This window comes from Canis lupus, chromosome 38 (genome assembly GCF_011100685.1).
Source record: "Canis lupus familiaris isolate Mischka breed German Shepherd chromosome 38, alternate assembly UU_Cfam_GSD_1.0, whole genome shotgun sequence".
In the NCBI taxonomy this organism is placed as follows: domain Eukaryota; kingdom Metazoa; phylum Chordata; class Mammalia; order Carnivora; family Canidae; genus Canis; species Canis lupus.
The window spans coordinates 24,367,014-24,503,366 of NC_049259.1; the positions used below are offsets into that span (position 1 = coordinate 24,367,014).

At 66.2% G+C, this 136,353-nt stretch overlaps 4 protein-coding genes across 13 annotated transcripts; 2 read left to right on the forward strand and 2 right to left on the reverse strand.

The window, feature by feature from the left end:
- Positions 1-27,766: 27,766 nt before the first annotated feature.
- KIRREL1 (kirre like nephrin family adhesion molecule 1) lies at positions 27,767-94,091 on the reverse strand. Of its 2 annotated transcripts, none has more exons than XM_038586409.1 (15): positions 93,976-94,091; positions 41,795-41,944; positions 41,103-41,252; positions 38,302-38,459; positions 37,652-37,802; positions 37,160-37,265; positions 36,896-37,044; positions 36,625-36,752; positions 35,921-36,047; positions 35,725-35,825; positions 34,569-34,767; positions 34,191-34,298; positions 33,945-34,084; positions 33,275-33,352; positions 27,767-32,019 (listed from the first exon to the last, which is right to left on the reverse strand). In XM_038586409.1, the coding sequence occupies exons 1-15, from the start codon at positions 94,025-94,027 to the stop codon at positions 31,546-31,548; spliced, it is 2,271 nt and encodes a 756-aa protein (XP_038442337.1). In that variant the 5' UTR covers positions 94,028-94,091; the 3' UTR covers positions 27,767-31,545. The 2 variants fall into 2 exon arrangements, with proteins under 2 accessions (XP_038442337.1, XP_038442336.1); XM_038586408.1 differs by having other exon boundaries at positions 35,921-36,095.
- On the forward strand, positions 64,442-66,734 carry LOC119877935 (cuticle collagen 3A3-like). Its single transcript, XM_038586416.1, has 2 exons — positions 64,442-65,197; positions 65,638-66,734. The coding sequence occupies exons 1-2, from the start codon at positions 64,665-64,667 to the stop codon at positions 65,729-65,731; spliced, it is 627 nt and encodes a 208-aa protein (XP_038442344.1). The 5' UTR covers positions 64,442-64,664; the 3' UTR covers positions 65,732-66,734.
- LOC111094485 (nuclear pore complex protein NUP98A-like) lies at positions 73,738-77,304 on the forward strand. Of its 9 annotated transcripts, XR_005385855.1 has the most exons (4): positions 73,781-73,904; positions 74,012-74,191; positions 74,462-74,591; positions 76,184-77,304. XR_005385855.1 is itself a non-coding variant. In XM_038586413.1 (3 exons), the coding sequence occupies exon 3, from the start codon at positions 74,920-74,922 to the stop codon at positions 75,865-75,867; it is 948 nt and encodes a 315-aa protein (XP_038442341.1). In that variant the 5' UTR covers positions 73,738-73,792; positions 74,009-74,191; positions 74,462-74,919; the 3' UTR covers positions 75,868-77,304. The 9 variants fall into 9 exon arrangements, 6 of the variants coding, with proteins under 6 accessions (XP_038442341.1, XP_038442339.1, XP_038442342.1 ...); XM_038586413.1 differs by having other exon boundaries at positions 73,738-73,792; positions 74,009-74,191; positions 74,462-77,304; XM_038586411.1 differs by having other exon boundaries at positions 73,777-73,904; positions 74,009-74,191; positions 74,462-77,304.
- Positions 94,092-132,682: 38,591 nt separating the features above from the next.
- On the reverse strand, positions 132,683-134,346 carry CCDC185 (coiled-coil domain containing 185). Its single transcript, XM_038585941.1, has one exon. The coding sequence runs from the start codon at positions 134,344-134,346 to the stop codon at positions 132,796-132,798; it is 1,551 nt and encodes a 516-aa protein (XP_038441869.1). The 3' UTR covers positions 132,683-132,795.
- Positions 134,347-136,353: the final 2,007 nt, after the last annotated feature.

Below are 136,353 nucleotides of genomic sequence, written 5' to 3' on the forward strand. Positions count from 1 at the left end.
GTCCTACAACTTTCCCTTCAAGGAGAGGACGGGACACCTCGCCCTTTGAACCTGGTCCAGAACTCCAGGACTCACAACTCACAGATGAGGAGCCTCTGAAACATTTTGCAAGAAACACACAGCTACACTTGCCAGGGGTGTTGTCTACACAGATCTCGCGGATCCGGGGGATTTTTCATCCCCCCCCCAGGGCCTCTCGTCCATTCCCTTCCCCTCCTTCCAGCCTGCCCTGCATCGCCTCTCCGGCTCCTGCTCTCCTACATCCGCCCCCTGCTCCAGCCCTCGTCCCAGGTGGCATCTCAGGGGCTGCGTCTGCCCCGGGGGCACAGAAATGGAAGTTACTGACACAAAATGGGGTTCACACTGTGACCGCCGTGGCCCAGCTCGGGCCCCGACTTTTCGACCCTTCGGTGACTTTCCGTTTCACCCACAGCCCACGTGCTCCATGAGGGACGGCATGTCAACCAAAGTTCACACCAGTGAGGGAAGGAGCTGAGGGAAGTGGGCCCTTCTGGCCGCCCAGGACGCAGGGAAGCTCGGCCACCTGCCCGGGGCTGCGCAGTCACTGCGTGAAGTACATGCCAGGTTTTTCCACTAGGAAATCACATAAGACACCGCGTTCATAATCTGAAAAATAGCAATCGCGCGCTAAAATGTCCATATTTGGGGTGCATCGGGCTGCGTGTATTACAGGGAGTCGCACCTGGCTCTTTTTACCTTTTTTTAACATGACTGCCGGGCGCTTTAAGTATGTACGTGGCTTCCGCTCTACCTTTAAGTAGACGGTGCTGTCCTAGCCTCATCCTAACTCTCATGGACAGCAACCCCGCTGTGCGAGGCCACGCAGGTCCTGCCGGCAGGTGCCCCAGCTCCCCACGGAGGCCAGCGAGGCCCCGCGCAGCCTGGCAGCCCTGCTCTGGTCTCACTTGCACCTGCCGTTCTCTGAGCATCAGGCGAGGGAGGAAACACAGAAGATGCTACCTGTTTGCTATTACAGACCCTTTGTTTCTCTGCCATAGCTTGGATTTTTTTCACTTATAATTAAAAATATATTTTTTTTAATTTTTATTTATTTATGATAGTCACACAGAGAGAGAGAGAGAGAGAGAGAGGCAGAGACACAGGCAGAGGGAGAAGCAGGCTCCATGCACCGGGAGCCCGATGTGGGATTTGATCCCGGGTCTCCAGGATCGCGCCCTGGGCCAAAGGCAGGCGCCAAACCGCTGCGCCACCCAGGGATCCCCCAATTAAAAATATATTTTAAAAAAATATTAGGGATCCCTGGTGGCTCAGCGGTTTAGTGCCACCTTCGGCCCAGGGTGTGATCCTGGAGTCCCAGGATCGAGTCCCGCATCAGGCTCCCTATATGGAGCCTGCTTCTCCCTCTGCCTGTGTCTCTGCCTCTCTCTCTGTGTCTATTATAAATAAATAAATAAAATATTTAAAAAATATATTTTAAAAATAGTGATGTAGGGGCATCTGGGTAACTCATTCCATTAGGCGTCTGGCTTGCCCTCAGGTCACGATCTCGGGGTCCAGGGAGGGAGCCCCACGACAGGCGCCCTGCTCAGCGGCGAGCCTGCTTCCCCCTCCGCCTCTGCCCCTCCCCTGCTCGTGCTCATGCTCCCTCTAACAAATAAATAAAATCTTTCAATAAATAAATAAAAATAGTTGTGATGTATTAAGTTTCCATACGTGTGTATATAAGGCTATTGTATTGGAAGGGACATCTCTAAGATGTTCACGGCCTTTTTTCCGAATCAAGATTTCAACAGGCGACCTTTGTTTGGTTCCACAGCATAAGGGGTTTTCTGAAATGTGTACAAGACAGGTAACGAAAGGGAGGGTGGAAAACGTTAATTTATGACCCATCAGCCAGGCCTGATAAGGCACAGGAAGTAAAGTCTGTTTCCTGTGCTTATGAAGGGGAGGGAAAGCGGGTTTTCTGGGAGTTCTGCGAACCCCACCGACACGTCAAACAAGCCGCTGGCCAAGGCGGCAACAGGTAATCAGTACACGAGGAGGATGTCTGGGCGGGGGGGGGGGGGGGGGGGGGGGGGGGGGGTGTCGTCTGTGCAGCAAGGCCCGGATGAGGCCACGGAGCCCAGAACATGGGTCCCTTCGTCTTGAAGCACCAGCCACCTGCCAGCCGCACACGTGAGCCGACCAAAGTCATGGGGCGCTTGGGAAACAGCAGCGGGGTCCCCGAAGAACCCGAAGATGCACGCGGTTTCCTGTCCAGCCCCAGATGTGCCTTCCTCGGCCGGGGAGGCGGGAGGCGGCAGGACCAGCCCTGCTCTCTGAGCAGCAGCCTCCCCCGCGTCCGCGCCCACGGCCCACCAGCCCTCCCCGCCACCCTACTCCCACCCCCAGCTGTCAGCCAAGAGGCTGGAAGGGAGAGCGTGAGTGATGGTTCCCTCGTCTGCTCCGTCACCTAAGGGACCTGGGACACGCGGCTCTCAACTGCGCCCCAAGCGGGAGGGCCAAGGCCCACTCTGAAGAAGCCACCTTGCAGCAGCCGGGGAGCAAGTGCAGCGGGCTCCTGGGGCCTGCTGACATCCCCCGTCAACAGACTCCCTCCCAACAACCCTTTTGGTCGGGAAAAGGAGGAAGTCACTCTCTTGACCTTCCAGGGCTTTCCACAAACACGCACCCAACCCGTGGTGCCCATCCCTGTCACGCCCCTGCACCTCCCATGGATAAATCAATCCATTTGCAGCGGGAAGAATCAGGTTAGACCCTGTAAGGCCTCTTTCAAGTAGAGCTCAGGCAGCACCACTTCCCCTTCCAAGCACACTGCTGTTCCCTCTTCTGCTTCTCCTTCCTCTGTACACTTTGTTTTCCCAACAGTGTGGTTCTCCAGCCCCCCGGGGTTATGAATCACCCGGGGAGGCACGATGTGCAGCCCCAGGAAACTCCCAGCAGGCGGGCAGCAGCAAGGCCTGCCCTCACTCACAGAGACAGGGAGGGTGACCTCGGCGCCCAGCTCATCCGACCCTGTCGTTTTTCCAGGGACAGTGAGGTGCATCGAGGGGAGCTGCTTCGTGGGAGAGACTCAAAGGCCCAGAGCAGTCTTCCAGACACGAGGGTGAGCAGGGAAAAGAACGGCTGACGACAGAGGTCGTGCAGGGAACAAGGTTTTGCAAGGGATCAGGTCTCGGGGGCGCTGGCCCCAGGGCCCTGCACCTGTCGGGGGGGACGCAGCAGCAGGTGAAGTGGCTTCCCAGGGCCTCCCCGTCGGGGACCGCGCCCGGAGTGCGGATGCGGGAGGCCATCCGACTCCCCAGCGCCAAACACGGTCACATGAAAACGCCGCTCCCACCCGGAGACGGTCACTGCTCCCACCCGGAGAAGGTCCCGCTTCCCTCCTCGCAAGGCCACGCGGGACCCGAGTGTTCTCGCCACGCTGCACTGCTCGCGTTTCAGCGGCAGCAACAAGCCGGGAATGATCCCACTGCGGACACCCTAGCCCCGGTCACGGGGACTCCAGGGCTGCAGTCCTAACGTGCACGTTAACAGGACGGACCTAGGGCTGGGGGCAAACAGAACGAGACCCATACAGCATTTGTTGCATGGAAGGACGATGGTGAGAAGGAATCCAAGGGGCTTAGTGGGACCCGGCACAGGTGGGCTCGCTCCTTCAATGCGTATTCACTGAGCACCGACGACGTGCCGAGGGCACCCGGTGCCCCCCAGGACACGGTGCAGGCTGGGGCCTCAAGCCCGGAGACGGGCCTGTGGGATGGAGGGGACCAGCGTCCAGGTGGATGCGGGGCGACCGGGTATGGACGCGAGTCTCGTTTCCTTCATCTGCTGCAGATAGGAGCCGGTGGTCAGGACGGGCGAGGCCTTGATGGCCCTGCATGAGCAGAAGGCGGGCCGGAGAACAAAGGGCGCCCGGGTCAGGTCGGGGCGCGGTCGGTTACCACCCAGCTCCGGGCTGCAGCTCACGTCAGCATCCCTTGGCGGCCGTGGGACCGGGCCCCGCGTGGGGCTCAAGGGGAGCCTGCTGGAGATCCCACCCCCCCGCCCGTGCCTCTCCCTCCGCCTCTCCCCTGCCCGTGTGCGAGCTCGCTCGCTGCTCGCTGTCTCTAAAATAAGTACGTTAAAAAAAGAAAATACAACCGAGCGTTTTGTGAAAGTGGGGCTGACATGAGACGAGTGTGAGACATGCTCACCCGGCCCCTGGAGGAGCTCCGAGGGCTGAGGGCTGGCAAGCGAGGGAGCCCTCCCGGCCTGCTGGCACCTCCCGCTCTCGCGGCCCGGCTGGAATGCACCGGAGCAGATACTCGCCGGCTGACTCGTCTCCCGCCGCGTCCTCTCACCCTAACTGCGTCTTCACTCCCGCTGCCACCCCCTGACCCCCCGGGGACCCTAGCAGACACCCGCCGAGCAGCCGTAGGGGAGCGAGGGAGCCCCCGGCGCGCCCCTGCCTTTACCGTCTTCCCTGCGCCCCGTGGCCGCCGCGGTGAGGCCCAGGCCGCGGTCTCGGACCCGGATGCACAGGATGCGGGCAGGGAGGGAACGTGTGCAGGGAGAAGCAGACTGCAGGCCCTGAACACGGTGCCAGGCGCTGAGAATATGACGATGGGACAACCGGGGCCTGTACAGTGAGCAGACGACACCGACAATCAGTCGGTGGCCCACGGCCAACCCGCAGCGGAGCTGGGCCTCAGCCCTCCACCCGCCGGACGCGGGGCCAAGGACCTGCAGCCCCGCAGGTGAGAGAGGCTGGAAAGCACAGTAGCCTGCTGCGTCCTGACGGAAGGAGCGGCCCGGGAGGAAGCCTTGGAGGACGTGCTCCTCCCGCCGGATCTGCAGGAAGGCGAACACATTAGCACCGCATCCTCCTGATGCTCGCTTCCTAGTCTGGAAGACAGGCCTCCAGCAAGTGAACAAGTCCGTTCACGGCGAGATGATGCTAGAGGGAGATTAGGGAAGGCGCGGGACAGAGCGGCCAGGGAGGGCACCGGTCCAGGTACGGTTGCTGGAGAAGGCCTGAGGACAGTGTCTCAGGAAAGCCCTGAGCAAGGTCACCTGGGGGCAGAGGGGCGGTTAGGGTTAGGGTTAGGGTTAGGGTTAGGGTTAGGGGGGAGGGAGAGTATTCCAGGGAGGGCGTGCTTGGCGGGTTCTCACGACGACGACGGCGGTGAAGTCCGGGCAGCCGGAGCAGAGAGGCCTCAGGAGGAGCGGAGGAAGTCCCTGGGTGCGCAATCATATGGGGCTTGCAGAGGAATCACCGTGAGCATATTTAAGCGAATCAAAGGCGCAGTTTCACTTCTTTATGGTGGGAGCAAGGAATGCACATGCGGCTAGTATTAGTCAGACACCCCTGAGGGTAAATCCACCGCCCACAGGAATCGCAACGCATTCTCAAGCTAAATAATCACAATCATAAAATTATTTAGTCTTTGGGGATCCACGCTTGCCCCACCCCCGCCCGCTGCCTTCTTGTCTCCAGTAAGACAACTTAGGGCAGACCAGGGAAAAAAGGTTTCTCAACGGTTCAGGAAAATCTTTTGCGCGGGCAATGCTTCTGTGCCAGGCCAATCAGTGCACTAAGGCATGCTTTAAAAAAGAAAAAAAAAAAAAAAAAGATTTTATTTATTTACTCATGAGAGACACAGAGAGAGGCAGAGACCCAGGCAGAGGGAGAAGCAGGCTCCACGCAGGGAGCCCGATGCGGGACTCGATCCCGGGACCCCGGGGTCACGCCCTGGGATGAAGGCAGATGCTCAACAGCTGAGCCCTGCAGGCGTCCCCTAAGGCGTGCTTAAAAAAAAAAATGCTGAGGCCTAGCTTCCCCATTTGTGCAGGGTTCAACTCAACAACGGGCTTCCCCTAAGGCTAACACCTCAAACCTCAGGTCCCTCCCATCGCCAGGTAAGAGTCGCTGGGGGCTGCGCGGCACCGCACCTGCCCCACCGGCGAGGGACCCAGCTCCGCGAGCTGAAGGGCTGCAGGTGGGCTGCAGGTGGGCTGCAGGTGGGCGCAGCCCTGGCTGAGGGTTCACGGCCCCGTCTCCCCTAGGACGAGGCCAGGCGTGGGGCGCCTTGGGTTACTAAGCCCTCTGGGGCCACCGAAGCGACGCAACAGCAAGATACGGAGGACCGCGCAGCAGGGCGAGGCACCGGCGCCCCCCTGCACCCCGTGACCTCGTGCCCCCGCGCCCCCGCTGGGAGGGCCGCGTCCTCCCCTGCACGCACGCGCCCCCGCCCGCCAGGCCTGCTCCAGCGGTCCCCTCTCCACCCCCGCGGTCCTGCCATCGGGCCGTCACGCCACGGCCACGCGGCTCCTGCACGCCGGGCTCTCCGGTGGTGCAAAGCGCGCCTCTGCCCGCGGCGGCCGCACGGACTCCAAAGATTCGGCTTCGGAACTACAACACCCGTCACGCCCCGCGCGCGGGACGAGCGGCCCAGCCCCTTCCGCCCCCGTTAGCCAATGAGCTTCACCGACGTCCTCTGCCCCGGAAAAGCCACCGGAAGAGAGGGCTCATTCTGTGCTGTGACCCGTTCAGATTGACCCTCGGGGATTCCAAAAGTGCGGCGCTGCACGCGAAACCAAGGTGCAGGTCCTCGGCCCAAGGACGGGGCCTTCGGCGGCGTCCGTGCCGCTAATGAAGCGTGGGCCGCTGGGGCGGACGGCCGGGGCCACGCAACTCCTTGTAGGCTCCCTTCCCACCTCTTCCGGGGCGGGTCCGGGACCTGAGGCACATGCGCAGTTCGCCTTCCCCGGCGGGGTCCGGGACCTGGGGCGCATGCGCACTGCTTCCCACCGGCCCTCGAGTCGAGAGCCCTGATGCACTGATGGTCTTCAGTGCTCTTCCAAGGACATAGTATTTTGGGTAATGCTTTTTTTTTTTTTTTTTTTAATTATTTTTTTCTTCGTGTGTAACGTCAGGATGCAACAATGGAATGCTATTTTTAAAAAGCCTAAGGCTGTTGAGCAGCCCTGGGGTCACTGGGCGCCCGAAGTCAGGTGGAGCCGGGAGGCCCTGGCACAGCCTGCCGTGTGGCGCGGGGCGGCTGGGGACCCAGGCCTGCGGTGCAGAGCCCCGGGCCCCGTGCACTCTGCGGGAGCGCTGCAGAAACCAGCAGGTGCACCGGGCAGGTGCGGAAGCCAGCAGGTGCACCGCGCAGGTGAGAAGCCAGCAGATGCACCTGGCAGGTGCTGGAAGCCAGCAGGTGCACCTGGCAGGTGGGAAGCCAGCAGGTGCACCGCGCAGGTGAGAAGCCAGCAGGTGCACTTGGCAGGTGCTGGAAGCTAGCAGGTGCACCGAGCAGGTGGGAAGCCAGCAGGTGCACCGGGCAGGTGCGGAAGCCAGCAGGTGCACCGTGCAGGTGAGAAGCCAGCAGATGCACCTGGCAGGTGCTGGAAGCCAGCAGGTGCACCAGCAGGTGGGAAGCCAGCAGGTGCACCGCGCAGGTGAGAAGCCAGCAGGTGCACTTGGCAGGTGCTGGAAGCCAGCAGGTGCACCGGGCAGGTGGGGAAGCCAGCAGGTGCACCGGGCAGGTGGAAGCCAGCGGGTGCACCAAGCAGGTGCGGAAGCCAAGCCAGCAGGTGCACCTGGCAGGTACAGAAGCCAGTAGGTGCACCGGCAGGTGGGAAGCCAGCAGGTGCACCGGGCAGGTGGGGAAGCCAGCAGGTGCTCCGGGCAGGTGGGAAGCCAGCAGGTACACCAAGCAGATGTGGAAGCCAGCAGGTGCACCCGCAGGTGGGAAGCCAGCAGGTGCACCGGGCAGGTGCGGCGTCGGGTCGGGAGCAGGTGCGGCAAGCAGGGCAGCGCCTTGGGGCCGCCTGGAGGAGGCAGCCCGGAAACACCGGGGCGGCGTCGCCAGGCCTTTCCTCCACCGCAGATCCGCGCGGTTCTCCGCCCACGTTCCTTCCCGTCGGACCACCTTCCCATCCGCCCCATTCACAGATGACCATCACGCCTTGCTGGGGTGGTTTCCCCGCGTCTGGTGCCCCCCTCGCCCCGCAAGCCCTGTGGAATCCTTCTAAGATGCACGTGTGATCATTAAAGCAGGCCGTGGGTTCCCCTGACACGGCCCCTCCAGCCCCCCTGGCCTGGCCTTGGGCTGCAGCACAGCTCTCCCTCGTGCTCCAGTCCCCGCACACCAGGCTCCTCCCCGGGACCCCTCCCTACAGAAGCACCCTAATGAGCATCCTGGCGGGCGGCACCCTGCCCCCCCGGCGTCCACCAGAGCCTCCAGCCACACTCCGTGCTCCCTGGGGGGCCCCGCCGCACCCTGCAGCTCTCTGCTTCCTTGGCTACCAGCAGTCCAGTCAAGTGAATCTGCTCCAAAACTTCAGCCTCACACCAGGGTTGCACCGTCGAGCCCCTCCGCACCTGCCAGGCTTCCGCTGTGGGACTTGGTTGGGGGAACGGGTGCGACGTGTCCTCCGGAGGACTCCCGCTAATGTAAAGTACTCGCTGCGCTGGGAGCTGGAGGGGGCACTGGGGGAGCTGGGGCGGGAGGGCAAGGCGCTCCCTCGCCTGACTGGGCCTGTAACCGCAGTCATCCAGGTTCTCCGCCTCCCGGGGTACGGCTGACTGGCCCCTGACATCTGGAAGGCACCCAAACGCTAGCTCTAATGGGCACGCGGTTAGTTTCCTGGAAGCCCTGGGGTCGCACGATCCCCGATGGGGACTCTGCTCCAGCTGTGCTGCTTCCTGCAGGCCCCAGGTCCTGCCCCTGGTGCTGCAACCAGGCCCCCCTGTTTTCTTGGGAGGAGAACCAGCCACATGGCTCAAGGCCTGCCGACCTCCGCGCTGCTCGCGTGACTCTCAGAAGCCTCAGAGACGCTTGTGCACCGGCAGGACCCCCTTCCCGCTAGCAGGCTGCCAGGGAAGGGAGCTCGCAGCTTCTGCTGTCGCTGCACTGCAGCCTCTGGGTGGGACGTTCCTCCCATTGGAGCCACCGTTGGGGGACCTGGAAGGGGTGAGGGAGCTTTCGTGTGTCTGGCTGGGGCCCTCCACGCCAGTGAGGACAGGATGACGGGTGAACAGCCCCCCGGAGTGCGATGCCTGTGCTCAGACCCCAGGTAGAGTCCTCGGGCGCTGTCCCCTCCCTCCACACCCCCCACGGTGGAGCAGGTGTTCCACAGGCCCACGGAAAACTGCCGCTTGGCCTCCAGGGCCCCAGGATGAGACTGGGTGTGGTTCACACAACGCGGTTCCCGACACAAGACCCTCCCATATCTCCCACCCTGAATCGTCCGCTCTCCCCTTTAGCACGGGGGCAGCATCAGGGGCAGCATTTTTGTCCGAAGAGCCAAGTTTCCGGGTGAACTAAAACACGAGCCTACCTGGGACATCACATTCTGCTGTTCATTCCGCAAATACATGGGAGCAACATGCATATGGTGGTTTTCAGGGAAACAACAGCACAGACGGTTCCCGCTCTCAAGTCACCATCGGCCCCGGGGTGGGGGTGGGGCACACGTTGAGCCCCAAGGGCCCTGCTGGACTTCCGCATGCATGGCTTGGAGGTGCAGGTCAGGGTCCCAGGCTCAGCCTTAGGACAGGAGCGGAGCACACGGGGAGGCAGGAGTGGGGAGACGCAGGGCGGCGGGGGGTCAAGGAGGAGGAACTCCTGGGCTCCTTGCTGCACAGTGGGGGCGGTGGACAGGCAGATGGCATGGGCTGGAGGGTGGGCTGGCGGTGCTGGCGGTGCCTGCGAGGGGGGTGATGTCTGGGTGCAGGCACGGGGCCACGGGGTGCGGGCGGCCCCCCGAACTAGTGGAGGGGATGAGACGACCAGAGGGGACCCCAGAAGACAAGGGCGGGGGTGGACTGGGAGGGAGCGGCCGGCAAACAGCAGGGCCCTGGGGGAGGGTGGGGAGGGCGCAGGGGTGGGGGCTGGGGGGGTTGCCTAGGGGGAAGAAGAGGGCAGGAGATGGGGGGACTGGGAGGGATAGGACAGGGGATGTAGGGGGGCCGGGCGTCGTGGGCTCTGCAGGCCGAGGGTGCAGGGCTGCGGAAGCCGACCCGGCTCAGGTTGGTAAGCCCGGCTGTCAGGCCAACGGGAGACAAGGCCGCCTGCGGGTCGTGCGCCCCAAGGACGCAGGTCTGTTCTCCCGCAGGCCTGGAGGTCAGAGGCCGCCAGCCGGGCCCCTCGAGGAGGCTGCAGGCGGGAATCTGTCTTGTGGCCCTGAGTGGCCTCCAGAGGCGGCCTGGACTCCTGGGCCCGGCCTCCCCTCGTCTTCAGAGGCAGCCACATGTCCCTGTCACCACGGAGAGCATGAGGCTACGTGGCGCCTCTTGGGGGGGGCGTCGCTCAGCCTGCGAGGGGGGTCAGTCCGCTGGCGCCTACTGGGTACCCGGTGGATCATCACTAATAAAGTCGATGTTTCTGTGCTGAGGAGATGAGGAGCCTTGGGAGAGACGTTGCAAACCCGAGAGAGACTCGGGAGCAAGGCCGCGGCCGCGGGGCAGCAGGCGGGGCGGTGCCCACAGCCCTGCAGAACCTCCCACGGCCCTGCAGTCCACTGTTTCCACCCTGCTCCTTCGGGTGCCCACGTGCGGAGGGACCGCGGGCCACTCGACTTCAGCTGGCGGCCTGGCCGCCTGTTCCCGAAATCTCACCTCCGACCTATCGTGTGTCCCCATAACTCCCCCCTCCTTGGCTCAGCCTCCTTTGCAGATCCATCTTGGATACAGCTTTGGGATGAAGCAGCAAATGAACTAGTGGAGGAGCAACTCTGGGGGATCCCTGGGTGGCTCAGCGGTTTAGTGTCTGCCTTCGGCCCAGGGTGTGACCCCGGGGTCCCGGGATCGAGTCCCACATCGGGCTCCCTGCATGGAGCCTGCTTCTCCCTCTGCCTGTGTCTCTGCCTCTCCCTCTGTGTCTTTCATGAATAAATAAATAAAATCTTAAAAAAAAAAAAAAAGAGCAACTCTGCAGGCAGGGGAGGGGGGCTTGTGGGTTTAGGGGGATGAGGACGGAGCCGCCCCCAGCCAGAGGCTTCTTGCCCAGCAGCCTGTGTCCGCGGGGTCAAGGGCACGGACTTCGAGGAACAGAAGCAGGTCCTGCAGGTCAGAGGGGTTCTTGGAGTGGGGGGGCAGGGGCGCCACCAGCCCCGGGGAGGAGTGCGCACTGCCTGACCCGGGAGGTGCAGGCGGAGAAGAGCAGAGCCACGGTGCAAGGAGCCTTGGAATAAGAACAGCCCCATGGTGGATTTTTTTTTTTTTTGTAAAGTCAAATGCCTGGTTGTAGGATTTCTGCACGACTTGGAGCAAACCAGTGCACCTCTGGAGCGGCGCTGCCTGCGGGGGTTAAGCCGGCCGGTCAGCCTTTGCCCGCAGCTGCGGTCCTGGGTGGCGGTCACTGGCTCTGGTCACCGGCTCGCAGACCGTCGATTCCTGAGCAGGGGCCCCGCGAGCTTGACCTCCTCTCTGTTCCACGTCGGAAAGTTCGGGGACTCTACAGAGACGGGAGGCCGGAGGGGGTGGCGGGCGGAGGACGTGCAGATGCGTGTGTGCATGTGTGCGTGTGCGTGTGTGTATGCACGGATGGCGGGAACTGGCTCTGCGGTGATGGAGCCCAAGCCTCCTGCTCTGCCACCTGCACCTGTGATTCAGCCCAGGCCCCAGGCCCGAGGCCGGCGGCACTGTCACGGGCGCAACAGGATGGCGGTCACAGCTCACGGGGGCCGCAGAGACGAGAGGCGCCGGCACAGCTCAGCTCTGCAGCGGGGAGACCGTGTGGGAAGATGGGCTTGGGGCGCAGCCACCGCGGGCCTCTACGGAACACGGCCTCAGGCTGACCCCAGCGCGTCATCAGGGGCACGGGAAGCCCAGGCCTCCGACTGCTGGCGGGAGCTTCCGTGGGGTCACGGCCAGGGGCACGCGCGGGGCTGTTTCTGCTCCGGGCACCGGGATGGAGGGAAAGCTGAGCACAGGGAGGCCACGAGTGTTGGCTGCACGGTCGCTGCTCCGAGACAGAGAGGAGCTCAGAAGTGCAGGACAAGTGTCCCCCTGTTCCAGGTCCTGCTGCCTCCCTGGGCGTCCAGCCACCCCCGCCCGGGGTCTGCTCCCTCCCTGGGCCTCCAAGCACCCCCGTGTTCCAGGTCCTGCTCCCTCCCTGGGCATCTGGGTACCGCCACCTGGTCCCCCAGAGATGCAGGCCCACTGGTGGTGAAGTCGACGTGTGCTGGGTGCGTCGGTTTTGTTTCCCCAGAGATGCCAGAGGGGCTTCACCATGACCCAGAGGGGAACGAGGAGCCACGTGGTCCTTTCAGACATCCTGAGTGCTTGGCCGTGTCCTGCAGGTTGGAAACCCGAGCAGGGAGCATGAAGGAGACCAGCAGGCCTGGGGGGCCATCGAAGGCCTTCGGTGCCCCTTGAGACGTGAGTTGGGGCAGCCGGTCAAACCACAGCCCTGGGGAGGCCGCGGACTAGGACCTGAGGAGCATGACAGGTAAGGGACGGGGAGGCCCAGCCTGCCGCGGAGCCGAGAGGAGCCCCAGAGGTCTGCAGCCGGGAAGCAGAGGACACACGGACGAGGATGCTGACGGGCCTGGGGCTCGGCTTGCGGGGGCGGAAGATCGGACCGCACACTTTACACGGTGACTACACGGTGCATGACTCCTTCCTCAGTGAAGACGCTAAAAAATAAAAGAGGACAGCGATGACGTGTCCTAGTGGACGCGGGGAGGAGGGGCCGGAGCGCCGAGCGTGTGTCCACGGTCACTTTCTCCGTCAGCTCCTCAGACAGGTGAGGGACGTGGGCAGGTGGTCGGCAAGGTCCCGTGCCCGTTTCCCGGGGCTGGAATCAAGTGCTGTGCCCCCTGCAGAGGCTCTGGGGCAGCGTCTCTCTGCCCGTCCGGCATCTCCTCCTCCTCCTCCTCCTCCTCCTCCTCCTCCTCCTCCTCCTCCTCCTCAGCGGCGTGTCTGTCTCTCCTGCAACTCGCATCCTCCTGTGTCACGAGGGCGCCTGTGACTGTTTGGGACCCAGTAGGATAAGCAGGAGGGGCACCTCCCCTCCAGGTCCCTAAGTCCACCCGCCTTCTGCGTGACCGTAACACCCCCACGTCCCAGGGAACTGGCACAGACGTCCAGGGAGGTCGTCCCGGGGTGGGGGAGCCACTCACAGACCCGGAGGAGAAGCAGCTCAAGGAAAGCTGCCCGGCCCTGTATCCTCTCTCCTCCCCGACTCTTATTTAAAATGACCTACATTTGTGTCCTGTTTTATGGTTGAAAGGTCCTTATGCCTTATAAGCTCCTTCCAGTCCCATAAAAACCAGTACGCGTTGCATTACTGCTTTAATTCCGTCCGTGAGGCATAGGTGGGGGCTCGGGGAGACGACGTGACCCTACGGAGGCCACAGGCGCCGCACACATGGAGGGCTGTGCTCCGACAGGAGTCCTCCCGCTGGCACCACCTGCCCACCTCTCGAGGTGGCTTCGGGAGTCCCAAGGCCCAGCGGGGGAGCTGCACCTGGAGCTCACGAACACCGCGCGTTTCATGTAAAACGAGCGTAAGATGACTCCAAGGTGGGGGGCGGACGGGCTGGGCACCTGGGAGCCAAGGATGCACATGGCGGTGGGTTCCCTGGGCCTTCATTTTGTCTCGTGCATCGTGGGTGGGGTGCTGGAGAAGCACTACGAGGGGCGTAGACCAAACAGTCTCAAGAAAAGCCTGCGGGGCTTTCTGTAGCCAAACCCTGGGGAAAGGGCAATCCCGGGAGACATCAAGGTCTTAGACCATGGTTGGCCTACTCGAGCCAAACGTGGTTCCACCCCCACCTGTGAGCAAAGACCAACTGGGCATCCCAGGGCCCCACTGTTGCCCAGCTGGAGTGAGGCGCCCCTCCCCATGCCCCACCCCGGGTGGGGGTCCCGGGCTTCTGCATTTGCCCAAAGGTAATGGGGTCCCCACTCAGAGGTAGCAAAGTGCCCTTCCCGGTCACCTGGGGGCCCTGAGGACCCTATCCACCCAGCCGTCAGGCGTCACCGGTCTCCCCAACCCTGCGCTGATGAGGTTAGGCAGAGAACTTGGACCTTCACCCCTGCCTGGCGTTGATGTCACAGGAGCCCCGCCAGAACAGGAGAGCTAAATAGGATCCGGAGTCTCGGAACACCCAGATGTCCCGCAAGCAGAGCCGTACGGCACAGCAAGAACCACAGGAAAAAGTCTGATTTAAAAAAAAAAAAAAAAAGGATGCTAACAGCAAGACGGTGCAGAGACTGGACGTACCCAACAAGGACTCTAAAGAATCATAAAAATGCTCCAACAAGCAGCTATGAATAGTCTTGAAACAAAGAAGAAGCAGAAAATCTCAGAGAAGACGTTGATGACACAGAAGGAGAACCACCTGGAAACTTTGGAACCACCCAGTAGGATCACCAAAGTCAAAGATGGCCAGGATGGGTGCGGAGGGGCCAGGGAGAGCGTCTGCAGCCGTGAGGATGCCGCGTCCGGCTGAGCAAGGCCAAGGAGCGGTCGCTGGGCGGGCAGCGCAGGCCTCCTGCCGCCCGCGCGCCCTCTGGGTCGTGCCCGACCCTCCAAGCCCAGAGCCCGGCGCTTCTGGACGCGAATTCCCACCTATTTAGAGGAAATACTTAACGAGGTCGCCCGGACAATGGAGGCGGAGCGGGGTGCAGCCCGCGGGAGGCCTGTTTTCCGCCCCGTCTCTCACTGGGAGGGTGTGGACACCCTGAGTCTTCACGGCCTAGGGCGATTCTGCGGCGCTTACGGGAACCTCCGCGGGTGACAAGCTGCCGTAGAAGTACACGCTCATGCTTGTTCTGACGCCCGCTGGCTGGTTTTGACTTGGTCCTGTGTTGCACACAGTCGGCCCTTGGGGTGCACGGGGTCTCTGCTATCTCTGCAGCTCCCTGATGCCCGGGGTCTCTGCTATCTCTGCAGCTCCCTGGTGCGCGGGGTCTCTGCTATCTCTGCAGCTCCCGGGTGCGCGGGGTCTCTGCTATCTCTGCAGCTCCCTGGTGCGCGGGGTCTCTGCTATCTCTGCAGCTCCCTGGTGCGCGGGGTCTCTGCTATCTCTGCAGCTCCCGGGTGCGCGGGGTCTCTGCTATCTCTGCAGCTCCCTGGTGCGCGGGGTCTCTGCTATCTCTGCAGCTCCCTGGTGCGCGGGGTCTCTGCTATCTCTGCAGCTCCCTGGTGCGCGGGGTCTCTGCTATCTCTGCAGCTCCCTGGTGCGCGGGGTCTCTGCTATCTCTGCAGCTCCCGGGTGCGCGGGGTCTCTGCTATCTCTGCAGCTCCCGGGTGCGCGGGGTCTCTGCTATCTCTGCAGCTCCCTGGTGCGCGGGGTCTCTGCTATCTCTGCAGCTCCCTGGTGTGCGGGGTCTCTGCTATCTCTGCAGCTCCCGGGTGCGCGGGGTCTCTGCTATCTCTGCAGCTCCCGGGTGCGCGGGGTCTCTGCTATCTCTGCAGCTCCCGGGTGCGCGGGGTCTCTGCTATCTCTGCAGCTCCCGGGTGCGCGGGGTCTCTGCTATCTCTGCAGCTCCCTGGTGCGCGGGGTCTCTGCTATCTCTGCAGCTCCCGGGTGCGCGGGGTCTCTGCTATCTCTGCAGCTCCCGGGTGCGCGGGGTCTCTGCTATCTCTGCAGCTCCCGGGTGCGCGGGGTCTCTGCTATCTCTGCAGCTCCCGGGTGCGCGGGGTCTCTGCTATCTCTGCAGCTCCCGGGTGCGCGGGGTCTCTGCTATCTCTGCAGCTCCCGGGTGCGCGGGGTCTCTGCTATCTCTGCAGCTCCCTGGTGCGCGGGGTCTCTGCTATCTCTGCAGCTCCCGGGTGCGCGGGGTCTCTGCTATCTCTGCAGCTCCCGGGTGCGCGGGGTCTCTGCTATCTCTGCAGCTCCCTGGTGCGCGGGGTCTCTGCTATCTCTGCAGCTCCCTGGTGCGCGGGGTCTCTGCTATCTCTGCAGCTCCCTGGTGCGCGGGGTCTCTGCTATCTCTGCAGCTCCCTGGTGCGCGGGGTCTCTGCTATCTCTGCAGCTCCCGGGTGCGCGGGGTCTCTGCTATCTCTGCAGCTTTCTGCATGTCTACCGTTATGGCCAAATGAGAAGAAGAACAATAAAGGGGGTTCGGGGGCGCCCTCATGCGCAATCGGGGAGCCCTTCCCGACCTGGAGGCGGGGCGTGAGGGCTTGTGGACTAGAACCTTTGATTCAGACCCTTGCCTCCCGCTCAGATGACGTCACAGAGCCTCAGGCGCCCCACCCACCACCTGGGGTGCATCCATCAAGCCACCCCGTGACAACATCCATCCCAGGGCAGCGGGCACACGTGAGCACCAGGGCTGAGGACGCGGGGAGGGGCCGCCGGCCGTCTGGGGTGTAGCCATCGGGGCAGTCTGCGTCCACACCCCTCGGCTCCCCATGTCTTCCTACAACTCCCAGCCTTCCTGTGGGACAAGGGCACCCTCGCCACCGCCATAGCCGACCCCGCCTACCTGGTGAAGGTCCTCTCCTTCTCTACGCTCTTGATGACACTCGTCGTTCTCCTCATCCTGGTCTGGAAAGTCACCAAAGACAAAGGCCCCGCGGTCAGAGCGCGGAACCTGCGGAAGGAGGGGACCTTGCTGGCATGAAGACGCAGGGGCCCTGCCGTGGGCGCCCCTGAGGGCCCGCCCGGAGGCTCAAGGGGTGGGGGGAGCCTGCGCCCCCGAGCCCCTGCCTCCCTCGCCCTCCGCCGCCGCGGCCTCCGGTGAGGCGGCGCGTCCCTTGGTCCCCTGTCCGGGCCGTTCCCGGGTCCTCTCTCTGTGGATCTCCCAGACGGAAGCCGTAAATGGCTCTGGGTTTCTGCGTGAACAGAGAAAAGGGGAGCACAGAGGGCCACACACGGATGTCGAGGCCCGGGTCCTGTGTCAGTGGGGCGGGCTTGCCTTGGGACGGGCGGGAGCCCCGGGGCGCCCACGGCTCACGGCCCGGCTCCAGGAGCTCGCCGCCCCGAGTCCTGGGCCGCAGGGTTGTCGGACTCCGGGAATGTCCCGTTCTAACCTAGTGACTCCGTCCTAAGCGTCGGTTCCCGAGCATCCAGCGAACTGACCCTCTTTGCAAGTGGCGTCCGAGTTCAAGGGCCCGTGCCCTGGAAATGCGCAGTCTCCCTCGGGCTTGGGTGGCCCCCAGGGGCATTTGACCATTTGCCCGGAAGGAATTAGCAGGGTTTTGGGGAAATGCCTCGGTGTCCAACCCCAGCGTTAAGCCTCCCCCTCCCCAAGAGCCCTTGCTGTTGCTTAGAACCCTGGGGCCGTGTCCCGGGTCTCTGACCGTCCGCTTCCCCTGGAATTGGGCTGCGAATCTGCATCTGGACCGTGGCTCGGCCATGCGGTCCCACCTTCACCCATAGACGTTAAGGAGCCTGGTCACCTGGTGCTGATGACAGGCCCGGCTCAGCGCCAGACCCAAGGGGGGCCCACCCGGGCCAGCAGGGCTCCCAGCTGTCTGCTCCGCTGTCTCAGGAGACGTGGCTTGTTCCATGGTCCGTGAGCTTCGGCGGGGACGGAGCACGGTGGGCCGGCAAGGTGCCCGGAGACCTCAGGGCGGAGCAGGACGCGCCTGTCTCTCCTCTGCACGTGGGTCCCTTTCTCCGAGGCTGTTGGCATCGTCTCCCGCCGCTACTGCACCCCGACTCCATCCAGCACGCCAGCTTGGGAGGCAGAGGGAGGGGTGGGGCCTTGCCCTGAGTGTGCACGGCTTCCACGCGCGGCTCAGGAGGAGGGCTCCGTGGGGGCCCGAGCGCGCCGCGGGGTCGGCCGCAAGGTCCTCGGCACCCCGACCTTCGCCGACCCGTCTCCCGCCCTGCAGAGCCTGCGGTCAGCCGTCAGATGCTTGCAGAGCGCGTGCCATGGGCCAGGCTGAGTCCCGGGCGGCGGGGCTGCAAGGGGAAGGGGCCCCATCTCCCCAGCGCACTGAGACCCAGACGTCGGGGAGGCGGTCACACGCGGGCATGCCTGGTTACAAACCCAGACACGCGCTCCGGCCTTGGGGGGGGGGGGCGTGTGGGGTGTGAGTGTGGAGCTGGCCATGGGCCGGGCGCCCAGGTGTGCACGGGAGGCTGCGCGGAGGCCGACCCTCCGGAGCAAGACCAGCACCGCGGGGCCGTCAGGGGTGGAGTTGGTTGTGTCCATGGAGAAGGACGGACAGGGCTTCTAGAGCAGAGAAGGACGCAGGAGGACGGAAACCCGAGGGCGGTGGAGGGGTGGGGGGTGCATCTCGCAAACCCTGGAGGGCAGGTGGCCCCAGCCGCTAAGGCCCTGCGGTCAGCAGCCAAGTGCGAGTGTGACAGGCCGCTCCCTGGGGCCCTCGGTCACCCCTGCGCCCCCCAAACGTCCCGGTTCACGCGCCGACCGGCCGGGCTGCACTGCAGGCCTAAGGCCACCCGATGGCAGCAAAGGGCCAGCAAACTGGGCCTGGGGGCCACAGGAGGCCGGGAGCCTCCCCCTCAGGCAGGACAGCTGGCCCCAGCCCCCCGCGGGGACGGCCACCTCTCCCCAGGAACGAGAGCCTCTCGGGATCTCCCGGCCCCGAGTTCATCCTTTTTAAAACACAGACAAGGAGCACGAATCACAGGCCAGCTCCGGGCAGCCGGTCGGTCCTGCCGCGGTCGGGAAGGCCGCTGACCCCGCGGCCGGGCAGCTGAGGCCGGAGCTCAGAGGGGCGCACAGCCCCGCGGGACCACCCCCCTCCGCGTCCCCGGCTTCCTCGGCCTCTGCACCTGCCAAGTGGTCTGAGGGCTGCCCGGGCCCCGTGTGCGCAGGGACCGTCCAGCTGTCAGAGGGTGACGGGGACCAGAGGGAGGAGGCGGGGAAGGGGCTCCACGGGTGGCTGAGGGCCGGCCTCGGGCCAGCGTGATGTTGGAGACAGGCCAAGGTCGAGTGCTGGTGGGGTGCTCCAGGGGCGGATCCATCAAGGAGGCCTTCCTGAGGCAGGGACATGTTGGGGTACCAGGCAGGATGTGGGGTGCAGGGAAGCATGTGACACGCACGATGGGCCAAGGAGCAGGGAGCCAGCCGGGCCGAGAAGAGAGGACCGGCGGTGGCACGGGCCTGGACGGCCGACGAGGGCTCCCACATCCAAGCAGGAGGAACAGGGAAGGCTCTCGACGACGGAGGGTGACAGCACCATCGAGGCGCAGGCGACAGGACTGGGAGAGGCTGGCTCACGCGCCCACTTCCCGGTCCTTCCGTGCATCTGTGACCTCGGGATTCCCGTTCCCTCCGCCTCCAGTGCCCTTTCCTAGACCTGTCCCTGCTCGCCACTGGCTGTGAGGACGGAGGGAGGCGGAATTCTGAGCTCCGTCTGAAAGCCTCACGGGGACCGACCTTGGACCACAGCCTGTCCCCGCACGACCCCCCCATCCTCATCTCTCCGTTGGAGATGTGGCCGCTGCTGCCCCCAGGGCCGCGTAGACAGCGCGCTCCCCCTGTGGCCCGGCCTGGGACCCGGAGCTGCTGAGCTGGGGTGGGAGGAGTCAGGGCCCAAGGGTGCCCAGAGGGGTCACGTGGGGCGGGATGGGGGTGGGTGGGTGGGTGGGTGCTAGGTTCACCACGTCACCCGGCTGCGCAGCCACCGGCACAGTGAAGCCGTGACCCTCAGAGCTGGGTCCTGGGGTTCTGGGGGCCCCCACAACCCTTCCCAGGGTGGAAGCTGCTTTGCTACAAATATCTCCGTGTTCTTTGCCTTTTCATTTTTAAAAATTTTTAGAGTCAAGCTCTGCACGCAGCGTGGGGCTGGCGCTCAGGACCCCGAGCCGGGCCTGGGGCTGGGGTGGGTGGGCAGCTGCAGTCGGTGCGCTAAGTGGCCAGGGTCAGGAGGCTGGGCCCGGCCGCCGCTCAGGTCCTGTGGAGGGCGCCCGAGGTCCCTACTTGCAGGTGAGCAGGTGGGTCCCTAACAGGGTGGATGTGGGGACACCACCCAGCGCACCATGCTCCTCGGGGTCCTCCGGAGCTTCCGAGGGGGAGACCCCAAAGCCCCCGAGGCCGACTGAGGCTCCACGTCTGTCTCCTGACCTGCAAGCACACATCGGCCACCCCGCCCCACGGCAGGTGCAAGCGGGGGGGCGGGTGTCTGTGTGCTCCCAGCTCCGCTTCCTGGGCCCCCGCCGGCGGCCCCCCATCCCCCATGCCCTACCCCATCCCCCATCCCCACACCTCCCCACCCCTACCCCCCGTGGGCTGTCCTATAAGGGCTGGGTCCGGGTCTGCAGTAGGAGCGCCGCAGGCGGTGCGGCCGAGCTGCTGGGTGAGCAGCTACACACAGTCCCCATCCCGCCGGTCCGGCCGCCTCCATGCGGGGGGTGACAGCCCTCCTGGATTGGCCGCGGCGGTGAGGGCCCCACTGCCACCACCCCACGGCGGCATCCCGCCCAGGAGCCCGCGGCCACTCCCAGCGCAAAGAGCACTGGGCATCCCTGGAGCCAGGAGCTCGTCGGGTCCCCCGGGCCTGTCCCAGGAGCTGGCGCGGCCGACTGGGCGGCGGGTGGTGACCGAGGGACGCACCTCTGCGGGGCTCCCGGCAACTGCTGTCCTCCAGGTAGGGGGCTCTCCGTGTTGCCTCGCTGCCCCAGGACCTTTGCATCGCTGCTGCATCCACCCTCGGGGCACCTGTCTTCATTCTAAAGGAAGCGGATCCTAGAAAAAGTCACAAGGGGGCTCCTGGCCCCAGGGGGTCACTCACTTTCTGCACAGATGAGCCTCAGTTTCCCTGGACAGCAAGCCCTTGTCTTTTCAGCCTGAGGATTGGCCCCCGCTCCTTTGGGCCGGTGCCCCCAACCCTGCCGCCGCCACAGGGCCCTGGCCTAGCGAGCGGTGCAGGCGTGGAAGCTGGTAGAGCAGTGCAGGGCCTGGGCAACCGCGCGGGGAGCCGCGGGGGGGCCACAGGGGGAGCCGCAGGGGGAACCTCATGGGGAACAGCCTGGGGACAGCCCGGGGACGGCCGGAGCCAGGCCCACGTGCCCCGCTGCGGGTGGGGCGAGCTGGACGGTGCCCGATCCTCTCCAGGGAGGAGGCCAGAGCAAGGGGGCCATGGAGCAGCAGAACACCTGGACCAGCGTGGGCCTCCCAGGACGGGAGCCCTGCGTCTGCCGCCCCCTCGAGCCCCAGCCTCTTGGCTGCCCCGCCCCTAGAGACCCCGTGTGTCCCTGAAGCCCTCGTGGGTGGGCCCAGCAGGACGAAGGCCCGGGTTCCTTTAAGCCCTGTCTCCCGTCCCCGCGCCATCCACCAGGAATTCCTGTCCGTACAGACTTAAATGTCATCTCCTGCTGTTGATCTGTCTCCTGTCGTTTGGGGTCTTGGTCCCACTAGAAGGACCACGACGGGGACGGGGGTTCTTGCTTCCCGACCGTGAGGAGTCTGGGCGCTTCAGCAGCTGCCCAAAGGGTATGGACAGGTCTGGGATCCTGACCCAAATGGTCCCCGGGGTCCTCTGGGGCATCTGCGTCCAGCCAGGCTCCCGGCTCCGAGCCCCTGTGTGCACAGGGACGCGGGGCGACACTCAAGGGTGAGGGGCCCCTTTCCTCGAGCGCCTACGTGTGCCAAGCCTCGCCCTCCGCGCTGCATCCCCCCGGGGGCTCGGGGAAGAGGAGCACACCGCGCACACGTTAAAACACGGAGACACAAAGGCTCACAGAAGAAGCAACCGCGCCCTGCTCCTCGGAGGCCTCACGCTCCCCCCAGGAGCCCCGTCCCGCCTCGGGCAGAGCTGGCCTCTGGCGGGACGTGACCAGCTGTGTCCTCAGCTGCACGCTGAGCGGGACGCTTGTCCCACGGGGCTCGCTCGGGACCAGGGGAGCACACGTGGGGAGAGCCAACGCCGCCCTGGGCCTGCTGGCCAGACCCTAAAATGTGGCGGCCCGCGCCGCGAAGGCCAGGGAGCCAGCGCCCGCGTGTGGGGCTGGGGCGGGAGGGACGCGGCCTCCGAAGGCCTCCATCCCACCCGCAGCTGCGGACGTCAGAGCCCCGCAGGAACGCTGTTTGCTTGCTCTCTGGGCATCGCGACCTCTGAGGGCCCAGTGGAGCTCCCAGCCCCGCCCCAGGTGGCCGGCCAGGACGCAGGCAGGTGGCGGCGGGGCCCTGGGGGGGCAGCCCCGGGGGCCCGGGCTCGGAGCGCGCACCCGTGTCTGTGGGTGAGTGTGATGCACCTTCCTGCGCGGCCAGGGCGGCTGCGGCTCTGCCAGGACACGGTGGCCGTCTCAGCCTTCTCCCACTGCCTGTGCTGGGCGGGGTGGTGGGATGGGGGGGCGGGGGGGGGGCCGGCTGGGGGCCCCGACCCACCCACGTGGGGCCCCGGCGGCGGCTCTCCTCCGGGTGGCGGATGGCGACAGTGGCTCCCATGCAGGCCCAGGCCTGGGTGCTCCGAGGGAGGCCGGGAGCCAGACCCCGAGCCTGGCGCCAGACTTGGGGTCTCTGCAGCACCTCAGGGCCCGGGGGCCCCAAAGGCGCCGGGATCGCGGCCGTCCTGGGCTCCCAGGCTCCTCCCCACGCTCCCTGCTCCCACTTCTTCGCCTCTTCCCTTCTCTTTCCCATTAAAACCTTTCCTAGTGCGTGACAGGATTTTTTTTTTAACATTTCCAGGAGAGATACGGCAGACGGTATATATAGCCTCCCAACCTCCTCCACTGTTTTTTTTTTTTTTAATTAAAATGGTAGTGATTTCCACTGTAATCTTGAATTTATAATTATTTTATGTTGACCGGCATGGAAGCTAATGAAAATAAATCAAACCTATAAACATATTAAGCTTGTTTTTTGCTGTTTTTTTTGTTCTGTTTTGCTTTGTTTTGTTTTTTAAGAGAAAACCATTCTGTGCTCCAGCCAAGGGAGGCTACGGGTCCATTTCCAACCCTCCGGGAGCTGAAGGGGAGCCACGCCTCCCTCACGGGCACGAGGAGCCAAGGCGGCCTCCCCGCAGCGCCTGGCTGCCGAGGACACGGGCCGCCCGGGTGTTTGTCCGCGGAGCGTGGGGGGCCCCGGCCGCAACCTGCTGTGCCCTGGATCCGCGGAGGAGAGCTGGATGGGGGGCAGGAGGGATCCCCGGGTTCCCGTGGGGGGCCTGGGACCCCCGGAACGGAAAGCAGCCTCATGGGTGGGCCCCGGGGAGGCATCGAGCCCCCCGGACGCTGGAAGGGGCGTCAGGCCACGCGGCCCGCAGGTGCTGATGGGCTGGATTCGGGGCCGCCCTTGACGGGGACCACAGAGTGACCCCAGGATGAGGTACCGCATCAGGTTAGCATCGCAGCAGGAGATTGGGGGGCGGCTCCGGGGTGAAGGGTAAGGCCCCGAGGGAGCCTGGCCCGTGCCCGGTGTTGGCCCCACAGAGGCTCGGGCCTCGGCCTCCAGGTGCCAGCGTGCCGCGTGTGTCCTGGGTTTGCGGCAGATGAAGGGGGGGAAGATGCCGGCCCCCACCATCCCCCCCGGTGCCCGCACCCGGCGCTGGTCCCTGGCTTCGCGGGACGCCGGCGGGCACGGTTCTCGGGCGGCCGAGTCCTCCCGGGGGTGGGGGGGACCATCCGGGGCGCCCGCCGCCTGACCGCGCATGGGGCCGGGGGCCAGAGGCACAGGCATAAAACCAGGGTTAGTAACCTCGAGCCTGTCAACGGCCTTCAGGTGGTTGGGTGAGCGCGGCCCTGGGGGCTCCTGCGCTGACCGGCCCGGCGGGCGCGTGGGCGCGTCCTCTGCACTTCAGGGGGACGTCGGGCGGCTGCTGCTCGTCAGGACCAGCAAGGGAACGAGGAGCTTCCTTCTCCCGGGGGCAATGGCTCCACACCCATGCGGCCTGGAGCGCAGGCCCCAGGACACAGCCAGGGGAGCGGGGAGGCCGCCCGGCCCTGCGGGGTTTGGGGTGCTGGACGTGGGACCCACGCCCGCCTCATTCCCCCGCTTCTATGGATGAGGAAACAGAGACGCAGGAGGTGCCAGTGACCCTTGTCACGCCAGCCGCCCAGTTGGAGCTCCGGGCAGGCCCCTGCACAGAACGTTCCAGGCCTCGGGGCAGCCGGGGAGCCGACTGTGTGGGGTGGGCTTGGCCGAGCCTGAGCCGCGGGAGCCGGGCCCTCCTGCTGCGGGGACAGGATGGCTCCCGGGCCTTTGGGAGGTGAAGGGCCGCTGTCCCCTCCGTCCCCTCCATCCCCTATGGGGAGACCCGAAGGCCTCGTGCTCACCGAGGGGGACCGGCCAGGGAATGCAGAGAGCCCCAGGGGTGAGGTGCAGAGCTGCCCCCCAGTGTTGTGCGGCGGGAAGCACGCCTCCCCCCTGCAGCCTGCCCCCCACCGTGTCCTCCCCACCGCCTCCCCCCACTGCCTCCCCGCCATGGCCTCCCGCTCACAGCCTCCTCCCCCCTGCCCTCCACCGGCCCGAGCCAGAGCAGTAGAGCCAGGGAACCGCAAGGCCACAGCAAGGGTTTGCAGGATCCGAGATACTTAACTCGGGAGAGACCCGCCTGGTGCCTCGGAGGAGACATGACATCACATCACGGCGATGAGTAACGTGGAGGGGGTGGGGGCGGGGGGCTCCCCGGCCGGCCTCGCCCGGGGATTACAGACACTGGGCGGAAACTGCAACTGCAAGGAGGCAGGTTCATGCTCCGTAGAAGCAAGAAACGTCCTCCCCTCGGTCCTGCCAAAACAATAGGAAAGCCTGGTTTTCGGAAAGTGCTGATAATAAATCAGCAATAGGGCACGTTCACATCTATTAGGTTGAACCACGTAGAATTGCTGATGCTCGACCATCTCTGACCTAGAAAAACAGCACTTGCGTGCATTTCCTCACCTCAGAGCAACCTCAGCCCTCTGCTGGCCTGCAGGCCCCCGAGCCCCGTCCCCGCCTCCCGCACCCCGGGGCACCCCCAGCGGGCTCCTCGCGGGGCCATGGACCCTCACACCTCTGTTTTGCTGCGGGAGCTTTGCCACTGCAGGTGCCCCTGCCTAGAACATTCTCTCCGCAAGCTGACCTGGGCTCTTCTCGTCCTGTACACCCCCTCGTCCCGCCCGCCCTGCCCCCCGCCCGCTCGCCCCGCGGTGTCACCCTCCACACGCTGTCCTCCATCGTCCCCGGGAGCGCCACGGGGGCAGGCGCCCTGTCACCCTGCGAACTCCCCGGGTTTGGAACAGTGCCCGCCCCCCGGTGAACATCCAGTATGTATATTTGACAAGAATGAAGGACTGATGAGTGTCAACCAGCGACCCGGGGCCTGGAGGGGTCGCATGATGTTCCCAGCGGCTCCGAGCAGCTGCCTGGAGGGGCTGAGGGAAGCCCCAGGACTCAGATCCCCAAGCACAGACTCTCGAGAAGCCGCCCTGCTCTCGGAGACCAACGGTCTTGATGCAGACTGTCCCGAGGCTGGATAAACGCTCCTGCTCCGGGTGCAGAGGAGGCGGGGTCCCACGGGGGCGGCCTCGACTCTCGGGGGTGCAGACCCCGGGGCCACCTCTGCTGGAGAAGGCTCTCCGGGGAGCAGAGTGCTGGTCACCTCCAGAAACCCACAACCAGGTACCGGGCCACGGGGTGGGCACGGCGCCGCCTGAGGGGCACTACCGACCAGGGCCTGTTATACAGGAACGAAAAACATGAAATGATCCTCACTTGGCAAATGCGTGCGGGATGTATTTGCCTGGCGACAAATGAGGGAGCAGTGCCAAGTAGAGAGGGGCATAGAGAGGACAGGGAGTGGGACAGGGAGAGGGACGGGAGAGGGATGGGAAGAGGGACGGGAGAGGGACGGGAGAGGGATGGGAAGAGGGACGGGAGAGGGACGGGAGAGGGACGGGGAGAGGGACGGGAGAGGGATGGGAAGAGGGACGGGGAGAGGGACAGGACAGGGACACAGAGAGGGATGCGGATAGGGATGTGGAGCGGGACGGGGATAGGGACAGGGAGAGGGATGGGGAGAGGGACGGGGATAGGGACGCGGACAGGGACGGGGATAGGGACGGGAGAGGGACGGCGAGAGGGACAAGAGATCCGCTGGCTCCTGTGTAAGGAGGCACCTGGGAGCAGGTAGTCACCGTGTAAGGATGGGGGTGAGGAGACGCTCGGCCTCCGCCTCAGGTGCTGGGTGTGCAGACAGCTGGTCTCCCGGGTCAGACACGGGGGACACAGAGGCCACTGCCCGCCATCGGCTCTCAATGGGGCCGTCAGGACACAACATGAATGGGGGAGGCGGGGCGGGCGGGCTCCACGAGTCGCACCCGAGGACATCGGCACCCATGGGCGAGCGCTCGGCAGGTGCTGGGGCTCGGGTGCCTCGTCGCCCTGCGTGTTCACAGCATTTTCCAAGGCTGCGCCCGGGCGCTGACCTGCGGGACCCTGCAGGCCTGAGGCACCTGGGGCGGCTGCCGACTGCTCCCGTGTCCCCAAGGAAAGGGGCCCCGGGGTGCTCGCTCAGGACCCCCTTTCCCCGGGCAGGGCCCATCATCATGTGGTGACAGCACCCACCTGCCGGGCAGAGAGCGCCGGGCGTCAGAGAGCCACGGGTCACCTGTGATCACTGCGCCCTGACCCGCACCACGCAGGGCAGCCTCATCCTCCAGCCTGGGCGCTGGGTCGGTGGGACCCGCAATGTCCTTCCACGCGGCCAACGCACGTAGGTCAGTGCACGGCCCTTGTGGGGAGGACCTGGGTGCCCGGCATCCATGGGGTTGACCATCCCGTCCCCCCTGCAGCTGCCCACTGTCCCGTCCCCCCCGGGGCTGCCCACTGTCCCCTCCCGTCCATCCGTCCTCCACGCATGTGCCGGGGCCGAGGCCACCACACAGGGTCACCGGCCCGGGCCTCCGAGGAGGGTCGCAGGTGCATCAGGCCCGGGGGAGGGGTGGGCCTCCGGGGGAGTGGTCTTTACAGCTGCGGAGCTTGGTGGTCCCTGCCTGTCCGCAGGCTGGGGGCGGCAGGGCGCCGGGCATCCAGCCTGGACGGCACCTGCCCAACGGGCCTCCATGATGCGCGCCTGTTTCTCCTCGTCTTTCCTTCCTCAGGCCGTTCCGCTCGCCTCTGGACCCCAAGTGCTGCAGCCCGCTTCCCCCCCGCGGCCCCCGGCCTCTCATTCCCGCCCGCCGCCTCTCCCCACGGCCCCCATGGCGCCGGCCCTGCCTCAGCGGGGCCTCCGCGCGTCACCGCCAACCTGCTCCGAAACGGTTGCCTCACCTGTGCGTGCTGCTCAGCTGCGCCACCTCCGTCTGTGCGTCCGTGTCCCCGGCACGCGGAGTGGCCGCCGCGGGCCAGCGCTACTTTGCTTGGCTGTCCCACGTGTGATGCAGACCACAAGGCCTCGCGTGTCTCTGGTGATTTATGGCTTTCGAAAAGCGTCGTCTGAACACAGCCTTTTCTCCCGGTGCTCCTCAAACACGCTTGTGAAACGGTCAGAGCGAAATCCTTTCGGAGGCCACCGCACTCCGGGATTTCGGATTTGTCGGCGGGATGCCCGCGCCGCCCACGGCACCCGCTCCGTCCCCCGCTCGGGACGTCTGCACCTTAATAACTGGAAACGGTCCGGCTCCCCCGCCTCTTGGCTCCTTTGGGATCCGGACTCCAGGCCCCGTCACCCCCTTTCCTGCCCCAGGAGTGGAGGAGGCATCGGCCTTTCGAGCGCGGGGTTGTGGCGGCTGGAGCCTCCCGCCGTTGGCGCCCCGCACCCCCCACCCCCTGGCCTCAGGGCCCTGCGGCACTGCACCCCAAGTCAGCGCCTCGAGGGGACGCGAGCAGACCATCCCTGCAAGCGCAACCCCAAGGACCAAATCCCCCCGAGTGTGACCCCGTCACCCCCAGCCTTTAAGTAACCAGAACTGCCCACGCCTTAAAGGACACAAAACATGGTACTTTTTAAAACATTTATATTTATATATATAAAAAAATTAAATATATATAATATATAGTGTGTTTGAGACTAAAAATATAGTACATAATATTTAAAAAAAAGGAAAATGAAAACAGAGTAGGAAAAGGCGTGAGGGCACACAGACACACGTTGCTAAAAACCTACGATGGTCTGTCCTAACAAAAATAATATTCTTTTCTCTCTTCTCTTAATCGTCATCATGGATCCGTTTATTATTGGGGTTCGGGAGGACAAAATGCAGCCGGAGCCGGGAGTGGAGGCCGTGACCCCAGGCTGGTCGGGGCGGAGAGCGCAGCCCCCCTCCCGGCGAACGGGGCGCCCCCCCTCCCCCCCGGGTCCGGCCGCTACCAGGCGGCGCCCAGTGGGACTGCACGGCCGCTCGGCTGCTCCGTCCCCGGTGGGGGCGTTCCCAGGGGCGGGGGCACACCTGACCCCCAGACACAGGTAGAAGGCCGCAGGCCCACCACCCCAGCGAAGGCCAGGGGTTGCGGCGGGCGGGAGGCCAGGGGCAGGGGCAGGAGGCTGGCGGGAATGTGACAGTTCTACGCAATCGGAGCTACTAACATTATTATTATTATTACCGTTATTATTTTTCAGGGCAGGCTTGTACCAGAGCCGCCCATATGGCCTGTGACTGCTGCGCAGCAATGGTTTCTCCAGGGACGGGGCCTGGAGCCCCCCTCACAGTGATGCTCGGCGGGCCTGACCCCGCCCCGCCCCCGCGCGCACCTGGCCGCGCACCTGGCCCCGCGCACCTGGCCCCGGGCACCTGGCCAAGCACCTGGTCCCGCGCACCTGGCCAAGCACCTGGCCCCATGCACCTGGCCGCACACCCGCGCACCTGGCCGCGCACCTGGCAGAGGGAGCCCAAGGCAGCACAGGGAGGCCAGGCGGGCAGGTGCTGTGGGGGGAACCAGGGAGGGGGGAGCTAAGTCGAGCTTTGTAGCTTCTTCACAGAAACACGCCTGTCCCAGCACTGTCCCCTGATGAGTGCGTGAGTGTCCCCGGCTCCCTGCCGGTTCCACACGCCGTGACTCCCTAACGGGAAGGGCCCGCAGAAGAACACCACATGGATGGGGCAGCCGTGGGGAGCCAGGTCTGGGCCTGGACATGCAGGGGCAGGGGTCCCCACAGCCCGCCTGGCTCCATCCTGAGGAGCGCAGGGCCGCACAGAGCGGGGGGCACGGGGGCTCTGTCCCAGATGCCCCTCTCAATGCGTCGGGCAAGAGGGGCGCGGGGGGGCCCGCAGGCGGGTCAAGCTGACCTTCCCTCCCCAGGCAGGGCACCCCGCCCCTGCGGGCCCCTGCCTGAGCTCACCACCACCCTGGGGCTGGGCCCCCACCAGGGCAGCCCCTGCAGCTCCCCCAGAGTCGCACCTGCCTCTGGGACATTCGGAGTCTGTGTCACAACGCTCTACCCTCCTGGGTCTCTCGGCTGCACGGAGGGGGCAGCGCGCTCACCTCCCCGTGTGCTGGGGGCACCCCGGCTTCTCCGCGCCCAGCGAGGGCGGCTGCGGCCCTTCCCCTTGGTCCAGGCTGCCTGGAGCCGGGCACCAGGGGACGCAGCCCACGCCCGGGCCTGGCCACACACAGGAGTCGGGCGGGGGCCAGAGATCGCCCCACACCCACCTCACATGCGGCCCCCAGAACACCCTGCAGGCGCGTGTCCCCCACACGTCCAACCAGAGGCCCACAGCCAAAGCACCCTCCCAGAGGAGCCCCTCCGGCGCCCCCTGCCCCGCTGGCGTACTGCCCCCCGCTCCCCACCCTGGCGCTGGGCCTCCACCTCCCCAAACAAACAGCAAGACCAGGATGGCAGCCCTCCATCAGACCAGCATGCAAGAGGCGGGGGGCGGGGAGGGCCTGGGGCGCTGAGGTCCCCCAAGCCGTGCCCAGAGCAGGGAAGGGGCTCCGCTCACAGGTGTCTGGAAACCCACGGTCCCGAGCCGTCAGCCGAGGTGGCCAGTGGCTAGAGACCCCGGGTGCCTCCGCATCATCGTTTCGGCCGAGTGGGCCCAGCACTGACACAGGAAGGGAGGAGTCACAATGCGGCCAAACCCCGAGTCCAAATGAACAGTTTCTGGGACGCTCGTGTTTAAAAAAGCCATCGTGGTGTTCAGAGGTGAGCGGGCCGGGCTGCGTGCGGCTTGTTTCTGCGACGACCGTCAGGCCAGGCAGGAATCCACCCGCATGGGAACCTGCACCCTTCCCAGGCCTGTCCCGGGCTCGCCCAGGGGGACGCTGAGGGAGGGCCAGCCCCGGGGGAGGGGCAGGCACAGCTGGAGCCCCTGTGGCTGCCGGGGGGGGGGGGGGGGGGGGGGGGGGGGGGGGGCACGCAGGGGCAGCCCACGGGCTGGGCATTAGCCGGTCCGTCCCTCCCAGGGCGGGTGAGGAATGTCACCCCGCAGACCCATCCGCAAGGTGGCGATGGCCCGTGGCTGATGAGCATGTAAGTCGTTAAAGCAAACAGGACTAATGAGTGGTGACCACGAGAGAGAGCACGCGGGTGCCGGGGAGCCCGGGTGGGGGCACAGTTCTCTTTGGTCAGAGGTGGTGGCTGGGAATGGCCGCGTGGAATGTGCGTGTGGGGACAGCATGGGCGTGACTGCCTGCAGTGCCCTCCTGCGCCACCTGCCCGGGGCGGCCCTCCCCTCCCCTCCAGGCCCCTCTCCCGCCGACACCTGACAGCGTGTCTGGGGCTGGCGATACCCGTCCCCTGTGGCCCCCCACACTGGGCCCTCGACCGAAGCTGGACACTCAAGGCACTGGAAGTGAAAGGAGGAATCTGATTGGTCCAAGAAACAAAATTAAAAAAAAAAAAAAGACTCAACAACAAACCCAAAGCTGTCTCCGGACACTGCGGCCTGCGCCCCCCGAGTGGCGGCCTCCTGAGGGCCGGGCCCCTCCCCGAGCCTGTCACAGCCTCCGGACAGGTCTTACCACCTGAATGTTTAAAAATGGATTCAAAGTGCTTGGAAATTCAGAGTAAATGGACGGTGCTGGGAATCTAGCAGAGAACGGGTGTCCCCTTTCCCTCCCATCGGGGCTCTGCGCGGGGGCGGGAGCGGGGACTCCCTACAGCTCTTTTATTTTGTCTCCCCGAATGAGGTTTTCATTGTTTTTTTTTGTTGTTGTTGTTGTTGTCTTTGAAACCTAGCCTGTGGCATCCCACCCCGATGCCACCCGCTGGCACAGGCCCCAGAGTTGAAGCCGGGATGCGGGCGTCGGGGCAGGAAGGGGCTCGGGCAGAGGGGTCCCGGGGGGCTGGCTGTCAGCACCCGGTGCCCCCCCCCCGCCGCCCCCCATCTAACTGGCTGGCTCTGCACGGACGGGAAAGAAAGCAGCTACTGGAGAAATCTGGATCCTCTGCAGGCCGAGGCGCAGGTGTCCCCACGGGCGCGCGGGTGGCAGCGGGATGAGGGCTGGATGCGAGCTGGGGCGCGCCCGCTAACGCTGACCCGAGGTCCCCGCTGCAGCTGCAGCCCGGGAGGGGACTGCGAGGGCCGGGCCGGGCCACCGCGTTTCCACCCACCCGTGCGCGCGCCCCCTGCGCACCCGGGGCCCCGCGCGCCCCAGCACCTGGCTCCCCGGGGCCGCGCCGGCGCAGGGCGAGGGCACAGGTCGGAGGAGACACGTCCTCCCGAAGAAGAGGGAAGGGCAGGCCCGGGAGGCCGGGGCTTGCGGAGCACCATCCTCGGGACGGGGTGTTTCCGGGAGACCCGCTCCCCGAAGGCCGGGGCCGCCGGCCGGGCGCGCGCCTACACGTGCGTCTGCATGCGCTGCTGGAAGCGCTGCCCGAAGTCCGAGTGCTGCGACGTGTAGGAGAAGCGCGTGGCCGTCGCGTACTTGCCGATGGGGTCGTAGGCCTCGAACGGGGTCCGCTCCAGCCCGGCCGGCGCCTGCGGGTAGCCCAGCCGGTAGCCCGGGAAGCCGGCGGCCGCGGGGAACGGGTGCGGGCCGAACTTGTCGTAGTTCTCGTAGGACAGCGCGCCCGCCCCGTCGGCGCCCGCGGCGTTAGGGGGCCCGGCGGCGGGGGGCTCCGGCCCGAAGTCGGACGCGGGGGCGCGGCTGTAGGAGCTGAGCTGCGCGTAGCCGCTCGAGTGCGACAGGCGGGAGGCGGGGCGGCCGTCGAAGCGCGCGGGCCCCGGGGCGCGGTAGTCGGCGTAGAGCACGGCCCGGGACGCAGGCCGGTCCTCGTGGGCGCGCACGTTGTAGTAGCCGTTGGTGGGGTCCTGCGGGCGAGGCGGGCGCGGTGGAGGCGCGGGAGCCGTGCACCCGCCCCCCGGGAGCCCGCGCCCGTCCCCAGGCGCCCCCACTGCGCGCACCTTCACGTCCCTGAGCCCGCGCCCCCTCCCCAGCCCCCCCATGCGCGAACCTCACCTGCCCAGGCCCCCCCAGACCCCCCTAATGGGCGCACCTCACCTCCCCGGGGAGCCCGCGCCCCCTCCCCAGCCCCCCCACGGTGCACACCTTCACCACCCCGGGAGCCCGCGCCCCTCCCCAGGCCCTCCCCACCATGCACACCTTCACCTCCCCGGAGCCCGCGCCCCCTCCCCAGCCCCCCCACGGTGCACACCTTCACCACCCCGGGAGCCCGCGCCCGTCCCCAGGCGCCCCCACTGCGCGCACCTTCACCTCCCTGAGCCCGCGCCCCCTCCCCAGCCCCCCCATGCGCGAACCTCACCTGCCCAGGCCCCCCCCAGACCCCCCTAATGGGCGCACCTCACCTCCCCGGGGAGCCCGCGCCCCCTCCCCAGCCCCCCCACGGTGCACACCTTCACCACCCCGGGAGCCCGCGCCCCTCCCCAGGCCCTCCCCACCATGCACACCTTCACCTCCCCGGAGCCCGCGCCCCCTCCCCAGCCCCCCCACGGTGCACACCTTCACCTCCCCGGAGCCCGCGCCCCCTCCCCAGGCCCTCCCCACCATGCACACCTTCACCTCCCCGGAGCCCGCGCTCCCTCCCCAGCCCCCCCATGCGCGAACCTCACCTGCCCAGGCCCCCCCAGACCCCCCCCCTAATGGGCGCACCTCACCTCCCTGGGGAGCCCGCGCCCCCTCCCCAGCCCCCCCACGGTGCACACCTTCACCACCCCGGGAGCCCGCGCCCCTCCCCAGGCCCTCCCCACCATGCACACCTTCACCTCCCTGGAGCCCGCGCCCCCTCCCCAGCCCCCCCACGGTGCACACCTTCACCTCCCCGGAGCCCGCGCCCCTCCCCAGGCCCTCCCCACCATGCACACCTTCACCTCCCGGGAGCCCGCGCCCCTCCCCAGCCCCCCCAATGCGCGAACCTCACCTCCCCAGGCCCCCCCCCCCACCGCGTGTACCTCACCTCCCCGGGAGCCCATGCCCCCTCCCCAGGCGCCCCCAATGCGCGCACCTCACCTCCGGGGAGCCTGGGCCCCCTCCCTAAGTCCCCCCCCCCACTGCTCGCACCTTCACCTCCCGGGAGTCCGCGCCCCCTCCCCACCGCCGCCCCCGCACCTTCATCTCGTACTCCTCCCGCGTGTCCATGGCGTCGCAGCGCAGGTCCTGCTTCAGGTCCACGTCATCCTTGAAGGACTGCAGAGCCGCAGAGGTAGAGGTCAGGGCTGGGGACTCGCCCTGTGCCGCCCGGCCCCACGCCCTGGGGCCCCTGGCTGCGGGGTGTGGGGGTGAGGTGGAGTCTGGGGTCGCGGGCAGACCGGGTGCTGCGGACGAGTGCAGCAGAGGCTCTGGGGCCCGTGGGGGCAGAGACCGGAGCTGGTGCCAGCTTTGTGGCTGACGCACAGTGTGACTCCGGGCATGTCGCTGCCCCTCCCTGGGACGGCCCCTGTCTGAGCTGCTGGGCAGCTGGACCAGAAAACTTCCAGGCGTTTCCAACTCTGACTGCGTGGGAAGGACGGGGCCAAGTGCGGCCTGTGGAGGGCGCGGCCTGCAGGTCCTCTGCTACTGGGAGACCAGCCAGGGGAGGATGTGTGCGCACATGCGTGTGTGCATGAGCGTCTGTGCAGCTGCGTGTACGTGTGGAGCACGTGTGAGCGCACATATGCGTGTGCATGGGACCAAGGCTGGCCCGGGAAGGGACGCGGGGGAGAAAGAGGTCAGTAGAGCAGAGGGGCGGGGGTCCCAAGAGCGGGAAGAGGGGAGTGGGCCGGGAGGCAGGGGCCCTCACCGAGTAGATGGCCTTCATGACCCGAGTGGCAGTGGACACGCTGGCAGTGTCATCCTCCCGGTCGGAATGCATCGTGAGTGGCTCGCGGTTCACGGTCTCCACCTTGATGTCCAGCTTCCGCAGGGTCACGTCCTTGCGGCCTGGACAGGGAGGGGCAGCCTGGACGCTCCGCCAGCCTCTGCGGCTCAGCCCGGGGCGCCTGGGCCTGCCCGCTGGGGGCGCAGGGTGGGCGGGGACCGTACTCACTGCCTTTGCGGCGGCGGTAGAGAAAAAACACCAGGGCGATGAAGAAGAAGGTGAGCAGGACGCCCGCGCCAATGGTGGCCCCCGCGATGACCCCCACGGGCAGCACTTCTGCAGAGGGAAGGGAGGGCTGGGGTGAGGACGGCGGCTCACGAGGACCCGCAGGCCGGGCCCCATGCACTCCACTGGCATCGGGGTCAGGCCCTGCCCCACGCCTGCCCCTGGGCCTGCCATCCTTCCCCACCCCGTGGCCCCACCGCTCGGGAGCGGGTTTCCCCAGCTGGGCCCCATGCGGGCCCCAGAGAGCTGCTCCCCACGAGGCCTGCCTGGGGAGAGGCCAGGGAGCAGGACCCCAGCTGCCTGCACCCCAGCCGCGGTCACCTCGCTCTTCCAGCTGGATGATGGCCGTGCCCGGCCCAAAGCTGTTCCAGGCCGTGCAGTTGTAGTGGGTCTGAAAGTCGGCCTCCATGACGTTGTTGATGGTGAGGGTGGACAGCACCCCGCTGCCCGAGTTGGTCCGCTCCACCGTGTAGCGCTCCAGGGTCCCCACCTCCAGGAAGTTCTCCTTCCATGCCCAGGCCTGAGGCGGGGGAGGGCAGGGGGTGATAAGGAAGGGCACCCTCAGGGCACCCTAGTCCTGCGTGTCCTGCGTGTCCTGCGTGCCCTGCGTGCGTCCAGCCTTGCAGCAAACCCAAGTCACAGCTGCTGCCTCCAACCGCAGCACGGGGTCCCCAGCCCAAGAGAAACTGGCTCCCGGCGTGCTGGGGAGTCGGAAGCGCTCAGACATGCCTGGGGACACTCCAGAACGCGGATGCCCGGGCCCTAACTCTGAAATATGAGCCTCCAGGGGAGGGGTCCGGGAGCCCCGTGTTCATAGCAATCCCGTGAAGGCAGGTACGGCCGGGCCAACGCACCGACGTCTGGCAGCCCCGATGTCTGGCCCCCGTGTGGCCCCCCGTCCTCGCCTGCAGCGTGACAGGCCCAGGCTCCGGGTCTGTGGTCTGAGAGGCTCACTGACCGCGGCGCAGTCCCAGCCTCCCCCTCGGCCAACCCAGGCGGAGGCCATCCAGGCTCCCCGCCCCATGCAGCGGCGGCACCTCCCCAGGGCCCCTCCAGTGCAGCCGAGGGGCGAGGGGCGGTGGCCGAGCGCTGGCTCCCTTCCAGGATCGATCCTCCTAACTCCGTGGAGAAGGCCCTGGGGAGCCGTGCGCCGCCACCCGCGCGGCCATGGTAATGAAGTGTCCCCGGGCAGCCGCGGAGTTAGCCCAACGGCCGTTAACTGTGATGAGGGCCTCGACGGCTAATGGTCATGGGAGGACTTAATGGCGCGTGGTGTGGGGACGAGGGGGTGGGGGGAGGCAGGAGGGGCAGGTGGCGGGCACTGGCCTCCCGCACCTGTTGCTGCACCCGCCCCGTGCACCCTCCGCCAGGGAGCCTGCCCCGGCAGCTGAGGACCCAACGGGGCTGGGGAGCGCTCATAGCGGCTCAGGGTCACGACCGGGGCCGGGGGCGGGGGGGGGGGGGGGGGGGGACTCACTATGCGGTCGGGGGGCGGCGTGCTCCCGATGAAGCACTCCACCTTGCCGCCGTCGCCCCTGACGGCGTACTGCACCGCCTCGCTGGAGATGATGGGCGGCCCTGCAAGCAAGACGCAGTCAGGGCCGGGGCGGGGGACAGGGGGCGGGGGACAGGGGGCGGGGGGCAGGGGGCGGGCCGCCCCGTAGGCCGCTCACCATTCACGTAGAGGGGCACCTCCCTCTCGGCCACGCCGATCCGAGGCACGATGGCGCGGCAGGTGTAGGTGCCGGCATCGGCCTGGGTCACGGACTTCAACAGCAGCTGGTTGCTGTTACTCAGGACCTGGGCAGAGAGAGCAGCCTCGGGTGGGGAGCCAGGAGGCCTGGGCCCCTGGGTGCGAGGGGGGCCCCGCATTGGACGCAGTGGAGAGAAAGCAGGAAGGGCCACAAGTGAATTCCCCGAAGGGCAAAGGGCGCATCCCCCGACCCCAAACAGAGCCGCGCCGACGCCCGCCGTCTCAGCGGCCTGGGCTGGTGGGGGCACAGCGGCCGGTGGCTCGGCAATTCCCCTGAGGACGAGGCCTCCCTGACGCCCCTTCTAGGGCTTTCCCTGCCAAACAGGGTAGGCGGCTTCCCCCCGAAATCCCTCTCCCCGCGGCTCCGGCCTGCGCGGTCCGTGCTTCCCGCCGTCCGGAGTGGACTCATTCACCCCGTCCGCGGAAGCCCCTCCGCTGCCCCCCGCCGCCACGGAACCGTCCAGCTGCGCTGCCGGGAGAAGCGGGTCTCGATGGCAAGCACCGGCCTCTGCGTCCCAGGGCCCTCGACACGCCCGGCTGCAGCCTGTCCCCACCGCACCCCGCCGTCCCACCTGCGACCGACTCCTTGCTCCGGGCGCCCGGGACGGGCAGCAAGCGTCTTACCATGTTTGAATCCTTTTTGGTCCAGGTGAGGGTGAGGGGGGGATTGCCCACCCAGACGCAGGTGAGCGTCACGTCGGAGCCGATGTCTGTGGTCGTGGGCTTGGGGTCCACGACGATCCGGGGGGCGACTGCGCAGAGAGGAGCCGGGCGAGAGTCTCAGCATCGTCGGGGGCCCACGGGCGCCGTCCTCTGTCCCTCTGCTGCCCCGGCCCCTGGCCCCACGGCGCCCACGGCCCCCCCGGAGCCTGCCGAGGCCCCCGCGGCCACTCACAGTGCACGTTCACCAAGGTGCTGACGTTGGTGCTGCCCACTTTGTTGTGGACCTCACAGGACACCGGCTCCGTGAAGAAGGAATAGTCCACGTTGGTCTCGTAGCGACTCTCGTGGGCGTCCTCGATCACGAACCCGCCCTTGGCCCACCTGGGGGGAGGGCAATGCAGCATGGGGCTCAGGGCTGGGCCCCCCTCTCCCCGCGCCTCCAGCCCCAGCCCACGCCCCGTGAGCTCCCGCCCAGCCACCCACCCCCGCCGTGCACCTGTAGCCCAGGATCTCGGGGTTGGCCGTGGCCTGGCACGTGAAGACGACACGCTCGCCCTCCTGCACCGTCTGTGGCTCGATGGACAGGGTCACCGTGGGAGGGTCTGCAAACAGGACGCGGAGGGTCTTTCCTTCTCTTCCCAACACACGGCCCGGGCGTCCCCACTGGGCGGAGAGCCGGGAACCGGAGCCTGTAGCGTTCCAGCTCCGGGGAAGCACCTTCCCCACGTGACCCCGCAGGGTCCCGGCAACACCTCGCCCCCGCACGTGGGTTAAGGAAACCACCACGAACATGCGCTCGCATTTTGCCCCCAAATCGCTTTTAGTTTGGAGTCTCAGGGAAGACCCTGCAGGCCTGGGTTTTAAGCCTCTTCGGGTTTACAGAATTGGAAACTGAGGCTCAGGGAGACTAGGTCACAGCCTGGGTCATGGGCTGGGCTGCACGCGGCGCCGGCCGGGTCCCGGGGCCCCCTGGGTGCTCCCCGCTCACGGTGCACGTCCAGCTCGATGGAGGTCTCCTTGCCAGTCGGGACGGCCTCGTTCACGCTGCGGCAGGTGAACACGCGCCCGATGTCCAGGTCTGTGGGGTTAATGAGCAGCTGGCTGACGGTGGTCTCTCTCTTGCCGTCCTTCAGCAGTTCCTGGGGACACGGGGGGGCACAGGGTCAGGCCACAGGCCGCCTAGGCTGCCATCGGGACAGCCGGGCCGTGAGCTTCAATGGGGGTGCAGCCCGCCCCCCCTCCCCCGGGCCCGGCTCTGCTCTGCTCCTTGCTCATCAGCGTCCAGAGAAACTGGGCAGAAAGCGCAGCGGGTTCCGTGCACCATCCTCCCGGACCCCGCAGAGTCCCGACTGCAAGGCTGCAAGGTGTCCGCGCCGGGCGGCTGACCGCGGCCCCCGTGCCTCGCCACCCCGGGGCCTACGCCGTGTGTCCGGTGGCCCCCGCGGCTCCTCCACGTGCAGCTGCCCCCTCTGCAAAGCCTTGGCGGCCACCCCAGCCCTCAGGACCACCGGGCGCGCGCGTCCGTCCGTCCTGCCTGGCTCTGGCCCGTGTGTCCCTCCTTGTGTGCAGGAAGGAGCGCCCACCTCCCGACACCCCTTGGGTGGAGGGGCCGAGGGCCTGGGGGGCAGCGGGCCTCACCGTGCTGGCCACGGCGCCCTCCTGCTGCGTCCCGTCCCGGAACCAGATGATGGTGGCGGCCGGCTTGGCGTTGAAGGCTCGGCAGGTGAGGTTGTGCGGGGTGCCGGCCTGCAGCAGGAGCACGGGGCCGCCGTCGATCCTGGTGTCCTCGGGGGGGACTGCGGGGCGAGCAGAGCCAAGTTGGGGTGGGGCCGGCAGAGCCCCCGCCCGGTGCCGTCCCTGCCGCTGCAGCCAGCCCCTGGCGGCGGGGGGGCTCCCCTCACTCACAATCACTGTGCCGCTCGCTCCTGGGGGCTTCGGCCCAGGCCACCAGCACAGACCCCTTGCGCCCCCCGCCCCCGTCCGTGCACAGCCTGCACGGCGCACGGGGGGCTTGGCCTCAACCCGGGGAAGCCTGGGCCCTGGACCCTGGGCGCCTGGCGCGGAGGAGCGCCCTCCTGCCTCCCACCCTGTGGGCCCCGTCCCAGGGCTGGCCCCAAGCCACCTGCAGGCCAGCACCCCGTGCACTCCCGGCCTCCCCCACCCCCCACCTGGCGACACAGCCATCCCCACCAGCGGGTGATTTCCTGCAGCGGAGCTGAGAGTGGGCCAGTGCCCTGCCAGACACCTGCGAGGCCACCGAGCACCCCCTCACGGTCTGGGCTCCCCAGCTTCCCCGCACTGGCTCACCTACACCTCTGCTGTCCCCCCCACCCCCATCCCAGGCTCCCCCAGCCTCCCTGCACTGGCTCACCTGCACCTCTGCTGCCCCCCCACCTCCATCCCCCAGCCTCCCTGCACTGGCTCTCACCTGCACCTCTTCTGTCCCCTGCCATCCCCCCCACCTGCTGCAGGGGCCATCCCGCCACAGCCACCTGTCAGCGGTTCCCAGGCGGGTGCTCTGAGCGCCTCACCTACCTTGTGTTGGGGGCACAAGGTGACTGTGCGGCCCCCACCCCGCCAGGGCTGCTGTCCCCGGCTCCCGGGCATTGCTGCCGTCCGGGCGCCTACCGACGGTGCACAGTAGGCCCCGGCTGACCGCAGGAGGGATTGGCTGGCTCAGATTTCCGATGCCAAGAAACAGGAGGCCCCCCTGCCCTATCCCCACAGGCCCATGAAGCCTGGGATTACAAGCTCCTTGGAGATAGGGCCGCTCCTTGCCCTGAAAGCCCGGCTGCCGGGGCAGGCGACAGCCGGTCCCCAGGGATCCCAGCCCACCCAACCAACGACGAGGGGCGGAACACACACAGGCAGGGCTTCAGGGATAATCCCCGGGTGCGCCCAGTGTTGGCCAGGCCGGGAGGGGCTCCGTGGGACACGCTTCGGGAGCCGGGAGGCCCCTGCAGGCCGGCGGGGGCGGGGCTCCCGGGTAGGAGCCCTGGAAGGGGCCCACCTGCGCCCACCTGCGCCCACCTGTGCCGAGCTGCACTCTGGCCCGCAGGGGCGGCTCTCCAAGCGGGCTGCCCTGGCCTCTAAGCCTGGCCCATCTCCGCACCTGTCAGGGGACCTGGGGAGGCCCTGGGGTCCGGGCACAGCCATGCCCAGCCTGGGGGCTCTGGGGAGGTGGCGGGGGGTGCTGGCCCGACCGTGTCCCACGTGCCCGCGCTGCCTGTGCGGCTCGCACGAGCCCAACTGTGCGCTGAGGCCCGGGTTCCTCCTCCCGGGAGCACCTGGTCCCAGGCCAGCGGGTGCACGCGCGGAGACGGCGTGGGGAGGCCGGAGTGGACACAGACCCCACGCGGGGTCCACCCGGCCCGGTCCTGAGCCATCTGCCTCTCCGAGTCCGCACAAAGGAAAACGGGGCCACTGAAGCGCCTGCCCCACCGCCAGCTAGAGGCACACGTGCACGGGGATGCCCGTTCGCAAACACATTTTTATGATTTGTGACAAATGTGCGTGTCAACATGCACACGCATCCGCGGCATCCGTTTTCCTGTTTGTAAAATTTTAAAAAATAACAGGAACCCTCCCCCAGGAGCGGTGCCGTGAGGTCAAACGGGAAGCACGGACGCGACGCGCAGGGCCGGTGCCCGCGGGGGCTGAGCGAGGTGCCCGAGGGCCGCGCATGGGTTCCGTCCAGCCTCTGTGGCTACACCACGGGCCCTGAGTGGGGTCACCAGGCCACCCGGGGACACCCCGGGGTCGTGACCTCTGCAGGGCCCAGCTCTCCGGACCCCGACACAGGACCACGTCCTGTGGCCCTCTCCCCGCCCCCGCCCACCCATCAGCCCATCCCCCTCCCACCCTTCCGGGGGCTCATCCCAGGTCACAGATTCCAGGCCACCGGAGGGAAGAGAGGGAGCGGGATGGAAAGGAACGGGGCAGCCGGAGGACTAAGGGGGCGTGGTGGGCAGAAGCAAGCCCTGCAGAGGCGGGGGCCAGGGGGCGTGTCGGGGCCACCCCCCACTATGCCGCCGGCCGGGGTCCCCCCAGGAGGGACATCTGTTCAGGCAGCAGGACCCCAGCTCTCAGCCCCCGGCTCACCCCCAGGGGAATCTCAGAGCCGGGGAGGGGGTCAGGGGCCTGGGGACCCGGTGAGGGGGGCAAACAGCCCCGGGTCAGTTGCTCGGCTGGACTGGGGGGCCCGGAGCAGCCCTGGGGCAGCAAGGCCGGGCCCCGGGGAGCCCCGTGTCCCGCGGGTGGAGCCCAGCCCAGCCGGCCGAGGCCGCCTCACGCACCCGCCCGGGGCCCAGGCGCCCGCCCCGCTCCCTCCTACTGGACGTGGCGCTGGGGGGTTTAGGGACGGCTGGGGGCTCCGGGGGCAGCGCGAGGCCAGGAGGAGGCCGGGGCGGGGGCAGGGCCGGCGGGGGCCAGGGCCTTACTCAGCACGGTGAGCTTGGCCCGCCGCGAGCGCAGGGCGGCCTCCGTGGCCTGGCACTCGTAGGACGCGTCGTCGGACAGCTCGGCGTCCGTGATCTCCAGGTTGTACTGGCCAGCGTCCGCGGAGCCCACGACCCGGTACCGTGGCCACGCTGCGGGGACACGGCAGGGAGGTAAGCCCCTCACTTCCTGTCCCCACTTCCCGTCCCGGCCTGCGACCCCGCCGCCCTGGACGAGGAGGAGGAGGAGGTCCCGGTGGGGTGCGGGCTCAACGCTCACAGGGGTTCCTCGGACACCGGGGTGAGCTGAGGCCCGGGGAGAAGCGGCTGTCCCGCGCACCCCCCGTCCTACGCACCCCTGCCCACAGGACACAGGGCAAGGATCCTGCCCGGAGGGTGCCCGAGGGCAGCAGGCTCCTCCGGGGGACGGTGGCTGTGCTCCCCACCCCCGGGACCACGGCCTCCCCTCCGTCTGCCTGGAGCGCCTCCCTGGCGTCCGTCTGTCTGAAGCTCTTCTACCTACAGGTCTCTGGGTTTCCCTCTGGGCCTCAGGCTTCCCGCTGCCCTCTTTGCGCCTGGCGGCAGCCAGGAGCAAGTGCAGCACTTGGGGTGGGGGGCAGGGTGGAGGCTGGCGGGCACGCAGCGGGAGCACGGGGAGGGGCGCGTGGACGCTGGGCCGGCGGGAGCCCACTCACCTTTGAGGCCCTGGCCCATGCCCAGCGCCAGCCCGTCCTTGGTCCATTGCACGATGCCCGAGTAGTTGAGCAGCACGCAGGGGAGCACGGCCCGCTGGCCCGCCACCACCGTCTGGTCGGCCGGCTCCTGGCTGAAGCGGGTCTGGGTCCCTGGCAAGGCCAAACGGGCACCGGGTAAGGACACGCAGGGGGAGGGGGCTGCACCACGGGCCATCCTCCTAGGCCCCCCGCCCGCCCGGCCCCTCCCCTAGTCCTGCTCCCCGCCCTGGAACCCCTCCCCGATGGCCCCTGGGAACGTCCTGGGAGCGGAGGCGCTCGGCCATTGCAGACTGCGGTGCCTTGTTATGTAAAGGGTCGGGCCCAGGCAAGTCATGCCGTGTGGGGTACACACAGGACACCCGGGCCGAGGCGAGGGGGATGGGGGGATGCCGGGGCCCGGGCAAGGGGGACGGGTGGGGGGATACTGCGGCCAGGGTGAGGGGGACGGGATGAGGGGGACAGGGGGATGCCGAGGCCAGGGCAGGGGTGGGGGGACACGCTGGGGTCAGGGCAAGGGGGCTGGGGGGACACCGAGGCCAGCACAGGGGGGACAGGGTCAGAGTGCGGACTTGAGCCTGAGCCTCGGTCCTCCCATCCGGGCCTGGGTCGTCTCACCCGCCCCCCGCTCCCACCCCCGCCCCCACCCCTTTGCAGGTGCCAGCTGCGTCCTGGTACAGCACCGCTGGCCATCCCGCGGCACAGCTGGGCTCCGTACCCTGCGCCCACCAGGTGTATTGAGTGAGCCGCCGCCAGGCACACACACGAGCGACTCTGTGGGTCAGCAGAGGATGCACCCCGAGGACCCACCCCGAGGGTGCACCCCAAGGATGCACCTTGAGGACCCACCCTGAGGACCCATCCCGAGGATGCACCCTGAGGACCCACCTGAGGACGTGCCCCAAGGACGCACCCTGAAGACCCACCTGAGGATGCACCCCGAGGACCCACCCGAGGATGCACCTCAAAGACACCCCGAGGACACACCCCGAGAACACATCCCAAGGACCCCTCTGAGGCCGCGCTCCAAGGGCACACTCCGAGGGCCCACCCCGAGGACCCCCCCGGGGACCCACCCCGAGAACCCCCCTCGAGGGCCCACCTGAGGGTGTCTGCGCAGTGTCAAGGGCGGCCCCCGAGCCCGCTTCTCTGCGCCTGCCCCGACTCCGGGGCGGGGGGGTGTCCACGTGCCCCCGCCCCGCCCCGCCCTGTGGGAGCCCAGCGTGTATGACTGTTCTGCTCCCCTCGGCGGAGCCCCACGGCTGCGGCGGGAGCGGAGCCGAGAGCTGCACAGTAATTGCCTTTAATTGCGGAGCCCAAGTGGAGCGAGGCCCGGGCTGCTGGCAGCTCCCCCAGGCGCTGCGGGAGGGGGTCAGGGGTCCCCAGCTCGTCCGCCTGTCACTGCCCATCACTGCCGAGAGCTCAGGGGGCTCCTCCCGCCTCTTCCCCGCACCCAACCCTCCGGGGGCCTCTCCACGCCACAGACCTCCCGCCAAGCCCCCCACACGGGCCCCAGGCCGAGTCCCCCTCCCTGCTGCCTCCTCCTCCAGCACCGTGTCTCTCCTTCTTTCCAAACCGGCCCCACGTCCCCTTCTTCCCGGAAGCCCTCCTGGATTGAGGTTCCCGAGGTCCTAGGCCATGCACAGCGGGTGCCCTCGGTCTGCACTTCCGTCCCAAATGGGAACAGGCTGCGCCCACGTCTCCGTCTCTGGGAGACCGCATCTGCGGGGGGGGACCTCCGCGTGCCAAGGTCAGGGCTGGCCGTCTCCGCCCTGAGTCTCCCTGGACAACTGACATCCAGCTTGCCTGCTTCACCAGCGGCCAGGCGGGGCAGCGTCTCCACCGCGGGGGCGGCGTCCACGGGCATCTCCGCAGACCCGTGCCCACCGGGCGCCCACGGCTGGGCCTCGGAGGTTGGGCAGGTGCCGAGATGGCAGGGGCGGCCGGTGCACAGCCTCGTGAGCACTCTCGGCATCGCCCCCCTTGTTACTCGGTTCCCTCACGCCGTGCACCCCTCTACTGCGCCTGGAGCTGCACCCCATGCCCGCGGTTCTCCTTCCCGGCTGAGCCCGCCCAGGGCCAGGGCTGGGCCTCATGCCCGGCTTCCCTGCGGGGCCCGGACCCCTGATCTCCAGGGGGAGTCCCCAGAAAGCACCAGGAAGCGGCTCTGTCCATGGGGAGCACGCAGCAGCCGCCCCTGCGGCGGGAAGGAGGGGAGGCCCTGGCGGGCAGAGGCGGGGGGAGCTCGCAGGGCAGGGCGGGCCGTGTGTGCCCGCTCACGCTCACGGCGGCGGTTAGGGCCCTGCGGGTGCGGGGTGGCCTGGGAGCCCCAGCACGGACGCTGGGGCCTGCGCGTAAAACCTGCTCCTGGTTGAGGCCATTGGGTCGGAGGTCTCCCTGGGATTGGGCCAGGGCACACAGTCAGTCCTGAGAGGCTCCCCGGGGGAGGCAACGCAGGGCCGAGCTGGGATAAGGAGGGGAGCCTGGACCCGGGGACCCCACGCCACAATGGGATGGCTGAGGAAGAGCCTAGAAGGTGAGCCGTGAGGGTCACCTGCTGGGGCACCGCCGCGAGGGCAGATGAAGGAGGAGATCCTGGGGACACCCTCCGGGTCACAGAGGTGTGAGGAGCCGGTGCTGGTGGCCCAGCTGGCCTGGCGAGGACCAGCCACGGCCCCGAGGCCTCGGTGCCCCCAGGATGCGCGTCTCCCACCTGGGGCCCAGGCATGGCTCCCGCTCCAGGAGGGTCTCGGGGGGCCCCACCCCAGACCAGCGACACAGGCTGAGCCCGCACAGAGGCCGGGAGGGGGAGGGACACGAAGGGGACCCAAGGAGAAGCTGGAGGGTGGCAGGGAGCGGCCCGGGGAGAAAGGAGGAGTGCGGGGGGCCGGGGCGCTCTGTGCCTCCCACGGGAGCCAGGCTGGGTCACACTGCAGAAGCCCCGTCCCCAGCACCTGTCCCCGCGCAGCTCCCCGCCCCACTCCTCCCTGCACTGCTTGGCTCGGGTCGCGGCCCTTCTCGAGCCTGCCTGGGACTCAGGTCCTCGTGTGTGCGTCTGTGTCCCCCACCCCCGGAGCCCCTGGAGGACAGGGACGCTTCGATTTACCTCTGTCGCCCCTTCACTCCGGGCAGCGGCCCCTAGGGACGGTGACTCCCAATCATAAGGTCCAGCTACGCACCAAGCACGGGGCGGATGCGTCACACACGTGTCCACCATCACGATCGCTGCGCCGGCGGCTGTTCCGTCCACTTTATACAAACGGGAAACGAGGCTCCGGGGACGTAAGGTACGGACACTACCGAGTAGCAGCGACGAGCACGCACTTGGGGCGCTCAGCCCCGTGCCACCCCCAGGGACACCCAGTGTGCGGGGCTGGTCCCCACTTTACGCCTCGGACTCCAGCTCGGCTCTCCGGACTTGGGCCAGGGCGCCCCCCACCCCGCGTCATCTCCCCTTCCGTTGGGCCCAGGGAGCACAGGGGTCAAAGCCCACGTCTGATTCGGAACCAGAAGGGACGTCTCGCTCCATCCTGCAGGCCGCGGAGATGCCTGCAGACGCTGCGACACACACCACAGGCTCCATGTGGACACACACGGGCTGCAACGCGACAGCCCACACGTTCCCGGGCGCCCCCTGGGGCACGCTGCCCCTCGCACGCCCGCGGCCCAGCCTCCTGTCCCCAGAGCGCTGCCTGCCAGGCCAGCCGGGGAGCAGGGGGACGGGGCCAGGCACACGAGGCTGCGGGAGGGGGGCTGGCGGGGGCCAGGCCCTGTCTCCCCAGATTTATCAGCCACGCAGTAACCCACGCTCCGCACTCCAGCTTGCTGCTGGCTCAAAGAGAAGCCTGTGATTCGCCCCGACAGCTCTCAGATGGAACTAAATCTCTGCACACTCCACCCCTCCTCCCGCCACGCTGCCCCCCTCCCCGCCCTCACATGTCGGTGCCGCTGTCCTCCCAGCACCCCCTCCTCCTGCTCTACGACACAGCAGCCAGGGAGGGCCCCTCCGTCGGCCTCGCTCATCTCCCGGAGCAAAGGAGCAAAGGACTGCGATCTCCGGCTGGGCCCGGCCGAGGGGACGGTGGAGGACAAAGGGGGATTCGCACTTCGGGCAAAGGAGCAGAGAAGGCGGGGAGGGCGGAGGCAGGGCCGGAGGGGCTGAAGGTGGCGGGCACGCGGGGCCACGCGGGAGGGGGACACGCCGGGGCTCCGGCTGGGACAGAAGCTGTCGCGGGCGCGGGGGGCGCGGGGGTGGGGGGACGCGGCTCTGCTGACCTGGCGCGGCCCGAGTCCAGGCCAGAAACAGACAATGTGCCGTGGCCCCCGGAGGCTCTGCCAGGCTGAGAGCCGGGGTCAGGAGGCTGGCACAGGTGCCCTCGGGCGCGGCTGAGCAGACGCCAGGTGACGCGAGATCAGATGTGGCCCCAGACAAGCCTCCCACCGCCGCCCCAGCCCTGCTGCGCCGGATCCATCTCGCAGCCCGAGGCGAGCAAGTGGCCCTGGGCACCCAGACTCGGCCCCCCCACCCCCTCTCCCCCTGCCCGAACCTGTCTGCCCTCCCTCCCTCCCTCCCTCCCCCGGAGCGGGCTGGCCAAGCTGGGGAAGGCACAGCCCAGGGGGAGTCTTTCCAGGGACCAGATGGGATTTTACAAGTGGCCACACTCTGGCCTGGTTTCCCGTGTCTGAACAGGCCACAGGGCTGGCCGCGGGGCCGGCTGGTCCTCCCAGAGACCGCAGAGCAGTTCCCTGGTCTGCGCCATCGGGCCAGCCCCGGAGAAGCAGGGACAGGAACCTGAGAGAGGCTGGGCCTGGCCCCGGACCAGCGCCGGGAGGGCACACGGCAGCCGTGGGCGGCCCCGGCCCCTCCAGCTCTGGGACTTTGCTTCTCCGGGCATCAGCCTCCTCAAGCCAGGACGGCGAGCCGCCGGGCCCCAGGGCCCTCTGGCTCTGCTGCTCTCAGATCCTGTGGCATCACCTGCTCCCCTGGGGCCTCCGCCAGACCTTGCTGACCGTCCAAGGACTCGGCCCCGTGCCCGTCCCTCTTGGACCGCGAGGAAGAGCTGGTGCACCTGCGGCCAGCCTGGCGCTTCCTCCCGGCCGGGTGGGGGGGCCCGTGGGTTTGGGACAAGACCCAGATGGTGACCCCGCACAGGGAAGGAAGGGCGGCCTCGGCTTCCCCTGCAGGGCGTTCCCCGTCCACTCTCCTGACATCCCCTCTGCTGGACTCACGGTGGGCAAGCGGAGGGCAGAGGGCCGGCCGCCCCGGTCCTCGGGGGACCTGCCAGCCTGGGCCCCTCGCGAGGACTTTGAGCTCCCGAGCTCTGAGAGACTGGCAGGTGCAGCTGGACGCACGCCCCCTCCCCCGTGCGCCTGTGGCCCGGCGGCCCCCTCTGTCCTGCCAGCCCGGGCGACACCTGGGCCAGACGCAAGCTGACAGCTCTATGCAAATATGCCCCTGGCAGGGGACCCGGAGAATGTTTGGTGGGAAGGACAAGGGCATGAGAGCCCAAGTGGAGCTGGCCGCAGCAGGTATGACAGCGGGAGCGGGGAGGGGGCCACACGAGGTGACGGTTCTGCTGAAAACCTGAATTTCAATCTGGCTTCAGTGGGCAAGGGGAGGGCAGTGCGGGAGCAGAGGCAGGTGGCCGGCAAGGACTTCGCTGACGGGAGGGGGCGGGGAGGACGGCGGAGGCCAGGCCGGTCACACAGCCAGAGGCCGAGGAGACGGACGGAAGGCGGCACAGAACGGGGACCCCTGCTCCCCCGCGCCCCCCGGCCCTGCACCTGCTGTCCCCCAGCAGCCCCCAGCCGGCAGAGTGGGCGCAGACACGGGGGCGCGGCAGAAGCTGGGACAAGAAGAGAGCCACACCCAGCAGAGGGAATCGGGGCAGGCAGGGGGCAAAGGAGCCCAGGGGCCACTGTGGCGAGCAACAGGAGGGAACCAGACAGAAAACGGAAAGAAGAAAAGAAAATGAGAAAGAGAGTCCGAAGGTCAGAGGAGACAGGGCCTTGGTCACCATCCAACAGCTTTACTCCAAGAAACTGAGGGTCGGCAGAGGAGGCAGGTATCCGGTGGCCCCCGAGCCGACCTCCCAGCCAGAGACCCCGTCTGGGGGCACCCCCAGCCCTGCTCGTCCTGCACGGGACCCCCCTCGCCCCCCACGATGGGAGGGAGAGCGCGGGAGGTGAGGTGTGGACCAGAAGGCTGGGAAGGTGGACGGAGTGGGGGTGAGGAGGGAGCGGGGCCAGTGACGGGGCATCTGGCAGAGGACAGCGAGCAGCAGGGCCGAGGCCGAGGGCTGGGCGGCCGCCTCGCAAGGCCCTGAGCATCTAGGTCAACGGGAAGAAGTGAAATCCTTGAGAAAGGGAAGGGATTTCTGAGTGGATTAGCCAAGGAGGGGGAGAAGGAGACAACGAGGTGACTCCAGGGGCAGCTGGGGGCCAGGCCCAGGCTCCCCCACAGAGAAGGCCCCCGACCCCCCAACAAGGCTCAAGGCCCAGGGAGCGAGGCAGGCTGCTCCCCAGACCCTCTATGGCGGGCGGGCGGGCAGAAGGAGGGCTTTCCCCCACCCTGGAGCCGCGAGCCTCTCTCTCGCCAGGCAGGGGCTCTTTGGGACACCTGTCCCCTCCCGGGTTGAACGACCTTCACTGTATCCCTCACCCTTCACACCCCTTCCTCTCAAAATTAAAAAAAAAAGGAGAAAGCCCAGCAGATCCAGGTATGGGACTTTGTCTCCCTCGGGGCCGGGGCGGCCTCAGCACAGATGACCCCGCAGATCCCCTGACGCCGCGAGCCGGGCCAGGCAGGCCCCCAGGACGGCACAGGGTGCAGACGGGGTGCCCCACTCCCCAGCAGCGTCTGCGGGAAGGGCTGGCCAGGAGCCCCCAGGCCGGGTGACAGCAGTGACCGCAGCTCCCCAGGGAGCAGGCTTCCCTGTCTTGCAAGAACGTTCCCTGCAGTACGCTGCGAGCGCTCCCCACATCTGCAGGGGCTTGGATGAGGCCGATGATCACCTGCCAGCCACCTCCCGAGGGCCTGGCGCTTTCCGATTTTCCCCACGTGCTTCCCATGTTCCCCTCTTGCTTAGACACAGGCCTATCAGATAATCAATCCGTAACCGTTTGATCAGGGTGGCCGGACACGGTTTGCGGGACCAAGGCCGAGGGGCAGAAATTCTGCACAGAGTGTGGGGACAGAGAAAGGACGGGCCACACACAGTGGTCCAGGACGGAAGTCACACATGTCGGAAAACTTCTGTCCTGGTGATCGACGGCGAACCTCCGCGGGTCAGCGACAGGCTGAGTGTCCGATTGCATAGACTTAGACCATGGCTTCGTGTGTCGTACATGCTGTGTTTCACGGTGGCTCCTCGGCCGCAAGACGAGGCTGTAGACTGGGACGCCAGGCGGCCTCTTAGGCACCTTCCAAAGTGAGGCGCACAGACGTGCTGGGTGCACAGCGGGTGCCCCATAGACGCACGGCATTTGAGCCTCCGGATGACCGAGTGGACAGTGACTCGGCCGTCACCGCAGGTGGATCCCGACGTCCCCTGGTGCCATCGGTGACCCACCACCCTGCACCGCCTGGGCGGCCAGCCAGCACCCGGGCAGCGCCGCCGACGGCCGACCGGTTGGGGACGTGCCCTCCATCAGTGGAAACACGGCGCTGTCCACACGTCGGGCTGAGCCCGGGGCTGCGCGCTGGCGGCCCTGCGGCGCTCGGGACATACTCCACGGACACGCACCTGCTGGCTGGTCGTCCACGGAGCCCTGACGACGGGGCAGGGAGTGGGGGACACGGCCCCAAGGGAGCGGGAGCCCAGACGCCACCGACACGGGCCGAGACACCCGCGAGCAGCTGCAGGGCCAGGAACTGAGGCGCCCGGGAAACTCGGAACTCGGGTCGTGTGTCTTGAAAAATGAAACGCGGGATCCCTGGGTGGCGCAGCGGTTTAGCACCTGCCTTTGGCCCAGGGCGCGATCCTGGAGACCCGGGATCGAATCCCACGTCGGGCTCCCGGTGCATGGAGCCTGCTTCTCCCTCCTCCTGTATCTCTGCCTCTCTCTCTCTCTCTATCATAAATAAATAAATAAATAAATAAATAAATAAATAAATAAATAAATAAATAAATCTTTAAAAAAGAAAAAAGAAAAAAAAAGAAAAATGAAACGCTGTCCCCGTCTGGGCGTTCCTCTACCTTCCAGAGGCTTCTACGCCCTTGAGAAAGGCTGCACGCAGACAGGGCACGTCCTGACGGAGGAGACGGAAGTGGAAGCCGGGCTGCTCTGAGGTTCGGGGCTGCAGCGTGTCGCCCATCTGCTCAGCCGCGGCGGCGGTGGGTGTTTGGTGCGCGCGTCCGTGTGGGCGTCCGTGTGGGCGTGCGCGTGCATGTGTGGGCGTCCGTGTGGGCGTGTGCGTGTGTGTGCGCGTCCGTGTGGGCGTGCGCGTGCGTGTGTGCGCGTCCGTGTGGGCGTGCGCGTGCGTGTGTGCGCGTCCGTGTGGGCGTGCGCGTGCGTGTGTGGGCGTCCGTGCACATGCATGTGTGCGTCCATGTGCGCGCGTCTCTGAGGGCGTGCGCGTCCATGTCCGTGTGTGCACGTGCGCGCGTCCGTGTGAGGGCGTGTCCGTGCACGCGCGTGCATGTCCATGTGCACGAGCCCGTGCATGTATGCGCGCCCGTGTGCGTGCGCGTCCGTGTGTTGGTGCGCGGGGGGGCACGTGTGTCCCTGTGTGCGCGCCGCGCCTCGGGAGCGCGTGTCCCTGCTCCCCTCCGCACGGGGGTTGAGGCGGAGGCGCCGCGGCGGCAGGTCGGTCCCGGCGCTCCCACTTACCCTCCACCCAAAAGGCTCCCCGCAGCGCCGCGTGGAGGCCCCGGGGCGCGACGCCGGTCAGTCCTGCGCACCCCGCGGCTCCGCCTAACTCGGGGCGTCCTGCCCGGGCGAGGGGCCCGGACCTGGGGCCGAGGGGCCGGCGGCGCGCAGGCTCCGTCGTGACCGGCGCGGGGGCTCGGGTGGCCGCGCGGCACCGCAGGGGCTCCCGCGGGTGGGCCTCCGCCGCTCACCCCGCCGTCCCCTCGCCTCCTCCGAACCCCCTCCTCCAGGCAGGCCTCCCACGGCACCACCCGGGCTGAGCCCCCCCCCGGCTTCCCACACGTCCTGCCCACTAGTGTCTCCGCCGCAGGGAGGCGCGAGGGGTCTGGGGCCGCGCAGGAAGGACGCAGGTGCAGGCCGGGGGGGGGGGGGGGGGATCTGACCGCCCGGGACGCCTCTCTCGGCGGATTCAGCCCCGCGATGTCCCCCTGGGTGACCCCCACCACCCCCACCCCGCGACGGGACAGGGCCGGCATCCGCCCCGGATATCAGAGCCCTTGAGGCTCGGCCTGCCCCCCGGGGTGGACGGGGCGGCGGGAGGAGGAGCTCGGGGAGCTGGGGCAGGGGGGCTCCGAGCGCCAGGGCGAGGCCCGGACGGGGTGGGGTGGGGACGGGCCTCAGCGCGGGTTCTCTGAGATGGAAGTGGCACCGGGTGCGCTGGCCTTGGCTCAGATCATCCTAGACCTTCCTTCCCGAGCCACCCCGACCTCCTCAACCTCCTGAGACCTCACGGGGCGCCCCGACCTCCCTGGGCATCCTGACCTCTCCGCACCTCACCAGGCACCCCGACCTCCCCAGTTGCCCTGAGCTCCCCACGCAGAGCAATGGCAGGAGGGATGACCTGCTGGGGGGCGCACTGCTTCACTCAGGAGCCAAACGACCAAGGGACACACAGGCCACCAGCTGTGCCCCTGCTCACGCAGTCCCGGACACCTCGTCCCCCTGGGAATGACTTTCCCTACCAACACCGCGGCTCCGGGCTGGGCGGCTGCACGCGGCAGGTGTCCACACTGCAGGGAATGCGCTCCAGTCCAGGCAGGAGGGCGGGATGGGGTGGAAGGTTCCCAGAGGGCAGCCAGCGGGGCAGGAGCAGGGCAGGCCCCACGGAGGTCGGGAGGGCGCGACCCGGGCCTGTCATTCGCAGCCCCGACGCCTCCAAGGAGGTAGGACGGTGCCCCACGCACGAGACGGGACAGAGGTGGGCGGGTGGGCAGGGGTGCAGGGGGGTGCGGGGGCTTCGGCTGCCCTGTAGTGACCCGGTCAGGGGGACACAGGAGGGCAAGGGGGGAGGTTCCAGAACTGGGCTGGGCGGGGCGTGGGGGCTGTGGAGGGCGACGCCACGATCATTACACGGAGTCCAGTAAAGTCCTGGGGGCGCCAGGTGGCAGAGGAGCGCAGGTAAGGCACGGGGGGTGTGAGGGGTGTGGGGGGAGCCTCACCCTGCCCCCCGCCCCCCCACAGCAGCACTGATTCCAACCGGAACCTCGTCCTGGCAGCCAGGCCACCCCATCCCGGCTAGAACCCACCCGAGGCGGCCAGCAGCTCAGGTTCCCTCGTGCCTGCCGCTCAGCAGGCGGGTATGGACACGCGAGCCTGGAAAGCCAACCTGACCCTCGTCCCAGCACCTGCACCGAGCGCCCGTGGCCCCAGGCCCAGCTCTGGCCGCCACCCGCCTCAATCCTGGGGGCTGTCCCTAGCGCACCCTCGCTGACTTCACTCTGTCCCCCTGCTGAGTGGTGACCGCGCATCCGGGGACGCGGGGCCCCGGTCCTGGTGGGAACGTGGGCCCCTGAGTTCTCAGGCTGGGTGCGGGTGCTTACACGCCTCGAGGACGCTGCCCAGAGCTCGCTAGCTTTTTTAATAAAGATTTTATTTATTTGTTCATGAGAGACCCAGAGAGAGAAGCAGAAACACAGATAGAGAGAGAAGCAGGCTCCATGCGGGGAGCCTGACCAGGACTCGATCCCGGGACCCCGGGGTCACGCCCTGGGCCGAAGGTGAGCCCCCGGGGCCCCCACCCAGAGCTCTCTGCCCCAAGCAGAGGGCTGAACACTGCTGGACACGGCCGGGGCTCAGGACGAAAAGCCAGACGCTGAGGCCCCAGGATGAGCGAGGCCGACCCAGGAGGCACCCGAGTGGGCGGTGAGCATGGCGACGAGTGGGTGGGCGCCAGCGCAGAGCCACACACACGGGTGCCCGGCCCGACGCAGGAGGGAGGCCTTCGTGCGGCGCCCGCGCAGGCGCAGGCCCTGCAGTGGGGAGGGTGCCCTGGGGTGCTGAGCCGCGGGGACCCTGCGCTTCCCTCCCGCTCCGGGGCGTGGGGCCGAGGCGGGCCAGGAGCTGAGCCCTGCGTCCTGCTGCTGCCTCATGGGCCGCGGGCGGAGGAGCAGGTTGGAGCCCGCTCGGGCCGAGGGCTGTGGCATCGCCGTCCCTCCTCCTCCAGGCGATGAGCACCGGGTCCCAGAGGGCAGCCCCGGGGGGTCTCCAGGACCAAGCCGGGCCTGGACACAGACCCCGAGGACCCCCACGCCCACACCAACCGCCCCATTCGCCCCCGCGGGACCGGGACGGGTGGGACCGTGGCCTCGGGGCAGCTGCAGCCTCTGCGGGGCGGGGGGGGGGGGGGCACCGGAGGGGCGGTGGAGGGGCTGCCTCGGCCTGGCCAGGCGCCTCGGGCACTTCTCCGTGGCCACGGGCCTCACAAGCCTGGGGGGACCGGGGAGGCAGCGACGGAATAATAATGAAGGATTTTTAATAACTCGTCAGCTCCGGTGTCAGCTGAACGGCGCCGCGCAGCCCGTTGGGAAAACTTCGCGAGGTATTGTCTTCCCAGGAAGGGAGACGGAGCGGAGGGCGGGGGGCCGAGAGCTTCCAGCGAGCACGAGGGAGCACCGAGCGAGCACCGAGGGAGAACCGGGCAGCGCAGGGGCAGGCGGGGCTGGGCCCAGGCCCTCGGGGCGCTTCCACTCCTGCCATGCGGCCACCCAGCACTGGGTGATGACAGCCCGTCGCGGAGCCCACCCAGGTCGCGCCCTTGCCCAGGAACCCACCCGCCACCCTTCCACGCCCCGTACTCGGAGGAGGACACTGGGGCCCAGGGGCGGCCGCGGGGAACCAGAAACCCACGTCTCCCCAAAATGAACACAGCTTTACCAAATCCGACTGTCGCGCGTACTTTCCTATGGCTGCGCTGCTCGCACAGGGCGGTGCGCGGGGAGCGGGTCAGGATGGGGCCGTGGAGAGCGTGGGGTAAACCTGCCTCCACTCGCACGTCTTCTCCCCCATCACTCTCGGTGGGCTTCCTGGAAGCGGCGGCCGTGCCCGTGGGCCGGGAGGTGGAGAGACCTGCCAAGCCTCGGGAGCGACAGGTGGAAAGGGCTCGGTGACGCGGATGGCGGAATGTTCTAGGAGACTGAGAAGCCCTGGCAGGTACCAAAGAGCAGGGGTTGTCATCGGAGGCGCAGAGGCTGCAGCGGGCAGGCCGACAGGTGCCGGTTCTTGGAGGTCAGGGACGTATGGGCCTGTGGCTCCAGGCACGCCGAGACCTGGCGGGGCGCCCCTCGGGGCAGGACCAGCACCCCTGAAGGGGCGGCCTGGGGGAGGGCAGGGCACGCGGGGCCACCCGAGCGGCGGGGCTCCAACACCGAGCCTCCTGTCACGGCTTCAGAAAGGGAAACCGAGGCAGCAGAGAGCAGCCCGTGCTCCCCGGGGATGTCCTGCAGCGGAGCCTGCCCCCGCCCCCACCCTGTCCCCACCTCACCTCCCGCCACTCGGCAGGATGGAAAGTGTCACCCAACTGTGACGCCTCATTAACACTTGGGAAGTCGTATTTCACAGCCTCCCCCGGCTCTCAGGTGGGGGGTTATCGTTAGAGCCGCAGGTGACGCAGCGACGCGTGACCGGGGCACGGGGGGGGGGGTGGGGGGGTGGGGGCAGCCCTGACCCCCCGGGCGCCCTGGCCCAGCCCCACACCCCCAGGCCGCTGGTCAGTCCAGGAGCCAGGAGGAAGGACGGAGGGCGGAGGAGGCCGGCCCTCAGGAGGGACCGACGGCAGGAGGCCCAGGAGGGCCCTACACAGGGGCTCCCGGAGGGCAGGGTCAGAGCAGGCTGGGGAGCCCATGTCCCGGGGGAACCGGGACAGCGCAGGGGCGGCAGGAGCCCACAGACACGCTGGGGCTGTGGCCCTCGCACCCACCTCCCCCCGGGCAGAGGCAGCTCCCAGGCCTGGAGCCTCCATCATGGCCCACCCGACCGGCCCCGCAGCCCCGCTGGGGCCTCCCTGCCACAGACCCTCCATACGGGAATCCTGGGGACTTGAAGACGGGGGAGGACGCGGGGCATCGGAGCCCAGGGCCATGTGGGCATGGCAGACTCAGGTAGGGACGGCGCGGGGACACCTGTGAGGACGCCAGCTGCGCCCTTCCCTCCCGCCCGGGCCCCAGGCCCCCTCACGAGGCGCTGGGGGATGACGCCCGCGGGTGCCCCCTCCTCCCGAGAGGCCCCCGGGATGGGCAGGTTCTCGGAGGGCCCTCGGGGCTCCGGCGGTCTCTGGCGGGGCTTAGCTGGGCCAGGGCGTGGCCCTCAGCGCTCACACGCCGGGGGTCACCCCAAGTCACATAATGGTGATGAGGACACCTCGGCCGATGTCCACGGGCAAGTGGGTGGCCAGAAACCTGGTAACTTGTGCGGAGGGTTCCCCGCGGCGCCCGCCCCGCTCCCGCCCCCGTGGAATCCTGGAACAAGTCTGAGAGCCCAATAATTCAGTTGGAGTCTGTTCCACACTCGCAGCACGTCCGGGGGACCGGCCGTGTGCCAGCATTTCCACCCAGTTCCAGACATGAGGGGTTCGCAAGGCACAGCCCTGTTCTCGGGGTGCCCATGATAAACCGCTTTCAGGAGAGATAAGGCTCCCGCCAGCCACCGGCGGTGTGCGTGGGGAGAAATGATTAATTCTGACACGGGGAAGACGAGGCGGGGACCCGGGCAGAGGCCGGGTGCAGGCAGGACAGCCTCGCAGCGGCACACAGGAGGCGACGAGAGCCCACGCAAAGCCCGCGGGGAGGGTGGGGTGTGTGGGAGGAGCGAGGCTTGGCTGGAGCTCCGGGTGCTCGTGGGACAACAGGGTTGTGGGACGACAGGGTTGTCGGGATTCAAGGTGACAATCCCCTTGAACGTGCAAGCCACACGCGCGTGGCAATTATTCGGCACCACGCTGTCTGCGGCTCCTCGGGCATAAGAGGGGAGTGGGTCGTGGCAGGTGGTGCCTCCATCCCCACCTCTCGCACCTTTACCCCAGCAGGCGTCAGTCCAGAGTCCCACCCACCTCGGGCCCCCCATGGAATCCGCACAGGGGGGCGGCCCGGCACACGCGAGCGCCACGTGGGGTCACGGGCACACTGATCACTGCGCAAGGGGTGCAAGGGGCGGCCGACAGGGAGGCCGTCTGGCCTGGGAAGGGGTGGGGGGACTGGCGACCAGGAAGGCCCCAGGGAGGGGTAGCGAGGAGCTCTGCCAAGCGTGGGGCGGGGGGGGGTCCCCAAGCGGATGAGGGAGCCCATTGCCGGGGTGGAGAAGCTCCTCCAGGAAGCGTGGACGTGGGAGCAGGGGCTTGGGGGGACAGGGGCCTCTGCACGTGATCGTGGTGACACAGAGACCGCGGGCATAGGCCGCTCTGCGCACTGGGTGCCGGGGAGGCCTGGGGTTCGGGCACCGGCCCAGAGGAGCGAGGAGGACCGAGAGGGAGCACCTGCCAGCAGCTGCGGCTCGGCTGCGGAGAGGAGCTCCAAGGATGTAGCGCTGCCCCAGTGGGGAACGCACGGAGGACGCGGGGTCAGCAGGACCTGGAGCCTGGGAGGAGGCGGAGGCCCAGGGGTGGCCTTGTGCCCGGGCGCGGGGTCCACCCACTCACGGCGGGAGAAGTTGGGAATCCTGGAGGGGCGTGGGGTGGCCTGACCCCAGGTCATTGTGAGGCGTGGGGGTCATGGGGGGGCACGGGCGGGTGGACCCCAGACACTCTGCTCGTGCGACCGCAGCATGGAGGCCGGCGTCAGGGTGCGGCCCCCAGAGCCAAGGTGACCGGATGCCCCGAGCACGACAGGACTCGGGGGAGGCCCTCGCGGCCGTGGGCGGCTGTTGGCCGCGTTCAGTGGTGAGCGTGGAACGAGATGCACGCACAGTCGGGGCTGCTCGATGTGAGCCGTCGGAGTGTGACAACGGCCGCCGGTAGGTCGTGTGTGCTATGACCCTGCCTGTGATGGCCTGTGGCCCTGGACGACGGGCACTGGACACCCTGCTTCTGGGCACAGGGAGCAGCAGGAGCAGGCTCAGCGGCAGGAAGGTTGCAAAGGCACCGGGCGTGAGCGTGAACCAACCTCACAGCCCCACGGCCGCCCACCCGGCCAGACCCCCACACGGCTGCGGAAGACCAGGGGGCACTGAAGGCCAAGGAGGGACCCCACTCGGCAGGGCTGCGGGGCGAGGGCTTCCCGCGCTTGCGATGTCGGGAACCAGGCGGAGGTGAGACTCCGGAGAAGCGAGGCCAGGGCGCAGGGCCGGCCGACGGCCACCCGCGGTGCCACTGCGCTCCCAGGGCCTGCAGCCGGACGCCCGGAGGACACCCCGACATGACGGGGACCGAGGCCCGGTGAGGGGAGGTGAGCCCCCCCAGCCCCGGAGCCGGTGGCCAGCAGCGCCAGGGGCACAGCTGCGGTCTCCCCGGGGCCATCCCCGCAGAAGCACCCCTGCGCACTGAGCACCCCGCCGGCACCCGGGTCCGGCTGTAATCAGGAATGCTGTCTTTCTAGAAGCCCCCGAGCCCCTTCTCCGACACCCCTGCAGGACCCAGGCACCGGCGGTGGGTGCGCTGAGCTGAGACCCGGGACCCAGGAGTTCCTGGGTGGACGGTCCACACGTCTCTCCACGCACGTGTCCCCCCTGCACCCCCGCACAGTCCTCCACTCCCGACACCAACTCTCAGCTTGAAACCTCGAGAACCACCACGGGTCCCCCTGCAGCGCCTCGAGGCACGCTCACCAGCCCGCGCCCACGCGGGGACTCCAGCGCCAGCCCCCACCCAGGCGGGCAGTGGCCGCAGGCGCCCCGACCCCTCCACCTGGTGTCCCGGCCCCGCCGCCCCTGCCCCGCGGCTTCACCCTGCACTCAAGTCGGCACCCGCACAGCGGCCTCCGTGAACGCCCTGGGGTCACCCCGCGTGACCCCCTCCATGGTCCCGGTGAAGCTCAAGCCCGAAGGCCCGGCCGCCCTCCCTGCTGCTCCCCCGCGTGCCCCCACTCGCCGCACGGACGCCGTGGGTGATGCGTGGGACCCCTGACCCAGCCCCCAGAGCCCCACCGGTAACCCCACCGGTAACCGTGTCTCTCTTGTCCCTCGCCCCAGAGATGTCTTGCTCAAGCCGGTCCGCACTTGCTAACGGCAGCTTGGCCTCTCCGCCGAGCGCCCTCTTCCGGGAAGCTTCCGCCATCCGGCCCCGCCCTGCCCCTTGGCCCCGTGCCACGCCCACCGCGGCCTCCCCTCTCCGCCTCCCCTGCCGCTTCCCCCCCCCCCCCCCCCCCCCCCCCCCCCCCGCCCATCCCCGGCAGTGAGTGCTTCACACCCTCCTGGCCCAGTCCTAGGACCCGCCACCTGAGCGTCCCCGGGCGCCCGCGGGGCAGGACGGGCGTCTGTGCCGTGACAGGTGCGCAGCCGCGGGGTGAGCGCCCGTGCGGAGCTGCTGACTTGCGCGTCTCACGCTATTTTTATACGCGAGCGAAGCGGCGCGTGCCCCTCCCCCCGAAGGTGTCCGTCGCACCTCTCCGCGGCCCAGTTTGGACCCCGCGCCAGCCGGAGGTCACCGGGGGCAGGAAGCGCAGCTAGGCCTTCCCTCGTGGCTCAGCGCAGGGGCCGCTAGAACAATCTAGTCTTTGCGTCTCGCCCCGTCTCCCTGTAGGAGCGCGGCTGTCCAGGGCCGGCTCTGCTGCGCGCCTGGGGCCGGGGCTCCACCACTGAGCCTCCGTGCTCACCTGTGATAAGGGGTGACACTAGTATCCCCCGCGCACGGTGAGCCCGAGTCAAGTGTCAGGCATCGTTCTGATTTATCTTGCCCTGCCCTTCCACCCTTATTTTTGCACATCTCTGGATTTGGGGACTGGATGGGTGTCATCAGCACCGAGGAGCCCAAGGGCCGGAGGGCTGGCACAGGATGCCCACTGCTCGGCCACCCCCGGCCCAGGACCGCCTGGAGGTAAGAGAAGGGAAGCCCGGGCCAGGGGAAGGGAGGGCAGGGAGGGCAGGGCGGGCAAGTCCTGGGCAGAGGGCAGGCAGCGGCTCTGGGGAGGCGCGTGGTCTGCAGCTCGTCCCACAGGAGACCCAAACCGGCCCAGAGCACGGCCCTGCACAGCCGCAGCACATGGGAGCAGCGTGGCCGCGCCCCCGGCAGCCCTGGGGAGGCTGTGCCCAAGGGATCGGGGACCTGGGGACGTGGCTCCGTGTCTGCAGTGTCTGCTCGGAGCCTCGGGGGGCCCAACAGGGCCGGCAAGGCGGTGCCGTGGGTGGGGGGGCATGAGGGTGAGACCTGCCCATGAGGGTTGTGAGGGTCGAGGACACAGCGCCTCCCAGCTCTCAGCCTGGGTGTCATGACGGCTGTCACCCGGGAGGCGCCCCTAAACGGAGGGAGCTCCGAGGACCTTGGAACCTCACTTATTTAAGCCAACCCGGGTCTCCGTGGTGGGAAGGTGGCCCCCGCGCGAGCCCTCGCAGTGGAATCGGGGCACCCCAGGCCCCGACCCCACCACCAGCCAGAGGAGCCGCGGGCCGAGGAGGGCTGTGCCAGGTGCGTGGGCACGTCAGCCCCCGGGGCCCCCAGCGAGTCAGCAGGCAGGTGCACGGGGCCCTCGCTTCGGGGTGCTGCTCCCCTCCTCCCTCTAGCTTCTCGCCGTGACCCCGGTTCGCCCTCTGGAGCCACACGAAGTGGACCTGACGCTTCTCCCGGTGACGGGCTCCAGGTGAGGGTGTGGCCAGGACCTGCCCGGAGTCCCTCTTCTCCGCTTTCTGGAACCGCCCCTGTGCTGTGGGCCCTGGCCCCCCGCCCGCCCCCCTGCACAGCAAAGCCCCCCAGAGCACTCGGGGCTCTCCCCCCGCCCCCCCAGGGACTCACACTGCGGCTCCCAGTCACCCAGGGCCCCCCGGGTGGCGAAGCCCAACGCGGCTCCTTGCCTTCGCTGCCACCTGGCTCGATGGGTGAGCAGCGCCGGGCGCAGCTGCCCACGGCTCCCCCGCCTCCTCCGCAGGGTCCAGCCGGCCACCCCCTCGGGTCCCGGGCCTGCTCCGTTCCCCGCAGCGGGTCCACGGACTCAGCGTTTGCACCCTTGGCCAGCTCGGACGTCTCCCTCACCCGCCGGCCCCACCCGCACGCGGCCTGTTTCGTGGCCGCACTGGGGTGTCCAAGGGCCATCCCACCTCGTCTCTGGAACAGACCCCCTGGCCCTCCTCCCCTAAAGGCGGTCCTCCCGGCACGGCCGCCTCGACTGGTGACATAGCAGCCAGGCAACCCTGCTGACCCAGGGAGCGGCCACGCCTGTGCCCAGAGCGCACCATGGGCGTCCCCCTCGAGGTTCTGGTCGCCGCCGGTGAGTCCTGGGGCGGAGGCTGTACACCCTCGGGACCTCCCAGGTGACCGAGGGTCTGTGGGCTCTTGGAGCACAGCTCTGGGTGGATCCACACGGTGCCGGCAGCTGGGGTCAGGGCCGCGGTCACCACGCCGACCTGCTGGCCCCGGGGACGGGACGGCCCGGGGGCTCCACCAGGGGCGGGCAGCTCCATCACGAAAGCCCCCTAGACGCTGCTGCTGCGGCTCAGGGGGTCCCAGTTGGTGACCCGCATCCCCTCCCGTGAAGCCGTCACTGAGGCACGTTGCCCAGGTGTGCAAGCTGCTCACAGACCCTGCGGGGCCGTGCTCACAAGTGGGGCTGGCCTGGGGACCCCCGGGCTCCTGGGGGCCGCACCGAGTTGGGCGATTGGCGTCAGGATTGCAGGGCGGAGGGTGCGGACCTCACGGTCCGTGGGCGTGAGCACCGTGCACCCCCCCCACCCCCTGTTCTCTTGCTCACTTCACCGCGTTCATCCTGCATTTCCCTCGAACACAGCGGGAGCCTCCAACCTCAGGACCTTTGCATCTGCTCTTCCCTCTGCCCGGACCGCGCCCCTCGCCGCCCCCGTGCGTCGGCTCCCCCACCCAGACCTGGCCTCAGGCACCTCCCTCCGGCTGCCCCATGTCCTGTCCTTGTCGGTGACGTGTGCCAACATCCACCCTACCTGCCAGCTTCCCTCCTAACCTGTTCACCGCCTCCGCCCCCCACCGCGTGCCTCCCCTCCCAGCAGGGGCCCTGCTGCAGCCTCCTCCGCAGCCTTTGGACCATCGCCCGCACTCGGGAAGGCGGCGGCCCATCGGGGGCCCTGACTGTCTGCGTTCCTGGCCCAGGCCTCTGTCCCCTGAAAGGGAGCAGCCAGGCAGAAAGACAAAGGCCGCGTCTGACCGCAGGGTGGGGGCCAGGCGCAGGGGCAGCGTGGGGAGAGGGAAGGGGGCAGTACAGTGGCAGGGGTCCCGCGGTCCGCCCCGCGAGTCGCCAGGTGCCAGCCGGTGCCCGTGTGAGCCCCGAGGCTGTTTCCTCGGTGTCAGGCCCTTACGGGGATGCGCTGTGAGGAGCCCAGGCCCAGCCTCCCGACCCCGGGGGAGGCGAGGGTGCGATGGACCCTATGCACGGGGCGCATCGGAGCAGGGCTGGCACTCGAGGGCCTTGCACACCCCAGAGCCTTCCACCCCAAACCACGGGGTGTGCAAGGAGTGCAGGGAGGCTGGGTCACAGCGGGGTCACGGCGCCGCCCATGCGAGGCTGCTGCCATCTTCAAGAACTTTTGTCCCCCCCCAGCAACCCCAAGGACACGGGAAGTGGTCAGAGGACAGGCCACCTGCCTGTGCCCTAGATGTCACCTAAGCCCTCCCCTGCCCCGCCCCCTGGACGTGCCCCTCACCTGCACGCTCACCTGGAAACCCGGATAGTGACCATCCCTGACTCCAGCACACACTTGCTGGCTTGTCCTCTGGGAGAGGCCCTGGGCCGGGCTGTCCGGGCTGTCCTCCTGGGCTCTCATCCCCGAAGCTGCCTCCTCCCGCCCCCGCCCCCTCGTACCCTGACCCATCCCCCTTCCCCTGGCCCCCTGACCCCCTCCCCCTCGTTCCCTCCCCCCTCGTTCCCTCCCCCTGGCCCTGGCCGCACTGGGCAGTGCAGCAGGTTCCATGAAGGCCCTGAACCCCCTTCTTCTCATCTCCTTCCCCAGAAAGAAGCTGTGGAGCAGAAAATGAGCTGCCCCCCGCAAACCCTTCCCCCGCAGGGCACCCAGGCCAGGCTGCCATCCAATGTGAGGCCAGCGGCCCAGGCGCCAGCCCACGACCTGCTTGCTCGTAGCCCAGGGCCCCGAGAGTCCGTGAGAGAGCGGGGTTGGGTGGGGAAGGGCAGCCCCCTCCTCCAGGCCGCCCGGCCCCGCAGCGGGCTCCCCCCGCCAGATGTCGGCCTGCTGTCACCCTGCTCGGGGCTGGACCACCATTCCCGGCCCCTCGCACGGCCTGGACCCCCCATCTTTACATCAAGCTGACGGTCGGTGCCAAACCCAAAGCACCTTCTGCGTCTCCTGGGTTGTCCCCCACGTCCGTCTCCCGAACGATTCCGATAGCGGGTCTACCCACTGCGCGGCCGCCCCCCTGGACCCCAGCGACTCTCCGGGGCATTCACCTGCCCATGTCACCCCAATTTATCCGTCTGCCCGCCCCCCCCCCCCCCCCCCCCCCCCCCGTCTTGCTTCGCTCCTCGGTGCCGGCGCCTGGCACATAACAGCTGCTCAGGAAACTTGAAGGAAACCAACTGACGCCCGAGGCTCCGTGCACCCTGCGGTCTCCCCCGCCCCACACCCACTTGGTGGCTTCCGCGCCGCCCCCTGAAGCCGTCACCCCAACACACGGCAGCCCCTCCATCCTGTCCTGCTTACTGCCCCGCCTCTGGGGGCGCCGGGGCGCCTCCCCCTCCCCCCGCCCCGCCCCCCCAACCCTGCACAGGGAGCCCTCCCTCTCCCCACAGGCCGGGCCCTTTCCTTACTAGGCCTCAGGGAAGGAAACGCCTGCTGGAAACGGCACTTGCACTTGCGGGGCTGCGCCCTGCATCCTCTCCCGGTCCCCCTGTGCTAGGAGACCAAGCTCTGCCCGCCTCCTCCGTGAAGCCCTCCAGGTGAACAGCCAGTCCCGTCCCGCCCTCCCAGGCGAGGGGGCGAGGGCCCCACATTTCCGGGGCCCGACTACGCATCACCTCACTGCAGCGCTGGAGGGCAGACGCGCCCCTGCCGCTGACCACGGGCTCAAGGGGGTCACAAAGCTCGTCACCGAGTCGGGATTTGAACCCCCGTGTGTCCGACTCCGCAGGTGTGGCCTGTGTCCTCGGGGGGCCTCCGCCCTCCATCACGGGCCCCTGGCTCCGCCCCGTGGCATATGCATGCGTGCGTTTCCCCTGGGCTCCCCGAAGGTCCTGGATCCGTGCGGTTCATCGAGCAAACACAAGAGTGGCTGGGCGGCCGCGCGGGGGTGACCGCACTCCCCAGGCAGGAGCCGTGGCGAGGAAGCGTCCGCAGGGGGCACCCCGGGGAGCCGCAGTGCCCTGCTCCGCGCAGGGGAGCCCCCTGTGCATCCCCGGCCGCCTCTCTGGAGCCTTGCGGTGCGCGCACATCGGCAGCCCTCCCGGAGGTGGCATGGTTGCCAAAAAACAAAACACCAAACACATCCAAACAAACCAAAAAACATAACGACAACACCCACGGGTGATGGACGCAGCTCCCTGCAAAGAACAGGCAGACACGCCCCTTGCCTTCTGGGACCTCCCTGTGGGACCAACACGCCGCAGGTAGCAACACCAGGCCACCCGGTGACACGCCGGGAAACCGGAGACGGGTGCTCGGCCGGGCTGTGCTTCCCTCGCAGGCCCAGGACACCAACGGGGGGAGGCGAGGGCCACCCCCACCCCCACCCCCACCCCCACCCCGTGCTTCAGAGCCATCTGCATGGCAGGAGGAAAACCGGCTCCAGGGGCTGGTGTGGGGCCTGGGGGCAGGTTCTCCGATGTGGCCACTTGAGCGTCCCCGTCCTGGTGCTGGTCCCTGTCCTGGCCCCCATCCTTGTCTTGGTCCTGGCCCCCATCCTGGTCCTGGTCCCCGTCCTGGTCACCATCCTGGTGTCCCAGTCCCCATCCTGGTCCTCATCCTGGTCCCGATCCCCTTCCTGGTCCCCGTCCTGGTCCCCGTCCTGGTCCTGGTCCCCGTTCTGGTCCCCGTCCTGGTCCCGATCCCCTTCCTGGTCCCCGTCCTGGTCCCGGTCCCCGTCCTGGTCTCCGTCCTGGTCCTGGTCCCCGTTCTGGTCCCCATCCTGGTCCCGATCCCCTTCCTGGTCCCCGTCCTGGTCCTGGTCCCCATCCTGGTCCCCGTCCTAGTCCCGGCCCCCATCCTGGTCCCTGTCCTGGTCCCCGTCTTGGTCCCCATCCTGGTCTCGGTCCCTGTCCCGGTCCCTGTCCTGGTCCCGGGAAGAGGGTGGGCGGGAGGAGAGGGAGGGCAGGGGAGAGGGTGGGCAGGGGGAAGGCCGGCATCAGTGTGGAAGGGGACGGTGCAGACCCCGCCCTCGCACCCCCTCACTCCCACCTGTAGCCCCCCAGGCCCCACCCCGGGCTCAGGCCTCACCAGCCACGCCCCCCCCGGCCACCTGCTGACCCCTGGTCCCAGAAGCACCTCCTGCAGACCCAGAGGCACACGGTGTGCAGAGTCCACCCGGGTCCCTGGGGCTTCCGTGTGGTGCCAGCTGCTCCCTCCGCTGACCTGGGCACCCCCCACCGAACCCAGGTGAGGACCCCAAACCAAGGCACCCAGAGTTTAAGGGAAGATGAACCTCGTGCCCCGTGTCTACAGTGTTGGCCTCACAGTGCGCGGGGTGCTGGGGAGTTGGCCCTGCCCTCGGGGGCTCCCCTGCAGACCCGCCCAGCCTCCACCCTCCTCTGCACACCTCCAGGCGGCGCGAGCGGGCCGGTCAGGTCTCCCCGGCCCCGGGTCCCCCCACTGCCCGGTAGCTCACAGCGTCCTGCCGCCCTGCCTTCACCTGCCCGCGTCCCCAGACATCAGGCCGCGCCAGCCCCTCCGCCCTCAGGCGGGACCGCTCCAGCAGGACTCTGCCCACGAGGCCAGGCCCCGGACTGTCCCCAGGGCTGGGCCGGCCACCCGACACGCCAGTGGTCGCCGAGCACCTGCTGCAGCCCTGCCCAGGCTGAAGTCTACACGCGCTGCCTGCTCAGGCGACCGGCGGCCGCGGGAGGTGGGAGCGCTCACCTCGCAGCCCGGGCCCGGTCCCCGCGGAGAACCAGACAAGGCCGTCCTAACGGGACCCCACAAGTGTGTGCACGTACGTGTGTGCACATCCAGGTGTGTACCTGTGTGCGTCCATGTGTGTATGTGTGTGCATGTGACAGTGTGCACGCAGGCGTGTGTGCTCATGTGGGCATGTTTATGCGCATACGTGTGCAGTGTAGATGTGTGCTTGCACACGCCTGTGCTTGTGCATCCATGCATGTGTGTGCATGCATCTATGTGTGCACGTCTGTGTGTCCGTGTGTGAGCATGTGGCAGTGTGCACATAGGTGTGTGTGCGCGCATAGGCATGTCCATGCATACATGTGTGCATGTGTGTACATGTGTGCGTCCCCACACGTCCATGCTTGTGCATCCATACGTGTGTGCGTGTGCATGCATGGCACAGAAAGGGACAGAGAGCAGTGGGCGGCAGAGGCAGCAGCAGGACAAAGCTGCCATCCCAGAAGCCGAGCTGACCGAAGGGGACCTTCCTGCTTGTTCCTCCGTGTCAGGGTCGCCGTCCCGCGCCCGCGCTCGCCCTCCCCTGCAGGGACCGAGGCACAGGGCGGCCTTGCTGACGGGCTGGAGTTGAATCCGTCTGCGTAGCATCCCGTCCAGGACGACGTCTAATTAACACTCTTATTGGGGGCACAAACCCCCACAACCGTCGATGGGGGCCTCCCTGCAGGGCCCGCGTCCCGCCAGGCGCCTGCCTGCCCCAGCCTGCAGCTGCCTTACGGGACGTGTCCCCACAATGGGACGACCGCTCCCCCAGTCCAGGACAAGCAGACAGCGTGGAGGTCTGACCAGTGGGCCAGAGGCTCAATTCCGGGTGCAGGGCCCGCGAGGGGCGCCGGCTGGACAGCCCCCACCCCACGGGGCCGGCCCTGTGCCCCCGCGGGACCGCATTCCGAGTGCGAATCCACTTTCTGCCTCCCTCAGTCTCTGCAGGCTCAGGGAGGAAGAGGCCTTGGGCGTACGATTTCCCCGAGTGCACAATGATGTTGGGGACACAGCTCCGCGGGACGTGGGACACAAACCCCTCTGCTGGATACGGGTTTGCCCAAGTCACACGCCCAGACGCGCCGTGGCCAGGACGAGGGGCACGCAGCTCCCGACTCCGGAGCGCAGGGCTTCTCGGGGAGCGACGGCGCCCGGCCCGGCCCCCCAGAGCCCAGGCCCCGCTCAGGACCTCGGGAGGGCCCCAGTGTCACCCATGGAGAAGCCACGGGGAATCCCACGCGCAGTTCCCCATGGCTGGGCTCCTCCTGACGCCTCGAGAGACCGTGGCCCCACACCTCAGGGCCTGCAGCGGGGGCCGCACCCCACCACACCCTGCTTCCATGCGGGTGACCTCAGGGAGCCTCCAAGCTCCGGGGCTTCGGTGTCCCTTCCCGGAAGCCCGGGAGGCGGAGCGCTTCTGGGCAACAGCAGCGGGACAGACAGCTCCCGTCACCACCGGCGGATTTGGAGTTTTGTACCACGTGCATCACGTGCTAAAAATAGAAACTTAAAAATGTCACAGAAACACATGACGTCATCAGGTGACGGCACTGTGCACACAAGGCCGCTGCTTCCCTGCCCTCCTCCCCGCAGCCTCCCGGCCTCGCATGCGGCCCCCGCGACGGTCCCGTTGGCACTGCGCCGCCCACACGCCCACAGCTGGGCCCCGCGGGGCGACCCGACCCTCACGCCACGCTCGCCCCGGGCCACACGCCACTCTGTGCTTCAGCAGATGACCGTGAAGACGCGGGCCGGTCATCCTCCTCAGGGAGGGGACCCTCGGGGAAGGGGGCTGTCCAGGCAGGCCACGTGGGGCGGCGGGGGGACACGCTGCTGCCTGGACGGGGTCCCCGGCTCCACCCGGCTCCAGGCGGGAGGACAGCCCCCCCACACGGCCAGTCTGTCCATCGTGCGATGGGGACACCAACACCCACTTCCCTTCGTGGGACTGCGGTGACAAGGGAACACACAGGTGGCAGGGAACGGAAAGTGCTCCAACCCTGCTGCTCAGGAAACCGAGAGAAGAGAAATAAAACACAACGGAGCCACCTCCTACATGTCCAAGCATCGGGGGTGCAGGGGGAGGTCACGGGGGCAGGCAGAGGTCACAGGGGTGCAGTGGGAGGTCACGGGGTGCAGCAAGAGATCACAGGGGTACAGTAAGGAGGTCACAGGTGTGCAGTGGGAGGTCACAGGGTGCAGTGGGAGGTCATGGGGTGCAGCAGAAGGTCATGGGGGTGCAATAAGGTCATGGGAGTGCAATAAGGTCATGGGGGTGCAATGGGAGGTCACGGGGGTGCAGGAGGAGGTCACAGTGTGCAGCAGAAGGTCATGGGGGTGCAATAAGGTCATAGGGGTGCAACAGGAGGTCACAGGGGTGCAGGGGAGGTCACGGGGGTGCAACGGGAGGTCACAGGGGTGCAGTGGGAGGTCACGGGGTGCAGCAAGAGATCACGGGAGTACAGTAAGGAGGTCACAGGTGTGTGGGGGAGGTCACGGGGTGCAGCAGGAGGTCATGGGGGTGCAATAAGGTCATGGGGGTGCAGCCGGAGGTCATGGGGGTGCAACAGGAGGTCACAGGGTGCAGGGGAGGTCACGGGGTACAGCAGGAGGTCATGGGGTACAGCAGGCCACGGGGTGCAGTGGGAGGTCACAGGGTGTAGGGGAGGTCACGGGGTGCAGGGGAGGTCACAGTGCTCATGTGTCTGAAGTGGTCCCAGGCTGATGCTTCCAGGGCTGAGAGGCCCCTGCCCTAGGAGCTCCCGGGGACTCTCCCTGAGGGCCCAGGCCCAGCGCGCCCACGGAGGTGATCTGCCCACCGGGTGACAGTGGAGCCGAGCCTCCCCCACCCCCCAGCCCTGCCGGCCCATCAGCCCCATTTCAGAGAACGGCCTTGGGGCAAGGTCACTGGCAGCGCAGCCGCCCAGCGCTCGGGCCCAGCGGCCCCATCAAGGCCTCGCCGGGAGGCGGTGGACAAGCTGCCTCACTTCTCTGCGCCTCAGACTCCGTTCTGTGACGGGGACCCACACCACAGGGCCCCCGCGAAGGCCACTCACGGCTCACGCGGAAACGCCAGAGCGGCCCTGGTGCCTGGCGCATGGCTGCAGCCCGTAGGCTGGGGTTACAACCAGCGGCGGCGGCCTCGGGACACGCTCTGGCCACATCCCCGGGGGCCTCCCTTGCCCGGATGCCCCGTTACACGGTCCCGGGCCGTGACAGGCCCCGCTGGGTGGTGGCAGCGTGCCCGGCCTCCACAGCACTGAGGGGCCGCCCAGGGTGTGTTGTACCAAACCCGCGGGGCCGGGGCAGGAGGACGCGGGGCTGCCCCAGATGCACTTCCCGAGCCTGTGACATCAGGAGGCGAAGCGTCACGGCGGCCTAGCCTGTGACACGGGGCGGGGGGAAAGGCCCCCGCAGGTGCTGGGAACCTGGGGACGGGGACCGCGGCTCCAGCTGCTGCCCCCCCACCTCTTCCTCCCGGGGCTCTAGGCTCTGCGGCTCCTCTAAGAGGCCAGCAGCGCCCAGCGCCCAGCGCCCAGCGGAGCCGCTGTCCCCCACCTCCCAGGCGCCCCGAGGCACGGCACCCGCCACCAGCGCCAGGGAGGCCGTGTCCCGCGGTCCCCACCTGCCATCCTGCCAGCTCGGCCCCACGCTGCCCTCCCGCCCCTCCCCTCCACTCCTGCTGCTCCCAGAGGGCCTTCCTCAGACCTCCTGCCCAGGAGGGAGGCACACGCGGCTCCTGGGGGGGAGTGGGGCGTCCCCTTCCCTGCTGCCCCTCGGGCCACAGCTGCCTTCACCGTCCACCATCGTCCCCTCCCTGGGCCCCAGGATCGGCTTCCTGAGGTGGCCCCATGCCCCTGCTGTTTCCTGACCTTCTCTGCCCCTCCCAGGCCATCCCTGGTCGCATCACTGCGGCTCTCCTTCCACCCCTCTACCCCCTAGCTGCCCTCTCCTGCCGTCCCCCCTGCTGGTTCTCCTCCTCCCCAGTCCCCTCCCCACAGGGGGCTCCACCAGGGAAAGGCGGTGGACCCTGCGGGTTCGTGCGCAGGCAGGAGGCCGGCACCTCGGGGAGCACACTGGCGCACCTCCCCATGTCCCGCCCCAGGAGCCCAGGTCCACGGCGGGTCCCAGAGACCCAGGGGCCCAGGAAACCCAGGGGTGGACGGGCCTGCGGGCCGGAATCGGGGCCCAGGAGCCAGGAGGCCCGCCCCACTCGGTGGGGCCTCCTGCCGGCCACTCCGGGGCCATCCACAGCAGAAGAAATCTGCGGCAGGAGCCTTCAGGTGCGGCCCCCTTGGCCTGAGGGACCGGGCGGCGCCTCTGCTTCCAGAACCGCAGCTGGCAGCTGGGCTGGGTTCTGAGGTCAGGGTGGAGCGGCCGCTGGGGGGACACTCCGATGCCCCCCAGCTATGTCCAGGCCCCCCTCCCCCCGCAGGCCGTGATGCCGTCTTGCACCCTGCACCCGAGGCCTCCCTGTACTCATCCTCCTGCTGCACAACCTCGGCCACTACACCTTCCCAGTGTGTGTGCAAAACCTCTGCCTCAGTTTACCCCCTCCTGCTACTCATTCCTGCCCCCGTTTCTCCCAGATGATGCCGCACACGGCCCGGGTGCCTCCCCTAGCACAATAACTCGGGTTTCCTTCCCATTTTTTATTTTTAATTTTTTTTTATTTTTAATTTATTTTGTTTTATTTTATTTTATTTATTTATGATAGGCACACAGTGAGAGAGAGAGAGAGGCAGAGACACAGGCAGAGAGAGAAGCAGGCCCCATGCACTGGGAGCCCAATGTGGGACTCGATCCAGGGTCTCCAGGATCGTGCCCTGGGCCAAAGGCAGGCGCTAAACTGCTGCACCACCCAGGGATCCCCTCCTTCCCATTTTTTCAAACAGTGACATTGCACTTCCTCCAGGAAGCCTTCCTGGAATGATCCTGTCTTTCAGAAGGAGAGAAATTACGGAAGTGTAGCTTATGGAAGTGTAGCGCGAGTGCACCCAGCGCCAGGGCGCTTCAACGTGTTGCCTGAGCAGCGGGAGTGTGACCCGACCTCCTCCCGGTGCTGCCCCCCCAGGGGGAGGGGATTTCCAGAACCACCGCTCAGACCCCACCCCCCAAGCAGCCTTCCCTACAGTCGAAATCTCCTGTCCGCAGTGGGGCTCCTAGGCTGCGCCCACGCCGGGGAGGGGCGGCCCAACTGCGCTCCTGACTCGTCAGCGCCCTGGGCCTGGCACCCGGAAAAGCGGGCCGGAACCTCGGAGCCTCGGGGCGCAGGGAAACGTGGGCGCTCGGGCCCCTGGCTAAACCCACAGGGCCCTAGGCCTCCCCTCGCAGGCCCCGCCCCCGCGGGCTCCACTGGAACTTCTAGCCCTGCCCCCCCTCCTGCCGCGGCCTACCATCCTCAGCCCTCTTCACGGCTCTGGGACAAGCCCGTGGACAGGAGACACAAGGAGCCCCGTGGGCCCCACGCAGAAGTGCGGAAGGCCCCCCTGGACCCCATGTCACCTGGAGAGGTTGCTCCTGGGTCCTCCCGGCCCCCCCACCAAGTCCTAGGTCTCTTCTTGCTCACACAGCAGCGCCGGGTCCACACGGGTGGGAGTCCACGGAGCGCGGGGCAAGGTGGACTGGGCCGTGCACTCCAGCAGGTGCACAGCCCTGTTCGCACACAGGAATCCAGATGTGAGGGCCCCTGGCGGGGCTCAGTGGGTGAGCGTCTGCTTTCAGCCCAAGGCGTGACCCCGGGGTCCTGGGATCGAGTCCCGCATCAGGCTCCCTGCATGGAGCCTGCTCCTCCCTCCGCCTGGGTCTCTCTCTCTCTCTCTCTCTCTCTCTCTGTCTCTCATGAATAAATAAATAAAATCTTTAAAACAAAAGAAGAAAAAAAACTCAGCTGCTGCGGCAGGAGCGGACCCAGGGGAGCAACGCTCGCCTCAGCCCTTGGACCTTCCCCTTCTCTCTGACGCGGCCGCTGTGAAATCTGTGCCCGCGTGGGGTTCACCCCTCGGCCGGGGGCCGGGTGGCGGGGGGCAGAGGCTGGGGGGCAAGTCCAACTTCTGAGCATGGCGTGGCGGGGAGCCCGGGGGCATGTGCGGTCCCGCGACCCCGGGGCAGCCCCCAGGCTCTGGGTGCGCGCGGACCGGGGAAGCGAGCCCCAGGAGTGCAGGTGCCCCGTCCTGGGCTGAGGCAGCAGCAGCGCCAGGCCCCGCCCGAGCGGCCCCTCAAAGCCCGGCCTGAAGACGCCTCAGGGCGCTGAGCAGAGTCGGGGGCCGCGGAGGGGTGACTGCTCCCCGCGCTGTGCCCGCCTCGCGCCCACGAGCCCGCGGGGGTGCACAGGTCCCCGGGGGGCGCCTCCTCTGTCCCCGCACAGCGCGCCCCCCAGCCCTGCTCCAGACCCGCACCTGGAAGGACGTCCGCCGGCCAAGCGGCCTGGGGCTCTCCGCGCCCCGATGGCTTCCTCCCCTTGCGCTCCAGCTCCGGCGCCCGAGCCCCACCGCAGCCGCTCACACAGGCCTGAGGGAGCACACGCGCGGCGTGCCCCCGGCCCTGTGAGGGAACCCCTTCCTGCAGCCCACACAGCCCCAGGGCCTCCCGGGCCCCAGGGAAGGAGGAAGGCGAGAAACACCACGATTTCACCCCGAAACACAGACGGCCACGGCTGACACGGTCTGCCTTGACCCGCGCAGACCTCCTTGAGTTACGGGCCGGAGGGGAGGCCTGGGGAGGTGGAGCGACGGGCTCCGAGCCACACCCCTGGCACAGGAAGGACCCCGAGGTGAGGGCGATGCCTGACGCACCCTGGGCCCCCTAAACCCAGGAGTCACCCCTGCCCGCGGGGCAGGCGAGTTCTGTTAGGGGCAGGATCTGCTTCAGGTTCAGGACGGACGGGCCCTGGGCCCCCAGGAGAGGGGCCTGGTTACCAACCGGCCACCCGGGTCTCAGGAAGAAGTGAAGACCTTTCATGATCTGACCCCAGGAAAGTTCACCAAGTCCTGGAATGAAGTCCAGATACAGCGCTTCCGACGGAGAGCTTTTGGGGTTTCGGCGGGGGTGCTTCCTGGAGGAAGCGCTGCGTCCATCCGGGTGCTCGGGCTCTGAGCAGAAGCCATGCCACAGCCCCCTCGAGCGCCGGAGCCCAGCGCCCTCCGGGGCAGCGCCACCCCAACCACGGTGAAGGCAGTCCCGTCGCCCCCCGTACCCCAGGAAGAGCAGCAGGTGTAGACAGTGCAGAAGTCATTGGCTTCGGAAAGCAGGAAAATGAGTTTTCAGCAGCACCTGACGGTGTCCCGCCGGTGTGTGCAGAGGCTGCGGCCGGGAGGCAGGCCCGGAGCCCTCCCTTCAGGGACCTGCCCGGAGCTCGGTGGGGCGGTGGCTCTGCAAGCTCCGTGCATGTGTGTGCATGTGGCGTGTGCACGTGAGTGCGTGTGTGGAGTGTGTGTGCACGTACGCCCGCATCGCCCCCCTGTGTGGCAGGCCCCAGAGGGAAGGGAGAGCACGTCCCCACCGCCCCAGGCGCCTGGTCCGCGGGGGAGGCGGCGGGCATGACCCACTGTGACCAAGACTGACGCAGGGGCCACGTTGAGGCTGAGGCTTCTGCTTGGAGAGCAAAGGGTGGTTTGCTGGGAGGACGCGGAGGACAGGCCTGAGAGGACTCCCTGCGCCCTCGGGGCAGACGCAGGTCCAGGAGGAAGGATGGGAAGAGGGCTCCCTGGGGACCCTGCACCCGGGCAAGGGAGAGCTGGGAGGTGAGGAAAGGCAGGGGCTGTTCAGGGGACTGAGAGGGGACACACGGTCTGGGCTGGCTTTCAGTCCCCTTAGAGCAGAGGAAACAGCAAACCCCAGGTCCCCAGACCCCCAGGCCCCCAGACCCCCAGGCCCTCGGCCCCCTGACGCCCCACTGATGGGCCCTGGTGGGGCTCTGGCTCAGGTCCTGCCCCCAGGCTCATTCCCGGGCGATCCCTGCCCCAGCCGGGCCGCCTGTCCCTGACCCCACAGAGGGGCCGCCTGTCCGTCGCCAGGTCCGTCGCCAGGACCCCCGCCCGGGCCTTCCTCTCCAGGCTCTGAGGCCTGGGGCCTCCCTTTCAGCCCCGCTCCCCTCCCCGGCGCTGCTTTAAAACTGCAGGGGAGGAGGATGGAGGGGAGCAGCCCTCTGCCCTTCCCCGCTCTGCCTCTGCGGTTGCGCTCGGCAATGATCCTACAGGCCTGGAATCCCAGGAATTTCCTGCCCCGCGCTCCCTGCGAGAGCTGAGACCCAGCAATTAGGCCCGGAGTTTCCACTCCTGCTGCCCCCGCCCCAGCCAGGCGCCGGGGCACAGCCCGCTCCCAGGGCCCCCCCACCCCGGCCGCGCCAAGGCCGCCCCTGGGCCACCCTGCCCTCACCCCGTGGTCAGCCGCCCCAGCCTGGGCCAGAACGGGCCACACCCTTTCCTCCGCCCCCTGGGATCCCGGAACCCTGCTGGGCACACGGGGCTCCCGCCTCGGGATCACTCAGTCCTTTTTCTCTCTCTTTTTTTTTTACTTTCTTTTCCTTTCCTCCAACCAGGCCCGGCCTCTGCTCCTTCCTCCTCCGGCCCGGCCTGTTTCTGTGCGCCCGCCCGCCCCAGCCCTGCCCAGTCTCCCTCCTCCCGCCCTCCCCCCTCGGCTCCTGGGCTCCCAGAGTCTCATTAGGTACTGACTCCTCCGATCCGCGCGTCCCGGCTCACCCTCCGCAGGCTGACAGTCAGGCCTGCTCCCCAGCAGCATGTCTGTGGCCGGGACCTTCCAGAAGCCAGGGTGGAAGGTCTGGGCTCCCACTTCTGGGGTTCAGGCAGAGACCCGGGGACCAGAATGGGGGAGGATGCTCCGAGTCACCCGAGGGAGCCCTTACATAACTCTCTTCTGCAGCAGCCAGAAGACCAGAAGCGAGTTTCTCTCCCTAATCACATTTTGTTGAGGCTCCTGGGAAGATCCGCCCTCGTCCCCCATCGCACGGGAGCCCACCCTGGGTGCTGGGTCCCGGGTGCCGGCTCGGGCCGCCTGGGAGTCAAGCACTTGCTGCAGATAGTCCTCCCGCCGCCCGGCCGCCCGGTGAGTGGGGGCTCCGTCCTGCTCCGTCCAGGGCCCCTTCCCGCCCTGCTAGACCCCCTTCCTGATGCCCGCGCCACCCCCTTCTCATTCTCCCTCACGGCAGCGGATGTTTCTGAATCCTCTCTGCCCCGCGACCCGGGAGGTTGGACCAGCTGCTTCCACGCGCCCCCTCGCCCACACCGCGCACTCCCTCCCTCCCCAGGCAGGCACCGCCCTCCGCCAGCCAGGCTACCCTGCCGCCGCCCTCACCCGGGCCTCCTCTCCTCCCAGGCCCTGAGTCCTGGTAATCGTGGGCTGGGCTGAAATGCAAACCCCGGCTTGGAGGCTTCCAGAAGCCTCGGGAGGAGGAGACTCCGGTGAAAATGTGGATGGGAACATGCGCTACCCGCTCCCTTCAGCTGTGAGTCTCCAGTACCCCCCTTCCCTCCCAACAAAGCTTTTCTGTCAGGTTTCTGACTCTGATGAAGACTTTTAGCCGCAGCCCTTCTCCCCGCCCCCCCCAATTCTGAAGGATCTTTTGTCTTCTGAGCGAAAGAACTGAGGGATTCGAAAGGCGGCCTTCTTTCTTTTCCCCCTTGTAAGTAATGGGGGAAGAATTTTTAAAAGAAAAAATCTGAAGGATAAAAGACAGGAAAAAACAATATGCAGCTATTTTCTTTCTCAAAAATTTATTTTAATGGAAAACAAGAGAAAGACCTTGAGGAAAAGACAGAAGAAGGCTGGGAGAAATGCAGAAGCAGGAGGGGGGCCGGAGGCATGTGACCCGGCACTTAGGAGGACCATCACTAGGAGCACTCGGAGGCTCATCGCAGGGAGCACGCGGGGCCCATCACTGGGAGCACTCGGGAGCCCGTCACTGGGAGCACTCGGGAGCCCGTCACTGGGAGCATTCGGGAGCCCGTCACTGGGAGGACTCGGGAGCCCGTCACTGGGAGCATTCGGGAGCCCGTCACTGGGAGGACTCGAGAGCCTGTCCTGGGAGGACTCAGGAGCCCGTCACTGGGAGGACTCGAGAGCCCGTCACTGGGAGGACTCGAGAGCCCGTCACTGGGAGCACTCGGGAGCCCGTCACTGGTAGCACTCGGGAGCCCGTCACTGGGAGCACTCGGGAGCCCGTCACTGGGAGCACTCGAGAGCCCGTCACTGGGAGGACTCGGGAGCCCGTCACTGGGAGGACTCGGGAGCCCGTCACTGGGAGCATTCGGGAGCCCGTCACTGGGAGGACTCGAGAGCCTGTCCTGGGAGGACTCAGGAGCCCGTCACTGGGAGGACTCGAGAGCCCGTCACTGGGAGGACTCGAGAGCCCGTCACTGGGAGCACTCGGGAGCCCGTCACTGGTAGCACTCGGGAGCCCGTCACTGGGAGGACTCGGGAGCCCGTCACTGGGAGCACTCAGGAGCCCGTCACTGGGAGGACTCGGGAGCCCGTCACTGGGAGCACTCGGGAGCCCATCACTGGGAGCACTCGGGGGAGCCCATCACTGGGAACACACGGGATCCTGTCATTGGGAGCACATGGGAGGCCATCACAGGGAGCATTTGGGGTCTCATCACTGGGAGCACTCGGGGGCCCATCACTGGGAACACATGGGATCCTGTCACTGGGAGCACATGGGAGGCCATAACAGGGAGCACTCGGGGACCCATCACTGGAAGGACTTGGGTGCCCATCACTAGGAGGACCCAGGACACCCGTCACTGGGAGGACTCGGGTGCCCATCAACAGGGCTGCATATCTACTGAACAGTTTCTCCCAATTAGAGAGAAAAGGAACTGGAAGCCCCCGCCGAGGCCGTAGGAAGAGCGCTCCCCTCCGTGCAGCACCTGGCGGTGCCTGGCATTCAGTAAATGCTCAATAAGGGCAGGGATGAGCAAAGCAGGCTGTCACGGGCTACAGGTGCTGTTTTTCGTTTCCCCCGGGGACCAGATGAAAGGCTGGCTGGGGACGGAGAGACAAGAGGCACAGGGCTCAGGCCTGTCTCCCGGGGTGCAGGTGTGCGAGGCCCCCAGAGGTCACACGGTGCCGACCTCTTCTCGTCCTACCCGTGCCCTTCCCTGGGCCAATGAGAAGGCGGGTGTGATCATCACCACCTCGACCCGGCGCCCGTGTCCCAGCGTTCAAGGGAATTACTTGGCGGCAGTAGTGGGTGTTGCCCACGGGGAGCCCCCCTCCCGCGCCCCCGGGGGTGGACTGCACCTGCACACTTCACCTGGGGCTCCCGCGGCTCTCCACAGCCCGCTCCACCGACGATACCAGGTGGCCTAGGACCGCGGCTCGCATCTTCGGAGCTGCTCACTGCCCGGCTGCCCGCCCGTGTGCAGGTTCTGTCCAGTCTCAACGGACCGGATTTACCCCGTGAAAGATTCGGGGCCACATACACAGCCGTTTAGTCCAGGATGCGCATGGTACGTTTCGAGGAGAAAGTCGGCAGTGGGCAGTGGGCAGTGGGCGAGGCGGGGCCGGAAAGAGAAGCAAGACGGGAGCAACAACTCGAGCTCGGGTCCGGTTAGTCCGCTCGGTGCTCGCCAGGAGCTTCCGAGCAGCAAGTGCAACAAGGGCGAAGCCAAAAATCAGTGACGCAACGTATCGTAGCCGCGAAATAAAAACCAGCTGGCGGCTTGGGAAGAGCACGGCCACGGCACGTTCTCCGCAGATGCTCAGCAAGGACGCGTGGTGTGCTGAGCCACATCCACAACATCTGCCCCCCCGAGTTTCAAGGCTCAGGGGAAGCAATTCCTGGGGGGGCCCGGAGCCTGTCAGCCCCCGCCAGCCGCTCTCTGAGGCTCTGGCTCAGTCTGGGGATAAACCCAGAGTATCTGCAGGCGAGGACAGCAGGGGGGCGTCACGGCGGAGGGAGAGCGCCCCATGGGAGGCCGGACTCCTGCCCCAGCACGGCCACTGCTCCCACGGCCACCGGTTCTTCCCGGGAGGCACCTGCAGGGAAGGAGCCAGAAGCCAAGACTGTGGGCCGCCAGCTATGCCGACGTCTGCGGCGGGGGGGGCTGCTTGAGTGGAACCCCCAAAATACAAAAGTACTTGGGCATTTAAAATAAATCTCGGGGATCCCTGGGTGGCGCAGCGGTTTGGCGCCTGCCTTTGGCCCAGGGCGCGATCCTGGAGATCCGGGATCGAATCCCACGTCGGGCTCCCGGTGCATGGAGCCTGCTTCTCCCTCTGCCTGTGTCTCTGCCCCTCTCTCTCTCTGTGTGTGACTATCATAAATAAATAAAAAAATTAAAAAAAAAAAAAAAAAAAAAAAAAATAAAATAAAATAAAATAAATCTCTATGGCATACACGGAAGCCCCAAATATCGTTTAGCTCCTGGCCATCCTGAGGCTGGGGAGAGGGGGTCCTGCTGGAGCCCCCCCCCCCCCGACCTGGAGCATCCAGGTGAGTGGCTCCAGCAAAGCTCGCAGCCACTGCTGGACCCTCACCCCCTCTGGACGGAGAGCCCAGGGACCCCATCTCACCCCCCACCCCACCCCCGAGGCAGCACAGAGGTCAGCCAGCCAGTGACCCCGCGTCCTGTACCCTGGAGATCACTCGGCAGGAGGCCGTCCACACCTGAGGTGCCCCACCGTCCCCGGGGTGCGGGGTCCAGAAGCTCTTCCGAGGGGGGGATCCTGATCCGACCAGAGCCCTGCCCGCTGACCCCGGCCTCCTCCTCAGGGCTGGGGGCTGGGCCTCCGGGCCTGAGCGGCCGGGCGCAGGGGAGGAGGTGGAGGCAGCACTGGAGCTCAGGTGCCCCTGAGCCCCTGGGTGAACGAGGACCCGGCGTCCCTGTCCCCGGCGTCCACCCCCGACACAATGGCCAGGAGTCTGGAACCTGCAGCCTGTTACTTAATTATCTCTGAATGGTTTTTGTTCCTGGCTTTAAACATTTACCCCTGTTGGGTTTTCACGCCTTCACCAGGGCCTCTGTCTCCTTTTCTTTGCGGTTGCCATGGCAACGACTCCAGGCGTACAACTGCTCTCTGATTTTAAATAAAAAGTTGAGGTTTCTCCCTCTCTTCCCTCCCCCCCTCCCCCCTCGTTCTCTCTGGGATGGATGAGGTTTCGCTCTCATCCCGGCCCTCCCCTTCACCTTCCTCCCTGCCCTGCGCCCTCCATCCAGCTGCTTCCTTATCATCACCTCTTCTCTCATTTCCTCCTTCCACCTGCCTCTCCCCGGCCCTCCCCAGACCTTCAGGCTCCAGGCTGGCCCTAATCCCCAGGCTACGGGGGTGGGGCGGCGGGGGGGGGGGGGGCGGTGGACAGGGCACATCCGGGAGCCCCACGGGCTCCTGATCTCACCACCGGACCTCCAGGTCTGTGCCTCGGAAGTGGGGCGGGAGGGGTGTTGGGGGGAGGCGGCGGGAACGGGGTGCAGGCTCCGCTCAGGGCCCTGGGTCACCGGTGCTCACTGCTGACTGTCGGGGCGGGAGGCAATCAGCGGCTTTCAAACCTGAGAAGCCTCGGCAGGTGCAAGGCGAGGGGCAGTGGGGTACAGGGGCGCCCTGGGGGAGACCCTGCCGTCCTGCCGCCTGGCACCGCCTGCACCGCCAAGGCCGAGGGGTGGCGGGGCAGCCCCAGGCGGGCAGGCCGTGGCGTCGGGGACACCTGTCACTGGAGGCATCGCTCCGACACCCAGGGGTCCTCGGCCCTGAGGCCTTTGCGTGAACGCACCCTCACAACCCCCGGCGGGAGCGCAGGCGGGCTTGCTGGGACACGGCGCCGTGTGAGGTCACCGTCACCCCGACGGTCAGGGTCTGGGTCTCCTGACGATGAACCCAGAGCATCAGGACTCGATCTGACCGCGCGCTTCCAGCGGCCCAGGTCCCTGCCCGGTGGCCACGCAGGTGCCGGGACCCGGGTGTCCGCCCCACGGGGCATGCACGCGCCCCTGCGCAGAGGGAGCGCCCCGGGCAGGCCCGGCCGGGGAGCCTGCTGGTCCTGGGTCCCCCCCAGCTGCGAGGAGCCCACGGGGCCTGGGCGCCAGGTTGTCGGGCCGGAGAAACCCCAAACAGACACAGTAGGTGCCCACGGAGTGAAGCGGGCCTGTGACGCTCCGTCCCCAGCGTCCTGAGTTCGAGTCCTGGCTGCGCGCGGAGCTCATTTCACAAGACACTAGAAAAGTCAGAATCAGGGGCTTGAGCTGGGGGTGCTCAGAAAGAAGAGGCCGAGCACGGGGTTGGGGGACCCGGACCGGGGGGAAGAGGCTCAGGCAAGGCTCCCGGCGGCGACCTCCCAGGCCCACCCCGGCCCTCCAGAGCCCAGCACCCCGGGGACCCCGCCTGAGCAGCGGCCCCAGCGTGCAGGGGGCAGGGGCCTGACCCCAGGCCTCTCCCAGAGCAGACCCTGACCCTGCCGGTCCCGAGCTCCCCACCCGCCCGGCGCCCGGACCGGACCCCTCGGCCTCCAGGGCCTCCGGGGCCCCTCCCAGGCTCAGCCCCTCTCTTCAAACTGGCTCCCAGAGGAGGAAAACAGGCCCCAAAGCTCCCCTGGGGGCCCTGACCCTCGCGGCCGCCGAGGAGGCCCAGGCATGACTTATGAAAGAGGTTGGGGTTTGTTGTTTGTTATTTTTGTTTTGTTTTTCACAAAACACAACCCAGGGCCTCGGGGAACTTGCAATCTGGTGGAAAACCGAAAGGTCAGTGCTTTAAGCGGAGTCTGTGAAATGAGATAAAGGGGAGGTAAGTCAGGAGGGGCCCCCGGAGGCATCGTCGGGCATGGGGGGGCGCCCGCACGCGGCTCCCGTCTGCGCCCTGGTTTTCATTCCTCCCTCCCCCCCAGCCCAGCTCCAGTAGGGCTCGGAGATGATTAAAACCAAAAGAATTTTAAATGTCTGGAATTCACTTTTCACCGCTGATGCCATTTGCTTATTTTCCCTCCCTCTCCTCCCTGCTCGTAATTCCTCCTCCTGGGAGGGCTGTTTGCTTCCCTGCTCCGCTCGCCCGGACGGGGCGGGGGGTCCCAGCGCCCCAGGGCCCACCAGGCCAGGGAGCCTGCCCTGCGGGGAGCGGGAGGGAGGGCGGGGAGGGCGCGCGGCCTGGATCTGCCTGCCCCATGTTCCCAGAGCAAGAGAAGAAATAGCTTTCGGGGAAAGAAAGCTGCCAAATGTTTATGTTCCCACAAGACTCCGCAAAGTCTTTTCATAGACCCGAGCTGACGGTCAGGGCGACGCCGGAGCACGTCTCCCCAGGGAGAGATCTTACATGGGCCCGGGTGCGCCCACAGCCCCGCTCAGGCCCCCACCCCGAGCACAGGGTCCCCCCGGGGCCGTGGACGTCAGGTGTGCCCCGAGCATATGGTCTACCCTGGACCGTGGACGCGGACTGCACCCTGAGCACAGGGTCCCCCCGGGATTGTGGACACCGCGCACCCCGAGCACCTGGTCCATCCAGGACCGTGGATGCCCAGTGCACCCCAAGCACCTGGTACCCCCAGGACCGTGGACGTCATGTGCGCCCCGAGGGCCTGGTCCGCCTGGGACCATGGACCCGCGCACCCTAAGCACCGGGTCTACCCGGGACCGTGGACACTGCGCACCCTGAGCGCCTGGTCCATCCAGGACTGTGGACACCCAGTGCACCCTGAGTGCATGGTCCACCCGGGACCATGGACGCCGCGCACCCCGAACACCTGGTCCGCCAGGACCGTGGACAACGAGTGCACCCCGAGCGCAGGGTCCCCCCAGGACCATGGATGCCGCGTGCACCCCGAACGTCTGTCTGGTCCATCCGGGACTGTGGACACGACGCACACGGCCCTGGGGGGGATCTGCTCCTGGTTTCCTGTGCCAAGTCCAGAGCACGCCCGACAACATGGAAACGTGCCCCCCCCCCCAGGCCGCCCCACCCGCGCCCCTTGCCGTCCTGGACGCCCCCGCTCCGGCCCTCTGGAGCCTGTACCTCCCCAACCCGAATCAGACACCCAGGGCCGGCCTCCTCCGGCAAGGGCAGTTCTCCTCGTGAACTCCCACAGGACGGTGGCCAGGAGCCAGGAACCGGCCGCCAGAGCCGCCAAAGTCTTGGAGACTTAACCTCCTCATTTTACGGTGAAATAAAACACAGGCCAGGTCACTGGGTCACAACCGGGGCTAAGCTGCACAGCCAGACTCCCAAGCCGGTGCTCTCTCGCATCGGCTCCTGGATACAGCCGTTCCTGTTGCGGTGCCTCCGCCCCGGAGGCTGGCTCAGAGGGGGGACAGAAGGGCTCGCGGCGGGCACAGTGGCCTCCTTGGGGGGCCTCACCCTGCAGAGGGAACTCAGGGGCTCAGGGGCTCGCGTGACAACCCCAAGGCCTCACAACTCTGGGGGAAGCGTGAGGAAAGCCTGAGGCCCGCGGTGAGGCCGGGGGCGGGAGCCTCATGGACGCGGAGCCTCAGGTCCCTGGCACCCGGCGATGGTGGCCCGTGTCCCACGGGGTGGGGCCCCGCGCTGCCTGCCGGTCCCCGTGGGGTTAGGTGAAGCCCCAGGGGACGCCGCCGTCCCTTCCCTTCCAGCACAGACTTCTGGGGCCACGACCCGGGGTCCCGCCTGGATGGAGGCCCCCACCCGCGGGCCACTCGCCCGGCACACGCCGGAGGGACCTCACCTGCGACCACGTCGTGCTCCTCACTAGGCCCCTGTGCGGCCACAGGGGGGCGGGGGGCCGGGGGCGCACAGCTGGGGGGGGCCCCAGGGTGCAGGTGCAGGTGCAGCGGGTGGGTTCAGGGGCGCAGGTGGGCCTCCCCGGGCAGCACCTCCCTCGGCCCCCTCGGCTCCCACGGCTGCAGGGGGCACCCAGGCCGCCCGGGCCCCTTCTCTCCTCCCTGCGCCCCCTCCCACCTGCGCCCCCCCCTCGGCGTCTCTCCCTTCCCCCCTCCCCCGTGCTGCCGGCTTGGAGCAGGAGGTTATGAAAATGAGCTGCGTGCCCAGGAGACTGTAATTATCTGCTAAGTGTGAAAGCCAGAGTGATTAATTAAGAGATAATAAAAAGGAAAGGAGGGCGAGAGGGGGCCTTGCGGCTTTGCTTTGATGATAGAACCTGAGGTGAGCCCGGCAATTAGGGGAATCTTTATCGAGAGTTAGCCATAATCCACAAATTATCAGGCACCGAATGCTGCGGGAGCGGGCCCGGCTCAGGCCTGCCGAGGGACAGGCCTGCAGACGCGGAAGGGCCGCGGGGGACGCGGGAGACCGGGCCGAGGGGAGCACGGGCACCGGGCGGCCGCAGGGAGCGGGTGCGAGCGCTGCGGGGTCACACCTGACGGGGCGACGCCACAGCTCCCGCGGCCCCCTCGCCTCACGTGGGCAGGCTCCTCCCTCAGGGTCCCTGCCCGGGACCGGCCTCGCCCCCGTCCCCCCCAGGGCCCCCGCCCCCACCAGGGCCCCATCCCCCCTACCAGGGCCCCATCTCCCCCTCCAGGGTCCCCATTCCCCCACCCAAGGCCCTCGTTCCCCCAACCAAGGCCCCATCTCCCCCTCCAGGGTCCCCATTCCCCCCCCCAGAGCTCCCATTCCCTCAACCAGGGCCCACATCTCCCGACCAGGGCCCCATCTCCCCCACCCAAGGCCCTCGTTCCCCCAACCAGGGCCCCCATCTCCCCAACCAGGGCCCCATCTCCCCCTCCAGGGTCCCCATTCCCTGCCCAAGGCTCCCATTCCCCCAACCAGAGCCCCCATCTCCCCCTCCAGGGCCCCTGTTCCCCCCCCCAGGACCCCCATCCCCCTGACCAGGGCCTCTGTTTGCCCCCAGCGTCCCCGACCCCACCCAGGGCCCCATCCCCCCCATCCCCCTGTCCCCCAAGTCATGTGTGCCCATGCCCGTCCAGGGCACCTTCCTAATGGACCCTGCAGACCCGAATCTCTGTCTCCTTCCAAGCAGATGTACAAGGGGTTCGAACCCACTGTCTAGACAACCCTCGCGTGCGGGGGAGGATGGCGGCCCCGCTGCCCCCCAGGGAAACCACGTCTGCTCCCTCAGGGTCAGGTCCAGAGCCACGGTCTGCACCATCTCATGGGGCCCAGGCTCCCAGGGGACCCCACTGGCAGACCCCACCCTCCTCTGCCCACACGGAGGCCCCCGGTCCCGCCCCCCGCATGGCTGGGCCGAGGACACCCCGATGACGCCTGCTGTGACGCTAGGACGGGGCCTGCTGGGGATCCGCCTCCTCCGCGCTGCCAGCCCGCAGCCCCAGCCGTCGGGGCCCACTACCCCGGCCCCGAGCAGCGGGAACGGGGTGCCCCAGGCTGTCGGCCAGTAGGAAGGATGCCAGGGCCCCCCCAGCGCCCGCAGCCCTCAAACGGGACCCGGGACGAGTCAGGGCCTGAGTAGGGACACCCGGAGAGCAGCCTCGGTGCTTCGCCGGAACCACCTGCCCTCGAGGGGACCCCCTGCACTGGCTCGCGTGGGGCCTACGGGCACCCGCACCGGTGACCCCTGGGCTTGCTCTGCCACCGGGACCCCTGACTCCAAGGAGAAGAGGAACGTGCCGGCGGGGAGGGTCGTGAGTCATCCACACGGAGGCCCCCGTTTGTGCAGCTGGAGCCCCAATGAGACAGCTCCCCGCGGGGCCAGGAGGGGTTAGGGTGGGAGGCAGAGGGGAGCCTCCCACCCGGGGCTCACGGGGCCTGAAGCAGGGCGGGTAAGGCACGTCCTTTCTCCTCCACAAAGGACACAGGCCGAGGTCTGCGTGGACTCGGTCGGGCCCGAAGAGTCGTCCTGAGAGTCCAGGGATGCGCAGGTCCCTAAAGGGTCGTTTCCCCGCTAGCGTCCCTGACACAGCCCTTGGTTCCAGGCGGGGAGATCCACAGCCTCCCTGGAGCCCTGCAGGTCTGTGGGCAGGTATCCCCGTGTGCGCATGCACCTCGTCCTCTGAGGGCTCCTGCTTCCCCCCGTGGGTCACCCAGGGCGTCCCTCTGCAGCCTGAGGACCTCCTCCGAGGCCGGGCTCTGCAGCTCTGGAGCTGGCAGCTGCTGTCCTGGCGAGGCCCGGGGCAGAAGGGGTGGCGGGCACCAGGCTCAGGGAGGCTCTGCTGTCCGGCTAGGGAGGCCCACGGGGGGACCGGATACGAGGACTCCGTTCTCGGGCGCCCCTCGGCAGGGTGTGGCAGGCCCACGTCCCGGGGTGCCCGCCTCCGAGCCTCCCGTGTAGTCCAGGACCCGGGGCTGCGGTGGCGCCTCCACCTGCAGGAGACCGTCCAAATCAGAGGCGCCCTTCGTCGAGACCCTGCAGTGTCCCCTGAGACGCTGGGGTTTGGGACCCATGGCTGTGACACGCCGAGTTGGGACCTCCTGCAGAGGTGGGGTGCCGGGGTCACGCCTACCGGGGACAGTGCGGGGAGCGCTGCAGCTGCCGAAGCGGGGGCTCAGGGCTCCCAACCAGGGCGCTGCCCGGGGCGCTCGCCGGCCGCCTGGGCCTTCGCGGTCCCTGCCCGACGCCGCGGCACCCCGACGCCCGCCGTACTTGGACAATGACCTGCCGTGGGCCCCTCGCAGGGCAGTAGCAGCGAGGTGCCGGGGGCCGCTGTGCCGCGCACTGTCCCCGTGTCCGGGGCCAGGGAACTGAGGCTCCTGTCCAGCGGCTTGGTGGCAACGTCGCAGGTGGCCGTCCCCCAGATAGCCTGGCAAGGAGGCCCCGGGGTGCTCCAGGGCTTACCCGACGCCAGGCGCCGTCTCCGTGACCCGACCCTGGATGGAGACCAAAGGCAAGAGCACAAGCTAAATCCCCTCGGTGCAGGCCCCACGGGCCCCGCTCTCAATTTTCTGCATAAATGGAGAGCGGCCGCCGCGCAGATAATCCAGAAGTCATTTCAACTTGGCTTTGCAATGCATTAGATTTTCTTTTTTTTTTTGCAAAGTCAGATTTTCCCTTCTAATTATATTTGGCTCAAACTGACATTAAAATGAGTTTTCATTCCCACTTCACCCACCGCCTGCCGAGGGGGGACTTCCCAGATGGGAGTGGGGTGATAGGCGCAGCAGTGGGGGATCCGCGTGCCCAGGGCGGCTGCCGTGGGCGCGGGGAGCGGATGGCACCTGCTCGGGGCCCGGGACCGGAACCCGGGAGCCCTGCTGTCCAGACCGAAGGGCTTCTGGAGACCGAGGGCACCCGGGGGCGCAAACGTCAACTTCTCTCGGGGGCGTCGCCCGCCGACCCGGGGTTCCTGCTCCTTAGACGACGCCTCCTCCCCCGCAGGTCCCTCGGGCCCCGTCTGCCCATCTCAGCTCCTCTCCTCCTAATAACCTCCCAGTTAAGCGAATCGAATGGGAAGAAGCAGTTAAAAGCACCTCCTGGCTCAACGCTGCTGGGTAATGGGGCGAGCAGGGCCCCAGGCTGCTCCTGGGAGGATGGGGAGGAGGGGGAGAGCCTGGCTAAGCTGATTACAAGGACAAAGTTAATTTAGAGATGAGCTCCGGTGGGTGCAGCGGGGGCGGGAGGAGGAGGAGGACAAGGAGCTGAGATTTGGGCAAAGCGGGCTTTACGGAGCCCCAGCCTTTGTTCCTGGAAATCATAATTCTGGGGAGGGACCTCGGCCCGCTCCCTCGGATTCCGCGGCTCCTTCCATCCGGAGCAGGGGGCACAATCGGGGATTGTCCAGAGCAGGGACACGGACTGGGGGACTGGGGACGGGGATGGGGACGGCCGCATTCCAGCCCTCCAGCGCAGCCAGCCTCCATCTGCGGTCCCCTCCCCCGGCCGGGCTGCGGCCTCCCCGCCTCCCCTGGCGGCCGCCGGTCAGACCTCAGCATTTTTCACATTCCTCCCTCAGCTCCATCCCACAGCGTGTCACCCTGCTTGCCGGCGGGATGGGGTCCACCCTGCGCGGGCCCTCCCACCCGCCCCGGTGCCTAGGACAGGGCCCGGCCCGGCCGTTCAGCAGCACCTGCTTCGTGGGACCCGGGCTCGTGGTCGAGGCCGGAACCTTCCTCAGAGCTTTCCATCTGAAGGGCAGCTCGGGGCTCCGGAGGTGCACACAGTCTGGGCTCCCAGCCCCCAGGTGCACGCGTCTGTGGCCACCAGCCCTGGGTCACCTGCACTGGCCCTCAGACCCAACCAGATGGCTCCCCTAGACTCTGGGCAGCCCCCAGGAACCCCCAGGACCCCCAGACCCTCAGGGCCCCCAGGACCTCCAGACCCTCCAGGCCCCCCCAGATCTCCCCAGGTCTCCCCCAGGCCCCCACACCCCCCAGGCCCTCCAGGACCTAGACCCCTCAGGCCCCCTAGGCCCCCCAGGCACCCCCAGGCCCCCCCCAGCTCCCCCAGGCCCTCCAGGCCCCTCTAGGCCCCCCCAGGCCCCCCAGACCCTCCAGGGCCCCCTAAGCACCCCCAGGTGCTCCCAGGCTCCCCCCAGCTCCCCCAGACCCCCCAGGCTCCCTCAAGGCCCCCCAGCTACCCCAGGTTCCCCCGGCCCCCAGACCTTCCAGGCCCTCCAGGCCCTCCAGGGCCTCCCCAGCTCCCCCAGGTCCTCCCCCAGCTCCCCCAGGTCCTTCTAGGCTTCCCCCAGGCCACCCCCCGCCCCCCGCTCCCCAGCTCCTCCCCGGCTCCCAGCTCCCCCAGGCCCCCCCAGGACCCTCCAGGTCCCCCCAGGACCCTCCCAGCTCCCCCAGGCTCTGGGCTCTGGGCCCTGCCCTGCCCTGGGCTCCCCTCACGTACCTTTATCTTAAACCTGAGGGCTCCAGTCAGGCTCGTCCCCAGCCAGAGAACCCCTCCCCCCCCACCATGCAGGAGCGGGCGGCCGCCTGTGGGGCCCTGGTCCTCAGTCTCCTTGGCCGTCTAAGGGAAGGGCTGCAAATCTCACCTGGAGGGCAGCCTGGCGGGCGAGGCGCCTGGAGAAGGGGCGTCAGGGAGGAGTGAGGGGGGCTCACCCTGGACAATGGAAGCGGGACTCACACGCCCCGCAGTGCCCAGTCCCGCCTGGCTTTCCCCGACCTCCCGGAATCTGTCCCGGTCTGTCCCACATCACCTTGCCCCAGGCCCCAGCAGACCCCCCAGCAAGTGACCTCCAGGGCCCCCCCCGCCCCCGCACTTTGCAGCCACACCTTGGCTCCGGAAGTTGGGCAATTCGGCGGCGCTGGCCCTCCTGTCCGTCTTCCCGCCGTTCGCACATCCTGTCCATCCCTGGCCCTGGGCCTGCACGACGCCCTCCCTGGCCCCTGCAGCCCCCGGGGTGTGGGGTCACCCTGCGCAGTGATGCCAGGACCCGGGGCACGCACACCTGGGCTTCTGGGACGGGACAGGCCTCCGATATCGTGTCATTTTTTAAAATTCCTGCATAACGCCCATAAGGCTGTGTCAGACACAGTGACATACATTGGCTGGCTTGAAAAAATAAAATGACTTCTCCCCATTTTACGGAAGAGGAAAGGGGCCTCCTGAAGCCAGCGAATCAGGACAGGAGGCCCTGCGGGGCAGGGACGGGGCCTTAGGTCTGCGTCTGTCCACAGGAGGCGGTTCTGCCGATGAAGGGCCCGGTGCCCCCACCTGCCACACGCCTTCCCTGAGGCTGTGCCCCCTACGCTGCCGCCAGAGGCCAGAAGGGGCGGAGAGATAAGGAGTCCCCCAGAGTCCAGAAGGATCCGCATTCCCCTCCTGGCCTGGACAGCCTGAGCACAGAGCCCCTGACCCCCCAGGACCCCCCCAGGACCCCCCTAGGACCCCCAGGACCCCTCAGGCTCGGCTCCGCTGTCCCTTCTCTGTGGAGGGACGCCCCCCAGGAACGAGGGAAGCTGCCAGGGAGAGCTAGAGATTCCCAGGCCTGCATTCAAGACCCTTCATCCAGAGGAGGGCGGTTGGCTGCAAGGCCCATTTATTTCAATCCAATCCCAATTTTGTTAAATGGGCTCAAGGAGGGCAGGGAGGGAGGCGGCATCACCCCCGGGGACAGCAGAGGCTCCTAAGCATTGCTGGAGAAGCCCAGTGCGGAGGGAGGGGGAGACCGGGAGCTCCAGGAGCCGAGGGGGCAGAGAGCAGGAGGGGAGACAACACGCCGCCCTGGAGCTCGAGCTGCCCTCGCCCCAGGTGCTCAGAGGACCTCGGCGGGGCCGGGCGCTGCGACCGGGGCAGGCGGGTGTGAGGGCTGGGGGCTGCAGCGGGGGGTCCCAGGACGGCGCCCTGGCCGGGAGCGGCGTGGCTGGGTTGGCCGGGGCAGACCGGGGACCCTGTGTACCGGCGCATGTGGGCTGAGAGGTGGGTGGGTGACGGGGCACGGGCGGCGGGGTGAGCGTACAGACACGTGCCCGGGGGCACACGCTGCACAGAGGGCCTGCAGGACACGCGCGCTGGTCCCGACTGCCTCCCTCCCCAAAGTCGCGGCTCGGGCTGCAGCCCCAGCTCCTCCCCAGCTCCTCCGTGGCTTCCTGGCCTCGACCCCCACCATCTGCCTCTCTCCTCTGGCTCTTCCTCGTGTGGAGACAGAGCGAGGACAGACCTCCTGCCCCAGCACGTTGCCATGGGTCCGACGTCGGGCACTACGACTCACAAACACAAAGCGGGTCCTTCCTAAGAGCCAAGGACCTCCTCCCTCACTAGAAGTGCGCCCGCAGTCGCTCCTGGCTCCGGGGTCGGCCTTCCCGGGCCTCCCGTCTCAGGTCTGTCCCCTCCGCTGCCGCCCTTCCCCGGCCTGGGCCCCACTGCCCGGGAGGACAACCTGGAGGCCCCGGGCAAGAGGCCAGGCTGGAGCTGGGGGTCAGGAAGGCTCTCAGCCCTGGACGCAGGGCGACGGATGTCCCCGCCGGGCGCAAGCAGCCCCCGGGTACCAGGGAGACAGAGGCATTGGCCCCCAGCCCCTCCCTGCAATCACCTCTGGCGGGGTCCGCGATCTCATCTCCCAGGCGGAGAAGCAGCACCGTCCTGCCCGCGTGGTAGGTGCTCGTGTCCCTCCCAGAGGAGGTGGCATGGGCGGCGGTGCGGAACCTGTGGGGCATTCCGCAGCCACAGAGACCCGAGCGGAGGAAGAAGGGGGGCAGCAGGGGTCGGGGCAGGACGCACGGTTCCCACCCCACTAACGAGGCCACAGAGCGCCCACGCGGGGCCGGAAGGTGGCACGGCCGGGTGCCAGGGGTGCCGGGGAGGATGCGGCTTCTCCCCTCCGGGCTGCCCCAGCTCCCGGGGATGCTCGGCACTCGGAGGCACCTCCACCCATCGGGGGGCCCCGTACACACGCATGTGCATCATGGAGGCACCTGGACGCAGGCACACCCATTGCAGGGGCCCCGGGACACATGTACACCCATCATGGGGGCACCTGGACACACCTGAGCCCGTCATGGGGGTCCCCAGACGCACGCATGCCTGTCATGGAGGCACCTGGACACATGCACACCCATCACAGAGGCCCTGGGACGCACATACGCCTGTCGCGGGGGCGCCTGGACACACCTCCGTCTGTCATGGGGGCGCCTGGATGCATCTGTGCCCATCATGGAGGCACCTGGACACACGTATGCCCATCACGGGGGCACCTGGACGCATGTACGCCTGTCATGGGGGCTCCTGGATGCGCCTGCGACCATCATGGAGGCACCCAGACGCATGCACGCCCACCGCAGGGGCGCCCAGACACAGGCCCATGGGGGGGCACCTGGACGCACCTGCGCCCGTCGTGGGGGTGCCTGGCTGAGTGAGGGCTTTGTAGCCACGCAAGGAGAATCTTAACATGGGACCCAGCACCCCAGGTACGGCCTTGAACAAGTTCATTGAACTCAGCTTTGGTTTCCTCATCTACAAACTGGGGAGGGAAGGACCCACTTCACGGGGTCATTAACAGGACTAAGGGACACAGTGAGAAGCACACGGTGGGAGTTCAGCATGCACTGATTCGGGTGCTGTGCTGTGCGCCCGCCCCCCAAGCTCTCGTCACCCATGCTTGGCCGCGGAGCACCTCAAAGCCCCCATGCACAGGCCGCCGCAGACCCCGCCTCGGTCCCGCCAGGAAGGCCTGCTCCGAGGTGACCGCCGGGTGCCCCCACAGGTGCTCCCACAGACGCGGCTGCAGCCAGGGAAGCTCCTTTCCAAAAGGCCACGCAAGAGCCCGGTCGCACCGCCCGAGAAAACCCAACCCGTACTTGGACGGAATAAAGGATTGCTTTTAAAACGCGAGTGAGTTCCCCTTTACGGGATGCTCCCTCCCTCCCTTCCTCAACTGCCATTCCATGGCCCCCCCGGATAGATCTATCCCTGGGGGCACGTGGGGTCCCTGGGGGCAGAGGGGACACGGTGCAGGCTTTGAGGCCAGTGGGTTCCCACAACTACCAGCAAGACATGGACCCCGTCTGCACCTCAGTTCCCCATCCAGGAAAGGGGACCAGCACGGAGCCGACCTCGGGGCTTGTTGCGCGGATTAGACTAGAGGACGCGAGGGGGGGGGGCGGGGGAGAGTAGCTGGTGCGAGGGCCTCGCAAGTGACCCGCACTAGTTCCAGCTCAGGAACGCGGCCACCTCCGGCTCGTGTCCCTCCTCGCTGCCTGCTGGGGCCCTGGAGCCTTCCCCCTGGAGGGAGGGCCAGCCTCTTCCACTCTGCTCTCCTGCCCGCCCCGGAGCTCCCGACACCTCCAGCCCACCTCCAGCCCTCCGAGGCTGCTCAGTTTCCCCTCCTGCCGCCCCCACCCCCGCCGAGGGGGCCCTGAGGTCGAGGACAAGAATGGAGGAGGCAGAGGGGCACAAGGAGGACCTGCGAGAAGGCAGTGGCCACCCGCCTGCCGCCCTCGAGGCCCAGCCGCAAACCCCGACAGCGACGCGCCTCAGCGGCAGGCGCTCGGCAGCACGTTCACGGCCGCCCCGACCCCATGGGGTGCGCCTTCCGTCCTCGGTGTCCTGGTGAGCAGAGGGAGGCCCGGAGAAGGCGCCAGCCGCGCTCAAGCTGACCCAACATGTGCACTGAGGGGCCGAGGGCCGAGGGGCCGAGTGGCCGTAACCACGGTGCAAGCAGCCTGGAGCCCGCCATGTGGTCACCACGTTAGCCGGCACGGCCTTCCCACACTGCGGCGCTTGCATCCCGCCAACCAACCCATCAGGGAGTCACGGGCACTTCATTCGAGTGCGCGGCACTGGTGTCAGAGACTGGGGCGCGGGGGACAACTCAAGACCCGTCCCCAGGGCAGGACGGCCAGGGGAGCCTCCATCAGGACACGGGCTCTCCAGGCGACGGCTGAGCCGGGCCTGGTGACCACGTGCGGTGGGGACCAAGGCCCGGTGCCTCCCCGCCTGTCCCTCACACGCCCGCTTTAGCCCCGAGGGGAAGGCGGCGTCCCCCCAAGGTCAGAGGGGGACCCATGGCTCCCCGGCCTCCAGGCGGCCCAGGGGGCGTCTGCAGCCTGTGCGCAGGGGGAGGGCAGGGCGGACTCCCATGGAACCGGGGGTGCAGGAGGCTCTTGAGGCCTCCCCTCGCGCGTGGCGGGGGGCCCTGGGGACCTCTGGGGGCTGGAGGGACGGATTCCTCTCCTCCCCCCCTCCATCCCCCGAGGCAGCTCCCGCCCCAGCCAGCCTGTCATCCCACATTGCTCTGATTAGCTATAATCTTTCTTTTTCAATTTCTCCTCCCAGAGACTGGGGAGCGAGAAAATCTCCCAGAAAATGAATAAATATTTCAATTTTCGGCGCAATCAGTCTGAGGAGCCGGCGCATGATGGAAACGGGGGGAAGGATAATGGGTTTCATTTAGATAAGATACAGAAAATTATTTAGTGAAAAATGAAGATTGATGAAGCCCATTGAAATTCTTTAAAACGCGAGTTTTATTTCTCTGCCTGGGCTGAATCTGTCCTCCCCCCTCCTCACTGCCCCCCCCCCAATTTCACTGCTGCCACCTTCTCCCCTCCCCGGCCTCCCCCAGCCCCTCCCCCTCATTCCTCTCCCACTACCCCAGTCCCCGACCTGGAACTCTTTCTCTCCAAGGATGGAGGCCAAGGAGCATCCCGCACCCCGTGGGGGTCCCAGTGCCCCCAGGTCCCGGCCCGGCCCTCCCCAGGCTCCCCAGGCCCTCCCAGGAACCTCAGCCCGGGACTTCCTCTTCCTTCCCGGCCTCGTCCCCCCTTCCTTTCCTTGGGCCCCCTCCCCCACCCAAACGCTGCACACCCCGACATCACATCGGTCTCGCTGTCTGTCCTGTGGGAGCCAGGGGGGCGCCAGGCCACCCCGACCCTCGCCGGTCCTGGAGGGCGGGAGGCACCAGCGCGCTCCCCTCCTTCACCGCCTCCTGCCCATCCAATCCACATGGCTCCCCTGCTTGCTAGCTGCAGCTTTTGTCGCTTGGAGCTCACTCTGCTCCAGACTGCTGACAGGCTGGGGCTGCGGGAAGGGAGCGGACACAGCCTGCCCCCGCCACACGCCGCGTGACCCCGCCGGGCTGCCCCCCACCCCTCGCAGCCGCCCGGCAAAGTCAGAACTTAGGTCCTCTTCCCAACTTTCTGCCAAGTGGCTGCTTGGCCTGCCAACCCCAGGGCCAGGCCGCCCTCCGGGCGCCGCCTCCCACCCGGCTCCCACTGGGGATGAGCGCCCTTCCCGTGTCTTAGCTTGTGCTGGGGGGGCCCGGGGGGCCCCAATGGGAAAGAAGGGTGCAGGCCAGCCCTCCACTGAGACAGCCGGCGGGCCCTGGGGGCTGCAGAGGGCCTGGCGACGAGAGGAGGGGTCCCGCAGCACCCCCATCCCTATACACACGGGCGGCCCGGTGCAGCCAGCACCCCAGGGTGTTGCTCGGCAGCCTGGCCTCCACCCACGGGGGGACCCCCGTCTCCACGATGCGGGCTGCACACCTCCCTAGGTGTCTGCTGTGTGGACGTCCCTTCAAGTTTCTTTGTTTGCTGGAGGGTTGGTGTCTGTGGAAGGGCTTCGGTGTGTGCGTGTCCTTGTGGACGCCCGCCCGCACACATGCCCGTGTCTGGGTGGGTTGGGGTGTGTTTGGGTGCGCGAGCGTGCAAGCCGCTGTGGGGGAGGAATCTGTGTGCCCGGTGCCGGTGTCTTTGTGTGGATGTGCCAGCTCGCTCGGGGGATGCCTGTGGGGAGGTCCGTCTCCCTAGGTGAGTGGCTGTCTCGGCCGGGGCCGGGGCCGCTCCTCCGTGTTGGTGTGTCAGCTCCATTTTTGGAAGGGGGCGGCCAGCTCGGCGGGTTCACTCTTCTGGGAGTGAGACCCAGGGGAGGGGAACGTGCACCCCGAGCCTGGGCCCTCAGCTTCCCCAGCTCCCCCACGCCCAGCTCGGGGTCCGCTCGGGCCTCATCCCTCTCCACCGCTCCCTCACCTCCCGGCGGGGGCCTCTCCCCTGCCAGCTCCTAGTAAGCCCCACGAGCAGGCTCTCCCCCAGGAGGGGCCCGCGCCCCCTCCAAGCGCCCCCCAGGTCCAGCCGCCCAGCTGCCTGGAAGTCGCTCCCAGCCGGTGCCTCCGCGGGCAGGGGTCCCACCGGGCCGGGCAGCCCTCCCGTGCTGCAGGGGGGCGGCCCAGGCAGGCCGGAGCCCCCCTCCCCGCGCCCCTCCCCCGGGCTGGCCTGGGGTCGGGATTCCCTCGGCATCTTCCCGGAGCAGGGTCCCCGCTCCCGGCGGCCCGACCCCAGATCCGAGCCCCCAGCGCCCTGGCCGCCCCGTCGCCGCCCCATCACCCCCCCATCACCCCCCCATCACCCCCCCATCACCCCACAGGACCGGCAGGGGCGGGGAGGCCGCGGGGGGCTCGGGGGGCGCTGCGCGCGGGTCCCGCCGCGGCCCGACCCCAGCGCGCGCCCGGGGACAAGTTGGGCGCATCCGCGGGAAAGTCGGGCCCGCGCGGGGGGGGGGGCGAGCCCGCGGGCGCCGGGAGCCGGGAGCCGGGAGCCGGGAGCCGGGGCGGCCTTACCTTGCGAGAAAGTGTCGGAGAGAGTGAGGATCCAGACGAGGAGGCTCAGCATGCTGCCCGCCGCCCGCGCGCAGGGGCCCGACTCGGCGGCCAGGCGCGGGGCGCGGGCGGGAGGAGGGCGCGGGCCGGAGCCCGCCCCCGGCCCTGCACACGCGCGTGCACACGCGCACACACGCTCGCACGCGCGCACCCGGCGCGCACAACTCACTTCCCGGCCGCCGCCCCCCGGCCCCGCGCCCCCGCCCGGCCCCCGCGCCCCGCCGCCGCCGCCTCCCGGCTCGCGCTCTCCGGGGCTCTTCCGCCCTCGGCGCCTCGGCCCTCCCCTCCCCTCCCCGCCCCTCCCCGCCCCTCCTGACGTCTCCCGCCCGGCCCGCCCCCGGCCCTCCGGCCCCCGGCGCGCACGCACACCCCTCGCCCGGACGAGATGCGGCGGGCGCGGGACCGGGGCGCGGGGGCCGGGGGACGCGGAGACCCGGGGGGCGCGGGGGGACCGGGGGACCCGGGGGGGCGCAGGGGACGGGGGCGACGCGGAGGATGGGGGGCGCGGAGGACCCGCGGGGACGGGGGGGACCTGCGGGCGGGGATGGCGGGGATGGGGAGGCCGGCGGGGGGGGGGGGGGGTCGGGCGGGCAGGTGGCGGATCTTGGAGTCAAAAACCACAAAAAGCCTGCTTTCTCCTGGTGAATCCCACACCCAGACTCTAACCCCGAGATCCCCGAAATCGGGAATTCTCGGTGCCCTCCCGGGGGTGGGGAGGGGGCGGTGCGCGCGGGTCCCCGCCTACGAAGCCCGGAGCTGGGACCGCAAGCGGCGCCCCGGGGCCGCGGCCCCCGCCCCCTTCCCCGCCCCCTTCCCCGCTCCCGGTGGGGCCCGGCCAGCTGTCGCAGCCCCCGCCGCGGGAAGGGCGCAGAGGCCTCCCGCCTTTGTTCATCCCGGGTGGTTCCGTCCAGGAGGAGAAAGTAGGGAACTCCGGGCTGGGGGGGGGGGGGCGGGATCTCGAAGCCGGACGAGCTTGCGACCCTCTGGGGTTGGGAGACCTGGGAACGGGGACGGGAGGGAGGCCCTGGGGGCGCCGCGGCCTTTCCTGGGGGTCCCTTTCCTCGGGGCCCAGCTGGGCGACCCGCCCCCTCCCAACCCCAACCAGATGCTTCTGCGCCCAGGGCTGGGGGGGTCCTAGGGGAGGAAGGGGGCGGAAATCAGACTCTGCGCAGCAACCGCACAACTTCGCGGGATTCTGGGTCTAGACAGGGCTGCGCTCGCTGCTTTCCACCACTCCTGGTCTCCTGGGTCCCTAACGCTACCCGCCAAGAATTCTGGATTTCGCCCCAAAAAGCAGGCGCACGGCGCTCCGGTGCCCTCTGCTGGCGCGAGGTGGCTCCTTTGGGGACCCTGAGGCCGGTGACCGGTCCTCGCGCACCTGGGGGGCGGATGCTGGGGAGACACCAGCTCGCGCCCGAGGCCCCACACACTGACCCCGGGGAGCCCGTCCCAGGTTCAGAGACACACGCGCCCCGCACAGCACACCTGGAAAGTCAGAGCCGGAGCCGCCGAGGCCGAGGAGGAGAACCAGCCACCTGGGCACCACGGAGCACGTTTCTCCCGTGCCTGCTTGTGCTGCACGATTCTAGGCCTTGGAGATACAACAGTGGGGGGGGGGGGGGGGAATTTAAAAAAAGAAAAGGAAAAGTTCTTCTTCCTTAGTGTTCCATCCTGGAGGGGAGGAAGAGGCAGGTGTCACGTGCGGTCACTGCCGCTTTCCCCACGAATACGTACGAAATGTAAAGTATACCAGGTGGCAGTGAGCGCAGCGAGGGACGCGCAGGGGCAGGGGAGACCGCCCTGCTAGAGGGGCCCACGGGCGGTGACTCAGGTGAGGCTGAGGAGAGCAGGCCGGGCCATGAGGGGCAAGAGCACGCTCAGCTGAGAGCTCCTCAGCTGCCACCCTCCTGCTTCTGCTCAGGTGTGACCGTGATTCTCTGTGCGGGACGGACGGCGTTGTCCTGACTGATGTCCCTGCCACCTGGAAGCCCCAGCAGCAGGACAGCCAGCTGCCCTGCTGCCAGAGCAGTAGCCCCCCCACCCCCGGCTCCCGGAGCCTCCTTGCGCCTCTGTAACCGCACATCCTGGCCCCCTCCATCCTGACCTGCTCTGTCCTGGCCCCCTCTGTCCCAGCCCCCTCCGTCCCAGCCCGCTCTGGCCCAGCCCCCTCCGTCCCAGCCCACTCTGGCCCGGCCTGCCCTGGCCCAGCCCCCTCCGTCCCAGCCCCCTCCATCCTGGCCTGCCCCATCCCGGCCCCCTCTGTCCTGGCCCATCCTGTCCCGGCCCCCTCCATCCCATCCCCCTCCGTCCCGGCCCCCTCCATCCCGGCCCCCTCCGGCCCCCTCCGTCCGTCCTAGGACACCCTTCCACAGAATCCCCTCCCGTAAGCCACTGGGTGCCCAGATCAGGAGCCAAAGACCCGCCCCAGCCCGGGGCCCTTGACGCCAACCGGGAAGCAAAACCCCCTGAGAAGCTTTTTAAAAGCTCCAGGGCCTTGGCCTCACTCCAGAGGCTGATCGTCCGGGGTGTGGGGGGAGAGCCCCGAGGTGCTCGCCCTGCCCCGCGGCAGCACTGCTGATGGCCAGGCCCGCGCACCCCAGGCTGCGCTCTGCTCCCTCTGCTCCGGGCTCCTCTCTGTGGTGCAAACGTTGCCAAACGTGCCAAACGTTGATCCAGCGAATCAACTGGATTCGCTGAGCCTGCTGGAGCCTCCGCACCGGCTCTCGTCCCAGGGTGCAGTGTGGGGCTGCACCCCCAGGGTCAGGTGGGGGCCCCAGAGGCCGAGCCTGGGTCCTCTCCACCGGACTAGACACCGCAGCCCAGGACACGCATCTGCCTCCTACCCCGTCCAACTTGGTGCCCCTCGGGGCAAGGGCTGTGTGCGTCCCTGCTGCGTCCCGAGGGCAAACGGGAGGAACGGGAGCTGCTCTTGCCACCCTCCAGAGGGGCAGCAGGACCGTCGAGGACAAAGCACGTGGGTTGGGACACCTGCCAGGGGATCATCACACAGGCAGTGTCCCTCACGTTCCACGTGACCCGGTGGTGTCTCCCGGACCCAGTTCCTCCCCGACCCGGTTTCTTCACCTGCAAACGAGGATGAGAGCCCTGTGGGGGGGCGTGAGGGCGACGGGGGTCAGCGGCTGTGCAGCTCTCAGCTCCCCGAGCCGGGCCTTGGAAGCCGCCTCCCACACACGGGTGGGCGCTTGGCCCGGCCGCCCAGACAGTCCTGCGCCTGCAGATGGAGGGAGGGGTCCCCGGGGACACGCCACCACCGAGGGAGAGAAGCCGCGTAAGGTTATATATGGAGTCACAGAAACATTAATAACTTTTTGAGAACAAAAGCAAAAAGAGCAAGAGGTCGGCGAGTGAGCAGAGGCGATTTATGGCCCTCGGCGGACGAAGCCACGCAGAGACACAGAAGTGGGTTCTCGGTCTGGAGGAGAGCAAACAACGGCAGAAGCCTTCTACAGATTGTCCCGTTTCCCCCGAGGGGGCGGGGGACGTGCCCCGCTGCCCGCGGGAGACAGACATGGACAGCGAGGCCTGCGGCCTGGAAAGCCCTCCCGACAGCGCGGCGCCTCGAGCCCGTCCTGCCTGCGCCCGGGCCGTGCCCTCTTTGGCCTCCTCCCGAGCTCCTCAGGCACCGGGGCTCCTCCCGGGTCCCCCTCGCCCCCAGCGGCTGCGTGGACCCGTCCAGATGGCAGCCTGGGGCTCGCCTGCAGCGACGCTGCCAGCCCAGACCCCGCAAGGGAGCGGCGCGGCTGGTGGGGTCCGCGGTGTGCGGGGCAGGTGCCCCCCGAATCCTTCCACTCCTGCCTCAGATCCCAGACCCGACGTGGGGACAGGTCCCTGTAGTAGAGGCAATGCAGGGTCACGGCCTGAGCCCGCGGGGGGGGGGGGGGTCCTGCTGAGCTCGCCCCTGCACCCAGAGCCGCCCAGAGCCCCTGACTCCACAAGGTGCTCACCTCCTGCGTCTGAAGGTGGGAACGGAGGCGGATCCCACGGAGAGGGCCGAGTCCCTCATGTTCCCTTTCCCCTGGTTGGGCTTCCTTGGTCCTACTCCCAGGCCCACGGCCTCCACACCCCGCACGGTCCAAGGGCTCCTGCCTCAGCCCCAACCCCGTCCCCAGACCTGCCTCCACCGTGGGGCCGCAGCGTGTGCTCCTGGCTCGGCGCCACTGGCGGGGCCCCAGGGCAGCCAGCGTCACCGCGTCACCGCCCAGGGTGCTCCGGCCTCTGGACGGGGGACAGGGTTTCAGGGTAGAGAGGAGTCAGGTCCATGCGGGGGGAGCCTGGAGTCAGGCTGGCTGAGAGCAGGACCCTGGCTGGGGGGAGACGAGCCCACTCACCTGCGCATCCATCCTGTGCACATGCACGGAGGTAGCACCCGGGACGGGAAACTGAGGCAGGCTCAGCCCCTGTGGCCCGGAGCTGATCACGCGGGGTGGGGAGGCACAGACGGAGGGAGACGCCCGCAGAGCCCGAGAGCGTGCGTGCGTGGAGGTGCCAGGACCCGCAGTCACGTCCCCGTGTGGACCACGCCCCTTTCCTCACCGGGCCTCGGTTTCCTGCCAGGGCTGAGGCCCCGGACCCATGGCCCCTCGGCTTCTGTGGGGCGTCAGGGGCTGCTCCCCGGAGAGGCCGCGGAGGGGTTCCCAGGGGCGCAGGTGCGCTGGGCAAACGCCCGGTCAGAGGCTGCTCCCACCGCGTCCCAGCTCCCTCCCGCCGGGAACGGGCCCAGCGGGGCTTGCCAGACTGTCTGGCTGCGGCTCTGGTGGCATTTCCTAAAGGGACAGATGGAGGATGTTGGTCTCATGTCCCCCCACTGCCTGCGTTCCAGCCTCCGAGGCACAGCCAGCAGCGAGGCCCTGGCACCCCGTCCGCCCCCCTGGCGGGCGCCCCTCCTCCATAAGCCCACCTGCCCCGGCCCGGCCCCAAGTCCTCCCCCGAGAGTCCGACACTGGGCTGTGGAGAGACACCCTAAGGGAACACAGGCCAGAGGGAAAAGAGCCCCCTGACCCCCCTGAAAAAGACCCCACAACAGAAACCGGCTGCTCCCGAGTACGGTCCTTCCCGGGGGGCCCAGGGAGGGGGAGGCAGCCGCCAGGGTGCGGGGGGGGGCAGGGGGTGAAGGAGCAGCCCCGAGGCCCACAGCGGCAGCTACACGGGAGCCGTGGGCCCTGGGGATGTGGGGCGCGCTCCTGGCGCAGACGTGGCCGTGGTTTCATGGGCGCTCACCGGGTGAAGACGTCGCCGGCCGACAGCTTATCGTGGGTCCGTGTCGTGAGGAAGGCACCAGCCTCCATCCTGTTCAAACCCGGGACCGCTGGCGGGCACCTCCGGGTGGGGGACGTCCTCGCCGTCCGGCGCCTGGGGGGAGGTCACCCCACGGGGTCCCCGGGGGCCTGCCTCTGCCCTCCGCGGCCCCCAGCTCTTGCCCGCGCTCCAGCCTCCCTGGTGGCTCTGGGGCCTTTGGGGTGCACTGGGCCTTGCCCTGCTGACTCCGAAGCCACGCACGGGACCGTCCACTGTGGCGATCGTGGTGCTTCCCCTGTAGTCGGCTCCCTGGACGGAGACACGCAGACCGACGTCCCTTTTCTGGATTGTGCAAAGGCGACAGGGAGCCGCACGGCTGGCAGTTGGGCCGCGGGAGGGAGGCGATGGGCTGCAGGAAACCAGTCCTCCAAGGCGCTGCAGGGAGAACAGAGACGGCGCGGAAGTGCATCTCCCCTCCTCAGCGTGGGTGGTGGGGACACACGCGTTACCCAGAATGTGCAAAAAAAAAAAAGAAAAGAAAAGAATAAAAGATCCCAGGGAACAGTGAACAAAGCTATAAATACCGCCGAGTGTCGGGCGACATCACCTGAGCACAGTGCGGCGATTTATGGCCAAGTCACGGGACCCTACAGTGTATTTATAACGGAGAAACTCGGCAGCATGGCTCATCGTCCGCGGGAGGCCACAGGCCGGTTCTTCTGGTGAAACAGCTTGGCTGGGGGCCCCGGGGGGCTCAGCGGCGGGGCGTCGGCCTGCGGCCCCCCGAGACCGAGTCCCGTGTCGGGCTCCCTGCACGGACCTGCTTCTCCCTCTGCCTCTCTCTCATTCTCTCTCTCTGGGTCTCTCATGAATAAATAAATAAAATGTTTTAAAAAAAGAAAAAAACGAGTTTTGTGGGCCAGGCTCCTGCCCAGAGGAACGAGAGAGCCCTGAAGATCGGCGCGGTCGCCCCGAAGGCCCAGCGGCTCCCGGTTTCCCGGTGGATGGTGAGCCCTTGAGCCGCGTGCGGGACACACGCCTGGTGAGCCCTCTGTGGCCTCGACAGCCCTCTGGACTCTACGCCCAGCAGCCTCCGGTCTCCAGGTCTTCAGGGTTTCCCCAAACAGGACAGGGTGTCACCGCTGTGCCCTGGCCCTGCTACCCCTCGCAGGCGGGCAGGCGGGCGGGCTGGGACCAAGTCACCGCGTCCTGCCACCGGGAGCAGCTGTGGGGCATGCGCGGGCCGGGTCGCGGGGTGGGGGGGAGCCCGAGAGCAAAGCCCACCTGTGGCGGGATCCCCGGCGCGGCCCCGAAGGGCGTCCCAACGCTCCAGCCGGCAGGGCCACGTGCTCGGGGGCTGCTACAGAGAAGCTGGACAGTCGTCGTCTCTTCTAGGGTGGCTCAGGATTGACTAAGAAGGATGCTGAGGTGCTGTGGCCGTTCCCTGGCTGTCCCTTGGCCCCGGGGCCACCAGCAGTTGCAGCCCAAGATGCACCACGGCCCCAGCGGGCCTCCCCCCGCACGGTGGGGGTCGAGGAAGCTGCCTTCACGCTGCAGCCTCCCCCTTGGACCCTCATACCTCGATCCCGCCACCCTGAGAGCTCCCCTCCTGTCTAAGCCTCGGCCCCACCCCGCCCCAGGTGTGCCTTCAAGGAGAGTTAGCACCGGGCAGGGCTTTAACCAAAGGAACACATCTCTCTCTTTTTTTTTTTTTAATTTGCCTTTGTTTTTTATTTTTTTTTAAGATTTTATTTATTTATCATGAGAGACACAGAGAGAGAGAGGCAGAGACACAGGCAGAGGGAGAAGCAGGCTCCGTGCAGGGAGCCCGACGCGGGAATCGATCCCGGGACCCCGGGGTCACGCCCTGGGCCAGAGGCAGATGCTCCACCGCTGACCACCCCCTAGGTGCCCCCCAAGGAGCACATTTCCGACGGGGTGATTATGGACACTGTACTTGACGGGGAGCCACGCGGGTACGAGACGGGCCTTCCAGGACGAGCCCGTAGACTACCGCCCGCCAAGGGGCCACAGCCGGAGGTGGGCTGACCGCCCGCTGACGGGGTCCACCCGCTCACGGCGCTGCACGGCTCTGGGCGGCACTTGCCGGCCTGGCTCCGCATACGAGACACGAGGGTGCCACGTTAGGACACACAAGCGACGACGTCTGTTCCTTTTCTTCGTGACTTTTGCGTAAGGCGACGAGCGGCGGGTGTGGTCCTCCCCGATGCTTTGTCGAGGGGGACGTCCTGAAACCGCTCGGCTATGAAGAAGGGCCCAGCTCTCCTGTTTCCACGTTTGACGAGCATCCTATGATCGGACGCAGGATGACCTCCGCAGCGACTTTAAAGCTCATTAGGCATCCTTAAACACTCTCAACACCAAAAATGTGCATTTTGACCAACCACAGCGGGGGAAATCTGAACAATCCTCCTCTTTCGATAAAAAAAACCTCCTAAACTATTATGAAGAGTCAAAGGGTGTGCAGCCAAAAAAAGGAGAAAAAATATGACGTAGCGTCTCAGTTACTAAAAGTGATTACGTTATTTTTCTGGGTTTTTAATGAGCTTTTCATTTCCCAGCGTCTAGAAATGCATAATCGGTTATGATTCCTTTTCTCATTTTTAAAATGGAATTTCACTTCTGTACCTATTTGTGAGCTTGTAGTCTTGTGTGTTCCTTCTCTTCCGGGGGGCCTCTTCCCCACCCCACCAAACAACGCAGGCTTCATGTCCCACAAAGTTGGATCCACTTGGGCCACGGAATCGGTATTTGATTAAGATGATGATGAATAATGATGGTAGTGGTGATGCTGGGGACCACATAGTAGTGGTGGTGCTGGTGGTGGTGATGGCGATGGTGGAGGTGATGCTGCTGCTGGTGGCAGCCCTTGTCCTGGCCCCTGCCCTGAGCCCGCACCGTTCCACGGCTTTGCTGTGATTCGTCTCATCCGCCTCCAGGAACCTCATTTCCTCCATCTTACGGGGGCGCAGGGAGCGCCCTGGGCCTTGAGGGAGCCTGCCCGGGGCTGCCCAGTGGCGCTTCCAGGCCGGACGCGAGGCAGCGGCCTACTCTCGGTCCTCATCCAAGTCCTGTCGCCCTCATGTGCGGGGAAGGGCAGGGTCCCCAGACCCCGAGCAACTTTGATACTCAGGGTCAACGACCCGCTGGGGACCCCTGGCAAACAGCAGGGGCCTCGCGACTTCGCCCCCCCCCCCATCCCCAGCACCAGCCACCTGGCCCTTCGCCTCCGCGGGGGGCGGGGGACCGCGGTTGGCTGCTGTGACCTGGGGGCCCTGGGGCACCGGCCACCCTCCAGACAGGAGCCTTTAGCAGCTCGGCGCCTCCAGGGATGGCTGAGGTGGCGCCGGCCGCCTGTTCATTCCCTGGAAAATAAACTGGAACCACCAGGGGCTGGGGCCGGCGGGGGGGGGCGTGGGGAGCACCACACGGCCCCTGGGGCCTCAAAGAATTTCCAGCCGCCCCCCCCGGCCCCCTGGGTCCCTGCCCAGGCTGCACCCCCTCCTGGCCTGCACCCCTCAGGTCTGCATTCCCTCCTGGCCTGCACCCTTCCTGGCCTGCACCCCCTCCTGGCATGCACCCCCTTCAGGTCTGTGCCCCCACCAGATCTGCACCCCTCCTGACCTATACCCCCCCCCCGATCTGTACCCCTTCCTGACCTGCATCCCTCCTGGCCTGCACCCCCTCCTGAACTGCATATCCTCCAGGCCTGTACCCCTCCGGGCCTGCACCCCCTTCAAGCCTGCATCTCTCCTGGGCTCACTTCTCAGCACAGCTGACCTCGCCTCCGGACACAGCTCCGCGGGCTCTGTGACTGCAGCATTTCTCAGACCCCGGAGGCCACAAGTCTGGGAACTGAGGGTCCCGCAGTTACACAGCCTGGCCTCTCTCGTGGCTTCGTGGGGACTCACTCTGTGCCCCGCGTCCCAAACTCGTCCTGTAAACTCGCCGGTCCCGCTGGGTCAGGGGCCCCCGGATGGTCTTGTTTTATCTCGATTCCCTCTGTGAAGGCCCTGTTTCCGTGCACAGTCACGTTCCGCGGTCCCGGGGCTGGGACCTCAACATGTGACCCTGGGGGACGTGGTCCAGCCCGTAGCACCTGCCACGTGGGAGCGGTCTGTGCCCGCATCCTGCCCTGAACAGGGCTGCCCTAGGCTGGGCACCGAACCTCCCCAAGTGGCTGCACAGACGCATCCTAACTCCTCCTCTCTTGTGAGGTGTCCCCTCCCCACCAGACTCAGCGCCACATCCCCCTGCCCCTGCCACCGCCCCCCACCCCGGCCCTGGGGGATGAGGCTGGCTTTGCTGCATCTTCTGGCGTCGGCAAGGCCACAGGCAGGTGAGGTTGGCCTTCCTCCTCCCTCCCCGGGTTTTAGCCCCGCGGTCCCCTCCACCGGGTTCCAAGGGGCGGCCAGCACAGCTCTCAGGCGGCTCCTCCTTCACTCTCCCCGTGGCCATGGCGCGGGCCCCGTGACCCTGTCCCCGAGAGGGGCGCCGGGCCGCTTCCCCACCGCGGGCAGGGGCCGCCGGCTTGGCCAGGAGGGGTGCACCTGCAAGGGCTGGGAGGGCCCCGCGGCCTGGAGGTTTCGCCCCGAGGACCCCGCTGGCCCCCCGCCGTGAGCCGCTTGGCTGGTGACACCGGCCCCTGGAGCGAGTCCCCCGGAAGGGCTGAGACCAGGGGTGACTCTGGAGCCGCTTCTCCCTGTGCGTGTTGCCGACGGCTGCACCGGCTGGGCCGCTCACGGTTTGTAGGCCGGAAGCCTGCACGGGAAGCCGGCCGGAGGCGGGGCGGGGGGGGGGGTCGGGGGGCAGGCGGTGGTCTGGGGGTGCAGGCGGCCTGGGAGCCCGGGCCGGGGGTCTGTGTGGACGCGGCGACTGGCTGGGGCCTCCGGGCTCCGTTGCTGTGCTGTGGACTGACGGCCTGGGCCCTGAAAGCCAGCGCTGCCCCCCGCTCCCGTCCCGGGGTTGGCTTGGGGCCGCAGCTTGCCTGCCCTGGCGCGGCCTCCCTCACCCCTCCTCCTCCCTCCCTCCTCCCTCCTCCCTCCTTCCTCCCTCCTCCTCTGCCTGCGCCTCCCCCCAGGACACTCCCTTCTGGTGATCTCAAACCACTTGCCGTGGGACCTGAATTAGACGGGGAAAGCCCTGGGCTCACTGCCGTCAAGGGTCAGACTGTAGACAAGAAGTTAAGAAAGGCTCCGCACATCTCAGGCTCTGGGGATGCCCGCCTCCTCCAAGAAGCCCTCGGGAGGGCTCGCTCCGGCCTCTCCCTTCTTGGAACGAGGAACGCCCACGAGCGGCAGTCCAGTCGTACCCGAGGTCCTGGACGCTCAAAGGCTGCCCCGTGAGTCCTCGGCAGCAGGGGCCAGAGAGCGGCCGGGGGAGGCCCTCATCCGTGTCCCACAGACAAGGAGGCCGCGGACACTCACCCGCAGCCCCGACAGGCAGCCTGGCCCTGACCCGCGCCAGCATCTCTGGCTCCCGCACCCGCCGCCTCTCACGGTCCAAGCCACTGAGCACGCGTGTGCACACACATGTGTGCCGACGGCCGCTTTCCAGCACCTCAGGGGACCCGGGGCTCGGGGTGGGGGGTGTCCTGCAATGTGCCGCCTCCGAGATCCCTGGTTCTGACCTCAAACCCTCCCCTGCGTGCAACAGGTGAGCACCTGCTCTCAGCATCCTCTGTGCAACCTGCTGGCTCTCAAGGAGTGAGGAAGCCAGGGAGGGGGTCTGGGGGAATGGCTTAGTGATCTGGGGGACATGTGGGGCTGGCTGGGGAACCTGGGGGGCCGGCTGGGGGACCTGGGGGGCTGGCTGGGGGGCCTGTGGGGCTGGCTGGGGGGCTTATGGGGCCGGCTTGGGGGACCTGGGGGGGCCAGCTGGGGGATGTGTGGGGCCAGCTGGGGGGACCTGTAGGGCAGGCTGTGGGGACCTGGGGGGCCGGCTGGGGGGCCCGTGGGCCCGGCTGGGGGCATGTGGGGCCTGCTAGGGGGCCTGTAGGGCTGGGCAGGGGCCAAGACCCGCCGTCCAGCAGCCCCGGCCAGCAGACTTGACAGCCAAGTGGTGTCTAAGCAGCACTTCCTGCAAAGTGCCCTGCAGGGAGGTGTAATGCGTCTCTATTTAAAATTAATTTTTCAGGATCGGAAGCCCGGGTCTGAAAGGCAGCACTCCCCTGGTGGCCTTGGGCAGGCCCAGAAAGCCGTAACTCTGGAGAGAGACGCAATAAACCAGAAAAAACCTCCTCCCAGGTGAGCAAGGAGCCGCGTGTCTCCCTAAGAGAACGTTCTCGCCGATGCTGGCCATCACCTCGCAGGTGCAGGCTGCCCCCGCCCCCCCCTCCCCCACCCCGTAGGTGAGCTGGTGGAGGGGCCGAGGCCCTGCAACCCGTGCGCACGAGGACTTCTCTTCCCCTCTGCTCAGGCTGCGTCTCTGCTCACACGTGAACGGGGCAGCGGACAGTGGCAACCTGCGGGCTCGTTGCCAACAGGGAACACCAGGAGCCCCGGGATCCCCATTTCCACCAACGCTGCGAGTGCCCAGGGGCGGGGATCACGGGATTCCTTCCTCTGTCCCTCCAAGCCATGCTCAGGGTCCACAGCGAGGGGGGCGCTGCCCCAGGCATCATCCAGAGACCTGGGCAGGCTCGACCTCCCTGTACGCAGCGGGCTGGGCCACGAAACCACTCGGTAAGGCCTGTCGTGCCACCGGTGATGGCAAGTCCTAAAGTCAAAGGGGAGCAGGAGGTGCTGGGGAACACGCTGGCCGCAGAAAGCTCCTCGGGGGAGGGGACAGGAGAGCCCTGAGGGGGTCAGAGGTGCAGGGACGGCGGGGGTGGGGGGGGGTGGGGGGGTGGAGCTTCCTAACCAGGTCCAGGTCCAGCAGGTTGCGGAGGCTGGAGGGCAGGAGGGCGTCTGGTGTTTGAGGAGCCGCGAGGACAGTGGAGGAGGCCGAGCTCGGCCCCGGGGCTTTACCTCCGACGTGACGCGCTGCCAGGGGAGCTCCGGGCCTGGGTGAGAGCAGCACGGCCGGGGTTTGAACAGGAACAGTGGCCGCCGAGGGCAACACAGAGGCCAGAGGGGAGCCGCTCAGCAGTCGGGCCAGGGCTCGGCGGAGCCAGAGTGGGGCACCTGCGGGACGGAGGGATCCTGGCCTGGCTTGAGGGTGGGACGCCGGGTGACCTGTGGGGTTGGGGTGAGGGGTGGTGGCGGCAGCAGGTGCCCTGAGGGCCACATCCAGCCGGAGCTTGGGCACCGTCGTGGACCGAGGAGGGAAGGGGGGCGGACGGAGTGGGCCCAGGGGGCAGGGGGGCGGCCAGGGCAGGAGGGGAGCTTGGCTCGGGCCTGACCCTGAACGTGCGGCGTGCACCCGACACCAAGGGCCGAGCCCGCAGGGAGTCGGGCGACGGACTCGGGGATCAGGAGAGTTCCGAGCAGGAGATGTGACTTTGGGGGTCACCATAGAGGTGGCATTCAGGGCCTGGCTGAGGTCACCACGCCGTGTGAGGTCGCCCGCAAGAGGCCACACATCCAGGAGGCAGACCAGCACAAGCAGGAGGGGGAACACGGGGTGCCCCCCGGGGCGTGGGAAAGAAGGGGTGGCCGTGCACGAGCTGCGGCGCGGGACCCGAAGCAGCGTCTCGGACGTGGGCTCCCCGGGAGCTCGGCGCGTCTGCCCCAGAGCCGCGCTGCACCGTGCGGCCTGGGGACCCGCAGGACGAGGCCATGGGCAGGTGGCTGCTGCGCGGGGTCGGCGTCCCAGGCCTCACGGCAGGGCCGCCCCAACTCGCCGGTCGGGGTGAGGGCGACGCGCAGGTGCCCGCAGCTGTGGCCATGGAGGGGACGCTCAGTGCGCGGATGGGGTGCGGCGACCGGGGTCGGCAGCCTGATCCTCGTTCCGGGCACCGAGCCGTCCGAGGGGCCGCGGCCGCCATGGGGTGCTGGCTCAGCGGGCGCCACGCAGCTCCTTCCTCGAGCCTCGACTCGCAGCACACTTGGGGGGGACACTGAGGATCGGAGCCCGAGATGCATGGGGGGGCGCACTGCAAACACCGCTTTTGATGTGAATGGAGGCTTTGCTCCTCAGGAGATGACCCCCCCGCGCCCCGATCTCCCCGGAGTCTGGACCCACGAAGGCGGTGCATCTCCCTGCACCTGCCCCGCTCTCCAGGCCTCCCCCCTGCGGTAGTGACCCCGGTCACCCGTCAAGTGTCCATCATCCCCCAGGCTGGGACCACGTCCCGCAGGGCAGGACCCTGACCCCCAGGGCAGGACCAAGACCTCCAGGGCAGGATCAGGACCCCCAGGGCAGGACCGTGACCCCTAGGGCAGGACCATGACCCCCAGGATAGGACTGTGTCCTCCAGGCCAGGATCAGGACCCCCAGGGCAGGACCGTGTCCCCCAGGCCAGGACCTTGACTCCCAGGGCAGGATCAGGACCCCCAGGCCAGGACCACGTCCCCCAGGCCAGGACCAGGATCAGGACCCCCAGGCTGGACAGGGGGTGAAGAGAGCCTTCCTTCACCCGCGCTTGTCTCCGGACAGCACCTGTCCTTCCCCGCCTCTCCCCGTGTAGCTCAGGGCTCTCGCCTCGCAGCATCCGTGCTAGAGCCCGCGGTCCGCTCCCCGCCCAGGTCCCAGAGCACGGGCGGGAGCCGCGGGAGATGCCGTGCACCTGCCCAGCACCTGCGGGCTGCGGGAGGCCCGTGTCGTCAGCTCTGGAAGACGGAGGTCGTGTCTCCTCCAGAGCCAACAGAAAGCCTCGGGCGGGAGCTGGGGCCTCGGTGGCGTGCAGCTCGGGGCCTCCGGGAGCCCGCATGGACCCTCCCTGGAGACGAGCCCGTGCCGCAGGCTCTCCGCGCCGGATCCCTGGGCTCCGTCCTCCGGCTGGTCCAGGCCTGAGCCGCACCGGTTGGGGGATGGCTCAGGCTGGTCGTGGCCGGGGTGACGGCAGTTGGAGCGGACAGCGGAGGCCTGGACCTCAGGGGACGTCGGGCGCTCTGGGCCGGGCTCCGTGTCCAGGGGCCGCGGTGGCTCCGGTTGCGGTGAGGCAGCACCTGAGGCCGGGAGTGGGTGAGCGAGCGCCCAGGACACCCGGGGGTGTGCCGAGGACGAAGGAGCTGGCCGGCGTCCCCGCGCCCCTGGCTGACGGTGGTGCTGGCGCGGGGGGTCAGGGGATGCTGGGGAGGCCGTCACTGGGTGGGGCCGTGGGCACGTGTGCGTGTGCGCAAGGGTGTCACCCGTCCCCCAGGGTCCCCTCCTCCTACGGCCGAAGGTGCTGGAAACTAGTGACGGCAGCTCACCCCCCCCCCCCGCTGTGAGCCACGGAGCTGAGAGCCACCCGTGGACGGTCCAGGTCATCCTCTAAAATGTGCTCTGGCCCGAGGATGCAGAAGCTCGGGAGCCTGCTTGTGGCTGCTCGGCCGGCGCGCTGGAGCCTGGTCGGGGTCAGCAGCAGGCCTGTCCACGGACTGGGAGTGTGGGTGCCCCCCCAGCAGCCCTAGGAGCCGCGGTGCGCTCGGCACCCGCAGCGTCTCAGCTTCGCCTGCGCCCGGGGAAGGACCGTCCCTCCACCAACCTGCAGGCAGCCTCCGTGGGGCTCTTATCCCAGCCGTCCAGCTCAGTGGGGACCCGGAAACCCCCCGCTTGGGTGCAGGCTCCAGTGTCTCCACGGGCTCCGTGCCCCCCGGGACTCCGAGACGCCGGTCACACCGAGCACCGTGCTTTCCCGCGCATCACATGGAGCCCCCGGGGTGTGCGGCTGGTTGTTGGCTTCCCAGAATCCAGCGCGCAGCCTGGGGCCCCCGAGGCACCACGTGTGTTCCCCCAGCGAATGCCGCTAGGAAGGAGCCCTGGGCCCTGCGGTCACCCCAAGGACCCACCTCCGGAGGCCCAGGGTGCCGATCCGCCCCTGACCTCACATCCTGGGGCAGCGGCCCAGGAAGCGGGCACCTGGGGAGCCACCGGGCGGCTTGCGCGTCCCACGCCCTCCGGACCTCAGCTGTGAATCAGCAGGTGCCAGGATGTCGCCTGGAATCACTCATTTACAGGGACTTTGTGACAGATCCGCAGCCCCATCGTTTATCCCTCTGATGGCGGAGCCAGGGTCACACTGGTAAATACCCACGTACTGCGCAGGGTGGAGGGGCTCCCGGCAGGTGACTTACAATCTCACATGTGGGGCTGGGAAACGGGGGAGGCCGGCTGGCAGGTGCTCAGGGCGACGCTGGCTGACCCAGGGGGCCGCACCCAGGCCTCATCCTCAGGGTCGGTGAAGAGGGCAGGCACACGTGCACACGGAGACGGGCTCAGCCCCGAGCCCTGCACGTGCCTCAGCTGATGCCGGGGCCTCCCGGACGTCCCCGTTCCCGCCTGGCTCATGACACCCTCTGCCTTCGGGTCAGCGTAGCCGCCGGGCCCAGGATGTGTGTCTTCACCCCCGTGCACTTGCTTGCGCCCACGGGTGCCTGATGGCCGGCTCTGCCTTCCCACCACTTTGGGTTCAGCTTCTAGTGCAGAGCCCGTACCCCCAGCAGCCATAGCCACCGCACCCGGGCATGGGGTGTTGGGCCCTGTCCCTGCCCGGGGGCCGCGGGCCTGCTTCCTGAGGCTCAGGCCCTGGGAAGGGGCCCTCCTCCCCTCGCGGCCACCAGGCCTACCCACAGCGGGCTCCCCGCGCGGCTCCCTGGGCAGACCAGGAGGAGACCCGTCCTCTTCCCGCCCCTGCCCTCGGCCCAGCAGAGCTTCCTGGAGCTGGAGCCTCCGCTCAGGCCGATGCAGCTCAGGCTGATGAAGCTCCCGGGGTGGGGCGCGGGGGGGCTCGGCCGCAGGGAGAGGGCACCTGGGGGGAGTGGGAGGCGCAGGGTCGCCCCAGCCCCAGGGCTCCGCCCGGAACACCCTCAGGGCCCCACGGAGCTCGCAGCGCCCTCGGTTCCCTGGTCCCACAGTCCGCGTCCCGAGGCGCCCTGCTTAGCTGCTGCTACGGACCGAGCCCGGGGCCCCAACCCGCCCGGGGGCCCTGACCCCATGCACCGCCCTCGGAGACGCAGCCTTTGGGAGAGAACCGCGGTTCAAGGGGCTCGTGGGGGTGGGGTCCCGGCCCCGCAGGAGGAAGAGGCCGCGGAGCTGCGCCCCCACCACCCCCGCCCCGCGCACGGAGGGCCCCGAGGACCAGCGAGGAGGGGCCTCGCCAGCACCAGGACGCGCCCAGGCCCCGGGCTTCCGGCCTCGGGGACCCGGAGCAGCTCCGAGCTGCAGCTGCGGCCGCCCGCGTGGATGCTTCCCGCGGGCCCCGACCGACCCGCAGCAGGGCTCGCCCCGCCCCCAACGGGATGATGGACAGTGCGAGGCCCCGCCCCCGACCGGATGATGGACAGCGCGAGGCCCCGCCCCGACCGGATGATGGACAGCGCGAGGCCCCGCCCCCGACCGGATGATGGACAGCGCGAGGCCCCGCCCCCGACCGGATGATGGACAGCGCGAGGCCCCGCCCCACAGGGACTACAGCGGAGGCCCCGCCCTCCACTCGGACACGACTGCCCCCCGCCGCGCGGGCTCCGCAGACCCCAGACCTGTCCTGCACCGGGCCCTGCGCCTGGCACCCCCAGGTCCCAGCCTGTGCCCCGCAGGCCCCGCCCCAGGTCCCAGCTTGTGCCCCGCAGGCCCCGCCCCAGGTCCCAGCCTGTGCCCCGCAGGCCCCGCCCCAGGTCCCAGCCTGTGCCCCGCAGGCCCCGCCCCAGGTCCCAGCCTGTGCCCCGCAGGCCCCCACCCAGGTCCCAGCCTGTGTCCCGCAGGCCCCGCCCCAGGTCCCAGCCTGTGCCCCGCAGGTCCCCACCCAGGTCCCAGCCTGTGCCCCGCAGGCCCCGCCCCAGGTCCCAGCTTGTGCCCCGCAGGCCCCCACCCAGGTCCCAGCCTGTGCCCCGCAGGCCCCCACCCAGGTCCCAGCCTGTGTCCCGCAGGCCCCGCCCCAGGTCCCAGCCTGTGCCCCGCAGGTCCCCACCCAGGTCCCAGCCTGTGCCCCGCAGGCCCCGCCCCAGGTCCCAGCCTGTGCCCCACAGGCCCAGCCCCAGGTCCCAGCCTGTGCCCCGCAGCCCCTGCCCCCAGGTCCCAGCCTGTGCCCCGCAGGCCCCCACCCAGGTCCCAGCCTGTGCCCCGCAGGCCCCCACCCAGGTCCCAGCCTGTGCCCCGCAGCCCCTGCCCCCAGGTCCCAGCCTGTGCCCCGCAGGCCCCGCCCCAGGTCCCAGCCTGTGCCCCACAGGCCCAGCCCCAGGTCCCAGCCTGTGCCCCGCAGACCCAGCCCCAGGTCCCAGCCTGTGCCCCGCAGCCCCCGCCCCAGGTCCCAGCCTGTGCCCCGCAGGCCCCCACCCAGGTCCCAGCCTGTGCCCCGCAGGCCCCCACCCAGGTCCTAGCCTGTGCCCTGCAGGCCCTGCCGCTCCCTCCGCGGTGCAGCGGTGCCACCTGCCGGCCACAGCTGCCGCCTGCCCGAGCCGGGGCGGTGCCTCCCTGCAGCCGGGTGGGTCCTGGGGATCCGGGTTCCCTCCGGGGATCCGCGGCAGGTGGGGTCTGCGGGGCCGGGCCGGTGGTAGCCGAGCGGCCTCGGGCAAGCGGCTGACCCCAGGGCCCGCTTCCTCTTCTGCTACTGGGGATAATCCGCGTCCTTCGCTCATGCAGCCGTGAGCACGGTGCTCTGCGCACAGCACCCAGGGGTCATGCACCCAATGGCAGCCGTGGTGGCCGGACCTGGGGGCTGGGGATGCTTCCCATAGTGACGTCCAGCATGTCCCCTCCCCCTCGGCTGGCGGGTGTCGGAGCAGGGTCGAGCGGCCGGGGGCAGACCCGGCCAGGGCCTCCCACGCCGTGCTCCTCTGCTGCGGGGAAGCCGCACTCAGGCACCTGCTGACCAGCGGCTCCTTCATACACGCGCTGGCGTAGACGCGGGCTGGGCTTGCAGCCCGGGCCACCTCGTGTCCCTCCCACCTGTGCGGCCAACACCCGGCCCGCGATGCGGGCTCCCTGACCTGCCCTGAGGACCACCCTGGGCAGACGCAATGGCTTCCCGGTCACTTCCTGGCTTTGAAAGAATGTCCTTGTCCCGTTGGCCTCAAACTTAAATGTCACAGCAGGTTCCAAGCTCCTCGCGCCCCCGGCAGTGCCCTGGCTGCGGCTCAGAAACGGTGGCGGGGTCCTTGTCCCTCTGCACCCTCCTCCCGGGGCGGCGCCGGGCCAAGGTTCCCACCTTGCCGTGGTGTCTAGCTCGGGTGGCCCCCGTGTCCTCCGCTGAGGCAGCTCGTTCCGGTGCTCGTCACGGCGGAGCCCTCACGTCCAGCCTCCAGCCTGCTGATTCCCGGGGCCCCCGCCACAGCGGCAGCCTTCTCGGGCGGGACCCAATCACCAGCTCCAGGGGGGGACCTGCCCTCGCAGGGCCTGGGATCCTAGGAAAGCAGAGGGAAGGCGGTCACCCCGGGAATGGCAGAGACGCAGCCTGCACACGGCCGCCTCCCCCCGGCCTCCCCACCGCCCCCAGTGCGGCGGCGGGCCCCCCTCCCGGGGCGGTGAGGTCAGGCCGTGCACGCAGGCGAGCCTGGGCTCAGCAAGGGGATAAGTGGCCTGTCCTGAAGGGACCCCAAATCTTGTGGGTCACCCCCTTGGGCCCTTCTTTTGTCGGCTTGTTTCAGGGGAAGGAAAAGCCTCATGAGAACCTACTCATGTGGGAACCCAAACCTCCTGCTCAGGTGCTGATCTTGGGCCGGGGCAGGGGTGACCGTGAGGCAGGGGTGACCATGGGCAGGGTGGCCATAGGGCAGGGGGGCCGCGGGGCAGGTTTGCCATCTTCTCCCCGGTTCCACCTACCAAGTCAGGACGTCCCCTTACACCGCCGGGTCTTAACAACCCAGGGTTCTCAGCTCTGGGCTCACGCTCAAGTGTAGACTGTCTACGTCTATGATTTAATTCAGCAAGTGGATTATTCCAACGTGTTGTACCACTTGCCTTCCTTATGAGGCCAAACACTGCGTCTTGGGCGTGTGTCTTTGTCATCACACACAGACCTACTGTTTTTTAAAAAAAGCCGCATTCTGTTTCTCCCACACGTTTTCTGCCTCTTGTCTTGTGCGCGACGCGGTTTCACGACCCTGTCCTCAGAGCTGCCGGGGTGGCAGGTGTGCTGCTGCTGCCGCTGCTGCTTCTGTTTTCGGATTCCTTCCTGGCGCTGGAGTGCCTGAAGGACGGCTGGGGAGCCGGTGTGCCCATGTCGTCGTCCCGTAGTGGGGCGGACGCCCCTACCTGGTCCTTCACCCCTGGTTCTTCCCTGCAGCCAGCGGTGTCATGTGGACACCTTGTGCGACCTCGGTACCGCCTCGGGGGTCTTACGGGAAGGAGGTCGGAGCGTCAGGCCCGTCCTCAGAAGCAGACGGGAGGCTGCACGCGAGGGTCTTAGGAAGGACCTTCGAACCCTCTGGACTCGGGTCCTTTCCCCTCAGCAGGCGGCCCGCGGGAGTCCAGGCCCAGGCCAAGGCCTGACGAACGTGGGCCGAGCACGCGGGGCGGGTGCGGCAGGTGCTCCGTGCTGTGCTTAACCACGCGTGAGCCTCGGACGTGTGACGGCAGGCAGCCCCCACCCCGGCCCCACGGCGCTGCGTGACACGGCCCGGGCTCCGCGTCAATGTCCAGCTGAGCGGGGGCCACACAGCTCCGCGCACCTGCTGCGGGTGGGAGCCCGTGCACAGGCCCCAGGCCCGGGGAGCGGGGAGCGTGCGGCTGGGTGCTGCTGCCCGGCCAGGCTCGGGACCCAGGCGGCTTCCAAGGAGCAGCAGCTGCTAGAGCCAGGCGGCTGAAGCGCCCCCACTGCTGCCCGGGGCGGGGGGGGGGGGGGGGGGGGGGCGGGGCTGACCCCTCCGCGGGGGGGAGGAGGAGGGGGGAGCAGCAGGAGGCCCATGGCTGGCGACGAGCTGGAGGACACGCTGGGTAAAGATGCTCGGGGCTTGGCCAGCCCTCCCCCCCGCCCCTCCGCCTGACATGGGATCCACGTCACATCTGGGGCCACAGGAGCGTCCAGAGCAGGTGCCACCGAGCCCTTCTCGCGCCCTCCCTGCCAACCCCGGGGCCGCCCAGCCAGAGCCCGTCCGCGCCGGCAGGGGGCACTGGCTCCCCGCAGACCGCACTCTCCCCGGGCTCCCCCTGCAGACCCAGGCTGGACGACTAAGGGCCCACCTGGCCTCGCTTGCAGCTGAGGGGCCTGGTATCGGGGATGAGGGGGGCCAAGGGGTGGGTAAAGGGGGTGGGGGTACTGAGGGGCAGGTACTGGGGATAAGGGGGCTCTGAGGAGTGGGTACCGAGGATGAGGGGGGCTGAGGGGCAGGTAGAGGGGGTGGGGGGGCCAAGGGGCGGGTACCCAGGATGAGGGGGGCTTAGGGGTGGGTACTGGGGATGACGGGGCGCTGAGGGGCGGGTAAGGGGGGTTGGGGGGCTGAGGGGCGGGTACCGGGGATGAGGGGGCCGGGGGACGGGTACAGGGGGTAGGGGGCCAAGGGGCGGTAACGGGGGTGGGGTGCGCCCTGTGCCAGCACCGAGGGGGACCCCGAGGAAGGGTGAAAACGCGGCCGGCGTGGGGAGGGGAGGCCGAAGCAGGTCTGAAGCGCCCTCCCTGCGCGGAGGCCAGCGGGCCACGTCCTTCTGTCCGGGCTGTGTTGTGTTCCCTGAGCAGGTGAGGACATAGGAGGAGCGACCCAGGGTTCTGAGGCCTACACAACGCTCCCAGGCACGTGTGTGGAGCGTGCCTCGCACCCCTCAGCAATTTTCTTTTAAGGATTTTATTTATTTAATCATGAGAGACACACAGAGACCCAGGCGGACGGAGCAGCAGGCTCCCTGCGGGGACCCGATGTGGGACTCGATCCCAGGACCCCGGGTCCACGCCCTGGGCCGAGGGCAGCCGCTCACCCGCTGAGCCCCCAGGGCCCCCATCAGCTCCCGTTGTCACGGAGCTCACACCCTAGTGAGCGCAGCGCCAGTGTGGGTGGAGGGTCCTGCGATGCTCCCGGGGCTCGGGGGGGCTCGGGGGCGGGTGCTGTGAGGAGCGGGCGAGCGCCTGTGTGCAGCTGGCAGCCCGGCGGGGAGGACACACGTCGTTCAACAGTCGGACGTATTCAGACTAGAAAGAAGCAACCATGCGCAGGTGAGCTTGGCCAGGTGAGTCCCCCTGGGCCCCCGGGTCCTCAGTTCTCTTCGTCTGCACGAGGAAGGGATCAGAGCTGACCGGGGGCCCTGTCACAGCCATGGCGGGGCGCCCTCGGATGCACCTGCTGGTTCAGGGGGCCCATCACGCAGAGGCTGGCGGCCCCGAAGCCCCTGCGCATCTCCCTGTCCCCTCCGTGCACAGATGGGCACGTGGTGCCTCGTCACGCGGCAGGGTGAACACTGTGCACACCTGGCGCCTCCCCCCGCCGTGCACTCGGGGAGCCCTGGGTTACTCCACCTGAGGAGCTTCCCGCAGGAGAGCACGCGGGTACGAGGACTCAGCCGCGAGGCTCCTAGGGGCGAGACGCTGCAGGTAATCTAGGTGCCACCCGTGCCAGGAACATGCAGACCTGACGGACACGCAGGCTTGAGTCGGGCCGCGTGTCCACCGTCCGCGGAGAGGGCGACCCGGAGACATCGCACAGCATGGGCCCAGCCTCACAGGCCTGCGCTCGACACCCGGCCTGGTGGCCCCAGGAGCGTCGGGAAGGAGAACGTGCTCCCTAGAGCAGAGGCGGGAAGCGACCCGAACGTCCACGCACACGCGGACAGAACCCCACTCCGTGTCGGCAAAGCCCCAAACACGGTTCAGCCCAGGGCCCAGGTCTGGCCCCAGTGGGCGCCCGTCGGGACCTGCAGGCCAAGGGCTTGTTGGAAGGGAGCGGGGCTGCCGCTGGGGAGCGCAGGTCCTGGGGTGATGGGGTGGCTCCGGGCCGCGAGCGGTGCCCGGCGGGACGGGGACATGGATTTCACACTCACGCGTGCTCACTGCTAAGCAAACAAACACAACGTGGCGGGATGAAGCGAGGGGGTCGTGGGCCTGGCTGGGTCGTGGCTCCCTCCACCTGGGATGGCGACCCGCAAGCTCGGGGCCTTGGGGTGAGGGGGGCGCTGGTCCACCTGCAGGGGTGCAGCCCAGACGGGGCCCTGCCCTGTGGGGACCACGGCGGCCGCGGGGTGGGAGGCCTGGAGGCTGGGGCTGGGCGCGCTGTGGCCTCGGGCTTGTTCTCCACGTTGCCTCCCCGCAGGCGCCCCGTCCCCAGGGCTTCGAGACCAAGAGGGTTGAGCGCTACCCCGACCCCCGCTTTGCCGCCCCCTCAACAGCCAGAGGCGCTGGGCTCTGCAGGCGTGTGGCCGGCGGTGCCGAGGCTTCACCTGGAGCTGGCCCGGCTCTGCGCCCCGACGCCTCACCTCCGTGGGCCAATTCCCTCCCCCCGGGCTCCTCCCCTACCCTCCTTGGGGGCTCCAGTCACCGGGAAACGTGCCCCCAGGACGGCCAAGGACGGGCCTGCCCTCCCCAGCCACGGCCGCGGGCGCCGGGGTGGCCTCGGCCCAGGAAAGGCCCCTCTGGAGGCCAGGTCGAGCCGGGCGTCTCCCCAGAACCCCGGGAAGCGGCTTCAGACGGTGGCTCAGCAGCGGCGGTGCCCTCGGCTGCCTACGCAAGTGCACACTCAGCAACTGAGTAATCGGGGTCGGAGGAATGACAGGCGTTGGGACCGACTGGCCCCAGACGGTAGGACGTCCTGCGCCGCCACCACCGGACGGACTCCGCTCCCGCCCCTCAGCGCCTCCCGGCAGCACAGGTCAAAGGACACGCTGGCCCGCGGGGCTCGGCTCAGGGTCTGCTCCCGGGAGCACCGGCTCCAGCCAGGACCAAGGTCACAGGGCTGCCGTACCCCGGGGCTCCCTTGGGTCTCAGGGTCTCCCTAGAGGGGACAGGACGGTCCCCGGGGGTACAGGACCACGGCAGCGCCGTGTCACAGAGGGAGGGATGACCCCGGGGGGCGGGTGGGAGTGGGACTGCAGGTGTTTCTGTACGACACTCACTTCACTTCCTTCGGATATCTTCCCAGACGTGGGGGCGCGGGATCCCGGGGCAGCCCTATCTACCTTCCTGAGGCTCCTCCACACTGTTGTCCCGGCAGCCGCGCGTCCTCGCCGACACCTGTGGTTCAGTTCATTGTCGCGTTGGCGTAGCCGTCCCGACAGGTGCGAGGTGGCATCTCGCTGCGGTTTGATTTGCGTTTCCCCGATGACCAGCGACGTGGAGCATCTTTCCGTGTGTCTGTCGGGCCATCTGTGCCCCTTCGGAGAAATGTCTGTTAGGTTCTTTGCCCGTTTTAAAATCGGGTTGCTTGGCTTTTGCTTTGCTGCTGACTTGCACGCGTTACTTATAGGTTTTATTTATTTATTTATTTATTTATTTATTTATTTATTTATTTATTTATTAGTTAGTTAGTTAGTTAGTTAGTTAGTTTACTTACATGTTTAGATGCTAGCCCCGTGTCACACGCACGTGATTCCTTCTTCTGATTGTTTCCTTGCTGTGCACGGGGCGTTTAGTTTGTGTTTTGGTGTCAAAACCAAAAAACCCATTAGCAAGACCTTTGAAATCAGGACGTGTGATGTCTTGTTTGCAAGATTGCTTTGGATATTTGGGGTCTTTTCTGGTCCCGTATGAATTTAGGATTGTTTTTTTCCATTTCTGTGAAAAATATTGGAGTTTTCATAAGGGTTGCACTTTGGGTAGCATGCACAGTTTATTAATTCCATACCTATTTTTTAAAAAGATTTTATTTATTTATTCATGAGACCGAGAGAGAGAGAGAGAGGCAGAGACACAGGCAAAGGGAGAAGCAGGCTCCATGCAGGGAGCCCGACGTGGGACTTGAAGGACCCTGGGGTCACGCCCTGGGTCAAAGGCAGATGCTCCACCGCTGAGTCACTCGGGCCCCAATTCCATTAATAAGTATTAATAAATATTTATTATTATAATAAATTATAATAATTTGTATTATTATAAATATATTTATGATATATTAATAAATAATATATGTATCATTAATAAATATTAATAAATAAAAGTACAGAATTACTTTGCTATTTATTAATAAATGTGTTGATTTATTAATATTTATTAAAATTAATAATTTTCCAATCCAAGAACACAAGGTATCTTTCCATTTATCTGTATCTTCTCCAATCTCTTTCATAAATATCTCACAGTTTTCCGTGTACAGATCTCCCCGTGTGAGACCTGTCCTGGGGCGGTGGAGCCGCTCGGCAGAAACGGTCCATGTGGACGCTCGTGAGCTTCCCACCCGCAGTCTATTCCAACACCTGCCCCGGCTCTGGGGCTTCCTGTTTATAAACTGATTTATTGGTTTTCGTTGATCGTTTCCGACAGTTCAGTTTGGGTTTGCTGCTTCTCTTCCTCAAATCTCCTCCCCCGGGGTGGGACTCATGCTGCTGTAAGTCGTTTCCAAGGGAAAGCATGCGAGGAGAGCGCCGTTCCACCTCCACCCGTCCCCGCGCATCCCGCCCCGCAGAGCCCCCCGCAGCACGCGGCCGGGCCGGGAGACACCTGGTCCCAGTGCCGCGCACTCGGCCTCACAGGGCCACGCCGAGCGTGGGGGGCACCCAGGGGAGTTGGGCGCTCAGGGAGGTGGGTGACGCTCACACAGACAACCGCCAAGGGGTCTCGTGTGGTGAATACCGTGAGGGAGGACGGAATGCTCACTTAGCGCCGGGGATGCACTGTCCGCCGAGGGAGGCAACAGGCGGCTCCGTCGGTGGAGGGCCCAGCTCCAGGTTTCCACTCAGGTCGTGATCTTGGGGTCATGGGACGGAGCGTGGAGTCTACTTGAGATTCTCCCCCCGCCCCTCCACCCCTAAAATAAATATACTGTAAAAAAATTTCAGTAAGTGTTGGTCCTTTACCACGTGCGCCCTGCTGCTCTGTGTCCCCAGGCGCCCGGAGCAGGAAGTGGGCACGGCCGCCCTGCTCCCGAGCACGTCCTTTGCAGCAGAGGACCCGACTGGACTCCGGGCCCCACCTCTTTCATCTCCTGTGACCTCCGATGGTTATTGAGCAGCATCGCTGTGTTCACAGCCCTGGCTCCTGGGCCTGTGGATCGCCCCCCGCCTATGCGCGCCGTCAGGAGGCCACGCAGGCTGCGGACCAGGGGTGCAGCTGGCCACCCACTGCGAGGGGCCTGTCGCCCTTTTGTCAGGTTACCTTGTAATCGCTAAGCATCTTGTGATCCTAAATCAGTCCCCAGCTTCACGACGGCTGCCAAGCGCTGCAGCTCCGGATCCATGGCTCCTTTTCATTGATCATTGGCTTTCTCCCGAGGGGAAGAACCTTCTAGACAGTCTGTGTATGTTTATCATCCCCGTTCTTGCAGACAAACTGTCGGCATCACGTAGGTCTTGCAAACCGACAGCCCGGAGCTCCGCGTGGGGCACCTGGCCTCGAGCCTGAGAGCGAGCCGTCCGGGGCGCCTGGGTGAGCGGAGTCTGTTTGCAGCAGCTGAAGCGCACGGGGCTCAGTGCTGGGGTTTGTGGGGCTCCTGATGGCACAGAGTGCAGACCAAGGAACCGTGTCCTGCGGCCGTCGGGGAGCCGGGTCCACGCAGCCCTCGAAGGCCCCCTGTCTGCAGGGCACAGCTGCCCATTGGGGAGCTGGGCCCTCGGCCGGCCCCGCACCCCTCAGCACGGGCTGGGGGTCTCCTCGCGGGATTGCAGAGCAAGGCCCGGCTCCCCGAGCCCCCCGAGCATGCCCGATGCAGTCCACCCCGCCTTCTGTCGAGCAGAGAATCGGAACGCCATTGCCTCTGGCCTGCGAAGACGGCATTCGGAGGAAACCTGCAGGTGGCGTGCACCCACCCGACTCAGGGATAAGGGGAGCTCCCGAGACTGCACTTGCGTGCTGTTGGGGCATCACAGCGTAGCCCGCACGCGCCTCCGTGGGGGAGGAAGCAGTCCGGCAGCCTTGACCTGACCGCCGGGTGCCCTTCCCTCGTGTGTCCTCTCGTTGTCGGCAGCCGGTTGTGGTGGGACGGTGACGTCCACGGTACGGTCCACGTCAGGCTTCCGAACACAGGCCAGGGGTTACAGGCGGGACGGCCCTGCTCTGTGAGAACAGAGGCGGGCCGGGGGCCTGGGATTGCATTGGGGCCGCGTCCTGTCACCCGATGCAGGTGACCACTCAGTGCCCGCGACCCGGTCCCCCCACGCGGCACAGCCCTGGGGCTTGTGAGCAACACAGGGAAGCAGTAGGGCAGCCTGTGTGCAGGCCCCATCTGGCCTCTTCTGTCCCCTCTGCTCCGAGGATGGTCCTTTCACGGTCAGCCCGCCGCAGTCACCTGCCCAGAAGCTTCTCCTGTCCGCGGCCCTCGGAGTCCCCGGGGCTCCTGCCCACCGAGGTCACATCCAGGCCGAGCAAGGTCATTTTTCTAATGCTAAACACAAATAATTATCCAAGAAACAGTTTGCAAAGCGCGGCGCTGGGTGAAGACTGGGTGATTCCAGTCGATGGTAGGAGCTCTTACACAGCGGAACGGGGCGGGGCGGGGGCAGGACCCGAGCGCCCGGGGGCGGGGGGGCCTGGAAGCTTGGCAGACCAGCCGGAGGCCTCCAAACCCCGTCCTGGGGCTGCAGCGGCCTGAGCACCGAGCCAGGAGGCAGGAGGCGGGACCGGCCTTCCGGGGGCCGTGGTGGTCGTGTCCCTCCGGGAACCTGCGTGTGGCCCTGCGTGTGGCCTGTGACCTTGGTGGGGGCTTCAGGGACAGAACATTGTGGGGAGGGGCCCACCAGGCCCCCGGGCTGTGGAGTGTCCCTAACGTCCTAAAATCCGCGGCCTCTGCTGCGTGAACGCTGTTTCCTCGGTTGGGCCCAGGGCTCTGTGGGCTCCGGGCAGCACAGACGGCGAGGGGTGACCCCCGACCACCGGAGCCACACCCTTCGAGGCCTCTGGAGCCACCGCTTTGCACCCGCTGACCCATCATCTCCCACCGCCCGGGACCCAGCGCCTTCACCGTGCCTGATTCCGGCAGAGAAAACTGAGCTCACGGTGGCCACGTCCCTGGGTGGCCAGGGAGGTGGGGAAGGGGTGTCCCTGCATCGCGCCCCGCACCCCCGGTCTGTCCAAGGGCGATGATGCTGAGGGCGCCGCGCCTCCTTCCTCCCCCGTGGCTGTGACCTCGCCTGCTGCTTGCTGCACAGAACTCCACTGACCAATGCTCGGGTGTCTCCAGTTCTTGGCTGTTACAAAAACTGTTATTAAGAATATTTAAAATAGGGATCCCTGGGTGGCGCAGTGGTTTGGCGCCTGCCTTTGGCCCAGGGTGTGATCCTGGAGACCCAGGATCGAATCCCACATCGGGCTCCCGGTGCATGGAGCCTGCTTCTCCCTCTGCCTGTGTCTCTGCCTCTCTCTCTCTCTGTGACTATCATAAATAAATAAAAAAAATTTTTTTTAATTAAGAATATTTAAAATAATAATAATAATAATTTAAAAAATAAAAGAATATTTAAATGATTTCTTGGCATTAAAAATAATGTTTGCTGTAGGTTTTGGGTAGAGTCTCCTTATCAGATTAAGGAAATCCCTTTCTATTCTGAGCTGCTTACATTTTTTCACAAAACCATAAATAGGTATTTTGAATTTGATCAAGTGTGTTTGCTCCATGCATTGAAATGACCCTGTTGCCCTGCTCTTGATGTGCTAATGTAGTCAGTGAGACAGATCCTCCGAGCTTCAGCCTTATATTCTTGGAATAAACCCAGACTGGTCGTGATGCGCTATCTTTTTCCACAAAGCCCAGAATCCATTCTGCTATTTATGAAGGATTATCGCCCTTAGTTTCATGGATAGGCCTAGATTTTTCAGATTTTAGTGCACTTTTCAGATTTCACTGTACTTTGCAGAATTTTCAGATTTCACTGTACTTTTCAGATCTTAGTGTCAAAGGCATAGTGGACGCAGAATAGATTGGCCGGTGTTTTCTTGTTTCCCCAAACGATTTGCCTAAGACCGGAATGACACGTTCCGAGAACTCACCTCAACTCACCTGTGCCTGGTGGTGATTCTCTGTAGGAAAATCGAGCAACGGATTCCCACGCGTTAGTGGTTTTCGAAGCTATTTGGAGTTTCTGTTCCTTCTGAGTTGGTTCTGTTAAAGGCCGGTGTTCGTGCGTCTTTACGTGGCCTTTGGCGTCGTCTCTGCACAGCGCACTTGGGTCTTTTTTTTTTTTAAGATTTTATTTATTTATTTATGAAAGACACACACAGAGAGAGAGAGAGGCAGAGAGAGAAGCAGGCTCCCTGCAGCGAGCCCGACGCGGAACTCGATCCCGGGACCCCGGGAACACAACCCGAACCAAAGGTGAGCCACCGCTGAGCCACCCAGGCATCCCCACTCGGGGCTCTCTCGTCCTGCTAGAGCCTCGCTGTACCCTCCTCTTTATATTCCGCGTCACTGGTGGCTCTCTCGTTTCCTGCCCGATTCTGCTAGAAGCCTACCCAGCTCCCCGTTTTCCAAGGCCTGGGGTAGAGCTGACTCGGGAGACAGCAGCGCGCCCCTGAGAACCGCAGAGCCGCTCCGGCGACCTGTGTTTATGTGCTTCCCCCCCACCCCGCCGCCGCCCCTCCCGGGCCCTGGAGGGAGGGTTTCTTTTCCTCCATGAAAGAGCCACTTATTTGTGCTGCTGTCTCAGCGACGAGTTGCTTCCCTTGCGCGTCCGGGTGAGCAATCCTCTGCTACTCCCGCATAGACGCATTTTGTCATCAAAATAACCGGCAGTTTTTATGTTTAAGGTCAATGATGCCATAAGCCTTGGAGGGCAGAATTTTCAGGATTCTCTAGTTCTGACATTTAAAAATTTCTTGTCGGGGGGAGAGTGGCTGCCGGGTGCTCAGTCCCTTAAGCCTCTGGCTCTTGGTCTCAGCTCAGGTCATGACCTCAGGGTAGCCCCCACCCCCACCTCCAGCCCCTGTGCCCACCTTGTGGGGCCCTTGCTCAGCGGGGACTCAGCCTCCCTCTCCTCCTGCCCTGCCCCCTCCTCTGCTCTCTCTCTCCCTCTCAAATAAATAAACCTTTACAAAAAATTTCTCTGAAAATAAATAAATAAAAATTTTTTTTTAATTTTTAAAAAATTTCTCTGGTCGCGTTTTAATCCATGAGAGTGAGATTTAAAACTTCTAAGCAAAAAATAAAATAAAATAAAATAAAAAATAAAAGAAATAAAACTTCTAAGCATATGGTTTGGGATCTAATCAAGTTGCCCTGTGGTTAGAGAGGCTCGAGCCTGCGATGTTGACCCCTTTCTGGGGTGTTCCGCAGTCGACTTGCATAAACATCCTTTGGCCATGTTGAGTCTACATGTTTCCGACAGACGGAACCTGCTGGCCGCAGTCTTAAAACATTACTGGTTTTTTTTGTCCCATCAGATGGAAGAGGTACCAGGAGCACCTCGTGGTGATGCTGGGGACCTTGTCGTGCAAACCTGCGGCCCTCCTCTGTCAGCCGCGGCCGTCCCACAGACCACACAACCCTCGCGGCTGGCAGCGTTGTAATTTCTTCCTCTTAAACGTCTTTATTTCCCCAAGTCAGTCGTGGGAGGTAGATGTTCGGTTGGTTTGTTGCAGGCGAGGCCGCCGTCTGCCCACCTGCGGGCTTCCTCGCGCCCCAGACCTTCCTTCCGGGATCATGTTTCTTTGCCTGGAGGGCACCTGGGGGCCGCGGTCTGTCCCTGGCAAACTGTTCCTGTTTCTCCGAATAGGCTCATTTCACTGTCACGGGTGAAGACATTTCTGCTGTGCGGACGATTCCAGCGTGACCGCAATTTTACCTGCGGCGTTCAGGACATGTTCTTCTGCTATCTCATGGCTTTGGTTTTTGCTGCTGAGAAAACTGCAGAGAGACTTCCTTTGAAGCTGATGCATGACTTTTTTTTAAGATTTTATTTATTTACTCATGAGACACAGAGAGAGACCCAGACACACAGGCAGAGGGAGAAGCAGGCTCCACGCAGGGAGCCCGACGCGGGACTCGATCCCGGGACTCCAGGATCACCCCCTGGGCTGAAGGCGGCGCTAAACCGCTGAGCCACCTGGGCTGCCCCGATGCATGATTTTTTTAAGGCTTTTAAAATCCGTGGCTTGTTTCTGGGGTTTGGCATGTTATCTTCAATGTGCCGAGGTCTGGATTTACTTCTCCTTCACCTTGTTTGGTAGCTGCCTTCCTTACCATGTCCTTAAACTCGCGTCTTTCATTCGTTCTAGAAAAGCACCTTTAGATTTGGCCACCCCCCCCGTCGACCCCCCTCCTCCTCCTTGGACTGTGATTTCATAACGGAGCATCTTCCTTGTCTTTTTGCCTCTTGTTTGCATTTTATGCCTCTTTCTTGGAGCTTTTTCTTCTGGGACATTCCTACAGATCTCTTCCATTTTACTGATTCTCTTTTCATCTGTGTCTAATATGTTATTCAACTCACCTTCTGGGTCATTTTTTTTTTAACAGCAAAAACTATTACTTCTCATTTCCAAAACTTCCCTGCCTTTTTCAAGTCTCCCTAGGAGGCCTCCTTGCTCTCCCCCCACCCCCACCCCCCTACCTGCTCATGTCAGGGTTCCTCTGTTTCCTTTCAGACATTTCATATGTGGCTCTTCTCTTCTCTGTTCCAATTCTGGGGACTCCAGGATTTCACAGCTGTATGGGCCCTGATCTGTCTCATTCCAGCTGGTTATCACTCACGATGATTTGTATCCAGGTGGGCTTGGCCTGTGGAGCCTCGGGAGCTTGAGGTGAGTGGGCTGTGTTTGTGCCTCCGGGAACGAGGGACACGGCTGAGCCTTCCAGTCCCTGCTCTCAGAGTCAGCTTCTGTTTTTGAGGTGCTGCTGTTTGCAACGTTCCCGGAGCATCTGTGATCAGGTCTCGGATGGCGTACATGCCTGCGCGTGCGTCTGGGTCTCCGCGAGGGTTTCCCTTACAGCTGTGACCCTGGCAGCGCAATGACATTACTGTTTTATGAAGGATACAGATGTTCTTAAGCAGGCAGGCCCCCAAGACTGGGAAGTAGAAGCTGGAGCCTGTTTTGCACTAATGAAGGGGGCGGGGGTGTGGAGAAATTCCATTGCCGACAAAGCGAGCCTAACTAAATGCTAGCTACTGCTCACAGCGAGTACTTCCCCAGATCTTGTCTTGTCGTTGTTCTCGGCCTCCCTCACGTGCTGAAGCTTGTTTCCTGAGGTCCAAGAGCTCAGCGTCCTTCCTTCGGTTGAGCAGCTCAAGAACACGCTTGCCCTCCCCTGTCGCCTCCGTCCTGTAACAGCCCGGAGACGCCCAACTTGCAGGCTGGACCAGGCATAATGCTTCATGTCCCAGTGCTGTCGTGGGTGCACAGTGTGTCTTGGGGGCCCGCTGGCCCAGTCCGAGTCCTCCCTGGCACTTCCCGTCCTGGAGGCAGGGACGTCTCTCCTCTTGAGTTGCACACAGGCTAACCGAGAGGCCTGACCCTTCAGTGGCCGTGTGGAGAGAGGCCATCTGAGGCCTTGGTGAGTCCATGGTTCGTGACTGAGCCTACAGAAGATATTTGCAAAGTGATTATGAGACGTGGGTAGTTGCTGGCAGTGCGCAGACCCAGATGGCTGCAGGAGGCTCCCGGGCCGTGCCACGACCCGACCTATGCCTTCTGTCCCTTGCCATCTTCAAGGCACTGAAAGGGTCATGGCTTTCGAGCATCCCCACCATCCGTCCACGCAGCACAGGCGACAACTAGGCTGGCAGAGAAAGCAAGATTCAGAACTTTCTGGAGGGGCCCCTCTGCCCCTTTCGAGAATTAGCTCACCTCTGCTTAACCTCAAAAATGCAGGCTTGCCAGTAAATCTGACCGCCTGGTTCCTCTGAGTTAAAACATCTGCAACATCAAAGTGAAACAATGGCCCCTTTCAAGCACAGAAAAATCGACTGGAAATAGAACTATTCTGGTTTCAAGTGCTGTGAGACAGTGAACTGGGTCCCATTGTCACTAGATGAGGAGCTGGAAAGTGCTGGAAAGTGTCCAGAGCTTTCTGGGTTTTGAAGAAGGCAAAATCAATGGGCAAATGTTTGGTGCCTCAAAAAATGATTTTTTTAAAGAGCCCATCATTGATTCCTGATTATCCAGGACATACAGAAAGGAGAAGAACACAGTTCCAGATCATTTCAGTGACCTTCCAAGGGCAGGAGGGGTTCCTGCTGAGAACACTCACCTGAGTCAGCATCTCCCGCCCCGACCCCACGCACACACCTCGCAGGATTGCTACAGGATCAGGATGGAGGGGGAGCATTAATAAAGGCTGGTCCGATGAGGGATTAATTCCATTACACAGACAGTGGAGAAACACTTGGACGCCCTAGAGCCGAAGGCAATTCTTCAAAACCCCTGATGTCTTTCAGTTCAAATACAACTAATATCATGGTCGGTCTTTAAATTCTGCAATAAAAGACGCAGGTGTGCTAGGATTTGGCGGGAGCTGCGTTATTTTGCCATTCATTCCCCAAAATTCCAAGCGTACTCGCAAATCAGATTTTTTTTTTTTGAATGGAAACTTGTTCAGCGTGAGACTCAAGGCGATGTTACATAACAAGAAGCGAACACGACATTCGTGTTGTGCGCTAGCTACCATCCCAGGTTCCTTACGTGCGTCGAGCCATTCAAGTGTCACAACCCTACGGATTAGGTTCTCTGCTTCCTTTATATGGATGCGTGGAGGGGTGATGACCTTGCCCAGGATCACTCATTCCTGCAGTGGCGCAGCGGGGTTTGCACATGCGCACTCTGCTTTTGGAGCCCCACGGCCATCCCTGAGAGGCCACGTGAGGCGTGCAAACTGCGAGGAAGCCAGAAAGCACTGGGTTCAGGTCCAGCACCACACGGCCGCTCGCAGCAGGGGCCACCCAGAGATCCTGCTCGTCCTCACTAAGCCTCCGGTCCTCGTCTGTGAAATACCCTAGTGCTTATGCTGTGGAGGTCATCAAATCAAGGCATACGACCGGATTTAAAAGTGTAGAGTACATCAGGTGCCTGGTTTGGCTATGAGGAGACAGGACGCTCGGATCTCACAGTCACGGGTCTTCCTTGAGCTACAGCGGGGTTGCATCCCAACAAACCATCACAAGTTGAAGAGCCCATAAACCCAAAACGCGTTTAACACGCCTAACTTACCCGCCGTCCTGGGCTAGCCTCCCCACCCTCAACGTACCTGGCCTGCAGTTGGGCCCAATCATCCTACACGACGCCTACTTGATGACAGAGGTTGAGTCCAGTGTTCAAACGTGTCATGTAACTTGCGGAGCACGGCGTAGGGAATTGAGGATGGTGACAACCGTTCCGTCTACGGCTTCTAATTCATCAGGCTCGGATTTTGACCCTTCCCGGGGTTGGCGGTGTGCTAAGCAGCCTCCCCAGAGGGCCATGCCGCGCACCGCCAACCCGGGGAAGGGTCAAAATCCGAGCCAGATGAATTAGAAGCCGTAGAAAGAGGCAGCTATAGAATTTGATCTTCCAAGTACCCCATTTACCTTTATTTTATTTTTTTAAAGATTTATTTATTTATTTATTTATGATAGACATAGAGAGACAGAGGCAGAGTCACAGGAGGAGGGAGAAGCAGGCTCCATGCTGGGAGCCCGACGCGGGACTCGATCCCGGGACTCCAGGATCACGCCCTGGGCCAAAGGCAGGCACTAAACCGCTGCACCACCCAGGGATTCCCCCCATTTACCTTTATTGAACTTAATCATAATATTGTCAGATTGCCACAATCTCACTAAAGGATTTCTATTGCTGTCAGTTACAACCCCAAATGCATTTTTTATTCTTTCTACTGGGTGCATTGTCTGTTTTCTTTATAAATGCAGTACAACAAACAAATTATTTAATAACCTAAAAAAAAATCCAAGAAGTACGGCTCCTGCTGAATGCATTCTTCACTTTCGCACTGTTGCAGAAACGAAAACTCCTGTCGAATCGCTGGAAGTTGGGAGCACTGGCCGGTAAACACGGTGTGTAAGTCACTACGTGACTTAAATTAAATTAAATTAAATTAAATTAAATTAAATTAAATTAGATTCTTTATTCATAGAGACACAGAGAGAGAGAGAGAGAGGCAGAGACACAGGCAGAGGGAGAAGCAGGCTCCATGCAGGGGGCCCGACGTGGGACTCGATCCCCGGTCCCCAGGAACAGGCTCTGAGCTGAAGGCAGGTGCTAAACCGCTGAGCCACCCAGGGATCCCCGGGGGGGGGAGGGTTTTTAAATTACGACTTTAATTTTATTTGCAGCTACGGACTGTTTAAGTGCTCTCTTTTGTATTAGTGAGCTGAGATCTGTGTTTTTGGAGAACATGGTCCATTTGTCTAAGTTCTCAAAGTTATGTGCGCGCAGTGCTCCGTGTTATTACCCTTCTGCCGTCTTTAGGATCTGTAGTGATGCAGCGGTTCATTGATGGCTGGAGTCTGCATCTTGTTTTTTGGTGTCGGTCTTGGCGAGGTTCGTCCATTTTACCCAACTTTTCAAACAACTCACTCTTTTTCTTTTTAGTTTAATTGATTTCTGCTCTTTTGTTATTTTACTCTTGCTTTGGGTGTATTTTGCTTTTTTCTAGGTTCTTGAGGCAGGAGCTTAGATGACTAATCTGAAATTTTCTCTCACATTAAATATAGCCACTATTTTGCAAATGTTTTCTCCTAGTCTGTAGCTTGTTTTCGGATTCTCTTGATCGAGAATTTTTTCTTTTTCAGGGCACCTGGGGGGCTCAGTGAGTGAAGCATCTGCTGGTGGCTCAGGTCATGATCCTGGCGTCCTGGGATCAAGCCCCACATCGGGCTCCCTGCTCAGTGGGGAGTCTGTTTCTCCCTCTCCCTCTGTGCCTCCCCCTGCTCATGGGTGCTCTCTCTCTCTCTCTCTCTCTCTCTTAAATAAATAAATGAAATCCTTTTTAAAAAAGAACTTTTATTCAGTTTTAGAAATTTGACCATGATGTGTCTTTTTGCATTTCTGTGGGTTTGCCCATTTTGGGGGTTCATGTAACATCTGGAATATGTAAGGTTATTTCTTTTACCAAGTTTGTCAACTTTTCAGCCATCATTTCTTTGAGTACCTCTTCAGCCCTGCCTACTTTCTACTCTCTTCCTGCCCTGGGCGCTAGATCTTTTGTGATAGGCCCACAGGTCCTTGAGGCTCTGCTACTTTTATTTTTTCTCTCGGCAAATTTTCTGTTTTTCAGACTGGGCGATTTGTGTTGTTCCTGCCTGCTGTTGAGCCCATCCACTGAGCTTTTCATCTTTGTTATTGTGTTTTCCGGTTGTAAACTTTCCATTTGGTGTTTCTTTATAGGTCTTGTTTCTTTGCTTTCTATTTACCAAGAGTTAGTTGTTGCTTTTCCTTTTGTTTCAAGTGTTTTCATAATCACTTGGGGAAGCATTTTTATTGTGTCTAGTGTAGAATCCTGAGCTATTTCTCCCATTTTTCATTCCCATGTTCTCTTTCTCATTCAGTTTGAGATATTCTTGGTTCTTGGAATGATGAGTGATTTTCAGTTGAAACCTCGTCATTTTGAGTTTCTTAAGACTAGATCTTATATAAACCTTCTGTTTTATCTGGGTTCCTGTCTCACTGCTCCAGAAGGAGGGAGGTTGAGGCCTTGTTACTGCCAGGTAGAGAAGTCTGGTTTTCACCCAGGCTCCACTGCTACCTGAGGTGTGTGTCTGGGGAGAAGGGGTGGTTTCCTCATCACTGCCTGGTGGAGGTGGGAATACTCACTCCCTTGAGGCCACATGGATACTCCCTGGTTGCTGGATGGTGACAAAACTCTGCACTGTCCACTAGGCTTTTCTGACAGCTCCTGGCAGGAAGAGGGGAGGATGCTCCATCACTGCATGGGGTGGTGATGGTGGTAGTGGGTGGGCATGGAGGTGGGTGGATGGTGGTCCTGGTGATAGTTGGGGGTGGTGATTGTGGTGGGTGGTGGGTGGGTGGGTAAGTGTGGAGGTGGTGGGTGGAAGTCTCAGTTCCCTGTTTGGTCTCCGCTGACACTGGGGAGCTCCTTATCTCAACCTGACAACAACCGAGGTCTTTGTTGACATGGCGGGGCGGGGGGATCACGGGATTTCCTGGGGTGTTTACCTGGAGTAGAATTACTATCTGAACGTTTTCCATCTTGTTAAGCTGCCCTTTTCCTGGTTTGGCCAGAGACAGCAGACTTGTTGGAGCATTTTTCATCTTAGCTCATTGGTGCTTCTGGGTCTGGGGTGTGTGCAGCGGAAAGGAACCCAGGGCATTTGCTCAGTGCAGCTCCTCGAGTCCTGAGTCTGCAGCCCGTTGGCCTTCTCTGCACTTTTTCTAGTGTTGTTTCATAGAGGACTCTCAGGGTATATAGTTATACACTGATTTATTTTGAGGCAGGAACAGGGAAAGTAAGTATGTTCTATCTTCTGTTTTATTTTATAGGGGCACCACTGGGGGGCTGACCAAGGGGGTGGACACAAGGAGAACAGAACTCAGAACTATTATCAGTAATAAAATGCAACACTTGACAGGGTCTGCACCGGGCTCCGGGCGCTACACCGAGCGGCACACACTGGTGACTCGTCCCTGATGAGTGTGGATTATAACTGCTTCATGGGTGAGCAAGCTGAGGCTCCAGAAGGTGACTTCCCCAAAGCTGTGGGTCGGCCACACCGAGGGGAGGAGTTAGATTCGCGGGAGGTCTGGTCCACCACGCACTGTCCCATGACCCCGGGCACGTGGGCGGCACGTGGTGAGAACAGTGGGGTGACCCAGAGGAAGAGAAGAGGGTAAGCTGGAGATCGAGGCAAGATGTAGGAGTCCTTGCATTTCTGTGCAAAGGAGCGAGGCCCGTGGAGGCCTCGTTGGGGGACCCAGGGCAGGCGCAGGGCATGGATCAGGGAGGAGGGTCTAGAGGGTCCCTGCCGTGCAGGAGGAGAAGAGGGGGTGCCCGGGTGGCTCAGGCAGTTGAACTCCTGCCTCTTGGTTTCAGCTCAGGGTCGTGGGATCGAGCCCCAAGTCAGGCTCTGCGCTCAGCACACGTCTGCTTGTCCCTCCCCTGCTCCCAAGCTCGCTTGCTCTCTCTCTGAAATAAATAATTTTTTTTAAAAAAAAAGTTGGGATCTCTGGGTGGCTCAGTGGTTGGGCATCTGCTTTCAGCCCAGGGTGTGATCCTGGAGTCCTGGGATCGAGTCCCACATTGGGCTCCCTGCATGGAGCCTGCTTCTCCCTCTGCCTGTGTCTCTCTCTCATGCATAAAATCTTTTTTTTTTTAAAGGTGAGAATGTGACTCTCACACTGACCTCTGATCAAAATCCCTTGTCAGGTTACCTTTCGTGTCATTTCAAAAATCCTAATAAGACAATCAGGCTTATTCTCTTTCTGTCTTTTCTAAAGACAAATGTTACATTAGGGACTTTGAAGAAAACCTGTGTAATGCTTTCATAGACGATTTGGGGTGTGATGGGTTAAATTCTGCTCAGCCTGTGGCTCCTTAATTTGAAACTGCCCTGTTCCTGAATCACGCTTAGTCATTCATTCAGGGCTGCTTCGGCCCATTAGACACCACACGCGTACACAGGCAACGTCAGCCACCTCCTTCAGGAGGCACAGAGGAGAAATAGAAAGATTCCAATTGAATTTTGTTCCAAAAGACTGGATAGGCCTGGCCAAAGCGGGGGAGTGTGCAAAGGATCAGACGAGAAGGTTCCAGTGAGCTCCGGGATAGCGTGGCTGTGGCAAAGCGGGGAACCAAAGCAGCAGGATCACCAAACCCAAGTCAGAGAATGCCAATTCCATGGAGTGATCCGAGGGTAAAAGGGTTCCATGGTTTGTGACAACCACTAGGTTTCACCATTAATTTCTTTACTGCAGGCCTTTTCAGAGCCTTTAAAACCTTCAGGTGCATTAGAAACAGCTAAGAGGGCACGTGGTGTGCAGGGTTCCCAGACCACTTGTTTGCAGAGAGCCTCCCACTCACCCACTCACACAATCTCTTCTTTCTTGGAGGTTTCCTGTGACTTCACACCTCACGTCACAGTGATTATTTTACTTTCCGTCCCTCAGAGCATCCGTTCCCAATACCAGTTATAATGTGTGAGTTCTGGGATGGCCAAAGACTTAGGACCTGGATCTGAATCCCCTCCTGTGGATTCTTCTCTAGTTCCTCAAGGAGGGGCCTGATGTGCGCTTCTAAGGTTACCGGACAGCGAAATGAGTATTTTCTATTTAAATTGAAACTTAGGAAGGCAAGGCCTTTTCTTAAAATCCCGGCGTGTGTACCCCCAGCCCTCCCAAGTCCCGGCATGAATCAACGAGCGAGTTCAGGAGTGGAAAGTGCAGGTATTTTATATATTTTCTGAAACCTGTGCTGGTGGCGACCCGGTTCTGCAGGGCGTAGAGGTGCCCGCCTCTGCCTCGCCCCGGCGCCGGGCGCCCCGCTCTCAGCACCTCTGCGGCCCTGCCCCGTGCGGGCCCTTGAGCGGCCTCTGCTCCAGGAGGCTGGTGGCCAGCGCGCGGGCCTGGTCCCTCCTCGAGGCCCAGGACAGCTTCTGGAACTCCTGGAAGGCGGCGTCGCTCTCCCGGGAGATCTGCTCCAGCCTCTGCTCCTTCCTCCTGACGGCCTCCTTGATGCCCTCCATGATGCCCTCCACGTGGCCCTTCTCCTCCTTCTTGGCTGTCAGCCTCAGGATGTGACGGAGCTCCTCCCGCGGGACGCTCAGCTCGGGGTTGTGCTGCCCCTTGTCCCTGGCGCTCCTGTGCTCCGGACTCCTGGGCGGCCACCTCTCCAGCTCGGCCAGCTGGGCCAGCAGCTGCTGGTGCGCCCGCGTCTGCACCTCGGTGGCCCCTGCGTGCGGCTGTACCTGCCTGAGCTGCTCCTGCGGCCTCTGTGGCCTCTGTGGCCCGGTCCTCGGCTCGTGCTGGCTGTCGAGGGGCTGCGGGCAGCTCTGCTCCAGGGACAGCTTCCTCAGCAGCTCCTCGGCCTTGGCCTGGCAGTCCAGGAGGACCCTCCGCGCCTGGTGGTTGACCAGCGAGCTGAGGCTGGTCTCCCAGGCCCTGGCCTGGGTCTCTGGTGCCGGCAGCTTCCCCGGACAGGCCTGCATCCCGACCTGCGGCCCATCCTGCTCCCGCGGGCCCTGCACCGCCCCGGGGGGCTCCTGCAGTGGCGGCTCGGGGCCCTGCGTCCGGGGTGCGGGCTGCGCCTCCGAGGCGGGGGCTTCCCCGGGGTGTCCGGACCTGGCGCTGCCCCTGGGCTGGCCGTCCGGCCCGCGGCCCCGCGGCTCCTGCTGCGGCCACTGGGCCGGGCTCTCCGGGCTCTCCGGGCTCTCCTGCAGCAGCCGCCCGCGCTGGCGGCCCAGGGTCGCCTGCACCCTGTGGCCCGAGCACTGGAGCTCCTCCGGGGCCGCCTGCCGCTGCAGCTCCCGCATGCGCCGGGCCCTCTGCAGCCGCGCCAGCACCCCCGCCGCCCTCTGGTCCCCGGGCCGCGCCGCGGCCTCTTGCAGCGGGTCCTGCCGGCTCTGCGCGCTCGGGGGGTCTGCGCGGGGCCCCGCGGCCGGGCCGGGCCGGCTGCCCTGGGACCCCCGCGGCTCGCAGGCGGCCCTCCCGCAGGCGCACGGGCAGGCGCACGGCGGCCGGACCCCCCAGGCCGCCACGGAGGGCTCGTCCGGGAGCCCCGAGGCCCGGGACCAGCGCCCCGCGCCCCCCGCGCGCCCCGCCCACAGGTCCCCGCTCTGCGCCCGCTGCGCCCCGAGGCTCCCGGCGGGCGGGGGCAGGGGCGGGGGCGGGTCTCCCGTGGCCGGGGAGGGCTGCGGGGGCCCCCGGGGCTGCGGGCGGGGCGCGGGCGGGGGCCGGGGCCTCCTGGCGCGGGCGGGGACCCTCGCGGCCACGTGGGTCAGGCTGTGGCTCTCCAGGGGCGAGTCGGGGCACCCCGCTTCCCGAGGGGACCCCCGCAGGGGCGAGCGCGGGGAGCAGCGGCCCAGGCCCAGGCCCTCCATGCTGCGCCCCTGTGCGCCCCGCGGGCCGCGGCCCCTCCCGAGCCCCACCCGGGCCTGTGACGCGGCGGCCACTTCACAAAGGGGGGCCTGGCCTCGGGGCTGCGGGAGGGGGGGCTGCGGGGGATGGGGGAGGGGGAGGGGCTGGCCTCGGGGAGTGCGGGCGGAGGGGAGGGAGGGGGCTGTGGGTGGGGGAGGGAGGGCCGAGGGTGGGGGAGGGGAGGGGGAGGGGGCTGCGGGTGGGGGAGGGGGGCCTGGCCTTCCGGGGCTGGGGAGGGGAGCGGGGCTTGGGGGCTGCGGGGGGGGGGGGGGGGGTGTGAGGGTGGGAGGGCCTGGCCTTCGTGGGTTGCCGGGGGAGAGGGCTGGCCTTCGAGGTCTGCGGGGAGGGGGCCTGGCCTTCAGGGGCTGCTCCGCGGGGTGCCGGGTACTGGGGGGGCACAGGTGCACCTGGAAGGAGCTGGCTGGAGGCAGACCGCAGCGCGGACTGCGGGCATGGTGGGGGGCACGGGCCGGGCCACGCCTCCGAGGTTTGCAGAGCTCCAGGCTTGCCTCCTGCGCTGGAGCAAGCCCACCCCTGTGTGTTTTGTTTGCCTGTTTTCAACTGAAGTTAATATAGGGGTCTGCAGAAGTTTCTGCAGATTTCCTAACTCAAGAAAAGAATGAAAAAAAAAAAAAAAGAATGGAATTAGGGCAGTTCTAAAGCAGGCTCCATGCGGAGCATCTCGGGGTGTCCTGCTGTCTGGGGGTGCAGTGGGGAGGCCTGTCTGGGCCTCAGTCTCCGGGTACGGCCACCTGCAGAGGAGCGGGATGAGCAGGGGTCCTGCTGTCCCCTTCACCCGCATCTCCTGGCCACCTCGCATCAATCCCACCAGGCAGGGCCTATAGGATTGATAACAAGTCCTTAAGACAAACCTGAGACCCTGGAGGTCACCTGGCCCATGGCAGGGGTTTTCAGACTCACCCCTTTGTCCACGTCAACATGCGCCTCTCAGGACGTGCGCTTGGGGTTGGGGGTGCTGTGTCCCTGACCTGGGAGCCCACCGCCCTCGGGCCCCACTAGTGGATCAAGGCCCAAACACCCCGTGGGTTGGTCCTTGGGGGCCGGCCTTTGCGAGGTGCGTAGGGTCCTTTGCAGGATGAGGGTGAGGCCCCATGCTGGCATCAGTGTCCGCCCTGCTGGTCACGCCTCCACGAGGAGGATGGGGCTTGGGGTCCCCTGTGTGGGCCCAGGTGTCCGTGCGGCGTGACCCGATCGGGCCTGTATTTCGGGACTCAGCCGGCAGCAGTATGGACGGTCAATCGGGGAGAAAGGCCGGGGAGGAGATCTGTGCAGTAATCCGGTGGGGGGTCGGTAAGCCTGACGGTGGCCGGGGGACAGGAGGCGGTGGACAGGCCTGGCCCCGGGGCCGGGGGTGGTTCCGCCTGGAGAGGCCATGATGCACTTCGGGGAGGGGCCCTTGGGGGCACGGGAGCCCCACGACGTGCAACAGCGGACGGACGGCCTGGGAGAGGCCGGACGGGACGAGTATGGGAGGCCTCTGGGGTCGGGCTGGCGGAGGCTTCAGACCCCGGGGAGCAGCAGAGGACGGCCCTGCCCGGGCGGGACAGGGGCCTGCGGGGGCTAAGGGGCCGCGTGGTCCCCGGACGCTGCAGACAGGTGAGCTGCCTTCTGTGCAGCAGGAGAGCCCTCGGCGCCAAACCTCCAGGACCCCCGCAGGCCCCGGGATCTGGGCCTTCCGCCAAATAAAGGCCGGGGCCTCCTTTCCTCATTCATTGGAGTTCTGGAAAACACGGCAGGTGTGCTCTGATCCCATGATCCCAATTCAGGATGAAAGGGGAACGAGCTCGGTGCCCCCCCCCTCCCCGGGAGTCCCGGAGCGAGGCCTCGGGGGTTTCTATGGAACTATCTGGATGCTTCCTTACGTCGTGACTCGAGATGTGGATCGAAACTCCACTCTCAAAGTTGATTTCACGCGCTGCTCGTTCTCAGGCGGCTGCTGGTCAGCTCAA

Excerpts from the sequence above, each read along its gene's own strand:
- LOC111094485 (XM_038586413.1), top strand. The coding sequence starts at position 74,920 with ATGCAGAAGCAGGAGGGGGGCCGGAGGCATGTGACCCGGCACTTAGGA.
- KIRREL1 (XM_038586408.1), bottom strand. The coding sequence starts at position 94,027 with ATGCTGAGCCTCCTCGTCTGGATCCTCACTCTCTCCGACACTTTCTCG. Across the intron at positions 36,753-36,895 it reads CACCTTGGTGAACGTGCACT|TCGCCCCCCGGATCGTCGTG; the intron begins GTGAGTGGCCGC and ends CTCTCTGCGCAG. Across the intron at positions 32,020-33,274 it reads GGGAGGAGTACGAGATGAAG|GACCCCACCAACGGCTACTA; the intron begins GTGCGGGGGCGG and ends CCTCGCCCGCAG.
- LOC119877935 (XM_038586416.1), top strand. The coding sequence starts at position 64,665 with ATGAACCTCGTGCCCCGTGTCTACAGTGTTGGCCTCACAGTGCGCGGG. Across the intron at positions 65,198-65,637 it reads GTACGTGTGTGCACATCCAG|GGTCGCCGTCCCGCGCCCGC; the intron begins GTGTGTACCTGT and ends CCTCCGTGTCAG.
- CCDC185 (XM_038585941.1), bottom strand. The coding sequence starts at position 134,346 with ATGGAGGGCCTGGGCCTGGGCCGCTGCTCCCCGCGCTCGCCCCTGCGG.